Below are 124,220 nucleotides of genomic sequence, written 5' to 3' on the forward strand. Positions count from 1 at the left end.
TATTTTGATATATTCTACATATCTGAGCAATACATTTTAAGCATTTCTGACAGAAAGTATGCTTTCAAATTAGCACAAATATCTGCAGTCAAATATGGCCACTTTTATTAAAAGTAGAAGAACATTTATATGATAAATGCACAAAAGAGCCACTGTTACTGAAAATAGGAAAACCTTTCAATGATGACTTCTTGAGTAATTTGACCAATTTTGATGGAAGGGGATTTCATATTTATGCAAATGATGTTCATCTACAATTAAATTTAATGCCATTTTATAAAACTTGAAAACAATTAAATTAACATCTTTAAAGCTGCTAAATTATAATTTAAACAAATTATGTCAATACACCATGAAAGGTATAAATAAAATTATTAAAGAGTTAACAAAAAGCAGTCAACAGAATTTTACTTGAGAGAAACCATCTGCCATGAAGGCCTTTCAAGCTTGATAATGTCAGTGTATCATCAAATGATATTCTTGTTACCAAAACTAAAAAACTTTCAAATTAATTTTTCTTGAAACTGCTTGACATACATTGCATGAAGGGCTTGCAGATTTGTAATAAAATAGTGATCATCTATCAGAAGTAGCCATCATTACTAAAATTAGGAAGATATTCAACATCAGATATGGTCTTTGTTAATGACTACTTATACAAATCAGCTCAAGTTTGCTATTAGATATGGGGTTTGTTAATGACTGCTTATACAAAACCATGCCAGTGTGCCACAAGATATGACCCATGTTAAAGACTACTACAAAACCAGGCCAGTGTGCCATCAGATATGGACTTTGTTAATGACTACTTCTACAAAACCATGCCATTATGCCATCTGATATGGCCTTTGTTAATGACTACTTCTACAAAATAATGCCAATGTGCCATCTAATATGGCATTTGTTAATGACTAATTCAGCAAAACCTTGTCAGTGTGGCATCAAATATGGTCTTTGTTAATGAGTTCTACAAAACTATGCCTGTGTGTCATTATATATGGATGATGATGCATACTATAGAGATACCTTGAAACGGTTATCTCATGATAAATGCACTCATTATCATTGGAAGAATTTCTGCCTAAATCATCCTGCCCAAGATTTTTTGGCCAACTGCTCTTGCATTTGGCAATTAGGCAGATCTAAATCGGGTTAGCAGTTTCAGAGTGGTATTCTTCCTGTGATGGGATCCCATATTTTAAGTGTCTAATACGTGAAGGGCATTTTCTCATACCTGAGGATTTTTTATTCTAAATTAAAAATTACTTTGTTGCCCCCAGCATTTGATTTACAGCTGAACTATTGTAGCATGAGAATAATCATGATGAGTGTTAAATCCAAGAAATACAAGATGTTTTCAGGTCTCATTTTTATACTATGAATGGCATGATAAGTATGATACAGTTCTTAGATTGTGTGATTCTGTATACTGTTAAATGCTATTGTTATGGATTTTGTTGTTGTTGTTGTGGGGTTTAGCGCCATTTTTCAGCAGACAATAGGCTATACATGGCGGCCAGTATTAATGGTGGAGGAAGAACCCGGGAAAACCCCAGAAAGAACCACCGACCCACGAGAAGCTACTGGCAAGCTTTCTCACATACCAACATTGGCCGAATCCAAGACTCGAACCCACGCAGACAGAGGTGAGATGACAGTGATCTGTAATGGAGAGAGCTTTAGACCACTCTGCCACTCGGAGCCCCTTTTTATGGATTACTGATTTTTGTTCATAAAGATTTGAAATTTAGATCAAGAAAAAAATATAGAAACATACAGTAAAGATTGTTTATTACTTTATTAGATACAATATTTCCTCTGTTATAACATTTGGATTTAGATTCCTATGCAAGATTCCAAACTAATTTGTATTCCAAAGACATGGTTTTAACATTCCTTTATTAATGTTTAATTGGTTATAGCATTTGATTTGTTTTAGTCTGCCTGAGAATATTAGCTCAATGATAACTTTTTATCACCTGATGCACCAAAGATAATTAAACAGTTGCAGTCATGTAAACAACAAAGGTCTCGGGTTACAGAAGCACAGTAATCACACATCATTCATAAACAGTAAATAACAAAGTCCTAAGTTGTAATTACACCTCATTCATAGTTGGTACCTTAGAATCATGTATTCATTTCTCAGTGTAATTAAAGCATGAAAAAACATTTTAATTTGTACTTGTTGATAGATTTGAATGTATCCTTTAACTATCAGAAAAATAAAACAAATTTTCCTTTGACACAAAGCTGTATGAGCACTTGCATATCATTAAAAAAACATATCTGTGAAAATTCACATATTAACAGAAAACAGATGACTGTTGATAAAATCTTTCTCTCTATCCAAATAAATAAAGGACAAATGTACGTATCGTAAACACAGCTGTTATCAGACATAAGTGATTTTTTATTCACCAGCTGATACACATATGTTGACACTTTCATCAGATGGTAAAACTTTTAGATTTATCTTTTTTCTTCATGATAACCTGTATTTATAAAAATTGTATATTATTTCTTGAAAATTTTATTACCTTTGCAGTTATACAATAATCATGTAAGTATAATGTGTTTACTGCATGTATATTCATTGTCGTTGACATGGACAAGCACATTAAAATGAAAAAATGTATTTGTATGTAACATTTCTCATTTATATTTTTTCTGAAATCACAGCACCCTCTGATATATTATATAAATCTTTACTGTAGTTTGATCAATTGATAAGTGTTTTTTTCCCAGAAATTTTGTTTATATTTTGCTTTATATTTGGAGAATGGTAACAATGATTCTGTCCATACATTTGAGATGGCATGAATCCTCTATTAAGATTTTATAATTTTAAAAGAATGTAGGACCACTCTGGTGGCCTAAGTGGCTAGAGCATCTGCATAGGCTGTAGGTTGCAAGTTCAAACCATGGCCAAGTCATACCAAAGACTTATGAAAATGGTACTTACAGTTGCCTCACCTGGCATTCAGCATTAAGAGGTTAGTGAAAGTACTGGTCACCCTGCAGTCAGGATAACATGACTGGGTGGGACATGATGCTACATGTCTGTGGCATAATGCCACATGTCTGCGGCATGATGCCACAGTGCTAGAGATCACTATAAAACTGCCACACTGCAGAAATCTTAGCGATATGAATGAAAATGTATAAAGCTGTATTAAAATTTCAAATCACACACACACATACACTTGAAAGAATTATTAGAAATATAATAAGGAATATCACTTAATGGGTTAAATTATTGGTGTATGATCAGAGTGTGGTGCATTACTTTTATGATGGTAGTGTGCTATTATTTGGAGACAATAGTCTTAAGGTTTGCCCCAGAAAATCTGCCAGTATTTTAATCCACGTAAAAATGTAATTATTTTATCTGTCTTCCTGTGCCAAGCTAACAACTATGATCACATCAATACAGATTTGATTATTGTGTGCTGCTATAAATGTTTGCATATGATATAATGGCTATTTAAATCAAAATAACAAAATTGTTATATAGAATAGCTTTAAGATGAAATTAAGGAGTACATGTACTTCCAAAAATTACAGTTACCAAATTACAATTATATGGTATAACATTCTTATAGCATAAAGTTGAGGGACTACATAATATTACAGACTCGAAATTCCTGTCATAAGCAGAATAGTCCAACAGCTGTTAAGGTGACTGGAGAAAATAGGGGCACTTTGGCCATAGTTTTCATAAATATTGATTCCATATGACATGTCAGTAATGTTGATATATGTAGCATGGTGTTATAATAACAATGTATTTCAAAAGTTATTTTCAAGTGTGAATTTGGTACATACAATAATATATTTTTACACAGTATAATATGTTCTATATAGGTAACCTGTAGTTATGTTGCAGAATGTAGAAGTTCTTGAAGGATATTTCTATATAAGTTACAATGGTAATGTAAAAAAGCACTGTATGGTCATTTGAGCAATATTGTGATTGAATTGCAATTTACTTTTTATCTCTTTTAGTTCCGTATCTTTAATATTTATTTAAGGATTGACCAATTGTGTCTTACATTAATCGAAGCTTGAACTGAAGAAAGAAAAATACTGTGCAAACTGTATCCTCTGAGAAGTGGATCATACATTAAGTTTGCCCAACTTAACAATAACATTTGCATCTAATAATATGCAAAATGAACTGGATTACATGTGATGGCACCTTGTATTGTAATGTACGAACTGTATCCTCCAAGAAGTGGATCATACTTAAGTTTGCACTGCTAAACAATTACATTTTGTATCTAATACAAAAAGAAATTTTAAATTCATATCAAAGTGTATTAAAATATGTATTATAACCTTGTCTAGCCAAGGATGAATATGTGCAAAATGAACTATATTACATGTGAGGGCACCTTATATTGAGGGTGTGCCAGAATGGTTGCGTCCTGATAAAATAAAGCAAATCAGTTATCTTAAAGGAAGAACTGAAATAAAATCAAATAATTAAATAGTAATGACTTTACCCAAATTTGAAGAGGAAGATTGGTATAATATGTGTCTTTATGACGGACTACTGTATTAAGGCAGTGCCAATCTGCAAGTCATGTTTGAATCAAGTTCAGAATAGCAGACTTGCCAGACTTGTTTTTCTTTGTTTATTTTTTAAAATAGATCTAAGTTTAATAAATATCACAATGCAATGCCAATTCTTCTGATGTAAAATTGAATTTATAGTGGAAAAATGTACAGGTTTTATTGAATATAAAAAAGGGATGGCTTGAATTAGCATAAAGATTGTATCATATGATGTTGCCTGTGCTTGATTTTTTGGATTTTACATATTAAGCAAGTAGGTCTCAGTCACCGCCAACTTAGTAATCAGGTCGCTTGTCTCGTATTTATACCACATGTACACTTATAGGTTATAGGCTGCATAGTATTCAATAGAATCATTTAGAAAGTGGACAGGGCACCAAAATGTGATGGATATGTTATGGTCCATGTGAATAAATACACATATATAATTGTTGTTGTGTGAATTACTTACATATGCAGTTACAGAGTAAGTGTACATGAGCAGCAGAGGGGCTGTACAGACCGAAACTTTTTGCACAATAAACCCCTCCAGGAAACTATTCCTCGATAGAGGGCTTATTTCGACGAAATAAACCCTTCTATTCAGAATACAGGACAAAAAAAAATGTCCCCCGAAAACTCGAAGAGTTTCCAGGGACAAACTCGTTGAGTTTGCACTGACAACTTGGGTTACTTCAATAAATCTGAAACAGTTTCCGTGGCGGGGTCGTTATTGAAAAATCCATGGGTCGGGTCCATCCCCTCTGCTGCTCTGGGAAATGAGTTTCCAAGGAAAAACATTTTTATGTTAGCGGAATTAAATCATTGACAAATAAATAATGGCAAATATTGGAGAAGCACATACGACTAGATTAGCTCGAGAACGTCTCGAAGCAATTCAGAAATTTCTTCCTGTCCGTGATAGTGTCAGACAAAAATTACAACTAAGACAGCAAGCACGGGAAGGCTTTGCAGAGACTACGGAGGAATTATTTAAACCCGTGACCAAAGCTACTGAAAAATCCGCAGCTGTTACCAAAGAGGCTTTAATAGAGCAAAGGAAAATTTTACAGGATATTTCAGCTGGACTTAAACCCCCGCCTCCACCCGATGAAGTTGTTGTGTCAGTACCTGCTGGTAAGCGAGTAACAGGGAGAATTACTGACCCCGCCAAAAGATTTACGCCGGATTATATTGAACTTCTTAAAAATGTACCAGAAGAGAAATTACCTGAGACAATACTGTTAGGATTGATTAGAAGAGATGTGTCTTTAAACCCAGAACACGGTTCTATGACAGATGATAATTTTATCAAATATTCGTATCGTATACGTGAAAATAAAAAACAAATCAGCAGGGACGATACAAAATACGATAGACTTGTAGATGCTATACGTAAACTTGAAATTCCACCATCGCAACCTCAAGAAGAAAAATCACCGTTGCAACACACAGAACGACAACAATATCCTTCACGGCGAAGAGCAATAGATCCTGACCTAACTCCGTTAAGTGAATACGAGGCTGCATCTGAAGGAAGTCCGCGGGGCCAAAAATTCAAACAAACTAGGTCGCCGATAATTAGCTTAACAACATCTTCTAAAAGTTTGCCTCAAGACATTTTATCCCCAAGAATTGTACCATCAACAGGGGAGGGTTTAGGATCCGGTTTTATTGCCTGCCCTAATAATATCATCGATGATGTATCACGGTTGGAAGTTCTCATCGGAGGAAGACGTGCCGGAAACAATTCTCCGGAAATTATAAATGAAGCCGCAGATATCTGTCAGAGACTATTTCAGCGTGGCATCATGGATATCAGCATCTACCGGGGGCTCATTGATGAACTCGCAGACGGTTACCACAGCGACTAATAATTAAATTTGCTAGCAAATTCAGTTAGATAAACAATAATTAAATAAAATGATACTACACGATTCTTTTCGCAGACCAAGAAGTGTCAGAGTAGTAAACTCACGATTACCAGTATACGAGGTTGTTTACGGAGATGGAGTCGGTGATGTTGTTAGGGATTTAGTCACAAGAATCGCTCCGAAAGCTGGACCGTTAGCAAAACAATTCGCGATGAAAGCCGCTGATGTTGTCAAGGATAAAGCCATTGGCACTGTTGGTAGTCTTGCCGGGAAAGCATTTCAATCAATCAAGGATCGACTAGCACAGCTGATACGAAAAAAAAACCCAGTCGAGAGGTTGGTGCCAGTAAAACTACCATCCACTGAAGCTATGCCGGCAAATGTTAGTAGCGTAGTAAATAAGGCCGTAAATCAGAAATTAGCTGAGATCGCAACAGCAGGAATTACCTCCAAAGCGTTGCAAGATAGTGTAACTGCTAATTTGATAGCTGGTAGTGGTTTCCGGTGACGATAACATTTTAATTAGATCATCACAAATAATAATAATGTTTGCACGAAAATCCAGTGACGCGTTTGATATGTCCAAACCAGTACTTAAAGATGATTCTGTACGTGATTTTCAATATTATTCTTATGAAGCACGTGATCCTAACCAACGCGGAAGAATTGAACTACAGGTCCAGGATACAAGTAGATACTTCTTGCCCGCTGAGGCCTTCATCGAAGTTGAAGGTAGGCTTTTAAAGAATGATAACACTAACTACGGAATCGGCGACCGAGTTGGATTTGTTAACAACGGCATCATGGCGTTATTTAAATCCGCTATTTACATGATAGATGGAAAAGAAATTGAAACAATTCATGATAACGTCGACGTTGCCACAACAATTCTCGGGTTGGCGAGATACTCGGATGATTACACCAGATCAGCCGGACCATCAATGATGTTTGCAAAGGATATAACCGACAGCCCCGAGAACAGGAATGTAACAATGAATAATGCCGGTGACGCAGTTGCATCGATGAACGAAAATTTTAATTTGGGTTTTGCAACACGTAGATCGATGTTAAGTGGAGATGAAGAGTTCTCAGGTGTGATTCCATTGTCTCACATCTTTGGATTCTGCAGAGATGTCCACAAGGTCATATTCGGTGCCAAACACACAGTTGTACTTGTGCGAAAACCTGATGATAATGACGCTATCTGGCGAGATGCTGCTGTTGCCCCTGGTCAGGTAATACTAACTAAACTGTGGTTGTGGATGCCAGTGTTGTCTCCGTCAATCACCGAAGAACAACGACTGTTGTCTTTCATGGACACGGGCGGTAAATCACTGCTATCCTGGAAAACAACAACCACAGACGTTATTCAGGGTGATAATGGTGGGTTGTTTACATGGCATATATCATCGCAACAAGGAGTATCAGCACCACGACATATTTTCATTGCATTTCAATACCGTGCTAGAACAGATAGCCAGGAAAGAAATCCAATGGTATTTGATACACTTGGAGTTTCTGAAGTTTCGTTGAGAATAAATGGGCATCAGGAGCCATCTGAGGATATATTAATAGATTTCGAACATCATCGTGTCGCACGCGCGTATCATCGTCTGATGTCATTTATGGGGCGCGACCTTAATGTAGACACTGGCCTGCAAATATCACAGCGAGACTTTATGAGTTTATATCCGATTTATTACTTTTCGCTGGAACATCTTGATCTGGTTAAACAATCTGTTGTCGACCTACATTTCCGAGCTCGTGTAGGTGTTCCTGCTGGTGGTTACAGAGCGATTGCTGTCATACTCTCCGATAAAGCAATGCTGCTTGAAGGTGTTGGCGGACGAATGAGGGTCATCGACGCTCCAATCGAGAATATGTAACGCAATTAAAATCAAACTTAGGATATAATGTCATACAGTCATGTTAATGTCACCTTGACTTCCGGTCAAACGAAGAAATTGCAATCAAAGAACGCAAGCACGTGCGGGACATCAATAACACTAAAACGAGATCAGATTACTGGTGGTCCAAACAAATTGTCGTTGACTAATACTCAGCTTAAACATTTTAATAAGGCACTAACAGCAAAAACCGGTGTCCGACTTGATTTCTCTGCTGCAGCTATCAAGGACATGACTAAAACCGGTGGAATATTTCCTCTTCTCGCAGCAATACCGGCGTTGATTGCCGCGGCAGCACCAGCCGTAGCAAAAGCCGCAGCACTCGGTGCAGTTGGAACTGCAGCTGGAATGGCACTAAAAAAGGCAACGGGAAAAGGATACAAGAAAAAAAAGGGACGCGGTCTAAGACTACCAGGAACTCCACCATCATGGTATCCAAAAAAATTCTAACGCCGTTGAGCAATTTTGATTTACTCGATGCTGTTAAAAAATTGCGTGTAAAACATTTCAGAGGCGTATTTATGCGAGATCAATTACCGCAACGACCGAATAATCCAGAAACTGGCATTATCAATCTCGACAACAAAGATGGTCCGGGAACTCACTGGGTTGCTTACGCGATCGATCCACGTGGAATTATCTATTTTGATTCGTACGGTTTAGCACCGCCAGTTGAGTTTCTCAAGTATGTCAGCAGATTTTCTAATGTTCCAGTGTGGCAGTCGACGTTACCAACACAAACATTAATTGATCCGCCCATTTGTGGGAGGGAGGTTTTAAATGTTCTTGATGCAATCTCAAGAAATCCAGCAACTCCTCCTCATAAAGTAGTGTATGAATATACCGCATCGAGAAATGCTAGCATTTGAAAAACAGCAATAAGAATAATGGTGGATATTTACGGAAGACCTTTCACACGAGGAGGTAAACCAAGCACAGATGCTGATCTCTCAAAATATGCGACCAAAGATGAAGTCGATAATCTTTTGAATATAGCTGGAGTTGACCCAGATGAAGTTGCTATTTTCCAAGACAGGCAAGGAAAACTAAGAACGAGCAACATTAAGTGGAATGATATAATTCGCAGAGTTCTTGGAGCTACCAAGGATAACTTCGTTGCATTTAGTGATGGCGGCCGGATCAAGGACTCGAATATATCAATCGCAAGCATCAAAGACAGTATTGATAAAGGTGTTGATAAATGTGTGAAAAAAGCCGGTGACACGATGACAGGCGAACTCAGCATGAGCGGCAACAAAATAACCGCGTTAGCGAATCCCGAATCCGACCAGGATGCGTCAAACAAACAATACGTGGACATCGTCAACGGTAAACTAAATACGCTGCGTGCAGAGCATGATGTTCACGTGGGCGCGTTTACAAGATTTCGAAGAAACTTCGTAAAAACTGATGAGGTCGTGGATAAGTTCTTTGGGACTCCTCCAGTCGTCGATGTAAAACTCGCTGATGTAAAGACCGACATTAACACGATCAAACAAACACAGCAGGATATCGTATCGGGTATTCCTGATATCGTTAACAAAACCAGTTTGATTAAAGTTCCCACTGGAGTTACTCCGGGGCATATCACCAACATCGTATTCACGGTATCATCGGGATTCGCAACATGGTCACGACAAAATAACACTATCAAATATACAGCAACAGCCACCGGTGTTTACAGGTTGTCTGTGTTTTCAGCCGCTAAATTTGAAATCTTCACAACATATCCTTGGAGACATTCCACCGATAAGTATTCCGGGGTTTGCACTGTAATACTAAACAGCGGAACCGAGGAAACATTTATGCTTGAAGCCGAGGACGATAGTTTAACAGCAACATCTTACTGGTTTTGTTTGGAATTCGTCGCTGCAACGCCTCAATTGGTTACCGCGTAATTGAATAATGTCAACGACGCCAGATGCTCAACAATATCGATACAATCAAGTCCGTGAGTGGCAATCTGAGTTAAAAACTGTCATCGAAGTAACTAGTCAAAAAGTAAAAAAATACAAGCGCCGCATAACAGTGCTGGATATTATGGTTTATTCAGTATCTGCCGTTGTTGCATCTGCCGGAGCAATACTATCAGCGGTCACTCCGGTAACTGCAGCAGTCGCCGCCACGATCTGTGTTTCCGCGGCCACAACAACAGCTGGAGTTTTCGGCATCATAGCAAAAAAAATATCATCATGTGCTAACACAAAATTACACGATTACACGACAAAATTAAATACAGCCACGACCGCATATCAGAAATTATCATCGCTGATATCATCATCGTTAGACGTGCAAAGTAGCGACGCTACGATATCAGATTCTGAATTCAAACTAATGTCAGATGCGTACAATGACTATTTGAAAACTAAACAAATAAATAATGTCAATAGAACTGCTTCAACAAATAGTCACAAACACAACACCGGTAAGGACCACAATGATCTCAGTGTCCTCGACGACACCAGAATTCGGTATTAATTTTCGAACTCCAATTCCAGTGAGTGAAATCGCGTTAGCAAAGCTCAGTGTGTATCACAGCTGGCCCAATGTTAGGTCGGCATCATTTGGTGGTCTGCAGCCAAATAATTCATTCGTGTTCGGGAAAAGCAAAGCCGACTCCGGCGAACAGGGTGAACTTGACTGGAATACAATTACACTTCCCACTGGGAGTTATCAGATCGAAGAAATCAATAATGAGATACAACGCCAAATAAAACGAATCACCGGCAAGGAAGCCAAAATATCTATAACAGCTCATGAACCAACGCTGTCTGCGGTCATTGAAATCTCAACGCCAGGATACGCCGTGGATATTTATAACAGCTCAATCCGAACATTATTAGGATGGCCAAAGGCCCCCGAGGTTAAACCTCGTCCACCAAAACCTGAAAAATCGGATTTTATGACCTATAAAGAAGCACTACACGACCTCGAGTACAATTATTATTTACTCCTTGCAGATCAATTACTAGCAAGAAAAAGTACTTTAATGCCCGATACTTGGAGTATAGAAGCTCCACGTGTTAAGGGGGGGGCAGGAGCTCCGTGTTTACCGTCTAGATGATATAGAATCTGAATTATTTATTCCGATCAATCTAGTACATAAACAACAGCTACAACTCCTGCGAGTATATTTCCAAGATTATATTTCTGATTTAACAAGTCCGCGTGATAATATTATCACAACCATAGAAAAACTAAACAAACTCGCATCGGCCATGGAAACTATAAATCTAAGAATAATTCAGGCTTTACTGGATCTTAAAGACTATATCGATGATAATTATAGACAGATAGCCAGAGCAGATTTTGCAATTAAATATGGTATTCAAGTGAATGATATTTCAGATTTTAAATTTCCTGGATATAACGTGCCCGAGCTGAGAAAATCAGTCTCTGATCTCATCGATCAATCTTTCGAAGATATTCTTGCCGCGTACGAACGAATAAAACCACAACCTGTTATTCTCAAGCACGACAACAGTACAGCATCCGATGGCAGACACATCTCACCCGGGATCGTAAATATCACAGATGTTATTGCGGTCAATCTTGTATGTGACGTCATCGATGGCAGTTACAGCGCATCAGATACTACGACGGCACAACAGGGGTTTATCCTGTATACGTTCACACCAAGAGACCCCCCTGGTTTTCTGATTGTGCAAGAACCAATCAATCCGGTCTATCTACGGTGTCATAACCCGTGGTTGTCAACGATAAATTTCAAACTCACCGACCAGAGGGGGAATTTGTTGGACCTGCGTGACGAGACTGTTAGTATAAACTTACTGGTGAAGTCCTAAGTCAAGGGATCCATAATATTTATAATAGTTTTTTTTTCTGCACTGATCCATTTTCGTCATTTTATCGTGCAAATACCCTATCAAAACCAGCATAAGTTATCGTTGAAAGTGCTAGCACGCATTTAAAAAAAAACGGTTGTGTATAATGTATCAACCCGAGTACATTCATGCACGAGTTCATATTCATGATAAGCAAATTCTTTACGAGGCAATAAAAACCGCATTTCAAATACAGACATTCCCAGAACAGTATTTCCCCGTTAAAATAGTTATTGACGTGTATGGTGACGAAGACTTCTTGTTAACTCCGTCACAATTAACAGAGCTACAGCAAAATCATATGATCATAGTTTGGTGTCAACGAGAACAGATTATGAACTATTCTCATTCCTGTATTGATGTTGAAACGCTTAAGCAAATCCTGAAAATCTGAAAGCGCCCTTCACTTGAGAAACTCTTTGAGTTTCCAAGGGCAAAAAAAATAATACACTTTTTTTTTTACCCGTGGAAATGTGCTTTACACTCCAAGCGGGGGGGGGGGGGCGCTAGCGTTCTCAGGTTCTACTTTCACTTTGTGCTGTGAGTCACACGCTATGCGGTTTATACTTCCTTGTCGGCCTCGTAGTCAGAAACACTAGTATTTTTGTCAGAAATGCAAGGCATTTCCGTGTCTAGATTCTTTATATAACCTTTTAACCGTCTCACCCTGGTGCTAATTAATTTTCGAGTCTCATACTCTTGTGACAATCCAAGACGAATCTTCTCAACTGCACGGCACAGTGGAATAAATTCAGATACCTGATTTTCAGTTATCCCGGCAAGTGATCTGTAAACACGATCTTGCAAACCCTTAATGAACCTATAACGAGCAGGGAGATTGTTCTTCCCCAAGCGTGATAGCTCATTCAAGGATTCAAAATCTGACATAATTGTTTCAGTGTCTAGTAAAATATTAAAACCTCGCTGTTGTAATTCTTTAATTTCAACAAGTATGGTATTTATATTTTCGTGATTCATATTATTATATATTTTTATATTTTTAATAGAAACACTTTGCATGAGAAACGCTAGCTTTCCAAAACAAAACGAGACAGTCGGAAACATTTATCCCCTGCAAGGGCCTAGATCGTCAAATAACGTTCTAGAACCCCACGAGGACTGCTTCCGACATGACAATACAACATGTAACACGAAACACTTTATCCCCTGCAAGAGCCTCTAGATCGTCAAATAACGTTCTATAGGCTCAAGAAGACGTGTTTAGTGAATTGACAAGGACAAACATATAACACGTAACTTATCCTAAGGACGGACCCCTCTGACTGCCAAGTGACTCAGAGGCACATTTATTTACAAGACGAGACAGCCCTGGCTTCTAGGATCGAGTTCTCTAGCAGGCCCGGCAAACATTTATTTGACAACACAAACAACCTTTACCTCTGATTCGAGTATCACAGCAAGCAAAGGTACAATGAACATGTAATCTTATCCTAAGAGACGGTACAGAACAGACAACCTTTACCTCTGATTCGAGTATCACAGCAAGCAAAGGTACAATGAACATGTAATCTTATCCTAAGAGACGGTACAGAACAGACAACCTTTAACCTCTGATTCGAGTATGACAGCAAGTAAAGGCACAATGAACATGTAATCTTATCCTAACTTATCCTAAGACCTTATCCTATGACGACACAAACATACACAGGTGGGTCATTTTCTACGGTCAGCAGCAGAGCAAAACCATCCATTGAATAGACCATTGGATGGTGCACAAAAGACACCCGCCATTGGCGGATTAAATTTATGGTTTTGCTTGCGCGTGCTGACTTTCGATCGACCCAAAGGTCTTAGGGAGCGATTTCGTATATAACCCAACTGTTACTTGCGAGTTGGAAATTCGCTCTAGCAGTGGGCGGGACTTGTTTAAAATATTTTAATTGTATGTTTTCTTAAGCGCGGTCATATAACAAGCACAGAAGAGCAAAACAGTCGGATATATTCAGTAAAACGAGGATATTGTTTGTAAATAAATATATATTCTACGGTAAATAAATGATTACATGTTATGAACTCGATAAAATATTTTATCAAGGTGGCTTTCTTAGGGGGAGCAAATCCTCTGACCAGCAACGACAACTCTGCAAAGCGTTACACACTCTCGGAGGAGTTATCGTCGTTTGTGTCAACGATAAGAGTTATATAACAGAATGAAATCTTCTGTTTGAGCTTCTTTGAAAATGCTGTTTTGTAGATCCCATCTGCGACATGCTGTACAGAAGGTGGACAAATACCGAAATACCTACCGGCTGCGCTCATTGATTGAAATATTATTTCTTCACGAGTCTCAACATTCACAGATTTCACTGCTCTTCTTATAGCTGTTTTACATTTAACTCTTCCTCGTATGGTATTCTTGCTCTGAGTGATCGCTTGAAGGTTTTCAATACTGTTATCAAGTCTGTTCCCGTTAATATGATCAATGACAAGGCCTTTAGGGATCTCTCCGTTAAAAACCTCATAGACGAAACGATGACATAAATACCTCCCTTTCCTAACAGTAAATCTTAAATAACCAGCATTATCAACTGTACCAACTTGTTTCCTCAGCCTGTAGTTTCTCACTATGCCATCTCGGTTTGCCTCATAATTTGGAATAGTTGGATGTCGGACGAATTCTTGATTCATTATACTATAAGCAAATCATTGTCTAATTCATAATTTGTCTGAAAACTTATTTATGTAATCACGCTCGCATTTGAGAGCGTTATCACAGTCTGGATTTTTTTTATCATAATACCGTTTTAGTTCTCGATAGCGTTTTCCACCACACGCTGAACATAATTGCGTTTTTCCTCGTACTCCAATGCCGCATCTGATACACGGTATCGGTCCTAGACTCCCACCGCGGACCTGTTGAGCATGTTGTCCACAGTATTCGCCTCTGCAGGGTTTGCTACACGGCGCTGATGAATTTAGTTTGATCCACTTGCATTGGTTCATCATATAATATATTTGTCTATTTAAATATTTGTCTTAATTATAATAATGGGTTTTGAAAGACTATCCAGAATAAAACCCATATCAGGTTCTAGATTCGATCTTGACCGGTTAACCGCTGATCCACGACGAAGAGAGTTAGCAGAGGTAATTGGTGTTATCAAGAATGCCAAAGAAGAGTTTCGTCGTGATGGTGCCGCACACACGTGGTCTTCGTATAAAATTATCCTCGGAAACGCGAGCATTTCTCGTGACCGTATCATTGATGCTACCATGAACGATACAATCGCGCGTAACATAATTGGGTATCTCGACGATAGAAGATATTTCGTACAGATAAAATTTATTGTTGGAGTCGGCGAGGGAACGTGGATTATCAGAGACAAACTAGACCCTGTTCTTGATGCCAGAGGCGTTCGTGGAAAAACCGTTCTGTTAAGTAAAGACTCAAAACCGGGAGTACTTGTTGGGATTGATATACCATATTATGCCAGAGCGTATCCTGTGACCGCAGTTGTTTATGGAATTTATCCGATGAAGAAACCACGCGTTGATAAACTCAAACCGATGAAGGTGTCGGTGTTGAATTGTGTAGCTGAGCGAGTAATGGAACATTTTAAAAATGCAATGCGAGGAAACGGCCTAACACCGCTAAGACAAACTAAAATAACAGCGTGGGCGACACGAGTAGCGGATAAAGGAGCGTCAATAAATGATGTTGCTGAGCTAGAGCGATTACTAAAATTTCCTATAACGGTTTCATCGTTAACCGGTGAGGTATTGTATGAGTGTAAATACAATTCCCGTGGAACACCAATAACTATTATCGATCATAACAGTCACGCCTGGACTGACTCGGTTAGGATATTTCCGCAAGACCGTGTTGTGAAGTATTATCCGGAATTGCAAAGCAATTCTGGGAGCATGTTTGATTTTATTTATCAGATAAGTAAAACCGATCCAGTGTCTGTGTGGTTATTCAGAAGTAGCGAAGATGGAGAATATGATCAGTTTGTGAGACCCAACGGGGAAATATACAGAACAATGGCGTTACAGCAGGAAATGAAAAAACTCGCAGAAAAATATCATGCTGGCAACACTGATACGTTACTGACACACTGTTTTACTGTCCCGGGTGTTGTCGCGCATGTAGCCCGGGAACGAAATTCATGGAGACCAACTCCGAAAAGTTTTCTTGCTGATATCCAGCAGAGCTGTGTCGAATACGGACACGGCGGTTTGTGGAATACTCAGTATGATCACCGCGGTATGATATCCGTGGACATGACGGCGTGTTATCCAGGAAGTTTCCTTGGGCGTGGAGAATGCAGCGAATATTTTAAACGGTTTGGCCACGCTGGCAATACCATGACAAGAGTAGCTGTCAACGGTGTTTTACCCGATTTTGACTTGACCGGATTTGCTTGTGTGTCGTCGTTTAAATTCGCTAAGGATTTACATCCTGTGTGTTATGTTTGGTTTGGCAGACATTTCGTTGAGAAGCGATGGGCACCGATAGTGTTATTGCGATACATGCTTGACAGTCGAATACTGTTGTCGCTGACGGTCAGCGAAGCGATTATATGTTATTGTCGTCAAACCGAAGTTTGGTTGCCAACTCCAACGCCGGTTACGTTAGAAGAAGTCATCGAAGATTGGTCACGAGAATATCCAGAAACTTCTATCGACGCTATCATCAAGAAAGCTCCTGAAGTACTTAAAAGCAAACTCAGAAATGATGAAAGCACAGCAAAAGATCTAGGACGAAGAATAATAGGGAAATTCACTCAAGGTGGAGCGTATGATCATAAACAACATCACAGTCGATTAATCATGGACAAGACTGAATTGGATCTTATTGTCGCTGATGCAGCCACGAACAACATGTTCTGTAACCGCAAAGATGTGTTTCTGTCAAACGGGGAAAAACTAGGGACTGTTTTTAGTTATATTGACGGAGAATCATCTCAGTACATACATTTGAGATCTTCGATGCTGGCTTATGTATCCATAAATTTGTTGTCGATGATCAATAGATTCCCTGTTGCCGCAGTGAGAGTTGCAACGGATTCATTTTATATTGATAAAAAACACTCAGCGCTGTTGGATAATGTTATATCGGATGATCCATCGTGGGGCTCGTGGAGAATAAAGAATGAAATGTTACACGGATATTGTAAATCGGCTGATGTTGAAATCGAGGATGAGTATCGCAGCGCAGAAATATCTTCGATGGTTTCGTCGGGGGCAACTTCGTTGTTGCCGCCGGTGCACGATCCTGTTACAAGACACAAAACAGTTTATCTGAACGGTCCTGGTGGTTCTGGTAAAACAACTCGAGCGATTGAATTATTTAGAAACTCTGACATGATTGTGCTAACACCCACACACAGACTTGCCAGGGAGATGAGACAACGGGATGTTAACGCGTGCACGTATCACAGTTTTTTCAAATACAGCGGCGGCACGTGGACACCTGAACGAATGGGAACGAAATATATTCCCGAGAAAATCATCTGGGATGAGATAGACACTGTGCCGTTGGATACATTAAAACAGTTTCTGGATTGGCTGCTAAAGAAAAATACCGCAGTGGTGATGTGCGGCGATCATGGTCAACCACCCCCATTTACAGGTGAATCTCCACACGAGTGGCTGAAAACTTTTGTAGATTATTATGAGGAAATAACTAACGATGTTAGAGCACTCGATGAAACGCTGAAAGAGTTTAAGGCACTGATCAGGCTACAAACCAATAAAGTCCAGTGTGAGATAATGCGTGAAATAATTCCAGAGACTTCGCTGAGCGACTTTTGGGAAACGTGGAAACCAGGTGATTTAATTGTGGCAAGTAGAAAGATAGTCAGGGACACACTTCAGCAGCGGTTATTTCAGTTACATCAGAAGAAATTTCCCATGTTGCCAGTGCCGTTGTGTTATAGACCAGCTGATACGCGATTGCAGAATATTGATGTTGATATTCCAGGGCGCCTGACTGCGTCGGGTCCGGAGAAACAGAATTTAGTATTAAATGATATTGTCACAGTTGATGTTGATGCTGTTGAACAGGCACTGAAAATGAGCAAATCCCCGTGGACGCTAGGATACGCTATGACCATCCACAGTTCGCAGGGACTAACTATTTCAGATACAACAGTTTGGATTGTTGATGATCGCATCGAGTGGTCAAATTTAGTTTATTTAGCCGTGTCAAGAGTAAGAAGGATAGGTCAGTTACGAAGAATTGTATTAGATGATGTTGTCAACGACAGCTCAATCGCTGATGACACAATAAGAAAGAAATTAGCCGGTTACAAACAGAGCGACAAAAAAAATGGTAGAGAGTTTGATCCCAAACAAAGTTTGGATGTTGAATTTGTAATACAATTACAACAACAGCAGAATAATCACTGTGCGAGTTGTAATTGTTTATTGCTGTGGCAGTATTCGAAAAACGACCCAAGGCAATTCACCGTAGATAGAATAGATAGCAGTCGCGGTCATACACGTGAAAATGTGATGTTGACCTGTCTTGAGTGTAACCGACGCAGAGGTGTTGCTGCAGTTATTTAAATGATTGAATCACTTCAGTGCGGATCACTTTAGTGATCGGGGTGGTAATTGTGTATCCTCGGGAATCACCTGAAGTTGCTCGCGTTTAAATCCGCGTTGAGGAGCAGTCGAATCTAATCTGTAGATTGCGTTTCTCCCAGTTGATCTGGTTATGCTGGATATCTTATGTGTAGTAACACTCCATGTGGGATCGGTTGCTCTTTTTTTTCCTCCTTCTAGTTCGCCTGGTTCGTATAAATACCTAACGGTGACATTACCCAGCAGTGGGGACGCTAGCGTCCCTGGCTGCGTTGAAACATTTTGTTGCTGTTGTCCGCGTTCACTGACGCGGGGTATATATTTTTTTGTGATTGCATTTACAGGTCTCATGTTTGTTGTTCTGGTAATTTCATTATTCAGTGCGGCTATCACGTTTGGCAGTCTTGCAACCCATTCACGAGATCTCGTATCGTAAATGAATTCCCTCGCGTACTGGTATCCGAATAATCTCTCAGCGAGTGTTCTATTAAATCGCTCAACAATTGCCTGATCCCGATGAATTTCAGTATGTCCTCGTCGTATGGTAACGTTATGCTGCTTTGTCAGTGATGACACCGCGCCCTGAAATTCCTTGCCAGGATCAACTTGTAATAATCGTGGCCAGTTTAGAGGTCCTCGTTGATAAATTCGTTTAAACGCAGAGGCGACTTCGGACGCTGTTTTAGTCGCTAACGGTTCTGCTTCTTTGTATCTACTGGCAACATCAACTACTGTTAGCGCGTATTTGTATATTTTTCTACGGACAGTATCATGAGGCAGGAATAGTATGTCAGCCTGATGAACTTCATTGGGCACACTAACATCAAAATGTGCAAAGTTGATTTGTCGAGGTGGTGGTAAGTAGATTTGCCATATTGCTTGTTTTGATAGCCAATTTTTGGCAACCTCGCGTGTTACTGATGCCGCGTTGGCGAGTTTATTAATTGCTGAGTTACCTCTCCAGTATCCGATTGGGGAATAATAAATCGCTTGCATTTTTATTTAATTATCCAGCGCCTAATACTAATTTAGATTTCATCGCTGATCTTACTAACCAATTAGCGAGTGACTCCTTAAATGATTTATTTTTTATGGCGCTTAGTGCATGAATTAATTTCACATCCGCGATATGCCTGTCTTGTAGATCTTTACTTCGATAAGCAACATCATGTATGTGACACGCTGCGTCGATAGCGTTTATCGGATACTCTCCCGGTTTTGGTTTAGATTGTTCATCAAGTCTGATATCTAGTCGGGTCCCTGGACCGCAGTAATTGTATCCTGGGAGATGTTTTTCTCCGGGATACTTTGCCCAGGGAGTTCCGGGGAGCTTTCCAAGTTTGGCTGCAATGTCACCTCCGCTAAATTCTCGCTTTTTTTTTGAAATCTAAATTTTTTTGTGCCACATCGCGTACACTTACCAGAAAGTGCTTGTCTGTTATTTTTTGTTGTAATGGTTGTTAGATCATTCGTAGGGGTTCGTGCCTTACACTTCACACAATATAGATCCATAATTATTATTCTTTATATACAAATGGAAATTACAGATTTTTCTGCGACAAAAAAGAAAGAGCCAGTTAAGCATAATTCAGTGCTACCAAACTCTATCCGCGCGATTATAATTGGGCCATCCGGTTCAGGTAAAACACAGCTGTTGCTGAACTTGATAATGAAGTGGATGAAATGGGATAAACTGTATTTGATAGCTCCATCTGTAGATGATCAACGATGCTATAACGTTATAAAAGATTTTAATGAGAGTGCAAGCGCGCTGAGTAAAGACCGTGAGGATGTTGTTGAATTTATCACTGATATCGAAGAAGCCCCCAGCGTCGAGGATCTTGATGAATCAATTAACAACCTAGTAGTGTATGATGATGTTATGTTGGACAAGCAAAAAAATCCCGCAAGAATATTTTCCCGGGGACGTCACAAAAACACTGATGTGATTTATGTTACTCAGCGTTATACACAAATTCCTAAAGTAATCAGGGATAATTGTAATCTTCTTGCGATATTCAATGGAGTTGATACACATACACTGAGAAATATTCATCAAACCTGGTGTGGTGGCGATATGGATTTAAATAAATTTAAAAATTTCTTCAGTCATGCTCAAAGAAAACCTCACGGATTTGTGACAATAAATTTACACGATCCCAGAACAAGATACCGTATTGGACTTGATACACTATTTGCAACATAAAAATGTTTTTCCTTGGAAACTCATTTCCCAGAGCAGCAGAGGGGATGGACCCGACCCATGGATTTTTCAATAACGACCCCGCCACGGAAACTGTTTCAGATTTATTGAAGTAACCCAAGTTGTCAGTGCAAACTCAACGAGTTTGTCCCTGGAAACTCTTCGAGTTTTCGGGGGACATTTTTTTTTGTCCTGTATTCTGAATAGAAGGGTTTATTTCGTCGAAATAAGCCCTCTATCGAGGAATAGTTTCCTGGAGGGGTTTATTGTGCAAAAAGTTTCGGTCTGTACAGCCCCTCTGCTGCTACATGCACAGTTGTGTGCATGGGCAATGAAACCAAACTGTAAGACTTCATTATAACACAAATTCAGATTTAACAGGAATGTGGCATGACTCCTACAATTTTACAATAATTTCATTCATTTCTTGAAGTGCTGCAATTTTCTATGACAAAATAAGCAAAGAGTTTGAGCTCATAATTTGGCAAGATGTCTTGTATTCTTAAAGAAAAAGTGTCTAACCATTATATCTTTCTTTATATGAATAAAGATTTTAAACACTTCTCTTTATCAATGTTCATTTAATTTGTGTCAAAAGTCAATCGCTGTACATTGATGTTAGTTTATTTTTGAAAGATTTCGGCTCATTAAAAAGCTGACAGGTGTTAGTCTTGTTATTATTGATCCATGTACAATAAAGTCACAAAGTCTTCTTGCATTCTGTGTAATCGTTGCTGAAATAATAGCTAACAGATGTTTGCTCATTCAGCTGGTATACACATTCAAGTAACAAACAATGCGATGGTTGATAAAAAGTTATAACCAGAATTTATAAATCAATTAATTTAAGTAATTGCTGATCATTAAAGTCAATCTCACAGCTGAAGGTTCAAATTACACGCAATGATTGACAAAAACCTGGAAAGACGAAAAGCAAAAGGTCTTAACGTGAGTTTTTGGAGTGGCAGTGTTGTCAGACAATCCTCCTCCAATCAATTAATAAGTGAATGCTGTCAACCATTCCCTATGAAAATAACTCCTTTGTTCATTAAGGTGTCCAAAAGTTCATTAATGGATAAGGGAACACGGTAACATAAAGATTTTTCTATTAAAGAGAAGCTTGCAACCTTGGCAGGATAAACTCAAGTCACTATGCCTCCCAAATTACTATGATGATTGCCTTGATACTTTACACAAACATCCAACCGATGGTCTGCTTGGTCCTAATTGAAAATGGTGCTGCTCAGAAATTCAATATGACCGACATAATGTCCATCTTTAAAATCTTTTTATTGCTACTCCACCTGAATGGACATTCTTATCAACATGGTGGTTTCACAAAAGGTCATCTTATGACATCTAGTTAGCCCTAAATGAAAATGATCTAGATCTGACCTCAAATATGGCCACTATGGCAGCCATCTTGAAAATATTGTTGCTGCTGCTCCTGAATGGATGGTCCTAAACATAAACTGTGTCAATCTGATACCAAATGTGGTGGCCATCTTGAAAATCTTATCATCGCTTCTCTTCCTGAATAGATGGCCATATCAGCATGATGTTTTCACCAAGATGTATTATATTTGCTAACTGGTTCTAAATGAAAATGGTGCAGATCTGACATACAATATGGCGAACATCTTGTTACTGTTACTCCTGAATGGATAATTATATCTTGAACATATTGTTATTTATGCTCCTATCCGAACGGATGGCTATATATTTTTATATGGGTTTTTTAGCAATAGGCTTGTTATTATACCTATGCCGCTCCGGTGGCCTAGTGGTTAGAGTGTCCGCCTCGGATGCGAGAGGTAGTGGGTTCTATCCTCGGTCGAGTCATACCAGAGACTTACAAAAATGGTACGTACAGAGCCTAGCTTGGCGTTCAGCATTAAGAGGTTAGTGTTAGGACTGGTCAGCCTGGTGTCAGGATAATGTGACTAGGTGGAACATCATGCTACATGTCTGCGTCATGATGCCCCAGTGCTAGTCATCACTTTAAACTGGCACACTATAGACATCGTAGCGATATGACTGAAAAATTGTTAAAGCTACGTTAAAAATCAAAATCACATCACATCGTATGATACCGAGTTGGTCCTAATTAAAAATGGTACCAGTCATACATTAATTATTACTGCCATGACGACTGTCTTAAAATCTTGTCATCATTATTCCCCCTGAATGGTTGGTCATTATGACATGGGGTTTTCACCAAAGGGCTCCTAATGATGTTCAGTTTGTCCTAAATAAAAATAGTGCCAAGCTGACATCCAATATATGTTGTTCTTGTTACAGGGTCTAATGCCATTTTCAGCATAAGTAGTTAAGTGGGGTACATTAGCGACAATGGGAATTAGCATTACAGAGACCCCTGGGTCAGATTAGCGACAAGGGAAATTTAACATGGTGAAAAATCGTGGGTCAGATTAGCGACAAGGGAAATTAACATGGAGAAAAATCGTGGGTCACTCTAGCGACAAAGGGAATTTAACATGGAACTATAGTGTGGGTCTGTCTAGCGACAAGGGGAAATTAACATGGGGAATAGAGTTTGGGCTTTTGGGATTTTTTTAAAAAATTTTTAAATTTAAATTTAAATTTAAATTTAAATTTTAAAAAAGGGTAGGCAATGGAAAGGCTATCTCTTTTCGAGAAATATGGCTGGCCCTGAAAAGGGCCTTTGGGTTTATGTTAATGTATTCATTAACATAAATGGTACCGCATTGGTCTTCTTCTTGTCCTTAGGCTACGTCTCACTGTTGGTCCGTAAATCAGCACTCTTTTCAGGCATCCTTGTCTTTCAACGTAGATCCTACGTATCCACTGGCTGGTGTTTGTCCTGTGGACAACGGTCCACTTGGCTCGGACATACATGAGCATGTCCGTCCGGAACATCATGGAAGACACAAGCGTAGAAGATTGCACATCGGTCCACATCTTGAAGTGACGAGAACAAGTGAATCAATGCAGTGAACTGCGCTTATTTATAGGTACAGGAAGGATTGAAACGGATTGAATTCATTTACCAATCCGAACACGCGTTACAAAATTCAGTCAGCTCACATCCAATCCGAAGAGAGCAGTCTGTGACGTCACGTGGTCTATATAGATTCGTTAGCGCTTGTGTGCAGTCAATCTATGCGACAGTGATTCAACATGACGGAAACTCAGAAAACGATCCATTGGGGTGCACCAGCAGGGGAGACTGCCCAAGGGAACCCGGACTTACTTTCAGAAGAGGTACATTGGGATTTTGTGGATTTTCTTACCTCGCAAGAATTTGTTCCGGAACCTTCGTTACCTTCTTCATTACCGCAAGTGGAGAATTTTAGACAGAGACAGAAAGAAGAATTGGAGAAATTTATGCAACGACAAAAGGAAGCGGAACAAGCTTTTCTCCTACAGCAACAGCAACAGCAACAAGAAGAGGTAAGAAAAAAACAACAGCAACAACAGCAAGAAGAAGTAGCAGCAAAGAAACAAGAGGGTAAAAATCAAACGGCTACGGTACTGTTGGACATTTTAGCGGAGTTAAGAAGTCTGAAACAAATGTATCAGACTTCTTTATCACGACCGAAGAGAATACGACTTCCCGAGCTAAACACGCCAACCCTGTGACTAAGCCTGTCGTACCACCCTTAGTGATTTCAACCCAATCATCAGAAGTAGGCCTTGGCCGTGGCAAAGGCTTAAGGCAGTTAAAGTTGATTGGTTAAACTCACCCCTACACCAAAATAAAAAGGCCCTTTTCAGGGCCACCCACATTTCTCGAAAAGAAATACAATTTCAATTTGCCAATAACTCAAGAATAAACCCCACCCATTTTACCTTATAGTACGTGTCTGTGTATGAGTGCGTGAGTGTAGCTTCTTATTTTAAAATCAGAACTCAAAGACACTTACCTTATATCATTCATGTATTCTTTTATCCATTTTTTTACAATCCAATTCACAATTCACCACAGAACACTTTAATTAAAAGTTCATTGACTTCTTCTTTCTCCTTGTTTAGTCTCTCTGTTTTTTTAATTTCTTCACCGTTTTTTCCTCATTTTCTTCCCTTCTTCTTTTCTTCTCCTGTTTCTTTGCTTCTTGTAAATAGAATTGTCTTCTTTCTTCCTCTTCTTCCTCTGAAGAATCCCTCTCTTCTTTCGAAGAATCCCTCTCTTCTTCCGAAGAATCCCTCTCTTCTTCTGAAGAATCCTTCTTTTCTTCTGACTCCTCTTGTTTCTTTTTTGGGCAATCTGGAGACCAATGTCCTTTTTCTTTACAATAATAACAGGTATCTTGACTTTTGTCTTTTTTAGCCCCTGTTTTTTTTTTCTTTTTTTGACGGTCTGGACACTCTGAAGACCAATGCCCTTTCTTCTGACAGATATAGCAAGTATCTTGACTTTTATCTCGAAAGGAAGGAGAGTAGTCCGTCGGCTGGTCTGAAGAGAATTTTCTAATGACCCCTCGCAAAGCTCTGACGAAACGTTCCATCTGGGTAGTCTCTTCCATTGTTGTGCTCAGCTTGAGAGTGAAATGAATAGTGAAAGGACAAGACACACACCCTTTTTATATACGCTGGTTTGCCAAGACTATAAATTAGTCTATGGTGTTTAAACTTGAGTCATTTGACGTTTTGCACTCAAGATGAAACGATCCCATTCATTCGAGAAGAAAGAAGAAGAAGAAAGTAAGAGGCAGAAACGTGATCTATCGCCTCGTACCAGGGCTGAAATCTTGGCACAAATTCATGCCAGTGATTTTGAAGAGGACATGAGTGAACCAGATTCCGAACCCTCTAAACCAAGTTCACCACCCTTAGTCAACCCTGAAAAGTACTATTCCATTCGAGAGACGGAAAAGCGCTCCTCTAGAAAATTTAGAACCACGGCTTACACCTACACGGTGAAGTTTAAAGATTTCAAGTCCGACGTACCCTTGGAGAAAGCAGAAGGGTTTATCACCGAGATGTGGGATTCTTTGCTCACCGCACTCAAGCGACAATGTCAAGCCAAAGAAGACGATCGCTTGACACTATCCATAGATCACGACGGTTTGAAATCCCCTGTTTGGATCGAGTTTAGCAGACCCGCAGAACTGACCCCTTCCAAAGTCATGGACAAGATACAACAGGTGCAACAATCTAATGACCAGTTTGACATCACCGATGGTAAAGCCACACTGAAAATGGCCCACGTCTCTCCTCCTCAAGGAACTGGATGCAAAAAGATGTTATTGGTGGACGACCTTCGCAACACCAAAAAGAGTCTCGTCCGAATTAACAACCCTCAAGACCAGATGTGTTTAGCCCGTGCCATCGTGGTGGGACGTACCTATGCCAACAAGAACGACACGGTAGAATGGAAAAGAACCTGGAAAACTATTCAACGATGCGATCGAGCCAAACAACGAAATGAAGCAGAACTCCTGTTGCAACAAGCCGGACTGTCCAAAGACACACCCTGTGGCATTCCTGAGATGCAAAAATTGCAAGATGCCCTAGCTCCACGCTACACCTTGAAAGTGCACCCTCAAGAAATGCGTGGAACTCTGTTGTTTCGAGGCCAAGATTTTAAGGACGGAAAATACATTCATGTCTATCATCACGATGACCATTTCGATACCATTACCAGTATCACTGGATTCCTGGGATACAGTTATTATTGTGAGAAATGTGACTATGGTTATAACAATCGAGAGCAACACAAGCATTGTGGAATGAAATGCCCAGGATGTTTGGCCTCTCCACCCTGTCTGAGCGAAGGACCAGTGCCTTGTTCGACTTGTTTGCGCACGTTTGTCAGTCCTACCTGTTACCAACAACATTTGAAAACACAAGGTTCACAGAAGAAATGTGCTTGTCAACTCCTGAGATTGTGCCCTACCTGTGGACAAGGCATACTTACCAATAATGTCAAGGCACACGTATGTCGAGGAAAGAAAAAATGTCACATTTGTCACCACATCGTGGACTTGGAACACCAATGCTACGTGCAAAAATACCAACCCCCACCAGAGGAAGAGGACGGTCACAAGAAGAAAGGCAATTTCATCTTTTTCGATTTCGAATGCATGCAAGAGACCGGCATTCACATTCCTAATTTCTGCGTGGCTCATCGAGCGTGCGAGAAGTGCATTCAAGAACCTATCTTCAGTCATTGCCCTCACTGCAGCAAGATTCCTGGAGGACGTGAAAAAATCTTTCGAGGACCAAACACGTTAGCCGATTTTGCCCGATGGGTCTTAAACCCCATCGACAAGACGTGGAGCCAAGAGGACATCGAACGTTACGGAGATTGTCATCGTCATGCCACGGTGATGGCTCACAATTTCTCCGGATACGATGGACAGTTTCTTTTGAGGTACTATACGGAACATGGCACCGAACGTCCTAAAGTGATTTTGAACGGAGCCAAAATCATTTTCATGCAAGTGGGACAAGTACAGTTTAAAGATTCGATGAGTTACTTAGCCATGCCTTTGAGTCGAATGCCTAAAACGTTTGGAATGACAGAAATGGCTAAAGGGTACTTTCCACACTTTTTCAATACGGAAGCCAATCAACATGCCGTTCTACCCCATTTGCCTGAGGCTCACTATTACGACCCCGACAACATGCGTACCGAACAACGAGAAGCTTTCTACGCTTGGTACCAGGCTCATGCCTCTGACCCCTTCGACTTTCAGGAAGAAATGTTAAAGTATTGTCGTTCCGACGTGGACATTTTACGGCGTTGCTGTGGAAAATTTCGAGAACTGTTCATGGAACACGGAGGGGTCGATCCTTTGAAAGAATCTTGCACCATTGCCAAAGCGTGTTCCTTAGTGTACCGCCAACGATTCATGCCTGAAAACACCGTGGCTGTCATCAGTCCTCAAACGACCCACTATGTCAAGCGTCAATACTCGGTCAAAGCCATACGTTGGTTACATTACTTGTGCGACAAGGAAGACAAATGGATTCAGCATGCCCGCAACGGAGGAGGCGAAAAGACCATCGGAACGTATTCGGTCGATGGCTGGGACTTAGAAAACCCCAAGATCGTGTACGAGTTTAACGGTTGCTTATTTCACGGATGTCCCGTCTGCTACCCTGACCGTGACACTAAAAATCAGTTTTTGCAACGAACCATGGAAGACTTGTACCAGGACACTTGTCAGCGACGCCTAAAGTTAGAACAGCAAGGATACCAAGTGGTGGAAATGTGGGAACACGAGTACGATCACCGTTTGAAAACCGATCCCGAGTTTAAACGCCTCGTGGAAAGTTACCAGTTCATGGACCCGCTGAACCCGAGGGATAGTTTGTACGGAGGAAGGACCAATGCCACCTGTTTGCTGTACCAAGCCGACGAAGAGAAAGGAGAAGAAATCAAATACTTGGACGTGTGTTCGCTGTATCCCTACGTGTGCAAATATTGTCGCTTTCCTGTAGGGCACCCGCAATTGTTGACGGAACACATCGACCTGAAAAACATTCGACAATACGAAGGCTTGATCAAGTGTAAAGTTTTGCCTCCCACGAACCTATACCATCCCGTCTTACCTCACCATTGTCAAGGCAAACTGATGTTTCCCTTATGCCGTACTTGTGCCGAAACGTGCAACCAGGACCAACCTTGCCATCACAGCCAGGAAGAACGTGCCTTGACGGGAACCTGGGTCAGCGTGGAATTGTTCAAAGCTCTGGACATGGGATACCAACTGTTAGAAGTGTACGAAATTTGCCACTTTCCCAAGACACAACAGTACCACAAGGGTGACCCTACTCAGAAAGGCATTTTCGCCGACTACGTGGATGCCTTTTTGAAACTGAAACAAGAAGCCAGCGGCTATCCTTCCTGGTGTCACACTCCCGAAGACCAAATACAATTCAAAGAGAAATAGTATGCACAAGAAGGCATCTCTTTAGACCACATCGAAAAAAACGAAGGCAGGCGATCGTTTGCCAAAGTGATGTTAAATTGCTTGTGGGGTAAAATGGCACAACGACCGTGTTTACCCAAGACGGAATATTTGACAGAACCTTCCCGCTACTTCCAGATGATTCACGACAAAACCAAATACATGAAACACGTGGACGTCGTTCGAGAGGATTTGATCTTGGTCAATTACGAAGAAGATCTGGACTTTGTACAAGACGACCCTTTTGGAAATGTCATCATTGCGGCTTACGTGACAGCTCATGCTCGCTTAAAATTGTACGAAGCTTTAGAACTGTTAGAAGAACGCGTCCTGTACTTTGACACGGACAGTTGCATTTACATCCATCACCCGATTCAACAGCACCCTGACATCGAAGGAGACCGTTTAGGAGCCTGGACAGACGAGCATCCCGACGACAAGATTCTAAGTTTCGTCAGTGGTGGTCCCAAGAATTACGGCTACGAATACCGGGACAAACAAGGAGAAGTGCACACGACGTGCAAAGTGAAAGGACTGACTCTGAATCATCGTACCAGTCGAGTGGTCAACTTTGGGGTATTGAAAGAAGCCTTGCAATCGGGAGAGGATGGAAACTTTAAAGTGACCACCTATCAACCGAACAAGATTGTACGTTTACCCACTCACCACATCGTCAGTCGACCCTTGGAAAAAGTCTATCAAATTGTATACCAGAAGCGAGTGCGACTTCCCAATCACTTCACCTTACCGTACGGTCACGTCGGTATTGGTCTGTATATGAAAAGGAACCCTGGGCAAGATCGATAGTTCATTGTTCATTGAAGTAACTTACCATGTCGTTGACGAAGAAGAAACCAGATTGGTTAGGAGTCAAATGTTGGACATCACCGAGACCAGGGTTTTGAGGCTTGGACACAAGAGGTGGCCCAGTATGCACGAGAGTTATTCAAGGAAAAAAGTTACTTTTCAACCTGTGTTAGTGACGGTGCCAGAAGAACCCGTCACCCAGGACAGGACTGTCGTGGACAGGCCTGAAAGACCCTTTCGGGAGGACACTTGTGTGACCTTACCCCCTACTATAGAACTGGTTAGAACTTTACCCAAAACATGTTGTACAGACACTTGTGTTTATTCCACGTTCATGGTTATCATGTGCCTTTTATTCTTGTACTTAAGCCTTTGGCTTTTATGTATTTTTGTCTTTCGTATTCATGTTTGAAACATTCAATAAACGTGTTCTGAAAAAGTATATAAACTCTTGTCTTGTTTGTTTTTCGTGTCACAAGTGACATTTCTCACACCATGGCTACCTCTGCTGTCTCTGCTCCCTCTTCCTCTACTGTCAAAGTCATCGACGAACACTTAGATCGTGCCAGTTGGGAGGCTTTGTATCTTCGCCATCCCTTTAACATGCTCATTGCTGGACCTAGCGGTTCGGGCAAAACCGAATTCGTCAAACGTTTGATCGAACATAAACATCATTTGATCGATCGACCCCCTCAACAAATCGTGTGGTGTTACAAAGAGTGGCAATCGGCGTACAGCCTCTTGCGACAAAGTCAAGGCGATTCCATCGTGTTTGTGGAAGGCATTCCTAAAGAAGACGACGGCATAGTCTCTGACTCCCGTCTAACCCATTTGGTCATTTTCGACGACATGTTAGGAGAAGACGAAGAAGAAATTAAACTGTGGTTCACGCGCAAAGGGCATCACCGTAATGCCAGTGTCGTTTACATCACCCAAAATTTGTTTCAACAAAGTAAAGCCCATCGCACCATCAGTCTCAATGCGCATTACGTGGTCTTGTTTAAAAGCCCTCGAGATAAATCGCAAGTGTAAGTCTTAGCCAAACAGTTAGGAACGCCTTGGCTGACTCAGGCGTACGACGATGCCACTCAAACTCCACACGCCTATTTACTCGTCGATTTGAAACCTACGACTCCCGAGGATTTGCGATTTCGTACCCACTTGTTTCACCACTGGTGCCAAGACGGAGGGCCTGTCCTGTACACGTCTCCGTCCTCGACTTCATTTCACTCCCCATAAAAAATCTATAAAAACCTCAGACCCTTTTTCGTCTGTCTCACTCTCAGTGCGAACATGACGTCCCTTCAGTCGCATCTTCCCGTCAAATTGATTCGTGCCTTGTATGGCATCAGTCGAGAAAAAGATCCACAAACACGAGCTCGTGTCTTAGAAGCTAGTCTCAAAGAAGTCTTACGATGGTTCACGGTGACGGCACGTCAATTACTCCAAGGAATCATTCAGATTCCTCATCAAACCAAACGCTTTTTCGATCGAAACAAAGTCGCTTTGGTCCAACTGGCCGATCCCCGCATCGACACTCAAACCAAAAAACAAATCATTTTGAAACCTGGAGGGAGCGGTACTCTAGGAGGGGTCATCATTCGCTCACTCTTAAGATGGGATCCTAATGCCCCCAAAGTTATACCCAAGACAAAAGTCCAACGAAGCCCCAAGAAGAAAAAGACCAGGTCCCCAAGGAGAACTTCTCCAGTGGCAGGACCCTCCTCTGACCAGACACCACCCCGGAAAAAGAAAAGAAGCCCCCAGAAAAAGAAAAGTCCACAGAAAACTAGTCGCAAGAGAGGCACTTCGGCCAGGACGCAACCTTACACTCGCAAACCACGACCTGCCACGGCGGTGACTGTGTCTCCGGCAGCTTCACGTTTGTCCACTTCTCCGTTAATGACACCCAGAACTGAAGAGTACTTGGAGACGTTGATCACACCAAGAACTTCTCCGTTGATGACCCCCAAAAGAACTTCCCCAGTGGCAGGACCTTCCAATTTAGTGGCAGTGGCTGCTGCTCACAAAGTACCTTCTCCCAAAATCAAAGTTCAAGAAAGATCGGGCATGTTACAAAGTTTACTGGATTTGTCCAAGCAAGAACTGGCTCGATTTAGTCCGTTGCGTACCCCTGCACGACGTGTCATGCCTGTCCTCAAACTGATACGACGTAAAGACAATCAGTGGCGACGCGTTCCAGTATAAAAAAGGCCTGTGACCAAGTCGGGTATCAGTGTTTTTTCGGTGCTCCTGAAGACTCAAAGATGTCACCCTCCAGAAAACCCCAAGGAAAGAAAAGGAAAGGACTGCCACCACGTTTAGCCAAACATGGGGACATGTTATCTGTCCTGTCCAAAGCTTCTCCACCCCTACGAAAAAAACTCATTCAAACGGCCTCCAAAGAGGTCATCGATACCGTGTGCGAATGTTGTTTGAACGTTTTGAAAGGCACGATCCCTTTGTCCAAACACCAGAAACAATGCTTAAGCAAACATCGTCACGTTCTTCGCCAAATGGTTCGAAAGAAAATTCCCATTCGTCAAAAAAAGAAGATGTTAGTGCAACGTGGAGGTATTTTACCTCTCTTGTTAGGCCCCATACTGAAAGGAGTCTTGGGAACCATGTTGGGAGGACTGGTGGGAGCAAGATAAAAAGGCCTTCGGAAGTCCCAAGATCTCAGAATCGACCCCTGACAACCCCATGGAAGGACGAAAACTAGCTTTAGTGCCTTACAAACGATGGATGGAACACCATCGGTGGCAAGAACAACGCACCCCGCATTTACCTCCTAATCCCCATTTGAGCGAGATGTCCCAGTTACAACACGAATTGCAGTCCTTGATGGATCGCCAAGATTTGTCCGAAACAGAAAAATCGCAAAAGTACGGTCAACTCTTGCAACGACTGCAACTCTTTCACCAGAAAGCTTTAGACGAAACAGCTCTACCCACTCTGAAAGATTTTAAGACCTTGATGAAAAGTCCAGCACCATCACCAGTACCAGTACCAGTACCACCAGTATCCGTGACCAAGACAGAAAAAGGAGAAGAAGAGGAAGGGTTTCAAACTCCACCAGAAAAAGTACGCAAGTTAACAACACCACCTACCTCCAGAATTGGATGGATTAAAAAGATGATGGCCACCCCTTCTTCCTCACAAGAGAAAAAGAAAGTGAAGACAGAAGTGAAGACAGAAGTGAAACAAGAACCGATATCCCCCGCTCAGACATCCTTCTCCTCTTCGACGCCTATTGCTGGCCGCACACGCAAAGCATTGCAATCCAAGAAAATACCCCAAGAGAAAAAGAGTAGCATCCTCCAAGAGTGGGTGTCTTATTAACACACCAACCAACACAAAAAAATGGAAAAAGTCTTAGCCAGCATTTACTACGATCCCTCGCATCCTGCAGGTTACGCAGGAGTTCAAAAATTGTATCGTGCTGCCAAAACTCGACTGAAAAGTCTCCGTTTACCTCAAGTGCAACGATGGTTACAAGAACAAGCTACCTACACTTTACACAAACCCATTCGACGCAAGTTTGCCAGAAGTCGCACCCGAGTGGAAGGCATCGATCATCAATGGCAAGCCGATTTAGCCGATGTCTCTCATTTGGCCAGCTACAATCGTGGCTACAAATATTTGTTTTGTGTCATCGACGTCTTTTCCAAATTTGCCTGGGTCGTGCCCTTGACTTCCAAATCGAGCAGCGAGTTAGTGCGAGCCCTGCAACGAGTGTTGAAACAAAGCGGTCGTCACCCTCTTCGATGGCAAACGGACAAAGTTACCGAATTTCTGAACCAAGCTTTCCAAAAAGAATTAAAGAAACGTGACATTCATCTTTTTTTACCACCGAGAATCCCGAAACCAAAGCCAGCATCGTGGAACGTTTTCAACGCACTTTGAAAGAACGCATGTGGAAATATTTTACGCATCACCACACTCTGAAGTACATCGACATCTTACCGCACCTGGTGCAAGCGTACAACCAATCTTACCATCGAAGCATCGGACGTGCCCCGCAAGACGTGACTCCGGAGAACGAAGTGTTGGTGTTTGAGCGCCTGTTTGGTACGTCCCCGACGAGGGCTGTCCCCAAGAAAAGTGGAGAGTTGGCCGTAGGAGATTGGGTGCGCATTGGCAAAACCAAACGCACTTTCGACAAAGGTTACTTACCTAACTGGTCGACCGAATTGTTTCGCGTCGCTGGACGAGTGCATGGCCGTCATCCTGCCGTCTATAAATTGGAAGACATGAACGGAGAAGTGCTCAAAGGAACGTTTTATTTGCCCGAGTTACAACGTGTGACCAAAAAAGAAGACGACGTGTACGACATCGAAAGCATTCTCGAACGCAGAACCCGTAAAGTGGGCAAACGACGTGTCAAAGAAGTCAAAGTACGTTGGAAAGGATATCCACCCAGTTTTGATTCTTGGATCGACGCTTCGCAAGTCATCGACTATAAAAAGAAGTGACCATCATGCCTTTTCACACAGCAGACGCAGCTACGTCGACCACTCCTCCTTCCCCTAGTTCTTCTGTGCAAGATTTACAAAAACAACCCTTGTGGGTGTGGTGTGGAGAACGTGTGCCTAAAACGCAAATCGTCTTTTTCTGCCAAATCTTCGTGGTGTATTGTGTCATCGGGGCAGCCATCGCCAATTTGAGTTTGCAACAAGGAGACAAACAATTGTGGACCATTTTATTGAGCAGTTGCATCGGTTACCTGCTTCCTAATCCCTCCCTGAAATTCACCTCGAACGGGAACCCCGGGAACCTTGTGTCCAGTGCCAGTGCCAGTCACCACTTCAATCACAACCAGAACCCCATTTTAGACGGAGACACGCCTCTGACGTCCAGTAATATCCCCTCGGACAGCCACAGAACTCTGGAATTATGAGTCACCAAAACCAATTTTACTTAACTTTACCCAGTGACAGTTCCATGGAGGTGTTTCCCAAGAACACGTTGTGCTGTTACACGGCCAAATTACCTCAGGCCATCCAGTTAGATCACGAAGCCCATTGGGAAGTGGCTTTAGTAGAAATGATTCACCCGACCCAAGTCCTCAATGTCCTTCCCAATCAAAATTTTTTTGATGTGGAAGTTCATGACGAGCAAATGCAACAGTGGATGGATAGCAATGTCAAATATGACAAGAAAACCCGTACACAAAAGTACACCACCTATCACTTGTTCATTCCCCCAGGCTATTATTTTAGTGGTCAACATTTGGTCAGCACCATAACCTCCAGGTTTAATGTCGTGTTTCTGAAAGCTTTGGAGCATGTCAACAAAAATGTCACCATGGAGTACCACAAAGCAGCTCGTCGCTTCTTGATGAAATTTGAACGAAGTAAAATCGTGTCCATTTTATTTTGTCCTGAATTGTTTGACATGTTGGGCGGAGACATGGACATGAGAAAGGCCATGCTCAAGAAAAACGAATTACCCATCGTTTACGACAACGAGTCTTTTAGCAAGTTATTTCGTGCCCCGGTAGAACTGAACCAAGGACTGAATTTGATGTTCGTGTATTCCGATGTGGTGGAGTACAACGTGGTGGGACACACCTCCGTACCGTTACTGCGTGTCATTCCTTTCAAAGTGGATTCTGCCACGAACGCTGACGAGGAAGGTGGAAACACTTACCACGTCCACCGCGAATTTGTCCATCCTCACTATTTGCCTGTCAGTAAGTCGTATTTGGACACGGTCAACATTGCTATAAAAGGAGATCTGGGACAAAATATTCCATTCACCAAAGGAAAAGTCACGGTGAAACTCCATTTTCGAAAACGGTTCTCTCACGACTCGTAAGTAAGTCATGTATCCAGTGTACCGAGGGGTTGCTCGACAGCGAGGACACGGTTTAGGAGACATGTTAAAATCGGCCTTTCGTTCGGTGGCCCTGGTGTTGAAACCGATGGTGACACGCGGATTGCACGCCTTGAAAGATGCGGCACTGACGCAAGGCAAAGAATTTCTCCAAAATGTCATCATCGACAAACAAAACCCTAAAGAAGCCTTCATGAGGGCAGGCAAAAATGTCTTGCTGCAAACGGGCAAAGACATTTTAGGCCAACGAGAAACACCTATAAATGCCCTGCACGCTAACGAGTCAGGCATTCAGCAAGGACAAGGCAGAAAGAGACGACGAAGAAAACACCCTTTCACCAGACTTCAAGCGAGAAAGGCCAAGAAAAGAAGAACCGTTCGAGACTTAGACGTTTTCGATTATTGAGAAAAGAGACAAAAAAAATATGATGCACCGAGAATCTTGCGCTTGTTCCAAGACGGAACTGGATCTGTTTGCCATGCCCCCTACCATGATGACCATGCAAGAATCCCAGTGGGTGGAATTTCACCCCGTCTCCTCACTGACCGATTCCGCTCCCATCGAGTTTGAAATCAAAGGACAGCCCGAAGATTACATCGATCTGAATAGCAGTTACTTGTACCTGAAAGTCAAAATTCTAGATAAGACTGGAGGTGCTATAGACGATGAAGCAGTAGCTCCCGTCAACAATTTCATGCATTCCTTGTTCAGTGGAGTGGACTTGTACTTGAATAACAAACTGGTCAGTAGCAGCATGGATACTTACCCTTATCGTGCCTACCTGGAAAATCTCTTGACGTACGGAATAGATGCCAAGAACACTCATCTCAATGCCTGTGTGGTATGGGAAGCTGACGAACCTACCAAGTTTGAAATATTGGAAACTGATGAAAAGAAAGACAACAATGATGGACTTCTAGAACGAAGAAAGAGAATCACGGGAGCCGACACAAGTTTAGAACTGATGGATCGTTTGCATTTGGACATGTGGTTGCAAGAAAAGTATTTGCTGAACGGGGTGGATGTCCGCCTGAGACTGAATCGTAGCAGTGCCGCTTTCCATTTGATGGCTGATAGTGACGGTTACAAAACCAAAATCCTAGAAGCCAGACTCTACGTACGCCGTGTGGAAGTGTTACCTAAAGTGGGAAACGACATCAGTCAGACGTTGAGTAGAACGACCGCCAAGTATCCCATACGACGCGTGGAAGTGAAAACCTTCACCATTCCCAAGGGACAGCGATCCATGATCGAAGATCATCTGTTCCAAGGACAGTTACCCAAACGTTTGATCGTTGGTATCGTCGAGAATACAGCCTTCAACGGAGCTGCCGAAAAAAATCCTTTCTACTTTCAACACTTTGGCGTGTCCAAAATCGAAGTCAGTCGCGATGGCAAGACCTTGTGTACCCGACCTTTCGAACCTGACTTTACCAAGAAGAATTACTTGAGATCGTACTTGTCCCTGTACGAAGCCACCGGACAGTTAGGAACCAATACCAGTCACGGTATTACGTACGAGGATTATGCAGGAGGCTACGCTTTGTGGGCTTTCGATTTCACTCCAGACCAAGGCAGCGACGAGGGACATTTCCACCCTATAAAATCCGGCCAGATTCGTGTGGAAATTCAGTTTAAAGACCGAGACCCTGATGAAACGGTGAACGTCATCCTGTATGCAGAATTCGATAATACCATAGAAATCAACAGTTTGAGAGAAGTCATCCTAGATTACTAGAAACCATGGAAGACTGTTATCCCTCTTTACCTAGTGGAGAAACTTTTAGTGTTGGATTATTGTTAAAAAATGTTAGAGTTCTTGTTGTTTAGTGTTAAGTGATTTTTGAATTAAAAAATGTTGTGTTTTGAAAAAAATTGTTTGATGTTATATTGTTGGATTATTGTTAAAAATGTTAGAGTTGTTGTTTAGTGTTAAGTGATTTTTGAATAAAAAATGTTGTGTTTTGAAAAAAATGCCTTTGTCTTTTGTTTAGCTATAAGAATGTTGGATTGATGCTCTTTCATTTCTTACTATCCCTCTCATGACACTCACTAAACGTTGCGACTCAAAAACCGTGTGGGGGATGTTTTCCTTCACGTCCGCGCTTTAACTTTAAGAACCGGGTTGTTTCCAGTCTAACCATCCATTGTCGACTCATCCTCCTAAGAAGATGTGCTCCAAACTAGCTAAACTCAACGAAGCCTACGTGAATTTGCATAGGGTCAGACACAGTCTGATACCGAAGCCAGAAGAAATACAGAATGTGAGAATGTTAAAAATCACTGAAGACCTGATAGAAGAGCTCTTCAGAGAAGAAATGAACAGGGAAAAAGAAGAATGGACAGAGAAGTACAGACTTCAGAGACAGCAGCAACAACAACAACAAGAGCAGCAGCAGCAGCAACCTGAACCTGACAGAGGCTTTGTCGATTGCCGTATCGACACCAAAGAGTTCTTCTTTTCTTTCCGAAGAAGCAGACCTATCGCCAGAAAGTCTATCCTCAGAGGACATCGCATTCTTAGAAACTAAAAAAAGAATGCCATAGCAAACAAAAATAACAGCCCTTTTCAGGGCTACCCCAATACTCTAGAAAAGAAATAACGATCGATTTGCCAATGTGTGTAGGTAGAGTAGTGTGAAAATAAACACTAACTCTTTTTTAAAAAATGTGAGGGTATGTGTTTGTGTGTTAGTAAGTGCTTAAGTAAGTTGGTATGAATAGTAGATTAAAATCATGTTTTTTGGTGTTTGAGGTGTATATTTGGAGTTAGATTGGATTGCTTTGCGTATGTGGATAGTCTAATGAAGTGATTTATAAAAAAATTTAAAATAGTGATGGGTAGCATAAAAAAGTGAGTGAGTGTTTCTTTTAGGTCCGCGCGTTGTTGTTTTTGGTCATGATGTAGGTAACATCAATTTTATGTTTTTTTAGGGGGATGTTTTCCTTCACGTCCGCGCTTTCACTATAAATTGAAACTCGCTGGGCAGTCCAGCTACCCTTGTTGATTGATCAACACCAAAAATGAACACGAGACTGGAGAAACTGTTGGAACTTCATGTGCATCTGGAATATGCCAGGCGCCTGTTGAATGAACTGGCCGCGGAAGCCATTGTGGAGGAGGGAAGGATAAGAGAGGAGGAGGAAAGAAGAAAAAAAGAAGAGGAGGAGAGAAGATATAAAGAAGAAGAGGAAAGAAGATACAAAGAGGAGGAGAGAAGAAACAAAGAAGAGGAGGAGGAGAAGGAAAAGAAGAGAAGAAGAATAAATTTCAGAATCCCAGAGAGCGAAAATTGGGATTCTGAAGCGACATATCCTGCCTCTGCTCTCTCCCCCAAAAAAGTAAAAAGTAACTGGGGGATAAGATGTGTATGTGGCGCCAGGCCTGGAAGGTGCCACCATTAACCAGGTGTCCATGAAGTTCCAAAAAAACAGCCCTTTTCAGGGCTACCCAATACTCTAGAAAAGAAATAACCATCAATTTGCCAATGTGTAGGTAGAGTAGTGTGAATATAAACACTAACTCTTTTTTAAGATAGTGTGAGGGTATGTGTTTGTGTGTTTGTGTTTGTGTGTTTGTGTTTGTACCCGCTCACGTACGATTGTGTGGATAGTAGATTATGGATTTGTTTATTGTTTCTTAGCGTATGTGTTTGTGTTTGTGTGTTTGTGTTTGTACCCGCTCACGTACGATTGTGTGAATAGTAGATTATGGATTTGTTTATTGTTTCTTAGCGTATGTGTTTGTGTTTGTGTGTTTGTGTTTGTACCCGCTCACGTACGATTGTGTGGATAGTAGATTATGGATTTGTTTATTGTTTCTTAGCGTATGTGTTTGTGTGTTTGTGTTTGTGTGTTTGTGTTTGTGTGTTTGTGTTTGTACCCGCTCACGTACGATTGTGTGGATAGTAGATTATGGATTTGTTTATTGTTTCTTAGCGTATGTGTTTGTGTGTTTGTGTTTGTGTGTTTGTGTTTGTGTGTTTGTGTTTGTGTGTTTGTGTTTGTACCCGCTCACGTACGATTGTGTGAATAGTAGATTATGGATTTGTTTATTGTTCTTAGCGTATGTGAAGAGTATAGTTTGGGTTTTGTAAGCGCTCACGTAAGATTGTGTGGATAGTAGATTATGGATTTTGTTTATTGTTTCTTAGCGTATGTGGAGAGTATAGTTTGGGTTTTTATTATATGAAATGAGAAAGTATAGTTTGGGTTTTATTATATGAAATGAAAAAGTAGGGGGATGTTTTCCTTCACGTTCGCGCGTTGTTTGGTCATGATCTAGGTAAGATCAATTTTACGTTTTAGGGGGCTGTTTTCCTTCACGTACGCGCTTTAAGTATAAGAACCCACAGTATTCGTCGTTCAAACCATTCTGCAAAGAATAAAAAAAGAAGATGGCTTCTAACCAAATGGACAAAATACAAACATTACAAGACGTTTTAGACAACTTAGGAATGATGGAGCAGATGTTAATAAGACTGGTTGAAGACCATTATTCCTATAGTCCCCATCGTGTAAAGATGGAAATTAATAACTTAAAAAAGGTAAAGGACAAGATTAGTGGTGTCATGAAAGAGACAAAGGAGGAGAAGGAGGATGAAGAGGAAAGAATAAGAATAAGCAAATGGAACGAAAAGATTGAAAAAGAAGAAGAAAATGAGAAGAGGAAGAAAGAAGAGGAGGAAGAGAAGAAGAAGAAAGAAGAGCAGGAGAAAAAGAAAGAGAAGAAGAGAAAGAGTGTTGGAGATAAAATAAGAACTTGGTGGAGAAAAAGAAGAAATTAGAAGCAGAAGAAGAAGAAAACCCAAAGGCCCTTTTCAGGGCCAGCGATATTTCTCGAAAAGAGATAGCCTTTCCATTGCCTACCCTTTTTTAAAATTTAAATTTAAATTTAAATTTAAATTTAAAAATTTTTTTAAAAAATCCCAAAAGCCCAAACTCTATTCCCCATGTTAATTTCCCCTTGTCGCTAGACAGACCCACACTATAGTTCCATGTTAAATTCCCTTTGTCGCTAGAGTGACCCACGATTTTTCTCCATGTTAATTTCCCTTGTCGCTAATCTGACCCACGATTTTTCACCATGTTAAATTTCCCTTGTCGCTAATCTGACCCAGGGGTCTCTGTAATGCTAATTCCCATTGTCGCTAATGTACCCCACTTAACTACTAGCATAGGCTATGCAAGGCAGCCAGTAGAAATGGTGGAGGAAGAACCCTGGGAACCCCCGGAAAGAACCACTGTTCCACGAGAAGCTACCGGCAAGCTTTCTCACATACCCACACTGCCCAAGCCGGAGACTCGAACCCACGCAGACAAGTGAGATGGAAGTGATCCATAACGCTGTGCGCTTTAGACCACTCGGCCACTTTGGGCCCCCTCCAGTATATGTACCACAGTAGCTAATTTGAAAATCTTGTTATTGCTGAAGAACAGAGATGGTTTCAGCACACGACAGTTACAATACAGAAAATATTCTAAAATAAAGACATGATCTTGAATTCCTGGAAATTATTTTTGCCCAGTAAATTATCAGCCCCTTCGAGGAACTCTTAAAATTTTATTTGCAATTTTTTATCATTGTTAATAGATTTATATTTAATTCTTTTCAATTGTTGATATTGTGAAACATTTCTACATTTCCCATTCTAGCCCCCATACTTTCCCTATTTACTACGTCTCCATGTGTAATTAATAGGAACTTAAAATACACAGCGTTGATTATATATTTACCAAACACCATAATTTCAGTTTGGAAACAAGTTCAAACCGTTTGTTTTATTATTTCGGTCTAACGTTTGCTTATGACTCGAACATCTGCATACTTATCTTCAAAGAAAGAAAATTATAAAAAAAAAAAAAACAGATAAACATCCGTATTAGATTATTTACTAGGAACTATATATAATTGCATCCACTGCAGATACAAGCAAGACCTGACAAATTTTGTCAGGATCTGCTTATTCAAATTAAAGTTTAAAGAGTCACTTCCTATGTCATATGTGACTGTTCCAGTGGCCTAGTGGTTAGAGCTTTCTCTTCGGATGCAGGAGGTTGCGAAATCGATCCCAGGCCGAATCATACTAAAGACTTACAAAAATGGTACTAACAGCTGCCTCGCTAGGCGCTCAGCATTTAGAGGTTAGTGTTAGGACTGGTCGGCGTAACGTCAGGATAATGTGACTGGGTGGGATATCATGATACATGTCTGTGGCATGATGCCCCAATACTACAAACTGCCACACTGCAGACATCGTAGCGGTATGACTGTAAAGTTGTTAAAGCTTCGCTAAAAATCCAAATCACACACACACACACCTATACCATATATGTACGTGACGCTTCGATGGTTGAACATTTCAAAGACGCTCTCAGTTCATTAAAGTATTGCTCAAGATGTGTTTTTCGCCTTGCCATTAATGTCTTGGACAACACTGCAAACTGAAATTGATCTTCTTTTAGAAAGAACAATGCATTTTCCCCCTTTTAAATATACAGGAAAATAACATATAGTTAATTCAGATAGTTTTGCCAGACCTAAAACGCCATGTCATTGCAAGGAAGTGCAAATCTATTGAAGTACTTTATCCTCTTGTACCGATTTCTGTGCATTTGCATCTAAAACCACGCCTAAATTGTCTGAAATATTCATCTGGATTCAGTTGTGCATATAGACAGGTACTCTAATAAATATAAGATGAGAAACAAGCATTTAGGTACAGATACTTGCAGCCTTTTGTGGCGATTTTTTTATTATATGCAGTTACAGAGTAAATTGTACATGCTAACTTGTGTGCCTTCAATGAAACTCCAATAACACACAAGTACTCAAAAGTGGAGGTTACAAGGTCAGGTCATCAAGAGTGGTGGCTTGATTTGGTTAATAATACTGCCTGTTTTGTTTTGTGACGGATGATTGTGCAAAACTACAAGAAAATAAGTAACGAAATTACATGTTAAAATGATATATGAATAATTATGAACCTATTTATAAACTATGGGTTTATCTCATGAGTATTATAGCTAGTGGCGTAACTAGGATACATGGGCCCCTATGCATTGCTTTATTAACCAAAATAGAATCGGCTAGATCTCAAAGTCTGGTCTACTAGATCATCCCCAGTCTATGCATTTTAATACATTAGTTTTATTTAATATATTTAAAGGTAAACGCTCTTAGTTGGAAAGTCTGACTAACGTAATAGAGCTGGGATGCATCAATATTTCTTCGTTATTCAACTGAATTGTCATAAATTATATCATTCAACGTTACTTCTTAAGATATTAAATGCACAGAATATGAAAACGTATTCGAGGAAGCCTTACGATCACTGAAATAAACAGAAGCAAGCAAAATTTTATTGTGGCTACAACAACTGACCTTTTCAAGTAGTGCAACCTGTTCAGATGGATTGGTCACTAAGTTTAGAATATGCTGCACTGTGGACACCAAGCATTGAAACTCCCCATGTACTACTTAATAGTGCTAATAGTCGATATTAATAAATTGCCTTTTGCAAATTTTGAAAAGGCTCTTTTCAAACAAATTTACGTAAACACACACACACACACGCATATATATATATATATATATATATATATATATATATATATATATATATATATATATATATACATATATATATATATGTATAGTAGTCGCCTTGGATCCAACGGGTCTTGGGACGACCTTATGCATGATCGTTCCACTGAGTTACAGACCTTGAACAGTGCAGAATCGCATCGATAGTGCAGAATCGCGAGCATCGTAAATCTCAGAACTGTAGTACATCATCTACTTATCAAGCAAACCCAAACGATGACCTGGTCAGCGACTCACGTACTCACAGGAACCAAACTAGTTAATGTTCACTTCTGAACTCGAAGGACTTACAACAACAGGACACACACACACACACACACACACACACACATATATATATATATATATATATATATATATATATATATATATATATATATATAGACATACATACATACACACGCACGCACACATACATACATACATACATACATACATACATATTTTACGAAGAGACGGAGAGAGAGAAGAGAAAAGGAAGGAAGTTCAATCCTCTTGAAAGAGGTGTCACTTGATGATGTTGTAAATACAGCTACATGTTAGGGAAGCTTGGCATGAGAGAGTACACGGGGTCGAGCTGTAAAGACAAAAGTCTGAGCTTCTGGCCAGCAAAACTGGTGTCGGCCCGTGGCTGGGGCTTTATATCCCAGTTTCTTAAGACAACGCCAAAATATGGCGCGCTCCTAGCTCTTTGCCATGGCCAGAACCTCAAGTGAAGCTTCGTAGTCTCTTACAGGCTATCGTCTGGATCTATGTACGTCATTAGACAGATAATTCTACAACGTCAGCGCGATTAGTAATAGCTTATGGTTTTTTTAGGTTTCCGCAATGCGGTACTTTACATGTAGTTTTTTGTGCGCCGACCCTAGGATACAAGGAAAATGTATGTATAGACGGTTCGTACTTGATCATAAGAGCGCAATCTGTATTAAGTAGTATATAATTGTAATACCGAAATAAATGGATTCAAACTCAATATATTTTAATAAAAAATTACTTTCAATATAATTTATCAACTTACTTTTAATACAATTAAGAGAAAATTTCAATCTTGTTACTTGTACTAAAAAATTCTGTCCTAATAATACCCTCCGGTTCATTTGAGCCAAGTCCTCGAGGCTGGAGAGAAAAAAATTGACATTCATAAATAGAAGGTTGTTGTTGTAGGGTTTAACGCCATTTTTCAGCACATGATAGGCTATACATGGCGGCCAGTATTATTGGTGGAGGAAGAACCCGGGAAATCCCCGGAAAGAACCACCGACCCTAGAGAAGCTACTGGCAAACTTTCTCACATACCCACATTGGCCGAATCCGAGACTCGAACCCACGCAGACAGAGGTGAGATGGCAGTGATCGGTAACGGAGAGCGCTTTAGACCACTCGGCCACTCGGGGCCCCCATAAATAGTTGTAGATGTTGTAGGGCTTAACGCCATTTTTCAGCACAAGATAGGCTATACATGGCGGCCAGTATTAATGGTGGAGGAAGAACCCGGAAAACCCCCGGAAAGAACCACCAACCCACGAGAAGCTACTGGCAAGCTTTCTCACATAACCACATTAGCCGAATCCGAGACTCGAACCGACGCAGACAGAGGTGAGATGGCAGTGATCCGTAACGGTGAGCGCTTTAGACTACTCGGCCACCCCCCCCCCCCCATAAATAGAAGGTAAAAGGTGTCAGATCAGAACATACAATAATAAAACATTGTGAGACATATTGTAAATTCAAAAATACATGAGAAAACACTGCGAATACAAAAAAATACATGAGAAAACACTGCGAATGCCGAGTAAAATACAAAATATACAGTGAGAAAAACAATGCAAGTATTCAGTAAAATATCAAAGGCACAATGAGAGAAATGATAACCCACTACAAAATATTCAGTAAAATATTAAAATTAGAATGAGAAAAATCACTGCAAGGTACTCTGTAAAATACAAAAATTACAATGAGAAAAAGCACTGAAAAATACTCAGTAGAATTATACGCAATCTACTTCTCCGACTAGGCTTATTAAATAATTATAACACTAATATTAACATGCACTTCTTGTTATCTTTATTTATTTTTTTTTATGTTATTTTACTCTTTCTTTTTGTTATTTTTTTTAAAATTTATTTTGTATTACATCAGCATAACATATTTTTGGGTGACTACGGTTATTATTTTGCTTCAGGCAAGTGTGGTGAAAAGAATTCCCGTTCTTATGGATAATACTAGTGAGCCGATATTGAGTTTATCTTCCTATTGCATAGATAATATCAACAAAGAAATACCAGCAACAATGAAGTAAAAACGGTTGCGAATAGGATGTCATAAGAATTTGGTATTAACCAAGAATAAGGAAAGTAACAATTTTAATGTTGTTTTATGTCCTACCTTATAACCATAACGTCTGTTCACTTGCAATCAAACCATGAACTGCGTATGTATTAAACTGAAATCGTATCTAACATAAGAGCAAAAGTGAAAATAACATTATAATCGTAACACTGGTTGGTGTGGTCAAGTACAACTTTGAAATGGGCGTGTATTACCGAAGTTACCTGTGACGTAGCAAAGAGAATGTACCGCCGTTACCGTTTCAAACAAAGTAGAGACAGAAGTTGGCCGTATGTAGGCCAATAGCTGCTCATATCTTATGAGAGCTGTTCAACGCAGAAAACTCGGTTTCGAGTAATCGCTCCGACACTTTGACTAATTTATCATTTTAGCATACATATATAATGAACAACACGACAACATCAATCGATGTTGCCTAACCAGGGAAGGTAGCACCTCTTCTGACTGGTTTGAAGGCATTAGAGCCGTTTCTATGGCGTTATCGCCGTAACACAATACCATAAGGTATATATTCATACGATTCGTATAAAAACATTAGAGAGAACCCTCAATAACATTATCGAACCCCATTGGGCTGACACAATAAACATCTGCATCAATATGTTTGAGACGGCTAGGCGGAAATTACAATTCTTCCTAAGAGGCTACGAAACGTGTAAACGGTGGTCTCAGATTTCATTACGAATAGGTTTGATGTAAAAGCTTAGTCTGGGATGCAAGTTAAAGTCGGTAGGTTCATTCACTCTCTGTAGTGGAACCTTAGCTAGCGCGATGAATGTTACTGAAGTAGGTATATAGAAAACGTTATTGGTATTAAATAAGAAATTAAAAACAGCATAAATTATATCATTTTGTTTGGAAATAGTTTGAAATTATCGCACTAACCTTGTATTTTTTTGTAATTCAAGATACAAAATATGGTATAGCAAAAACATACCTGTGTGAGAATTACCACAGTCCAGAAATATTCTCCTTATGAAACGAAGTGTATGCTAAATTAATAGTAAACAATACCCTTATTGTCTTTAATATAGAAGAGTTCAAACTGTAAAAGTTAAGTCACTATCACTGGAAAGGAAACTGTCGTTGCTACTGTCGTTGACTTGGGGCCTGGCGGAGATGTTGCTGTTGGACCCATGGAAATATCTGTTTTTGGCATGGATAGATGTATTTCAGACTGGGTTGTAGGTATCTCGAATTCTCGGTTGGACTATGTATATTATGCAACCGACAAGTCTGGAATTTCACGTGTTACTGCAAGAAGAATTCTCACCGGCAATGTATACATTGTATACTTGTAATATGTTCGTTGCCTTTGTAATGTTTCTGGCGCTGATGTTTCAGAACAAACCCTTCTTGTGTACGAAAAGTACGAAAATTACAGAAGAGTTGTCAATTCGTTCCGGAGTTCATGTAGCGTAGCTGGGCGGCGTGACGTCTGATGGTCGCAAAGGTTTTGACGCGAGTCTCTCTCGTGAATCATCATTATGCGGAGTGACACCTTTATCCATGTTATCTTCCCTTCGTTCTATTCTCCACCAGTTTTTACGAAAAAAATTTGTTCGTTCTCCACCAGCTTTTACGAAAAGATTTCTTCACCAGCTTTTATGTAAAGATTTGTTTCGTATACTCTAAGTCAATCTGTTTCCAAAAATCGACAGAGAGAGAGAGAGAGAGAGAAGAAAGAAGAAAGGAAGTTCAATCCTCTTGAATGAGGTGTCACTTGATGATGTTGTAAATACAGCTACATGTACATACAAAAGCTTGAGATTTTGTCACCGATCCGGGTTAATGTTTTTTATACCCCATGACCTTGCCCTTTTCACACGCGAATACAGTGCGAGTATATTCTCAATAGTGGCCACCTCTAAGAGCGCAGTTATTGATCGCGAGTCTGCCTGCAGCTGCATTAACAAAGGTTTGGTGGACTTGTGATCTAGTAATCTAAGAAACCTCTAGTTCTGTGTGATTTTATTCCTGAAAGAACTTAGAAGAATCAAAGATTTCTTGGGTTAAAATCCCTAGCAGCTTGACTTAGCCGCTACTAAGCTGCACATGAATTGAACTAGTGTTGGGGAACGTACCAATTAAGATAGTACCAAACGGATACTTGATTAACGTCTGGTCTGCTTTTGGCTGTCGAACTATCCATGAGTACCAAAGCTTGTATTGCGCACCAACGATCGACATTTATTTTTCGAACATGGTATCCGCGGCGGGATTTCAAATACAAGTCATTGCTATTCTCGCGTGAACATGCCGTGGTTGGACTGATACGACCCTCTATTTGCAAACAGTTCCATCATGTGAATACATTCAAACGACTTGATATCGGATACTTCTTCCAAGTCCACCTGGATTACCCGGGCGAGGTTCATGGCGCACGCAACGATTATCCGTTGTCACCGGAAGTGCTCTTTGCGCCCTGAGATTGGTTGTCACTGTACCAGTGTGCTCTCGCGAACGATTCCTTTAGTAGATTCAACGAATGCGCCAATCTTGTTCCGAATCTACGAAAAAAACTCAGCTATGCTGTCCTCGTACGAGCACTGCAGTTTTACCTGTAGTTAGGAATGCGTTTGTTGAGGGTACATCGGGTACTGCAATTTGGTCAGCACAAGTGGATGGCTCCGTACATTCAGATGAACAAAGATCTGAAAAGCGGCCGGTGAGAACTAGTCTGTTATAGCCTTCAAGCTGATGAGCAATGCTGTGTTTTGTAATATAATGGAGAATCTTCAATATTTTATAGTGGACTCGTTGCCGTGCACATCTAAAATTCACTGTTAAAAATGACGAATCATATCTACGATGGCGTGTCTGTGTGGGATTTGTTAAAGTTGCTAATGTGCGACTTTTATTACGACAAGATCAAACCGTGATACGGCGACAACGTCAAAAAATTCTGTACACGGACACCGATTCACTCTGGTGCACATCACTATAGTTTACTTTTACGCGAATATGGGTGAGACATCACTTGCTATATAACTCGACACCAGTGAGTATTCGAAGGACCATACACTGCTCGGCAACTGCAACAGGAAAATTGTAGGGAATTTCAGAGACGATGCCCACTGAAGAATGCGTGGGACCGACACCCAAAATGTATTCGATCATAATTGTCCCCGGTGGATCCAGCGACAACGTCAAGAAAGTTAAAGGAGTTACCAGGTTATTAGTCGTGAAGGAACCCGGCTGTACGTCAAATATCTATGACAGCGGCACAAATTCATGCACGTGGTAAACCCTATTCAGTTTCAGAAACAGCGTCCGCGTGCATGTACCTGATCGTGAGGAAGAAACAGAATGGAAGCCTGTTTTTCTACATCTAGACCTTTCAGCTCGACATATGGACCTGTATGTTCTCACAAACGTAAACTTCTTTGTTCCACAAGTATCAGCGATTGGGGTTTTGTTCTAATGCGTTAAAAACCGAGTTGGATAAGTGCTAGGTTTTTGTGCGACAACGCACACAATATGAATGTGTCCTGTTAGATTACATGACAATGGACATTTGACATGGCATCTTGACGACAGAATACAATCTACTGCACCGCCATTGACCTCTGTACGCTGGCGATGCCCCAGAATTCCAATGAAACCAGTTCCTCTTTACCAAATTATGTTCGCGTGCTGATTCTGATCATACGATTTTTTAAGTGTCATTATCTGTTCCTGATTGCTCCATCAGTGGATCATCAGCTGTGTTAAAATGTATTGAGAAGTTTTGATGACACTTGTGAGTCAGGTATCTGAAGAATCTCCAGTTGTCCAGTTCTTTTCTACAATCGATGAAGCTCCTGCCGTTGCCGACCTTGACCAGGACTCGAATATTCTTGTGCATGAGGATGTGATGCTTGAAGGCAAGACAACACCACAAAAATATTTTCTCGAGGCCTAGACAATGACGTGATCAATGCAACACTGCGATACGCGCACGTCCCCAAAGTGACACAGAACAACTCTAAAATATTGATATTCGTGGAAATGACGCGTACAGCCTCGCAAACATTTGTGTTATCGACCATTCGTGCGAGCTTTTGATTATGTCACACAAAACGCATATAGTTTTCTCACGATTGACTTGACCTATGCGAGGTAAACGTATCGAGCAAGTCTGGACGCAACAATTAAAAAACCATGTTGAATGTATACAGATATGGCCAAGCCATAGCAGAGACTGCTGACCGATGCAAGAAGATGGTCAGCGAACAATTAGAACTTCTCTGCGATCACATATATGTCTGCGAATGTGCCAAAGATATGTTACGGTCGCATAACTTTGCAGAGGAAGATTTTACAGCTAACTTCGAACATACGTTTGCACTGTTGATGAAACCCACGCGCAAAACCATCGAGGTGGTGAAGAAAGTCGCAAACTCCACCTCCACGATATTTTCAGGACAGACAAAACCACGTAAGAAGGCCTGGCGACCGTCGTATGCTTGTCAGACGTCGCGGTTAAATTTCAAGAATACTTAGACGCGGATGGAGGCGATATCGTGGAAATAAGAATGAAAGTTGATGGGGTCTCAAATTGCACCCGTGCACTCGCGGAAGTCGTTAGAGGAGCATCTGGTAATATTTCCCTGACACCATGCTAGAACAAGTTAAAGATGCGAACACTAATTAAATTCTTTACTGAAGAAGCAAGGTGATTATTACAAATTCCACGGATACATCGCTGTTAACAGACCGCTCAACCGGAAAAGCATCGCTCTCAAAATACGATGGAGCCATCGAAGTGATATAAAAAAGACCAGGACTGTGAATTGCGAAAATAGGATTTAGAGAGGTTACTGGGACGCCAACTTCAACAGGTAGAGATTTGAGTTCTTTTACAAGCTCGTATGATAAATGTATGGCTAGAAACATAGAATAAGGTAAAGAGATGTTGATAAAATAGATAAATCTGAATATGAAAGAAGGAAAAGATGTAACTTTTGTTCACGCGAGGGCACACGTGAACCTGTTGCAAAAAGGCTTTGGTGGACCGTGCGATCAGCAATAGGTTTGTGAACTCGTAGATAGGTTGTAACGCTCATGGGCTCGGTTCGCGCCGGCAACGACGTACTTGAAGTCATCAATGAAATCACCTCATTTTGTCAGCGGTTCATCGCCTACCACATCATGGACACAGAAACGTTCCGCGCGTTGATGCATGAATTCATTGAATATATCTGCAGTGTCTATACCACAGATGATGGATTCTGGGACGCTTTTCATTATATATGCTACTCGAAAAAAATGGCGTGTTACAGCGCGTCGTTGTAAATACAACACCAAGCGTCATATCGAATTCGGCGTATAGGATCTGGCGGGGCCGTATACCATATCGCGCCAGACACTGTTAGGATCTTTTCGACGATTAAGGTTAATCTGACGTGTGATGCCACTCTCAAGGTTGCATATCGTATGCGTTCTTTTCGAATGTATCTCCTAGCGATTTGCTTTTGATTATTAACGGAGCGTCCATGTATCTTCAAAGCAGAAATCCTCGACGGCGTACCTTTATTTTTTTCCTCTTGCACCAGGTTGAACACATATTTGACCTGCACGGGAAGACCCTGGAATAATCTGTACATTAGAGATTGAAATGATCTTTAATATATACAATGACAGTCGTACCTGGACGTGTAAGATCTGTGCGTGTCATCAACACAAGAAAACCCGTTTATGCAACATGTTATGGAAATGACCTTCTTGAGTCATCCAGTGATTGTTCACAGGAGTCGCAAAAGTGTTCGTGCGCCTGACATTGCGCACGGCACCAATTGTGAATGTTGCTGACGGCATCAAAGGGTGATGCCGTAGACCGGTTGAAAATTATGGAACTGCATGCATTTCATTCGATCCGGGATCAACAACAATGATTAATACTGCAAACACAGATTCCACAAGTACAACCAAAGGCGTATGTGCTTGCGCGAGGAGTTTTATCGCCATCGACGACAACAATACACGTGTCGGTTAGTAAAGTAAAAACAATGATGTTGAACAGCGCCTGATTAAATTGACGTAAGTAAGTACCGATTCGATGATTTTAACTGTAGCAATGGGAAGCGAATTATAGTGGTATGGTATCAGACGAAATCGATAATGTACAAATAAAACTATTACTGTAGGATGGCTCCATTCAAAGATGAACACGATATCGCGTTTGAGAGAGACGCGCATATGTGTGATATATCAAAGCGTCTGAGATTTTCAGTGTCATCCGTACCCGGTTAAGTACCCCGATCAAGAATACCGAAAGGAATTATAAGTGCTTAACATATCTCGCTATTTTCTCCAGATTGCTTTTTTTTCCTCGGAAATCGAGGGAAAACTTGTACGTAATGATAGTAGAAATGGTAACAATTCCTACTTCGGTACCAAGGTTTGATTTTTCATGGCATTGTTCAGCAGTGCTCGATATCTCGTCGATGGAAAGAAAATCAAAGCAAAATTAATCAGCAGATATCTCAATGTTAACACGAGGTGCGTTGGTTACATGGGCGCCCACACATAGAGGCAAGGCGGGCTGGGCGTGGGGGTGGGGGGTGGGGCACTATTCCTCTCTCCTTGGGTTTCACTTCTAAACATGTTTTGGCATATATGTGTAAAACTTAATAGCTGACCACTACATGTTTGCCCCTACCCCCACCCCCCACCCCCCAAAAAAAATAATTATCCGGACGCCATTGGTAGACTAGTCTTCGATGTTTCACTAGGATTGATCCGACTATGCGATATACCTACAGTATACACGCAGGCGACCTCAAAAGCATGCATATAACGCAGATATAGATTTTGAAGACGTACTTATTGACATCAATCCGAATTCCAACATTGGAAATCTACAGCATGGAGGACAACTTCATGCACGTTCATTATCGTTTTGGTGTGCGATTCCTCTCAGTCGCATAGCTGGATCTAGCAGAGAACCAAAACACAATCACATTACTTCGAGCAGGCAATAGAAACGATGCAATCTGGCATTACGTCAGCTTTGATGGTGGTACAGTTGTGTTGTCGAAATTGACATTGTGCTGCCTACAATGACCCTGCGATGACTGTAGAACAGGCTCATAGGAAGGCACACTTGAATAGTAACACGGCAAATAACTACCCAAAAACGTTTCATCGCACCTAGACATGTAGTCGTAGCGTTTCAGTCTATGGACATGGTTAATGACGGACAGTGCACTAGTACAGTCCTATTTCTCTTTATATTAGCCTTAATAATAATCTGACTTAAAATTTTGGATTGTTTTCAAAATGGTGACACAAATATGTTCAATATTACTGATTATTTGTCTTTCCAATCCCACGTCGAGAAATGCAATATTGAGGCCGAAAGAACGACTAACAGGATAATGGATTCGACTCTCGGTCATGATTATGCCAGCTTATTTCATTAGTTGGTAAATGTTAATCAGATCCATCCGGGTAACCTGGATTAAAACACTGATGACCCAGGGTACACGGATGAACCAGGTCTTGCAACAGTTTGAATAAAATCAGATCTCCACAGTCCTACATAGGACTGTTACAATCTGATTTTATTCAGACTGAGTCCTGTCACTCTTTTTGATTTTTTTTTATTAGCCCTGCCAATCATTTCCGTCAGTCATTAACCGGTCATTCCGATCGATATCCCAGTGTACAATCATGTTGGTAATGTTCTACGGTTTCGTACTTTGGATGGGTTATATTTTTTAAAGAAAAAGATGTTTCCCAAGTTTTCCTCACATGCACTTTATTTCAGGGTAAACTAATGTGTACACTCACCAATTAATTGGTGAGTGTACATATTAGTTTACCCCGGAATCAAGTCACTGTGGTTTTCCTCACTGGTTCAACTTATATAAATTAGGTATTTTTAAAAATAACTTTCAATTCCCTTTATTTTGGCATATGAGTGATGAGTGGAATTTGGTTTACAGAACATACAGCTTGGCTTACTTTAGATGTTCATTTATAAACAAACTGCTAGCTCCGCTTGGTTTTCTTCTCTTCCTGCATTTCAGAGGTAAATTGTACAAAAAATGAGCAGATAACTTTCTTTAAAATACATTTTATATACTTTGTAATTCATTTATTGCTCGTTTAGAAACTGGCATTGTTTATCTGGCAATAGTCCTTTTCCCTATTTTAGTAACTGCTAAAGATATGGTACTTTAGACTAATTCAGGCGGATCTTTTTTAGCACATGAGAGCAGTCATTTTTGATAACTGTGCTTACATCATGTACAATTTCCATAATTACAATATCCAAAGAAAATTTAGCCTTAGTACGTTAAAGTTGAATATAAATATGGCAATATTCTCTCCACTGTGCATGTAGTCTCTAGAGCGCCCCCACAATGATCGAGCATTTCCATCAATGATCGGAAAAGCTGGAGAAAATACTGAAACACCCACGAGGTATTCCGATTGATATTGTCTACTTTCACTTTGTGGAGAAGAGAGCAGATATTCAAACAGGTAAATATGAAATTAGTTTGATGGCTGCACAAAGACTTTAAGATCGTTTGGACAAGAGTCAGTCAATTTTCACGTTACTAGGAAATATACTGTGTGCAAAGACAAGTTTTTAGATCGTGATGATGACTTGAATGGTTGTCAGTACTGTAGTGCCACCAGTCTAAAAGACATCCACCCCCACTCCCAAAAAAGAGCAAAACTGTGGAGAACAACTGTTTCAAGGAAAGATGGTAAGGCCCTGTAGGTAGAAAATCCACTGAGAGATCGTATTAGTGTTGTAGAATAGTTAAGCTTGAAACAGAATCAGTACGATAAAGTGGTTGAGTAAATTCCGTACATTCTGTCAGTGTGTGTGTGTGTGTGTGTGCCCACTTGAAACCATATTTCCTTTCCTTTCCTTTACTTTAGTTTTTTCAGCACAACTGTCAGCTGAATTATCGATGAAAACATGTAACGTTTTTTATCGAGTACCAATGTACTTTCGATATCGTTGTGCAGGTCTGCCCAGACTTTTCTACACGCTAATTCAATTATGTTTTAAGGAATGAAAGCAAGTAAAACACCACATGATGACAGATGGCTAAAGATGCATTTAGATGTTGACTCAATTAACGAGGAAAGAGGGGGTGTATAGTTTGTGGTGGTGGGTGTATGCTGTAGATCTAAAATGAATGATCAGCTAACTTTTTTATATTCAAAGAGAAAACAGTTATTCAGATATTTGTTTGGATGATTAGCTGTCTTGCTTGTCAGTATTTTGTAAAAGAAACATAAAACCCAATGTATTATATGCTGATTTGTTTTACAAGGTAACAAGAAACTGTTAAATCATCCAATATTCTAATGCCCACTCACAAGATAATCATAATGTTACAGTTATGAATAATTACATTTCTCACATGTTGTTTCCATTTCCGTTCAGTCATCCTTATGAAGATAACATATAAAATGGCAAGTAGATGAAGAACATAAGGTGTACAGATAGTGGCATCAAAATCAACAAAGCTTTTAATTATTAATTAAATAGAGCTCTGAAAAAATTGTGAATAGTTGTGTAACATTCATTCCATCAGGAGCAGTGGTAGTCATTTATGCTTACCATGAGCTCACCTTGGTCATTTTTATCTTGGGAAGTTAATTTTCTATTTTTTTCACATAAGATACCATTATGCATTCAAGGAATTGCCTATATGATTCATTCCTTTTCTTTTGATTGTTTGGTTGTTCTGTTAAAGTCATTAAAGTAGATATCTGGACTATATTACTAAGATGTGGGCTGGTTGCTTGAATTTGGAACAGAGGACAATGAGTTTGCTATCACCGTTAAACTTTCTACTCTCCATTTTTGCTGCATATTAATACAGAGTCGAAGATGTGAGAATATATTTTGATTTGTGCATGGATTATTATACCTTTTTATTGTTAAAGCTACGTTAAAAATTTAAATTACGCACATACACCGTTTTATTACTTATGCATTTTTTAAACAAGAAATTATTTTCAAATTCCTCTTTACCTATGAAACAAATGGTCTACTTCCAAACCTTGTCAAGATAGGAAACTAGTTCCCTAGTACTGGGTCTTGGTAAAGGTTACATTATAACTGCTTACAGGAAACAAGGCAATTTCATACCAATAGACCCATTTCACAATAAGTGTGTTGGAAGAGTTGTCATTCTTGATATCAGTCACTAAAAATGAAAACAATTCTATTACTGCTGGGTGTAGATTGTTTACATTGACCAGGAAGTGGAAATAGTTAATAAAGTTTAAAAGTGATTGCCATGTTTCCTATTTAAGTTAATTGTTCCATGATTACAGATTGTTTCTGGACCTCCAACATTTGTTTGCAGAGAAGCACTTTATATTGAAAATTGGATGGCCTTCTCTCACAGAAAAATGAAATAAAATAAAATCACTGCAGCTTTTATAAAATTATAAACATACAGTCTCAGGATTATATAATTTATCACCCTGTTCATGAAACACAGTGCCTTATAATCTGAAAACGTGAACAATATCATTCAGTATCAGTGTAGAACCTCTTTGTTAACCCTTTACCTCATAGAGCATAGTTACAAAGTGCAGTGCACTATAAATAGAACACCTGTTACCTATTCAACTCCATATGCATAGGCCTGCCTGTTAACTGTTAAGCAATGTAATGTATGTTACGTTTAACATCAATTTTAACCATTTTACATGTTTGGTACACATCTATTATGTGTTGAAAAATTTAAGAGTAAAGTCCGATTGTTATAGCTTATGTAGTTATTTTTCATGGAAGAATTTTTTATGTGCTTTAAAATCTTGAGAGAACTCGTTCACTGTCATGTCAGTGAGGCCGCGTGACCAATCGTAGCTGCTATTTCTCATACTCGAAATTTACAAGTTTTTTGTCTGCATCTACATCACTAAGTCATCTTAATTTGATAATTTATAAAAACTATTCGCTGCCTACATCAATATCAGAGCCTTTACCTAAGTTATTGAATCTTTCATAGTTGTGATTCTAATCGTGAAAACATTATAAGTACTGAATGAAATCCGCGACCTCCATTTTGGAGAGTGGAGATTATGACCCAGTTACTTTAAATAGCAGATATAGACCAGAGCATAATCAGTGACCACGTGATGTGACGTAATTGTCATTTGCAGAAATGAATGTAGTATCTAATAGGGGGTTTCCCCGAAGGTGGCACAAAGAAAACCGGCTTAAAATGGCTGATGTTTACAGCAGGTGTCAAAAGGCTTTTCCGTGTGAATGGAGTAGAGGCATAAAAAGGTGCTTGCATGAGGTGATGGGTTAACTTATCAATTCATGAAACAGTTTGCCACAATCCATAAGAAATGGTTTTCCTACACTAACCTTCAAAAAGAAATTAATTTTTAAATAGACATTTTGGCTTTAGAAATAGAAACTTAACTTCTAAGAATCTGTTGCTATTGTCATTAACATTAAATACTTTTTAATCCGCACTTTCTCTGAAGCCATTCTTGACTTGGCAAATTACTATGCCTATTGTTGTGACTTCAACTGGTGCGCCATTTTCTGTTTTCATCATTGTTTGATGTGAAGAAATTCCATTTTGAATTACAAATTTACAACTTTAACAATTAGGATAATTTTAAAATGAAAAATGTTATAACTTTAAACATAAATAATGAAAAAAGTTTTTAAAGTTCATGATTTTACAAGTTGATAAATTTTAAAATGAAAAATGTTATAACTTTAAACATAAATAATGAAAAAAGTTTTTAAAGTTCATGATTTTACCAATGGATAAACTTGAAAAATCAGAAACTATCAATCTTTTTTGCTTTATTCCTCATACCAGTTTGAGAGTTTGCTGCACAAATTAATATCCAACAGGATGTTGCTTTACGTTTCATTAGTAATTAACTTGACTATTATTTGCATTAAGTTGTATACAGAAGTATTAAATAGTTGGAATACATTCTGAGAAAGAAATGTATATTTTATGAACCCATTTTGCATGATTATTTCCAGTTTTTTTGCGAAAAAAGACAAGAAGTAGTTTATTTATCTCTAATATTTTTTTATACATTTAAATTAGGTAATAGTCTTTTATTTAAAATTTTCTCTTTTCTAGAATTTAATGAACAGAGGAACTATGATAACACTTCAACTTTGAGTCATACATTTGGAACAAGAGACTTTAAAATTTGTAATCTATAATGTGATGAAAAGTGACATTATTTTGAATATTGGTTTTAAAAATAATAAGTATAAATATTTCAAGCAAAATTTGCTCAGTAATTCTGAGTGAAAGAGTTATTTTGAAAATGTGTTATTATATGGAAATATTATAATTCCATTTGATATAAAATTTAAATTTGGCTACATTTCATAAAATAACTCAATATAAAAAGAGTACATGATCAGATGGACATGTGTCACGCAACTGGGACTAGGTCACTGTGACATTGCTTTATTATCTATACACTTCCAGAATAGACTGTAAATACATGTACCATACATCAATATGCTGTTTTCACTCGAGGACATTGAATGGTGCTTAGTTGGGACTAATTAATTTGCAAAAAGTAAAAGCTCATTAATACCAAAACTCTAAGAAATGAAATAGATTTTGATCAAGCATAGTACTGTATGGTTTTATTTAATATCTCAGCTTTATTGTGAATAGCGGTCTCAACTCACCACTGAGTCAAGGTCAAAGTGAGAATTGTGACTTTTGTACTTTTGAGCTAATGAACATATTGATTTGTATTGTACAGTTGGATATAGTTCAGACTTTCCAATACCCAAGTCAATAGTCAGCACTTTAACATTGATTTTATGGTGAAAAGTCATGACTTGGGATTTATTTGATGCACATTACCATTACACATCAAGTATGAATGAATTTTATCAAACCATGTTTGTGGATAAATCTGAGGAAATGGGGAATATCTTGATAGCAATGGGGACAAGGTTCATGGCCTTCAGCAATGCTACCTGGGACACCAAAGTCTGCATAAAAATGTGTATAATTTTCATTTTGGATGTAAGGAGGTCTCATTAGGTGAGTTGTCACTACACAGTCTCTTTTTTTATTGAACTTTTCTTTTGTTTTGTTTGTAGAAAGTGAGCATCCAGCATATATTATCTGAGTTATCAAAAAGAGTCTACCAGTAAGTGGTTTTAAAGGGATTAGGTGAGGTCAAAAAGTAGGGAGATATTGGGACCTCTTCATATTCTTCTGTATAATTGGCTTGTTTGTTCAGCAGATATTCACAACAATATTCTTTTGTCGAATATTCAAGTAATGAGTTGTTATTCTCACATAATATTGTAAAGTAGTGGTAAAATGACATATCTGTCCCTCTGTGGTAGAATCAATATGATGGTTTTCAACTAGAGTATTTTACTTGCATATTCCTGAAATGGATCGAACTTGTGCATCATGGTTTACAACTTTATGAAGTGCATCTGAAATTTTGTTGAAGTTTTACCTTTTCTTACAAAAGCAACAGTGAATGTAATACTTCATCATTAACCATCCATTCAGACATCTGCCAGTCTTGAATACTATATATAATCCACATGTTAGTCAATCCAATTGCAGAAAACAAAAATGGGTGTGTGTGCTAGGACAAATCAGCAGACTGATCATATCTGGTAAGTTTTTCGTCAAGGTCAGTTAGATGTGATTTGTGTTCCATGTTCACATTTTTCTTCATGTTTTTTTTTTTTATTACTTGAAAATTCAAAAATGTGAATTAGACAGCCAGTTGATATATTTAGAAGAAAAAAAGGTTACCTAGCGGATCGTAAAAGTTTATATAGTTTCAAAATAGCTGTTCAAGACTTAATAAAGTATATGTATTCGTCAATCTATTAGAGGTAAGAACTGAGTGTTAATTTTTAGCTCACCTGGCCCAATGACTCTCCTGCCAATCTCACCTGTCTACCACAGATTGCTGATGAGATTTAATGAAGCGCACAAACCTTAGATATTTAGACAATTGAACATTTAAGTTATATAATCACTCTGAACATCAGTATCTAAACCAAAAACATACAGTATATAAATAAGGGCTGCATTGTTTCAATGCCATCAGTTCTATCATTAATTTAACAGATTCACCCCTCCCTCCACAAAAAATATGACAGTGATGTAGGATGAGTGGGAGGTCATCCGCAGTAGGATCAATTTAAGTGGACTTGTAGCATGGCCCTGTGTTTTCTCATAATCATTACTTTCAGCTTCTCAAGAACATTTGCTTGACCAATTTACACCAAAGTTTAGAGAGGGCATTATATTATTTGTGCTTGTCAAATGTTTTCTAATGATACCTATGTGCCATGAAATACGTCTTCTATTGGTAAAACAACAAAATCTCCAAATGATATTTTCTCTAACTTGGATAACAAAATTTGATCAATTTAAGAATGTTAATTTAAGTGTCAAGAAATGATGCTAGTTGGACATCAGATATATCAATGGAACAATAAACTGAACTGTGAAATCTTGCCATTTTCAGAGTTGTAGTCACAGTAACATTAAAAGCTTTATCATTGTCTAATGCTTCTTTCCATCTCCTTCCAGAATCCAGAATCTTATGAAATTTAAGTTGAAGACCTGACTATGGCAGAAGGAGAGACAGGTTAAATTTAGTTTAATTTTCTCTTTTAATTAAAAATAGGAAAATTGGTTTACTTACTAATAATGCACCATCTTAAAATATTTTCTCTTACATGAAGACCTTACAGTCTCAAAAATAACTTCTTTCTTATTGCAAGATCTTTACATTAACCTCAGTATTAACCTCTGTATCATGTACAGTCACACCTTGGATATTTATTCTATTTTACGGAAATTTAGCAAATAGAAAATAGAATAAAGTTATATGTTAGGCATGGCTGCATGGATGAGGAAGAAAAGCTGATACAGCATCACAAATTTTCACATTTGAAAGTTTTACCAGGTATATGTATTGTATTTCTCAATGACGGTTTGTGTTGGACTGTCGCCAGTGTGTTTAAAACTGAGTATACTTTACAAGAATGGTAGACAGTTTGTGTTGGACTGTCACCAGTGTGTTTAAAACTGAGTATACTTTACAAGAATGGTAGACAGTTTGTGTTGGACTGTCACCAGTGTGTTTAAAACTGAGTATACTTTACAAGAATGGTAGACAGTTTGTGTTGGACTGTCACCAGTGTGTTTAAAACTGAGCATACTTTACAAGAATGGTAGACAGTTTGTGTTGGACTGTCACCAGTGTGTTTAAAACTGAGCATACTTTACAAGAATGGTAGACAGTTTGTGTTGGACTGTCACCAGTGTGTTTAAAACTGAGTATACTTTACAAGAATGGTAGACAAAATAAATTTAATTATCAATACTCAAGATGATTTTCCCATGGCCCTAAATTCCACCAAGAACCCCTTGTAGAAAGAAGATGTTATAGTTAATAGAAAGTTAAAAACAACAATATCCACATGAAAATTTTTGCAAGTCTGTGCAGCATTTATATTTAGAACTGTACTATTAATGGTCTTTCATCAAAATTACGACCTTTCTGCTGCCATCTTTTGCAAATCAAGAAATAAACTTTGTTTATTGTTTACCAGTTAATGGTGTCAGTCTCATCATTATTTTCTTGGAATTTCACCATTTGATTTCTTTCCAGGTGCTTTATTTATATCTGCTCAGAGTGAATTGTTCTTAACCTGAAGTAACTGTTAAATAAACACATGCGTATTTTATATAATTTCAGCAACTCAGGGATTAATCGTTTTGGAAGGTGAGGGTAAGACAGGTGATGCTGGAGGCAGCTCAAAAACTGTGGAGGTCAGAGGATTTTCTTTGGACACAAGTCATGATGTTCTGGAGATGTATTTTGAGAATACCCGATGATCAGGAGGAGGTGATATAGAGGAGTTTGAGATCAAAGATGACGTGGCTTACATCACATTTGAAGAGGCTGAAGGTACACTTCATTACAGCTTGGATGGTGCCTATTTATAATAATTGTTTGACAAAAATTTAAAATATTCTGTTAAAGATTTAATGAGATACCTAAAATACTAAAGTCAGCAATAGCATATTTTAATCAGTATTTATAGGATGTTTTTCATGACTTTACTTTTAAATTAGACTTATTTTAGTTATTAAATACTGATAGATAACATAAAACAATAGTTTCCATATCTCTAAAATTCATTTTATACAAGTCCAAAAAGAATATTAAGAAATTCTTGTTATCAATTCAATAACTGTTAAATTAAATTCCATAACAATGGTCCCCGCTGGCAGTTCTTCTCCAATGCATCAGTCCCCATTGTGGCCTCTTATTTGTTGGTCACTTGCATGATCTTATGGGCTGGGTATTAGAGCACAAAAATCCACTGAAAATGTGTTATGTCTTGGCTGCTAAGAAGAGCTGTCAAAACAAAGTTGATGTTGGCAGGTCCAGATTTGAACCAGTCATATAACACTATTGTGTCCTTCTGAGTAGAACAGTTTTAGACTATAGCTTTAAAAAGAGCAGCTTTGATCATCCATGTTTAGATTATACAGAACAGCACTTAATGTAGGATAGTTTGATCTAAGGATCAGTGCACCAAAATGTTGTTGAGAGGGACATAGTTTTTTAATACACCGTTTATACAAGGTCTGGTTTTATTTTTCAGTATAGTTGACATTTTCCTGTGTTAATAGCATAAAAGGACAAATGATAAATAAGCCAGTGACACAAAATCTTGCTCTGCTGTAATATATGGACATTTACAGATGTAGTAAATATGTGATGCTCAAAATGTATACAGCTCTCCGTCAATATAAAGTGCTTCACTATTACACAATTTTGGATATAATGTAATAAAACTCTCAACCCCTATAACCAGAATTATGACAATTATTTAATGAAATACTGAGAGAAAAAACTTTAAACATCTGTCAGCTGAAACCTTTACATCAAAACTGTACTTGGTTTTGAGAATACAATAACATGCTTGTACAGTCACTGTTTGACTCTAAGTAGCCACTGTCATATTTGGGCCATGTCAGACATTAAATTCCTAACAGGCTGTTGCACACCCAAAATTACCCACGTCTCTAATAATCCACAGTTGTATTTGGCCCTTGCCAACTATTGTATATGTTTACAGTACACAGAGCTGTTCAATTTTCCTTTATCTTGCTGATCATAACAATGACCAGCTTATCATCAATCATGTTTGTTGACAACTTGATAGCAACAGATCACAGAAAGGATTAGTGAGAACATGTTTTTTGTACTTGCTGCCACTTTCTGTGATCTGCTGCAATGCAGCCCAGAATGCATTTTTCAATCACCAGTGAGAAAGTGGCATTTAAAGATAGATGGTCATTTGAATTATGGATGTGGCCAAGCAAAGAAATTGTCACATTTTTGCAAAATCAGTTAGATGTATAGGTGAGTTCAGTATTATCAGTAATTATGAGTTAATTAAGACAGATCACTGTTAACTTAAATAATTTGGATAAATAGTGAATGAAGACATTTAATTTCCTGATGGAAACGTCAAAGAAAATGAAAGCTTATTCTGTGAAGGTTAAGATGGATGTTTAAAGAAACTTCAACCTGATGAGGTGCAAAAAAAAAAATTTGTAGTGGAGTTAGGTGTGGCTGAGTCAACTTTGCATGGTTGGAGAAAAGATGAGGAAAAAAGTAATAATATGATCACTAAATTAGATGCAAATGCTGGACTTAAAAGAAAAGAATTATCAGAGGGTTCAGACTTACACAGTGCTCTGTATACTTAGTTTCTTCAGTTTTTCCAAGGCTTTAAATCCACAGAGTTGTAACACACAGGCTTTGAAAAAAATCAAGAATGATCAGGTGTCAAATGACATAAAATCACAACATTTTTCACATGTGATTGAACAGTGCTTATTCTATTTTGATTAGAATGTGTTTGTTTTGGACATGATTAGATTTCAAATGGATTATATACATGGCTGTACATTTTTTATTTTGTTATTTATGTTATTTTTTGTTTTAGAATTGCTATTAGCATGCAGCAGATGAGTGACATCATTCATTTGCTAATCATCATATGTAACTTTTAAAAAAAACTAAGGACAAGAGATTTTATTGAAAAAATGACGAGATTAATCAATGCACTATTTAGTTAGATGCACATTTATTTAGTTGCAAAATGTAGAAGGGTTAAATATGTGCTTGTGAAACCTTAATTAAAAGTGAATCAAGCATTTGAAATCAAGATGCACTGGTCAGTCACAATTACTTTATTGTTATTTGGTAATGAATGGAGTAACCTTTTTACTTTTCTGTGTCAGTTGTCCAGAGGGTAGTTTCCCACAGTCCCCACCAGGTGGCAGGTCAGACATTGTCTGTGACAGTATTTTGTCCTCCACCACAGAAGGCCTGCTATGAAAACAGAGTCCTGGTCCAGAGGTTGAATAGTGCCGTAACAGAGGAACAGTTGACTAACTTCCTGGAGACAGAGACAGGAATGAAAGTCACAGAATTCCTGTATGGAAAAGAGGAGGGGAAAGTTGTTGTAACTTTCTCAAATTGTATTGGTAATTATGTTTTATAATTCTTAACTTCAGATTATGCGTAGACAAATTAAATAAATGCACTGATCGGTCAAATAAAAAAATTCTGAATGTGTCTATTTATGTGCTGAAGGTTTTGTTTTTGGCTCATAAAGCAATTATATGCTTTTAAATTTCACTGGCATGCATTAGGAAACATATGCCTAAACATGTTGGTTATCTTTTATACATTTTTTGTGAAACACACCTTGGTCAAAGCTTGACAAAATGATTACTCTGGCTTTCATTTATGTGCTTGTGATTCCATTTGCACCAAAGATTGAGGACAGTGTTAAAGTCTTTCTGATTAAATTCATTGTTGAAGTTTTATTCACATTCTACCTAACTAAAAACAGAAAGTGACTCGTTTGTGTTTATAGTTTTTTTGCAATTTGTAGTGAAAAGTTTGATGTCATATTTGCATTTAAGATTTCTTAAATGCATAAATACTTTTTGCTCCACCCCCTTTTCTACATGCACTTTTCCACATCCACATGTTAATTATAGATTTTTTCTATCACACATCAATGATTGCTTTTCATTGCACATTAGTTTGGGGCCTGGTTAGTCTAGCATTATAAGATGCTTGCCTGTACAGATCACTGACATCTTACATCTGTCCTTATGGATTCGAGTGTCTAGTTTTTTGGCTGATGTGGGACTGAGAAAACTTGTCAATTGCTTCCCATGGGTGGATGGTTCTTCCCAGGGCATTCCTGGGTTCTCCCACGACCATATATACTGGCTGCCAGGTATTACTTATGATGTGCTAAAAAATGGTGATAAACCAGTAGCAACAAAAACACATTAATTTGAAATGCTTTAAATTTAAACAGCAATAAAGATTAGGGTAGGTATATGATAGGTATATGATTAATCTTGGCCACAGATTTACATTTTGGTCAGTAATTGAAATTTATGTTTACAATTTCACTTGTCTTCTTCATGGGTATCAGAGAAAGTACTTGCAGTTTTACAATGAGATTGACCTTTGTGACCTTTTGATTTTGATTTATTTTTTGGATTTGATAAATAGTTGTAGCAGCATGGATGCAGTGCTCCTGGTTTATGCGAGTGAGAAAATTCTGCCATACTATGCAAGTGTGATGAACACACTGAATTACCTTTTTCTTAGTGGATCAGGCATCTTGCAGTATTCCTTTGGTAGGTCAAATGGATATGTCCTTCAGGTTTACTTCTGCTTTTTGTTTGTTTTGTTCCATTGGAAGACCAGGTGGTCTGCTTAAATTTAATGTGTGCATTTCATGAAGGTGCAAATACTGGTGTTATCAGCTGATGAAATTTACACTTAAATAGTTAAAGTCAAGTATGGGGTAAATCTATAATAATTTTTGTTAAATAAAAGAGTTCATTTTATAATGTATGTATAATGTTCATTTTATAGTGTATACATTTGTACAAACTGGGTACATTTAGCCTACTAGTTTTGATGAAATCAGCCTTTAATTTCCCAATTTGTCAAATATCGGAGGTTTTCCATAGAGGGTGCTGTTACATGTTATTGGCACTTGTTTTGTTGCCAATGTTAGCATTTTAAGGTCTATTGAACTTGACCTGATGACAGTGTGTTTGAGAGAGATAGCGCATGTGTATACAGAAATATAATATTGAATGTATGAGTTCGCTGCATTTTTACTCACAAATTATAGATATTGTTTCATCAAATAGCAAACAAGATATAAATAATGAACATCTGTTACTCACAAATTTCGTTTATGATCTCATCATTAAAAAAGTTTGCCACATGCTGTGAAAGATGTATGACAAGACAAGTTAATCATCTCAGATGACACATTCCTAGAGAATTTTGCATTTGTTCCACACTTGTAATGTATAAATTGATATTTTGTTAATTTTTTTGTATGTCTCCACAGGGAATTGTGTGTGAGTGTGATTTGGATTTTTAATGTAGCTTTAACAATTTTCCAGTCAAATCACTATGATGTCTGCAGTGTGGAACTTTAGAGTGATGTCGTGCACTGGAACATCATGCTGCAGACATGTAGCATCATGTCCCACCCAGTCACATTATTCTGACACCAGGCTGACCAGTCTAGCACTAACCTCTTAATGCTGAGCGTTAAGTGAGGCAGTTGCTATTACCATTTTATAAGTCTTTGGTATGACTCAGATGGGGTTTGAACCCACAACCTCCTGCATCTGAGGCAGAGTATCTAGCCACTTAGGCCATTGAAGCAATCTCCATAGGGAATTAGTGTTTAAAGAAACAATTGAAATGTGCTCTTTTTAACAAGCTAATGGTAGGTATTTGGTTATATTTTGCTTTCCTTGCATAGCTGCAGTCTTCTAACCAGCATTTATCCATTTAATTGTTTCTTATGATTCATTGAACTCATCTTGCCTATATTGTTTATTGTGTTGTAATATTTATATGTGATAAGAAGGTTGCACACCACTTGAAGTTTATTTATGTTATGGTCAGTTATCAAACTCAGGTTTGGATAGCCTTTCTTAAAAAAAAAAATTTCTTTATTGTTAGCATTGTAACTTAATGGTGTTTTGGTTATTTTTATAGTCCCTAGCTTTTCTGAGCCTGGTTGACTTGTTTATTTTGAAATTTTCTTTTCTGAGCTTAGCATTGCTTCCTTTTTAGCAGTGAATTTTTTGAAAACAACCCAAGCAAAGTTACTTCTCACCATTCTCACCAAAGTTTTTTTAGTATTAGCTTAGACCTAGTCCATGCATTACTTTGTGTATCCTGTTGGTACATATATTTTTAAAAAAGAATCTTCTTTTCATATTTTCAGAACAAGAAACAGCAACTATTTCTAAGCAGTGTATGGATAGGCATGGTCACAGGAGATCTATCTGGGACACAAACCAGACTTGTTTATCCTGCACACACTGTGAAAGGACTGATCATTATCACCTTTTAGCCATTGGTCAGACAAGATGAGAGACACACATATAAAGCATGGGGAAATCCAAGTCTCTCGATTCCTCAGAGAAGACACCTATTGTTAATGGGTGTCCTGTCAAGGGAGGTTATGATTGTGTGAAGAGTGTGTTGCTTCCTCCAATTAAGGATGGTGTCACAGAATTGTGTATGAGTTATATCAATATGTATATGTACTCTGGTTTCGTTGCCAGATACAGTGTCACCCGAGGTGGTATTTTTTTTGGCTCTAGTTATTTCGAAATACTGAGCGAAACTCAGACCATGCTGCATGTGCGAATTGCCTGCAGCGGGAAAACCTAAGTACCTAGCTGGGCATATCTGTCACAGCTAGTGTACATATAGAGCAAATTCTCTATAACCAAATTACATTACGACGAGTCTTGTCAGAAAGCTTACCCCTTTACGGGAACAAATCTCCAGCTGTAGAGCTGCCTTATGCCATGCCTTGTATATGGTTTATTGTGGAGTCACCAGCTGTAGAGCTGCCTTATACATGCCTGCCATGTCTTATACATGGTATGATGTGGAGTCACAGAACTCTGTGTGGTTTTGTGTGACATATACGCTGTTATGGTGACGTTGGATCGAAAGAGTGTACTGGTTTTCTTGATGTGAGGGACCAAGATTTCATAACCATCGTGTCTGTGTTAAATGTAAGGACTCTCGAGGGATCCTTCAACAGACTGAGAGGGGCGGACCGTGCATGGCCATTGACTAGACCAAGTGGAATGGGAGTTACATCTTGGACGTCAAATGGGCACCAAGATAGTTATATATATTGTATTCCATGTTGTTATTTTCACTATTGCTATCTGAGCAAATTTACATGCATTTCAATATCGTTATATGAACGATACATTCATATTTATATGCATTTCAATATTGTCATATGAATGATACATTCAAGTTTGTCTGTATTGGGGTGTAGATCATATACTTTTATTTTGTTGATCAGTGATAGGACTTAATTCACGATTGTTTTTTAAATTCCATTTGTTAAATTCATGTTTGAGTTATTTCTCGTTGAGTTAATTGTTGTTGTTGATAGTTCCATTTAGGAACTTTATAATTTTCCTTATCTCTTTGTTTATAATGGTGTCAGATTTTGTTAATATTTAATTTGCATTTATAACTAAACATCTTATAAATGCAGTTGCTTTTGGTGTCTTCCCATATCCAGTCCCAACCCGGCTTCATCTTGTGACAGATGGGTAGTACTCTCACATTCTTTGAGGGCAGAGAGTGAGTTGCGCCTGCAGAGGAAGCAGCAGACATTCTCTTTTCCAGAAAGGCAGAGAGTGCTTTGTGCCTCCTCAGTGAAGGGGGAGCAGCACCTGCTACCTTCCTGAAGCTTGGTATGGCCTGAAAGTGAGTGGTATCCATTCATAAGGTAGGAGCAGCACCTTTTCAGTTCTTGGGACTCATTGTTGGCAGTTATAAGGGACAAGTTCAAATCCAAGCCTGTAAGTTTTGGGGAAAGTCATTTTATTGATCTGAGTTGCCTTATGAGTCTTTGCCCGATAACTGGTGACCAGTCTTCACTCACTTGTCCTTGAGCCCCTTATTCTATCAGGATAGGGAACAGGTCGAGTCTCCTTCTCTCCAGACCGCTGTTTCATCCAGTAGGGGATGGGGACTTGGTTTATAGATGCCATATTAGGGATGGGGATTGAATCAGCATTCCCCGTTCCATATTATCCTCTTAATTCCTATGGGATGAGAGGGGTTTGACTGCCGGAAAGTGATCAGCCCATTCCCTACATGCAGCCATTGATTGCTCCACATTGGCCACATGTTAGTGTGGTCACGACTGTGGACTGTTGACCTACATCATCTTACAAAGTAGGGGGAAAAAAAGAGGGAGGGGAAAAATCTGTAAATTGAATTAACTTTACATGCCTTTTTATATGACTATAAAGTAGTGAAACTTGTTTTTGTACATTTTGCTGTTTTGTGAATGATCATCATTTCTGACTCAGATGTTTTGATGAGTCTTGAAATGGACAAAGTTTTTTTATTTTAAAAATGCATGCTGTATATATTATAGTTTTCATTAGTTCCATTCAGCTATGGTCAAATGTGAACCTTGAAAAAATAAATTTCATCCTGGAAAGACTCTGGAAATGTATCTTTACAAAAGCATCTCTATTTGCTTGCCTTCCCATCTTTCTGGATGATCCCAAAGGTCCTAAACAAAGACAGGCAGTTCACTGGTTTCGCTCATTTTGATTGCACCTCTGTGGCCCCAGTGATCACGGTTCAGTGTTTTTTTTTATCTGCTGGTGGACCACCTGCAGCACAGTACCTCAGAGGACCTCCTGTTGCAGGACAAGGGTTCTGTCCTACACAACAGCCATCAGATTATCCACCTTCATTCTTGGCTCATCTCAAATGATCTCTCTGCAAAGAAATGTTTTCTATCAAAGTTGCCAATTGAATCGTTCAGTCCAGGCAAAATCAAAGGTGTAAGGTGTAATATGCCATATGAAGACGTTTTGTGATTGGTGTAGTAGAAAATGGTCAGTACTAGATGTACCTCTTCCTGTTTGATGAAAAACAAAGATCAGTTTATTAGGTGTCTATCAAGCAGCCCTTTCCAACACTCACATTTTTTCTAAGGGTCTTGCCATTGGGTCAGATTCTCACTTAGCAGACCTGATGAGGTATTTTGAACTGCAAAGCTCAGTGTCCCTTTCTCTAATACCTAAATGGAATCTTTCTTGTGTCTTGTGATCTCTTAAACCTCCCTGTGAATCTTTGGGAGAACCTTACCTTACTCTAAGAACAGATTTCTTGCTCGCCTTAGTATCTGTGAGATGAAGGAGTGAGCTTAATGTCCTGTCCGTAGAACTGAGCTGTATTAGGTTCAGTGGGCATTATGGGCGAGTATCTCTCCTTGTCAACCAGTTTTTTGTTTAGGAAAATACCAGTTTCCATTGGTTCTTCCACCCATGATTGAGATCTACAGTCTTAGCTGTATCTGTGCTGGAGATCATCAACATAGATGTTGATGTTCAGGTAATGATCAGTGTTTTTGCTTAGCAGCCTCTAAAGGGAGAAGGAAGTGTACTAAGCATCTTTTCCTCTCAATTAAAATTTCAACTTATATTTTAGCCTGGACAGTAATTAAGTATCAAGAAAGTTTACAAGTCCCTTACTTATAGGAACCTGTGTTTCATGAAAATAAAAGCCCATGAGGTTCAAGCCATTCCTGCCTTTTGGGTCTATGCAATTGAAACAACATTTTGGTACTCACACTACCTTTTCCTCCTTTTACTATCAATTGTTGACAGACCAAAGTTAAGACATTTTCTCTCTAGATTTAATCAAGGTCACTCAGAAAGTGACTCATGTGGATTACATCCCTTAGCAGTCTCCTGCTTTTGATGAGGGTGAGTATTTGTGTCTGTTTTTTATTCACCAGTTGTGGGATCATCTAGCCTCCGACCATACTGACCAATTCAGCTATTAAATAGCAATATGTACGGTATTACTAATATTCAGATGTAGTGGGGGGGGGGGTTGGGGGGGGCATAAAATTAATTTTAATGATATAATACTTAACTGTTGCTATTTGCCATATTCGCTCTTCCAGCCCCACACTGATGTCCCACTAAGTTCGACTGCTTTCTCAGAAACCATGCATAATCAGTGTGTACAGGGTTTTCCAAAAGAGTGTTCCAGTGTTCTGGAATGTTCTGATTCACCCTAATGGGAGGTTGACATATTCGTCCTATGGTCAGGGTATATTCTTCCTGGAATAGCTATGCCAAAAGATTAACAGCAATGACAGAGTGAGACTATATAAAAAAAATTAAAGACAAATTATGTGTTGAAGATTATTTGCGTTATTTATACACATTTATATTTAAGAATATATTATACTGTAAATTGAGAGAAGACCAGCTTGATTTTATAATTAATTCAGGATGTTTGGAGAAATCAAAATGTGAAATGTCCATGTTGTGGTCTTAACATTGTGGAAATGGTATCATTTCATTTGTAGTCGTGAAATATTTATATACATTTGTACAATGTATCTACTTCTATTTCGGTATTTGAACTCACATAAAGAGATATTTTTTATGCCTTGGGATGTAATAATGGAGAAAATAAATCATATTCTTTAGCATGTAAAAAGGAAAAACTATTAGGAAAATGTTAATACCCACACATACTGTATTTGTCATTGTTATGCTCACCTCATATATGTCTTTTTCTATACTAAGTATTTATTCTGTGCTGGTGGCCTGTATCACTGAAAATCAAGTGTTCTTCTATTTTGATATACTAGTTTCATAAATGTATCTGTTACAAAAATGCTTGCAAGCAGCAAAATGTCTTTATAAGAAAAGAAAAAAATTCTGGATTGATTGGAAGACCACTATAATTATCTATGCAGGTGTTGTAAAAATGCATTCTATGAAAGGTAACCATTGGGGTTTATTTCTACTGAATGTATGTCAGTGATAAGGCAAATCAAAAATAGAATCTCAGTTTAATCTTTTATTAAGAGTGTTAAATATCTTTCAGATTTTGCAGCACTCAGAAAAGGTTGCAATACAAGAAGGCTACAAGGCACTTTCCTTCAGGTTACAAAGGTTGCCATTTCCAATTGCATCTTTGTGAAGGACTTAAAGTTTTCTGCTTCACACGATGTCATCCTGTTTTACTTTGAGAACAAGAGAAGAAGTGGTGGAGGAGATGTTGAGAGGGTGGAGATGAAAACAGAGGAGGGATACTGCCTAGTTTATTTTGAGGATCATAATGGTATGATTATCCGTGGCTCAATTTTACACAGTAAGCTGCTCCCCAGTTTTACCATGTCTCATAAACCCACTATTATAATTTGAGGGCAGGTGTGGAAACCATTTTTCTTATAAATATACCCCAAATAGGCCCCTTTTTGCTGAACATGAATAACATGGTGATCAACAATACCAAATTAAACATTGATGTGTATATATATATATATATATATATATATATATATATATATATATATATCATTTTATCATTGAAAACAGTGATTAGTGCACAGAAATTTGAATAAACATCATAAAATTCTCAACTTTTAATAAGAAGTCATGTATTTTGTTGAATGTTCTTTAAAACAATTATCAGTATGTTGTAAGGAACAACATATGGAGAAAAATGTATCGATAAAAATGTGAGTTAATGCTGAATGGTGACAATACTTTAAGAAATAAATAGTAGTTCAATAATTCTTGTCAATTGAAATTCGTGTTTAATTTTTTTTTAAAAATTAATTTTCAATGTAATCATCATAAAATGTGATATATGTATGTCCTCTTGTATTCAGACCTGAAAAGTATTAATTGACTGTTATAGTAAGGTCCACAAATGTGTGTGAAAGAACAGTATTAAGTGCCAACTGTATTTTGATGACTTTGCTTAAATGTTTGTTACATTATTAAAATCAGTTAAAAGTTGACCTGCTTTGTTAGAATGTTCATAATATCTTTGTACCAAATCAAGAACAAACAGTTTAAAGGGATGATGGGTAACAGCTTGCAATCACAGATACAGGTAGAGTCAATTGTGCAATCACAGACACAGGTAGAGTCAATTGTGCAATCACAGATACAGGTAGAGTCAATCGTGCAATCACAGACACAGGTAGAGTCAATTGTGCAATCAAACTCTGTTTTAGATATTTTGATTGTAATACACAGTATTATTGCTGATACTTGTGTAATGTGTGTTGGAACATCGTGGAATGTTACATTTTTAAAGATTTGTTAATACCTTGAAAATATTGTGATTTATACAGGAAAGTGAACTACTTTTTTAGGAAATACTATTTATGGACAGTTATTTCCAGTGTAATCATAAAATGAGTATTCAAATTATTACCACCATCCCCCCAATAGATGGTCATCACTATTTTAATTTATCAGAGGTCCCATGGTAACTCAAGCCCTCACTTATGCTGTGGTATGTTTACAGTACCCTGATTTGTGAATTGTTGAGGGAAAGCTGTATAGTTAGTTACAATACACCATGCAGAACTTTATTTCCATCTCCTCAGACTGGCAGTGGGTGAAACTTCATACCAGTTTTCTTTAAAGAATATGATCAAGATGTCAAGATATCATTTCTCTGGCTCTCAAATACCCCGCTAAACACCTGCTTTTCACATTTGTTTCCTTTACCATTTGGAAGATTTACTTTCAAATTGATATTGTTAGTCTCCTTTACCTTGACTGTGTGCAAGAGGGACATGTTTTAGTATCTCACATGGACCATGAAGGGTTAGAATCCATATTTGCAACAGTGTCATTTTTTATAGAAAAGTATTTGAATATATTTTGCAAAACATTTTATGTGTAAATGTAGAGAAGACACATTGCTCGCTGGAGGCGGGGGTGTCTTGCATGCCTCATAGCTGGAACCAAACATTCAAATGAACTATTTTCTTCTTAAAACTTTTGTAACATTGTAGATTTGTTTTGATCTTTATGTAAAATAAAAGAAAACTTCCTGCAAAGACCTAATGCTGAATATAATTTCTTGTACAAGAATGCTTTCATCATCATTTATCAGATGGTTCACGGGGGTTTCAAACTATTTTTAGTTATTGACACTGTGTTATGTCAGCAACACAAGATTGATGGTACTGATATTGAAGTTCATCTCCACCATGAGTGTCTGGGGAGAAGATCTTCAAGAAATAGATTGGATCCCTTTCTTCAAATGTCCAAGCCAGAGTTAAAAGGTATGTCCTCTCTTTAATTGATGCTTGAAATATTGGAAAAATTGCATAAAGGATGATAATTGTAAAACAATTCTATTTTAATATGCAAATGACAGTAAATAAAACTTCCAGATGATCAAGACACTTATGAGGAGCAACAACTAAATGTGTCTGTGATCCAGGAAGAGGCAGGAAACCATCTAAGGGAACAAGGCATGTCTTGAAGAGAGGGACTGAAAACTGCATTACTGTTCACCTGTGTACCAAAAGGGGACCCAAGAGTGCCCAGTATACCCTACTTTACACTGATATATAACAACTTCTCCATCTATAGAGGAGACGTTGAGGGATTAATCAAGTCATTCAAGGCAACATGCACAGACAGCTTTGCTGCAGAACTCATGAGAGCAGGATGTAATGCCATGAGTGACTTGGTAGCAGAAATATGCAGGAAAGTCATGAAGTCAGGAAATGGCTAAAGTCATGGGCTCACTCCCACATGATAATTCTGCCAATGAAGGGTACCTTCCAACTCTGTTCATACTATCAAACCATTAGTCTAATAAGCCATCCAGCAAAGGCAGCATTGAAAGTGTTCCTAAACAGTCTGAAACCCTCTCCAGGGTAAGTCATGGCTGTGAAACATGGAAGTATAGGAAACCCTGAGCAGAAGAAGACATGTCTGCAAAACATAGGCTTCAAACAAAGATACCGAAATAAGAATAGAGTTCTTGAAATGCTATGCTATAGGCAGAACAAACAAAGAAATGCACAGCAACCATCAAGTCAGCCATTGGCAACATTGATGACTTCCTAACAATCATGAAAAAGAGAAAACTCTGCTGGTTTGGTCATGTCACTGAATCTTCATCCTTCAAGGCACAATATGTGGCAAATGGAACATAGGACACCAATGCAAGAACTTTTTTGAAAACATTACCAATGGATAATTATGCCATTACAAGAAGCGTCATAGGCTATGATGCATTGCAGTGTCAGGAGAACTGCTGTTAGAAAGACGTTGGAAGTGGCGCCCCATGTATCTCATTGATCAAAAGAAATGAGACGAACCTTCATCAGAACATTTGTTTCAAGAATTGAATTAAAATTTAAAAAGATAGTTTGTATGCAATTTTCAACTAAGAAACAGATTTTAAGTACTTAGTTTTGCAAAAGACGTTTTCAGTATAACAGCTGTGTTGTAGCTTAAGTAAACATAATATCCACAAACTTGAAGACCAGAAAAAAGCCTTTTCTGCTTATTGCTTAATATAATTTAATGTGAATTGTTTGTCTTGCATGGAAATGAATTGATACTCTGCATGTTATGTGTGAGATGTTTTTTCAAAGAGGCCATTTCATTTGAAATGATAGTCTAGTGAAGAATTTTACTCAACTACATAATATCAAATATACATGACACACCTCTGGTATAGTTTGCTTTAGTTATAAACTGGAAATCATAAAGCTATGCTTTTATGAAATTTTCAGAAAACCTTTTGAAAGCTGTGATGTCTAGCAGTATTTCCAGTAACCCTAAGATAGGATGTGACTTTGTTGAAATGCCATTGAAAGCTAAGACTCCTAGCAGTAATTCCAGCAACCCTGATGTAGGATGTGACTTTGTTGAAACTCCAAAATGGCAAGAAGATGATGGTAAACTACTGATTTCTTTCTGTTTATTGCAATAGCTGACTCCAACCGTCATAAGTTATGGCTGTTTGATTTAGACAGGCTATATTAGTTATCATATTCTCTTCTATTTTTCATACCCTCGGATTCCTCATGCAGTGTCAATCCATAATAATCAGAACTATTTATAAATTCTGTAATTGTGTACAAATAACTCTTTTCTTACCTTTATAATGCACATTTTTCCTAAAAGCTTAAGATGTTTCTTCTTACCCACAATTAATTATTTACTTCAAAAATAATTTTAAAAAGTGTAAACAATTCATACCATTAAAAAAAACTTGCACAGGCAATTAATGTGCTGATTCATGTGACAGTGTATTCCATCTAACTATCATTGGCAATGTAAATGCTTCTTGAACTGAAAACAAAATAAATTTGCCACATGTTTAGCATAATTTAAATATAATATGTAATTATTTAAAAATTGTACAAAAGCATAAAAAGCTATGAAAATCTATTTTCCAGTAAACAAGTAGCTGGTAATTATTTTGATTACACATTAAGATTAATGCTTATAAGAGACAAAGCTTGATCAAGAAAACATGTCAAACAATAAAGAGTTGTTAAGGCTTTTTGCATTCTGATGGGTTGACAGTTTTCAGGCAGTATCTTTGTCTTGTAGTGACAGAATTTAATTAGACCATCAGTTTTACTGGTTGGAGCTGATTTAAAGAGTTCCCAGCTGTACATATTATCTTTTTATCTCACGTAGTCAAAGGGCAGCCAATCAAACAAGTCTCCACATTAATAGTTGTGTAATGTATATATTATAACAAAGCATGCTTGTGTAACTTGATCTTATACACTGAACTAAAACATAGGATCTGTATTGTAAGCAAATTTGAATTATGAAACTGAGTTTACTTTTCAAACATATCTCCTTTCAGTTACTTTTCCAGAAATTAGTTTGTAAAATTTCATAATTTTTGTCTAAAAGCATTTATTCACTGTAATTGAGCACAAAAGGACTTATAGGGCAAATTTGGACAGATTTCTTAAGATTTTGTTCCAGTGCTTTGAGTGTTCCTTTTTCTTCCTATCAAAGATATTGGATTTTGATATGTTTGATGAAATTGATTTTATCTCTATGCATTTGTTTCTTACCTTAATATATTGCCGTCTTACCTTAATGTATTGCCGTACCATATTGCAGGTAAGAACTGTGTACTTCCACTTTGGATCAAGTATAAAAGGGCTTCTGAAAGAACTATTGTAAAAGATATAAAAAAGATACCATGCAGTTGGAATTTTTATTTATTTTGGAACTTTTTTACAAAAACCAAACAAGGACAAAATATGTTGGATGACATTCTCAAAAATTATGGCTGTTCAGTGACAGTGTCAAGTGATGATGATGATTTGTTTATATTTGAAATATCCGAGGAGACTTTTGAAACAAAATCAGATTTAATAGACTTTATAAAAGATACACTGGGCAATGTGTATGCATGTGCACAACAGTCATTATTTTCTGACATCTTCCTAGTTGATCATAGAATGCTGGAGGACATCTTACAAAGAGTTAAGCAAACAAAAGAAATGGACAGTGCTTGGATTGGATTGGTTGTTGAGCAGGAACCTGATGCAATATGTGTTGTGTGCACAGAGGAAAGCAAAGTATATATTCTTCAATTGGTAGCAGCTATACACGCTGCTGTTCAGGATTGTTTTGAAAATCATGAAGCTGTAGTGACCATTGACCCAATGTGGCAGAAGGTGCTGAAAAAGTTTGGATATCTTAAGCAAATGATTGAGAAGTATCCCAGCCTGACTATGACACCTGATGAAACTAAATCTACCATTTTCTTAAAAGGTGCAAGGGACCAGTCTAAAGCTGCTGCAGATCATCTTTTGGAACTTTTAGGAATTGCACAGTCTGAGGTCAAGGAGGACATTTTCTCTCCAGGTTGCCAATTTGAAATTTTCAATTATCCAGAAATGTGTTCCTATATTGATAATTCCATCATAAAACTTCCTATTGTTTGCATACCAAACCACCTGACAAAGAAATTACATCTTTTTTCCAAGATGTTGGATGAAATAATGGGTATGGATAAATTTATCAAAGGTTGCATCAAAGAAAGGCCATATCTATTAACAAAAGACCAATCAGTGTGTTGCCCTAAGATAGTCAGTTCCTTGGAAGAGCTGAAGAAGAAGTACAATGGAAAAATTGTAATTAATCAGTCTTCTACAGGTTTAATTTTGACTACTACAGATGACATATTTGAAAGTGTTGATGCTGTGGTACAGGAGATTATCAGAATAGAAACTGGTAAGGTTCAGCCTGTAGAGAACCATGATAAAAGAGATGAACAGTCAGTGAGCAAAGTTGATCATAAACCCAGCAAAAAGCAAAGAAAAACAGAAGACTTGCTGCATTCAGAAAAAGATGTCACATCTGAACAGAATCCAAAAGATTCCCAAGTTGTAAGGAGTGAGCCTAGTGGTAACATAGTCCATTTGCGGGCAACAATACAACCTGAGGTCAAGGCCAAATCAAGCTCAGATGTCGGTGATGCGCTGGAATACAGAAAGAGGTTAGGTAAGTGCAAAACCGTTTTATTGTAATAATGTTTGTATTTATAAATGCTTTTAAGTGTCCTCTCCTTTTTTATAATAAAGAGTTAAACACTTATTATTCAGTCAGAGAAAATGAAGATCTGGAGTCATAAATTACTACATGCATAAAGAAAGCACACTTGATTTATTTGTTTGCTATTTCTAAAACCCTATGTATGTTGTATTCTGTCTAAAAATCATTATACAATCTTAACTAGTTGCAGTCTTTACAGCTCTTCACAATTCTTTTGGGGGGAGGAGTGAAGGTGATGCAAGAGTCATTAAAATTCTTTTTTGTAGTCACCAGACTGTTGATGGTAGTGTTGTTGAAACATGCCTGGAGATGTTGTTGAACTTTCCTTAGCATAGAAAATTATATTTTGGCATCTGCATGAGCATGGTGGAATATCAAACATGCAACGACCACGCTTAAGTTAGAATCTTTCAACATGTTAGTATATTTGAGATTGTGCTCCACATTTTTTGTGCACTGTACCAATGCTGGGTGGTGCTTCTATGTTGGTGGATTGTTATACACTTGAAAATCTCAGTAAGGTGTTTGCAGTACCAGAATGAACACATGTACTTCATAAAGTTAGAAATCTTGCAATCACTACTCATCCTAACAGAATGGCATGTTGAAATGGTGTTTTCACCAAAAGACCTAGGATATCTAGTTGGTCCTAAATGAAAATAGTGCTGACCTGAGGTCTAATATGGCTGCCACAGTGGCCAATTTGGTGGCCTGTTTGAAAGTGTTATAACTATTTATTTTGAATAAATGGTTGATCATATCAACATGGGATCTATGTAAAACATGTGGCCATCTTGAAAGTCATTTTTCTTCACTGCTCTTCGTAAGAGGAAATTCATTTTGACATGAGTTTTATGACAGAAAAGGTCTTATGGTGTCTGGTTGGTCCAAAATGAAAATTACTAATTCACAATATGGCCATCATCATGGCTATCTTAAGGACATTATCTCTACTCCTCTCAAATTTATGGCTATATTGACATGGATCAGTTCTACCAATAAATTTCTTATGATGTCTTGTTGGTCCTAATCCAAAGTGGTGCAAATTGTAAATCCAATGTGGCAGCCATCACAGTTATCATGCAAATTTTATTGTCCCTACGCCTTATGAATGGAAGATCATTATGATGCAGGGTTGTCACAGAAATACTTCTGAAGATGTCTACTTTGTCATAAATGAAAATGATGCCACTCTGAACCCAGTATGTCCACCGCAGCAGTTAATTTGAAAATCTTGTTTATCACTGAAAAATAATAAAAACATTTTCAACACTCAGCAGCTTAAAGGAATAAATGATTTTAGGTGGAAGTCTTTGAAATTCTTTTCACTGAGTAGCAGTTAAAAGGAAGAAATGATTTTATCTTGAAGTCCTTGAAATTCTTTTCACTGAGTCCCTTAAAGGGACTAGTTGTTTTTAGGGGTGGGGGTCATGTGTTTCAAGATAAGCATTAGATTTTGAACAAGAGTCACCAGTGAACCATGTTTGCATCCTTGGGGATGAACCTCCATGGATTGAAAGTCAAGATCACAGTGATGTGTTGCTCGATTTTTCAGAGTAAATTTTTTTATACGTTTAGAAAGAGTGAGTCTTCAGTTTTAAGAGATGGATTGCTATTAGATTTTGTACATGTTAATTTAACAGATAAATGGAATAATTAAAAGATTAAATATTAAGGTCCCAGGGGATTGTTTAATCTATGTGTTACTTACTCCACAATGACATTGTTTCAAGCAAGACGATATATTTAAATACTTTTCTGGCATGTTTACTATTCAGATTAATTACCATCATCCACTTTTGTATTGTAATTAAATAGTAAGACTCAAAGAACAAAATTTTATTAGCAATTGAAGTTGATACTTGCTTGATAACATACAGTGATTCTATGAAAGTTAAAATGAAAATCTTTGTTTGCCTGTCCTGTTTTCTCAATATATTTAATTGATTTAATGAGGCAATGTCTGCATGATTTATCTCAACATAAAGAGTCACTATCTGAACTGTTTAGATCAACAAAAGAAATTCTACGTTTGTGTGCTCTCAGAAAGTTATGAACTGTAGATGTTTGTCGCCAATAGTAAATATAATGCAATGAAAGTAATTGCTTTGTTGTCAAAAAGAGTATTGTTGTTGTTGTTGTTGTTGGATTTAATGCCATTTTTCAGCACACAATAGGCTATACATGGCGGCCAGTATTAATGGTGGAGGAAGAACCCAGGAAAACTCCGGAAAGAACCACCGACCCACGAGAAGCAAAAAGAGTAAATAATCATAATATTTAATCATTTAAATTCTTTCCTGACTGCATAAAAGTGCACTTACGATATCTAATCCTTGAAAGAAGTTCAGATTTATATTTTATTCCATAATGACCATATTTGTTTTCATCACTTGCACATTTTCTTTACATTACTGTATGTTCAAAATTTTGCTGTCAGCATGAATCCATTTTGTGCTTTCACAATGTTAAGAGAAACAGTATGTATGCAGTCCAAATAATGTAAGGTAGTGTTCAGGGAGATGTAAACTATCCAAATATTGGATGGCAATGTTAAAGGTGATATATAATGTTCAAAATAGTGTACATCAATATTAAGGGAGATGTATGCAGTCCAGATAATGTATGTCAATATTAAGGGAGATGTATGCAGTCCAGATAATGTATGTCAATATTAAGGGAGATGTATGCAGTCCAGATAATGTATGTCAATATTAAGGGAGATGTATGCAGTCCAGAAAATGTTTGGTAATATTAAGGGAGATGTATGCAGTCCAGAAAATGTATGGCAATTTTAAGAGAGATGTATGCAGTCCAGATAATGTATGTCAATATTAAGGGAGATGTATGCAGTCCAGATAATGTATGTCAATATTAAGGGAGATGTATGCAGTCCAGAAAATGTATGGCAATTTTAAGAGAGATGTATGCAGTCCAGAAAATGTTTGGCAATATTAAGGGAGATGTATGCAGTCCAGAAAATGTTTGGCAATATTAAGGGAGATGTATGCAGTCCAGAAAATGTATGGCAATTTTAAGAGAGATGTATGCAGTCCAGAAAATGTATGGCAATTTTAAGAGAGATGTATGCAGTCCAGAAAATGTTTGGCAATATTAAGGGAGATGTATGCAGTCCAGAAAATGTATGGCAATTTTAAGAGAGATGTATGCAGTCCAGATAATATATGGCAATATTAAGGGAGATGTATGCAATCCAGATAATATATGGCAATATTAAGGGAGATGTGTGCAGTCCAGATAATGTATGGCAGTTATAAAGCAAATATATGCAGTTCAGATAATGTATGGCAATTGTGAAGGTCCATGTATGTTATCCAGATGATATATGGCAATGTTAACAAGTATGTATGCTGTCCAGATAATGTTTTGTAGGTTGAGTGACCTTTATTGTTCCACTATTTGAAGTTTTATTGTTCATCATGTTAATGCCTCTAATTATTCTCAGGCTAACAGAATTGTTACATTTTACCAATTCTTGTTTCACTTATTGGATACATGTTTGCACTTAAACCAACTCTTCAGGCTGTTTCACTTATGCTTAGCTAAATTGGTATGTAAATGCATCTCACAAAGAATAGCACAATCACAATTATTTTCAAATATTTGAGTGACTTTTTTATTTTTAAGTTCATAACATCCTCCATCAATTGAATCATATTTTACCCACAGTAAACAAAGCTGAATAAAATTGTGCATGTACGTCTCAGAAAGAGAGTAACCCAACCATACCAAGAATAATACCTTGAATTATTTTTCTCCATATATGACTGACTTTGGTATTTTAAAGATGTTGGCTTATCACATCTTGTTGGACCATATTGCACCTATGCATTTTAAAATCAGTATGAATCTCATGAAGAATAATTCAACCAGACCAAAGTAGGTCACTGAGACTCACTCTTTAATTCACGATCAAGTTATCAACAAAAATTATTTCATGCCATATCTTTGGCATTATGTGTCTTACATCCATCAAACTTATATGTAGATTTGTCTTGACAAGCATTAAACAGCTGTGTAGAAATTGGTTTATGCGAACAATTTTCATTGTTCAGGTACTTTAATGTACAAAATGATTTCCAGCTTTGATGTACAATACTGCATGTCCAGCTCATTAAATCTTGTATGTCCATGTATTTTCCTTGGACCTGTGTTACCTTTCCAAATTAGGTCATGGTGGCCTACTTTTTATACTTATTTTATTTCACATTATCACCAACAAGATTACATGATATTTTTAAACTGCAAGTTTTGCATTTTTAATATTTATGTATGTTGAACTGTACATTGTGCAAGTGGTACCAAAAGAGATTTTGTGTGATCAGCAGAAGTCCATGTTACCTACTTTAAAGCTTGAGACTTTAGAACTAATATACAGTCTAAATCCACATGATATGATTCGATATATATAGATACTTCACTTGTCACCATTAAAAGTGGTCAGAGATATCAAGAAAGCTATTATTTCCTATACTACTGCCTAAGGTTGAATATACCAAGGAAAGTGTGATTGTTGTGTAAAGTTATGTTCTGAGAAGCATTTTGCTGGCATGGAGCTATGCAAGATGTATTAGCTAAGTTAGGATATTTTTGGCTACTAAAATATCTCAGCATAGTTGTCATTCTTGATGCTCGGTCATGATGTTTTTTTTTTCTCTCTTCAGATGTTAAAACAATGGAGTTTTCTTCAAATTCAATAATTGCTGAATGTCCACAAGCACAGGTAAAGTTCCATATTTCATAGTTCTATTTCCTGTTGCAAGTTTGTAATTCTCTGTCTGTGATATAAGATCAGTACTGCTTTGATTGAAACAGTAAATATCCTATAGATATCTAGTGTAAGCTATTGTAATTTTATTGATCATATATTTTTGTTCAAGTTTAATTTACATGGAATACACCAGATCTGTCCATATTAGAAAATCAATTGCACACACACACACACATATATATAAAATCTCTGTATTTGCTGGACGTGTCTGGTAATTAAAGGTTTTGAATGACACTCTCGGGAAGTGGATATTGGTCAAATGAGTTCTCATTTATTATTATAAATTATTAACTTTATGTTTCTTAGTCACAACTTGAGCATTTCTGATGGAACAAGATAATAGAGGTGTGATACCTTGTCTTCTGGATTTGCCAAAAACCGTATAAATTTAATGATTGTCCCAGGTTGTGTATTTTAGATATCATATTTACATCAGCCTTTCATGCCATGCTCCTTTTGATGTGTTGTCAGTACATTATACAGTTACAACAATGAAGCCTAGGCCTTGAATTAAGAAAGAGTTACTAGCAGCAGCAACAACTAACACTTATTGTCATTCCCTAAAACGTATTTGACAACCTGATTAAATAAAATGTCACCATCTGATTTTACCAGAAATGCCCAGGAATTAAATTTTACATATGTTCAGTGTAGTAAATTAGAATGATGTTAATTAAAAATTAGTTTCTATAAACAGTTGAGTGGAATAAAATAATTTTTGTGAACTTAAGGAAGAGATTTCTAAAGGAAATCATTTTTTGTATAAATAATTTGATTGAGAGGAATCCAATTCATGATGGTATGGTAATACAGCAAACAATTCAGAACCAGAATTGACACATTTTCAGTTACATTTAATAATTAGGTATATTAACGTATTCTTGTTATGTTGCAACTTGTTTTATCTCTGTTGAATGTTTTTATAAATATATGGCTTCCATATTAATTTCCAGGAAAGAACCATAAGAATTTCAGGATTCCTGATATAATTTCCAGAATTCAACTGTTTGGCTCCTCCATATAGGTGTCATTAGTTGGTATCAGCAAGCCATAGGTTTATATGTATGAATTGTTACAAATTTGTGCACGTTTATTTTTTTGTTTTTTTTGTTTTTAATAAAATCCATTTACACAGTATTCCTGTCAATGATCATAACATTGCCACATTTACAGTATTGAATTAAACTTGTTCTGTTTGACAAAACATTGTCACATTTACAGTATTGAATTAAAATTGTACTGTTTGACAAAAACATTGCCACATTTACAGTATTGAATTAAAGTTGTACTGTTTGACAAAAACATTGCCACATTTACAGTAGTGAATTAAAGTTGTACTGTTTGACAAAACTTTCTCATTGTTTTGTTGATACATGTATCTCTTTCAGTTTTCCTTTCATTTCCTGACTGCTGGAATCAGATCAGAATCTTTATATCATCGTTGACAAGATTTATTCTCAAGTTTTTCATTTCAACACTTTGCCTGCATGGCAGTTTTGTTTTGGCAAATTCTGGTGTAAAATTCTGCAATTATTCTGTGTTTGATCCTGGAAGTATCTTTGACATTTTTATCAAATATATCACATTTAGGTACTCTACTTTCATTAAAACTAGTTTTGTCAGGAATTCAGCAGCTGACAGTCCTCTATAATTGTTGCACACAATGTACTTGAGAATATACCCCACTCATTGCTACTGCATCACTGGAATCTCTCTTGGTTGACCTTAATCAGTGATCAAGGTGTTCATTTAATTGTTAAGAAACTGTTCTGTGTCATTAACTTTTGCAGGAAAAATGTTTGACTCAAACACAGTGAATGTATTCAAAATCACATGGTCTTGGAATCTATAATATACATTTGCATCAATAAATCTGTATACACTATACTGCATTGGCAGTGAAGTCATTGTCACATGAAGAACACTTCTATTCTATATCAATGAAGTGACCACTGTAGCATGTGGATATAAGAAACCCACTGAACAAGGCCCTGAATAGGGTTTCTCTTCATTGTACACAGCTTCCAGTAATGTGAAGAATATCTCAGCACATTGTTTCATGGTAATGTATGGCAAATCTTTTGCCTGCAAATACATATAAGGGTTATATATTTTTCATCCTTAATATGATCATGCATTGACATGGAGAGTAGTGTTTTCTCTAGCAATTAAAATAGGATTGATGCTTACTGTTGTAAGATCTAGACATATTCTTGGCTACCAATTAAAACAAAAAATGTTAGAATAACAATTATATTTACTGAGAAGCTGTTCATTGAAATTTACTGCACTATTGTGGGATCAAGTTGCACTTCACTACTCCTGTTGAACTGTAAGTCTTGGTAGAGCATTCAGGCAGTCGAGCTGTCACAAGCTTAACTGATTGCCTGACAAAGAATCACTGTCTAAACTAGTCCTTGTTATCTTTGAATTAAATTTAGTCTGTGATACCTTTATTGATTGTCCGACATAGAAACGATCCATAAATTAGACATAGTAACCTTTGAATTTTACTTTATGGTGTTTATTTGAAAGTTTATTATTATGAAGAATTTAATATTAGGGATATATTGACTAGTTGCTCAGAGAATGCGCAACAAAGCCTCAAAAACTTTCAAACTGGTATGGTATCATGTCCAGAAAATACAGAGTTTTAAAGAAGTCTTTTATATATATATATATATATATATATATATATATATATATATATATATATATATATATATATATATATATATATAAATCATGCTGCCACTTACCTTTTATTTGATTCTTCTGATATGTCATGTCAAATCATTGTTTAAATGTTAATTAAAATTTATCAATAAATCATGTCAAGCTTTTTTACATTTTATTATTGTCATAAAACTTTAATTTGTTTTAAAAAGATATTTCTTATTGCTTAATTTAAAAGAATAACTTCTTAACAAACTCTGAGTCATCATAAAGAATTTGTATGCAGTCATAATATCTTGGAAAGATTATTGTTTTATCCATTATAAAAATTTGAGATTTTTAAAACAAAGTTCCTCTTTTCTAAAAAATAAAGATGATTCTCAGGTGTACAATTTAGAAATATAACCTCATTTCATCCTTCCAACTTCTGTTGCCTCCAAGACAAACTCCAATACAAATATGATAGGCACAAAGATTTAAATTTAATTTTGAAGGGGTGGGGTATTTGATAGATTCGGTGAGACAAGGACCAGGGATTGTATAATATACATGTAAATTATTATTTGTTACTTGTATTTTCATTGATTTTATACATGGCCTTCAAATGGGATGTGCTTATTCTGTAGCCAAATATGCCTTGTCCTTCAGATATATAGTCAAACTGATCTCATTTTTGTTGTTTACTGCAAGCAGATTGCTGAACCAAACTGCATTGCCTTTGTCTTATTTAGGAGTTTGATTTAGATCATACTTGAAAATATTCAATATTTCTTACAAAAGTACGTGTATTTTAAGCTGAATAATGGGATCCTGTTTAGAACTGCCAACTTTCCAAAAATAAGAAATCAGGAGATATCCCACTTTCAAATGTAAAAAATCAAGAGATTTTTTTCTCTTATGACCTTAGACTTTAAATGTATCTTTACAACAATACCTCCAGTTTTTGTTTTAGCTCAGCCATCCTTTTTTGCTGTTTCACTGTCAGGAAACAATGTTTGAAATAATGTACCAGCATGATCAGTACAGCTTAAAGGCAAATTGTGTTCATCAAGGAATGATGTAAACATGCATTCCAAATTAATAATATGCTCTAAACGTAAATTTAGGTTTTTTAATTTCTTTTTGCAAAATGTACATTATCACTATGATTTTTTGTATCCATGTGTTTCACTAGATCACTCTACCCGCCATGTTTAAGAAATACCTTTCCTCAGTTCCATTATATACAGGAACTCTTGTGTATATCCCTTTTTGAAAAGTGTCATATCATTTTACCATTTTGCTGGATTCTATTTTATAAAATTTAACAAGATGACATTGGACAAAGAACATTGTAATTATGTTTAATGCAACTGAGTATCTGCTTCTGTTGCACAGATTAAAAACTAATGCAGACACTATGCTAAGACATTTGTAGCTTTTTTTTTCTTCATACCATGATGAAAAATTGTGAAAAGTTTTACACCAAGTGGGAGATTGGAAATGTACATTAAATTCATGAGTCTTACATCTAAGTTACAAGGGTTGGCAGCTCTGCATGCATCATGTCTCAAAACTTGGTCTGTTTACCTTAACATTTGCCACTTACTCTAAATCCGCCCACATATCTTTACTCATTTAATTGTTTCACTGAGAAGGTTACTTACATGGAATGAAGAAAGCATTTTATGAATACTTTTTCACTTACAACTACAGGTTTACAAATGTATATAACTGATACTGTTACATTCTAGGACTAATAATTTGTCAAATATATAGGAAGGAAAGGTTTTGGTAGAAAACAACTGTTTTATGCCCAGAAATTAAGAGAGCAGTTTCTCTAGACTGACTTCTGCATAAACATTAGACCTATTATTTGGTGGGGGTTTCACTAAATTGTTTGGGATAGGCAGGCAATTTCGCTGATTACTTCAGGTCTCTGTGGATATGTCAAAGTCACTGTCCTAATTGTATTACCTAAGTTTGATATGGGTTTTGAATGAGGGGAGTTTAATAATATTATTGGGTTTGGGATCGTTTATGGGGGGCACTGTACATTTTTGGGGTTAGGTGGGTGACTTAGCTGATTACTTCAGGTCTCTGTGGATGTGTCAAAACCTTGTGTCCTAATTGTTTTACCTACGTTTGTTATGGGTGTGGATTGGGGAGAGTGTATAGTATTATTTTGATAAGGAAGGCTTCTTTGCAGAGTGTTCAAATTGTTTGTGACTTATAAAAGTCGCCAGCCTTATATGATTATTTAATTTAGTTATTTGTTGTTGATATATCTTTTTTTGAGGCCTGTTATGTCTAGAAATCTTAATATGTTTTGATTAGTTAGGTTCTTATTTGGATTTGATGTATATAGGAAGTCTGAGTATTTGTAAGGTGATCTAATTTCTTTGAGGTTTTTGGGAGTTATTTCTTGCTTTCATGAATTTAGTGCAGTGATTGAATACATGTATATGGTTGAGGTCTTCTCCAGTGTTACAATTGTGACAATTTATGTTTGCTGGTATTGGACTTGTATATTTTCCAGAACTTCCTGCTAGTCTGGTTTTTCCTGTCATTATTTGGTTAATGAGTGTTTGTTCAACACTGTAGCCCTTTGGTGGTTTAATGGATTGATCAACTGTTTTTAGGATTGGGTGCAATTTCCTACCTTTGTGGGTGGAATTCCAATTTTCCTGCCACTAATGGTTTATATAGTTTTTAACAAAGCATTGTACTGTGTAACTATATCTTAGTATGGCTGGATTTGGGTCTCCTAATTTAATTTTTGCGACTTTGTCGGCTTGTTCATTTCCAGGGATCCCTATGTGTGATAGTATCCACATAAACTCAACTATTTGGTAATTTTGAGGATAATTCTTTGAGCATTGTAAGCCCTGTCAAGGAAAAGCTCTGTTGTCCTAGTGTATTAATATTCAAATTTAGGGGAGGGGAAAAAGAAAGAAAAATTCTTATCTATCTCTCTCACCCTTCTCTGACCAATCTGACTAACTTAAAAAACAGCACAAGATATTATCAGTTTCTCTCTGGCTATAATGATTAACCAGAATTCAAACTCACCTCAAACACTAACCTGGATCAAGCAGACACCACCAGGGACAACAGATGATGTCCCTCCCATGCATTCTCTCCCTTGGCATGCCCAGACATCAAAAATATAGCGTGCTATGTGCACATAAATGTTCCATATAAATGAGTGAGTGTAGGTACCATTCCCACGCCACAAAACAAGTTAAATAGAAATTAAAACACATTCGACATGAGTGTGTCCTGGGTCTATTCCCACTCATGTCAACCTATCACTCAGCTAGCATGAAACATTATGTTTCTCCAGCTGACGGCTAAATTATCAGCCCTCTTTGAGGGCATAAAAGCCTGTGGGATGAGGTACTGTTTCCTTCCCTCAGGAACAATTATCATCCTGCGGTGCAGGAATAAACCAGTGACACATGCACTTTTGTGCGCAAGCCTCTTTAATGTAACTAAGCTAGCAAGCATTAGACCTGTTCAAATGGCACACTGTATGTCAGGATATTTTTAATTCACCACCCTATTTCATCACATATATTCTTACTTTTACTTCAGGAAGTAGAATGTCTTGTTCAAACTGGGAAGTTAAAGGAAAGTGTGAGGAGCAGCAATCAATTTGCTGAAAATACCCAAGTGTTCGAAACATCTCAGGGAAACTATAGTTCATCAGTTAGGCCAAAAGAAATCAGAGAAGATTTTTCATGGTCCAAGGATGCACTAGATGTAGCAGTATTCTACACCAAAAAAAATATTAAAATATATGTGTACAGGGCAGACATTATCAGTGTTGCTGTTGATTGTATTGTGAATGCTGCTAATGACAGTCTGCAGCATGGAGGTGGGATTGCCAAGGTGATAGCGGATGCTGCAGGATCTCTACTGGTCCAAGAAAGTGATACAATAATCCAGAAGAAGGGAAGGATCCCAGTAGGTTGTCAGGTGACTACAACTGCAGGTAGACTTCCATACAAATGTGTAATCCATACAGTGGGGCCACGCTGGTCAGATTATCAACCTCATAATCTTCAGAAAGTACAACAATGTGAGGAAGACATGTATGCAGCTATCTATGGATGTTTCCTTGAAGCTGAAAGGAATGGCCTTTCTACAGTTGCATTGTCAGCAGTTAGTTCAGGTAATTTTCATGCACTTTGATAAATCTTGCATGATGACATTGTCCATAATGTATTCACTTAGAACTTTTTAAATTGACTTGACTATAGGACAAAGTCACCTTAAGGTATGGTCCTGCATCCACTCTGCATTGTCCACTGTGTTCTCATTTCAGATGCACTGTTTTCAAATTTTAAAAGCCTGAGAAATTCCTTAAGATAATTAAACTAAATTGTACTGTAAGTATCAAGACCTTTGATATTTTTATTATTGTCCATCAGCCAACTGTGGCTTAAAATTAGCCAAACATATGGGATATATTTTCTAAAACTCAGTGAGCACAGACAAAATTTTGCCTGAGCTTTATTATCCAACATACAGTGTAGTTGCCTTCACTAAAATAAAACAAACTTTTAATGAATTCATTTCAAATCTGTTTAAACCAATTTAGGGCTAAATATGGCAGAATGTGTATATGAAGATGCTTTGAGTGAGATCAATTGGCTAACAAATGATGTTGATATTACATTTACTAGAATTATTATATCCTGAAACAACTCCTCCAAAATGTAATGTATGGACCATTTTAATAGAATTCATTGGAGAGAATGCTGGCATAGAAATTTTTCAATAAAGATTGAACCAAATTTTATTGCCTATGTCTCTTTAAGAAGGATGTTTAGATAAATTATGTATTGCTTTAATTTCTAATCTCCTTTTTATCAACTGTCACTGCACAACAACCTCCATCCGAAACACCTGAAGGTATCGATGAAATAAGAAAAAACTTGCACGAAGTGAAGAAGCGGGACCTAGAGAACAGATTAAACTACTTGATAAATTTAATGACAGTGGTATTAAGCAAATAGATGTGATTAGTGGTCTTTCCAAACTAGGTGCGTGTACAGCTTCAAGTTTTAGTTACAAAGATAGATTTTTAAAACCTGAACATGATACACCCATAAGCAAAGAAAATTGGTATAAATTGATCTCCTAAGCAAGAGCCTTCCTATAAACTTCCTCCACCGCAGCAGCAAATAGAACAACAAAAAATCTCAACCTGAATCTAAGTCTCCTGGGTTACCGTCACTACCTGCAAAAATGTTTACCAATGACGCTCTTGAATACTTTGCCAGAAACCTGGATGAATTAATCGATATTGCTGTGTGTGATTATGATTCTAGAAAAACATTTAAAACCTGAATATGTTGAATTAGTAAAACCTGGAACTTGGCATCCTTCATTATATTTGATCGCCACCAAAAATTTACGGGTTAATGTGAAAGATCCAGAGTATATAGCATTTAAACAGAGTGTATTAGATCAAAAAAACTAACTACTCAAGCATAACCAAAAGAACAATACGGTACAACTGGAAGTGGAATTGGAAGTGGTCCTGTTGTTTATCCTAACAATATTGTCAATGATGTGCAATGGTTAGTTCTCATAGGAGGAAAACAAGCTGGAAATCATTTCTCTGGAAATAATTAATAAAGCAGCTGATATTTGTCAACGATTATTTCAAGGCGGCATCATGGATATTAATGTTTATTGGGAACCTATTGATGAAATCGTGGATGGCTACCACAGTGATTAAACAAATAACTAACAAATAAGATGATTATACACAACAACGGTCACTGCAGACCCGAGATGGTCAGAGTAGTAAACTCACGATTGCCCATTTACAGCGCATATTACGGGATGTACTCGGCGATGTTGTTTGGGGATTATTTACAAGAATAGCTCCCAAAGTAACGCCAATTGCAAAACAATTATCAATGAAAGCCATGGATGTCATTCGTGAAAAAGCTCCTGGAGCAATCAGCGATGTTACTGGTAAAGCGCTCATGGCAATCAAAGACAGAATAGCACGATTAATACACAGGCAAAAAGTAGTTCGGGGGCCAGAAAAACTACCTAGCACCGAAGTTGTCCTGCAAATGTGAGAAAAATAATAAATCAGGCTGCAGATCAAAAACTAGTAGAATTAGTAGGATAAGAACCTAGCAAAACAAACACAAGTTTTATTTTGGGAAGTAGTCTTCGTAGGTTTGCGCGATAACCATTTGGAAAAACGACAATGCAATAAGATGTTCAAACGCATATCTGACACAGCATTCAATATGGATGAACCAATTCACAAAGATGAATCCGTGCGTGATTATCAATTTTTTTTTCTTACGATACACATGTACCTAATGCACGAGGAAGAATTGAATTGCATGTTCATGATACAAATAGATATGTTCTACCCTCCGAGGCATTTATTGATGTAGAAGGTGAGCTTGTAACAAATGTTGCTGACAATACACCATACGATGCTGATGCTATAGTTGGTTTTGTTAATAACAGTATTATGACGTTATTTGACAGTGCCACCTACATGATTGATGGACAAAACATCGAGACAATTCCAAAGGACGTTGCCGTTACCACAACGATAGTAGGATTAGCAAGAGACTCCAACGATTATACAAAATCAGTTGGTCCATCAATGATGTTTTACAAAGATAACTCTAATCATCCTGATCATAGGCAATTTCTTCAGGTAGAAGTTGCACAAAGTACCGCAACTGACCCACAACCAGGTCCACCTGCAACAATAGATAGACCTGGTGCTGCTTTTTTAATGCTACAAAGCACCAAAAACAATTACAATCTTGGATTTGCTGTGCATAAGAATTCGCTGAGGGTGACCCTAGAAGACTTTCATGCGCGATTCCACTGTCACATACCTTTGTATTTTGCAGAAATGCCAGAAAAGTTATCTTTGGAGCGAAACACGCAGTTGTGCTTGTACGAAAAAGTAGCTATAATGATGCTATTTGGCTGCTGGTAAGATAAATCTACATAAACTTTCACTGTGGATGCCAGTAATGACTCTATCAATCGCTGAAGAAGAACGATTACTTTCTTTCATGAACACAGGTGGGAAGTCATTGCTGTCATGGCACACAGTGTCCACGGATAGCTTTCAAAGTGGTGTTACTGGGGTATTTACATGGCAAATAGCAACTCAGCATGGTGTTTCTGCACCAAGACATATATTTGTTGCGCTGCAAAATACTAAATTCTTTACGAACAAATGGACACCAAGAACCGTCCGAGGATATAATCCTGAATTTTGAAAATAATAGTGTTGCCCGTGCGTATCATTGATTGCTCTCGTATATGAGACGTGATCAAAACATAGACACTAGTTTATAAATCTCACAGTTGGATTTTACAAACTGTATCCGATCTATTACTTTTCACTGGAGCATTTAGATTTATTTAGGCAATCTGTCATTGATATACACTTCAGATCCAGAGTAAATCCAGGTGGTGCTAATTACAGAGCAATCGCGGTTATACTCAGCGACAAGGCAAATGTTGCTTGAAGGCACTCGTGGTCGAATGAAAGTCATTGACACACCAGCAGAAAACATGTAGCGATTTAAAAACATGAGTATTTTATAAATGTGGTCTTACCATCACGTTAGTGTTAGTGTGACTCCTGGTCAGAATAAAAAACTACAATCCGCGTCAGTGAAAAACAGGAACCACAATAACCCTAAAGCACAGTCAAATCACAGGCTGTGAAAATAAACTGTTGTTGACCGCGCGTCAACTTAAACATCTCGATAAGGCCAGACAAACCAAAACCGGAATACGACTTAAACTTTCCACTGGTGCCATGAGCGACACCGTTAAGACCGGAGGGATATTTCCGCTTCTCACGGCAATACCAGCACTAATAGCCTCAGCCGCACCATCCGTCCCAAAAGCAGCTGCGTTAGGTGCTGTTGGAACCGCTGCTGCAATGGCATTAAAAAAAGCAACTGGAAAGGGCTTAAGGCTTCTGGGAACTTATCGAGGAAAAGGTCTAAGACTTCCAGGAACACTGCGTTAAAAATCAGCGGTTTTACACCGTTATCAAATTTTGATTTACTCGATGCTGCCAGGAAACTAAAAATTAAAAACTCAAAAGGAGTGTTTATGCGAGATCAGTTATCGCAATGACCAAGCAATCCCAAAACAGGTATTATTAATCTTGATAAACGCACCTTGGTTGGAACTTACTGGGTAGCATACGCAATTGATCCACATGGAATTATTTATTTTAACTCATACGGGTTAGCTCCACCGCGGTAATTTATCAGCTATGTTACACTGGTCAAAACCTCAATCTGGTATTCAATGCTGCCAACACAAACACTAGCTGGCCCACCAATATGCAGGTATGAAGCAATTGCTGTACTTGACACTGTGTCAAAGACGCCATCGTTACCACCTCACAAAGTTTTGCATAATTATACAAGTACGTCGTTTGTGAATAATGGTAGATATTTATGGAATAACCCGCAATGATACTGCTAAGAGTAAAAAAAAGTTTGACGAAATAGATTTGTCAAAATACGCGACCAAGGATGAAATCGCCGATATTATAAACCTGGCCAGAGTTGACCCCGATGAGGTTGTTATTTTTTAGGACTGATATGGTGCTTTAAAAACAAGTAATATTAAGTTGAATGACATAATTAGACGAGTTCTTGGTGCCATCACGGATAACATCCCAGTGTTTACCGATAGCGGAAGAATCAGAGACTCAAGTATATCTATTGTGGCCATCATAGACGAAATTGCAAAACATTTAAAAAACACCGGCGACACAATGACAGGCAATCTCGACATGAACGGGAACAGCACAGTCACGTTAAAACCCCCAACATCTGACGATGACGCCACGACACAAAAATGTGGATGTCATCGATGATAAACTATTCATGCTGCGAGCTGAGTACAATGTTCACGTAAACGCATTTGTTAATACTCGCAGTAATTTTTCAAGACTCAACAAGATCGCAGAAGATTGTTTGGTACACCGCTTATTGCGCCTGTGCAACTTAGTAGTATCATCAACAACACCGGTGATATCAAGCCTGGTCTCCCCATGTCGCAAAGTAATCTTGTGTGCACGATGCAGCATGGGGATTTTACCTGGATGCACCAAACTAGCCTTATCAGATAAACCGCAATGACCAAAGGCATTTACAGGTTTAAGGTGTTCTCACCGGTACATTTTGATGTGTCTTCGAGTACATCCAAAGGGGTTAACAGCGTCAGTGCATTAATAGACAATAGCATCAATGAAATATTTAGAATAGTGCCCATGGATACAGGTTTGACAACAGGGTCAGTTACATGGTATGTTGAATTCTTAGCTTATTAAATAACATGGACGTGCAGAAGTTCAGATACAATCATGTGCGTGAAGCCCTATCAGCGTTAAAGAACATTGTGGATGAAATCATTATCAAAGTATAAAAAAATATCGTAGACACGCAGTTATCATTGACATTGTGGTTTATTCTGTGTCCGCAGTGGGAGGTGCCATGGGGGTGTCATTGTTGGTAGTGGCCCCGGACGCATTCATGATTTGCGTGGGTGCATTCATGACGATTGCAGGGACTTTTAGTATTATTGTGAAAAAGATATCTACGTGTACGAATGTAAAATTAAATGATTATTTGGTGCGATTAAACGCAGCCACGACCGCTTATTCTAAATTATCATCGATGATATCATCAAGCCTCAATGATGGCTTAACATCAGATTCTGAATTTACCACAATGATTAAAATATACAATGAAATAATTGATTTAGATAACCGTGGAAATAATAATGATGGAATTGTTACAGCAGAGAGTCGCGAACACAACCCCGTTGAGAACCATGATGGTATCAGTAAGCTCAACCAACCCTGAATTTAGTATTAATTTTCCAATCGTGATTCCAGTAAAAGAATATACTACAGTTGGCCAAATATCAGATCATTTGGCAGTTTACAATCAAATAATATTGCTTGTATTTGCAAATAAAAAAACCCAGATGGAACACCCGACTAGCAGGTTGTCGGAATACCCATGGTAAGTTATCAGATCGAACAGATCAATGATGAATTTCAGCGCATAATTAAATCTGTTACCGGAAAAGAATTCAAGATAAGTATAATGGTTCATGAACCAATACTGTCCGCCGCGATAGAGATAAATTCTCCGGATTTCGTCATTGATATATATCAGTCATCGATCCGATCTGTGATCTGTGCTTGGATGGCCTGATGTAGCTCCTGAATACCAAGGACCACCAGAACCAAACTAGTCTGATTGTTTCACCAATAAAATGAAATCTATAGCAGAGCCAGGGTGCAGAAAGGTATTGGGGGGAATGGGATCATTCTATCCTGTTTTTTTATATTTTTATAACTCAGTGTTTACATTGGATCTTCCGTTATTTACGATGGCAAATGGTCCAAAACCAAAAATAATTATAAATGAAGAATTCATCTATGAAATGTCAGAAAAAATTAAGTCTAAACTTGCATGCATATTGGATAATTTAAAAAATGTATTTGTTAGCATTTCACAACATTATTTTGATGAATTAAAACAACAAATCATCGAAACGATACAGCATTTAAATCAGGTTACAGACGACATTAAGTTTATTAATCTGCGAATTCGTGATAAAATATTAAAAATTAAGGGAGGAGGTTTTATTGATCTTCGAAAAATATTTCTTGATCATTATGAAATAACCGAACAACAATTACCGACATTTGTGGTGCCATCATTTGCAACTGACAAGTTAAAAGAAGTAATTAACAATTGAATCAATGAAAACTTTCCAAAAATACTCAAGTCATGGAGAAAAATAACGCCGCCGGCAAGTATTCTCCTATACAACAACGACAAATACGGACAAGGCCGTCATATTTCACCAGGAATTGTAAATATAACCTCAACGATCGTGGTCAATCTTGTATGTCATGTAATTGATGGCAGCTATCAGACAAATACAGAAATATCAAATCATGCACAGCAAGGATATATTATTTATACTTTTACCCTGCAAGTCCCACCCGGGCATCTGATTGTGCGAGAACCGATCAATTCGGTCTATCTACGATGTCATAACCCACATAACTTTAAACTTACTGACCAGCACGGACACTTGCTTGATCTCCGTGGGAAAGTGTTAAGTTTATCAATGTATGTGCATGGGGAATTATAGCGGTAATCATGAAATTGGTAATTATAGAGTAATCATAGAGTAACAATGACGGTAATTACGATGGTAACAATGACGGTAATTATGGAGCATGATTTTCTCCGTTGACCAAAAACACCCCTGTGTGGAGCTACATGGTGTAGCACTGTTTGTTTTTTTCGTGTTTTACTGGGATAATTACCGCTATGATTACTCCATTATTACCCTTCGCGGGTATAATTACCGCTATGATTACCGTCATTGTTACCGCCATGATTACCGATTCCATATTTTTTCCATAATTACTCCATAATTACCCTGAAATATCTGCGTGGATAATATGCCTAACGCGCCCACGTATTTGTCTGACGCGGATGAGAAAAAAATTATTGCTGCACGAGGAGTTGAAAAACCAGTAAAAGTTGCATCTGATTACCGTATCGAATTATCTCAGCTGTATAAGATCTGGACCCGCGCGGGTGTGTATGATTACCCGGCTGGAGTAACCGGAATTGCGCGTGGTGATAATCTTACCGTGAACGTCCAACTGATCAGCAAAAATATCAAAGCTAAAAAAAATTAAATCAGTGGTGTCACACAGGTATAAATAACAGTGGAAGCCACAACATACAAGAATAAAATCCCTGAACTGAAGGACAGAATTACAATGTTGACAAATAAAATCCCCGAAATGGAAAACGGATTTAACATGATGGTAAATTACCGCGATAAGTATTATAATCACATCTTTGAAAAAAATCAACAACTGGCCACTGATTATAATCGCATCATTGAAGAAAATCAACAACTGGCCGCTGATTATGATAACGTCATCGACGACAACAAATAACTAACCACCGCGATTAAAGAATTAACGCAACGAAATAAAAAACTAACTAAAAATCTACCACAGGAAGACCCTATCACGGTGATATCAAAACATTTTAACTCCTAGTTGTCGTCAAAGTTAACAGTGTCAGGAAGCATTTTTGCTAATTCTCATCTGCGCTGTCTTTCGATCTCAGCTTCTTTATTTTCTTCATATTTTTTACCTATTTGTTTAATGATGCTTCTTACCATGGTAGCAAGTGGTAAAAATTCCCTAACTAGAACTCTGGAAGACTGAGCTGCCTTTGTTACTGCACCGCTGATATCCTTCATTATACAATACTCATTTATGTGTGATGCCCAACCATTGAGTTGACTTTGTACAACACCTGCATATTCGCCGTCGATGTATACATCGCTGAGGTTAGCGATGTTGGGTGGTATCGCGGACATGTGTTGGAGACGCTTGATCTCTTTTTTCAACTCATCAACTCATCATCGATGTTTACCGGGTTCATTATATACATATCGAACTGATTTGTCTAATTGTTTACTTTTCAGGCATATGCAAATGATACCCATATAAAGTATTTCCACAAAACAGTTGCATCAATTATACCATCGACGGCGTGTTTCGCTGACATCTGGCACACACCAAAGTGTTTAGCCACAGAATAAATCGATGTAAACTTAATTTCAATTGTATCTACAATGGCAATAACTGGTCGTTTAATTTTATACCCACCAGAGTTTCCCCCGCAGCAGTTATCGTGTTGAGTAACCTCTCTCAAGTTGAATAAGCGGTTGTCTGTCTTGTTTGAATTAATATGGTCAATAACGAGATTGTCAATGATTATACCGTTAAAACACTCGTAATTAAACCTGTGAGATGAACGTGCTTTGCCACCAACACCAACTATGTGATAATTGGAATTACAAAGAGTACCTAATTTTATTTTTCGTTTACAGTGTCTGATAGTTCCTATTGAGATGCCTCGTAGTTAATGAATATGGGGTCTTTTACGAATTCGTTCTCCATAATATACAAATTGTATTTAATTGCGCCTAAACTTATTTAAATAATGTCGCATAATGTAATCTTGTTCAGACATATAAAAGTTGTACCTACGCGCATAATATCTAGACAATTTTCGATATTTCTTACCGCCACATGCGCTGCATAACTGTGAGTTATGGTTGATAATTTTAATCGGAGCTCCTCTTGTTTTGTAATGTGCTGAATCATGTAAAATCTCTCCCAATAACGTTGCCACAATTATTGGAAGCTAAAAGTTTTTCTTGATTGGTTACTTTTGAAAAATACCATGGTGATTATGTGCAGTGATCATGGTCAACCACTGCCACTTTTTGGAAAGTCCCCCCTTGAATGGTTAAAGAGTTTTTTAGATTATTGCAAGGAAATTGATGAAGACCACAGATCACTCAATGAAAAACTAAAAACGCTTAAGCGGTTAATCAGATTACAACCGAATAAAGATCAATGTGAGACAGTACGTACAGTAATAAAAGAAACCTCGTTGGATAAGTTTTGGAATACATGGAAACCAAGCGACATAATAATAGCAAGTAGAAAGATAGTTTGTGATGAACTTCAACAGCGGTTATTTACCACGCATAAAGAAACATTTCCAAATCTACCTGTTCCATTATGTTATAGATCAGTTGATACACGATGACAAAACATTGACGTTGATATACCAGGATCATCAACGCAGTGAAATCTCTTAGTAAATGATGCTGTTGAAATTGATATTAACATGGTTGAGGGCGCACTAAACATGGATAAATCTCTGTGGAAGTTACGATATGCAATGATGATCCATTCATCTCAGGGATTAACTATTACTGATATGCAAGTTTGGATTGTTGATGATCGTATTGAGTGGTCAACTTAGTTTATCTTGCAGTGTTGTGGGTTAGAAAGATAATCAGCTATGGAGAATTGTCATTGGTGCGGATTTTATAGAAACTAGCAGCAATGCTGCCAGCAACATCATAATAAAAAAAAAAATAGCTAGTTATAAATGTGATAAAAAAATAATCGCGACTTTGATCTTGACGCCGAATTTATTATGGCATTGCAGCAACAGCAACATAATCATTGTGCCGACTAACATGGTAATGCTGTGGCAGTACTTGAGTAAGCATCCAAAACAGTTCACCATGGATAGAAAAGATAATAGCCACAGCCATACACATGATAATACCAGGTTAACCTGTCTTGAATGTTTTCGGCGTAACAGTGCTGGTTTATAAAAGTGATCGCGGTGGTAACTGTGTGTCTTCAGGAATTCTTGTAATTGTTCACATGTAAATCCACATTGAGGAGCAGTGGAATCTAATCTGTAGATTGTGGATCTACCAGTATATGTAACCACGCTGGAAATTTTATGTGTGGTAATACTCCAGATAGGATCAGTCACTCTTTTTTTATCACCTTCAAGTTCACTGGGTTCATTTAGTAACAGTAACATTACCCAGCACTGGATGTAAGAAAACATGCCAGTAGCTTCTCGAGGGTCGGTGGTTCTTTCCCGGGATTACCCGGGTTCTTCCTCCACCATTAATACTGGCTGCCATGTATAGCCTATTGTGTGCTGAAAAATGGCGTTAAACACTACAACAACAACAACAACAATCCAGCACTGGTTGTTTTGAAAAATCATGTCGTTGTACGGGTATATGCGCACTTGTAATTGCGTTAATAGGTTTCATGTTAATTGTTCAAGTTACTTCATTGTTTAATGCAGCTATCACACTTAGTAATCTTGCAACCCAATCGCGAGATCTTTTGTCTTGAACTATCTCCTTGCATATTGATATCCAAATAACCACTCAACAAGTGTTTGATTAAATGGTTCAACAATTGCCTGGTCATGATGTATTGCAGTGTGTCCTCATCATATTTTAATGCATTGTTGCTTCATCAGCGTTGATACTGCACCTTGAAATTCTCTGCCAGGATGAACTTATAGCAGCTGTTTTAGTTATTAGCGGTTCTGCTTCCTTGTGTCGACTTGCAATGTCAACAACAGTTAATGCATATTTGTATGTTTTATGATGTCTTTATATTTTAATAGTATCGTGTGGCAAAAACAAAATATCCACCCGATGAACTTCATTTGGCATGCTAACATCAAAATGTGCATGCTTGATTCATTTAGGCGGTGTTAGATAAATTTGCCATATTGGCGGTCATGCCAACCATGCCTCAGCAACAACACGTTTAACAGTATCCTCTTGGGCTATAATAAATTGACTCCATTATTGATTAATTACCAGCCCCTAATACCAATTTACCTTTCATTGTGGATCTTATTAACCAATTAGCTAATGATTCTTTGAAGGATTTATTTTTTATAAAATTTAGCGCGTGAATTAATTTTACATCCACAATATGTCGCTGCTGAAAATATTTGCTTTTATAAGACACGTCATGAGCATGACAAGCTTGATCAGTAGCATTTATTGGATATTCACCAGGTTTTGGTTGGTCTTGTTTATCAAGTCGGATATCAAGTCTGGTACCAGGGCCACAATAATTATATCCTGGAAGATGTTTTTCTCCTGGGTATTTCCCCCATGGAGCCCCAGGTAGCTTTGTTAACTGTGCAGCAGTATCACCTCCTTTTTTTTTTAACACTGTTTAGACCGGGAATAAATTAAAACTTTTTTGTACCACATCATTCACATTTGCCCGTGAGTGTTTGTCTGTTATTTTTTGTTGTCATAGTTGTTACTGCTTCTTTGCAAGTGAATGCTCTGCACTTTACACAATATAAATTCATATTATAAGTATATGGATGTAATTGATTTTTCAGTGACACGAGCATGGAAACCGGTTAAATATCATCCAGTGTTACCAAATCATATTCAAATGATTATTATAGGACCGTCCAAATCTGGTAAAACACAATTGCTACTTAATTTAATAATGAGGTGGATCAAATGGGATAAGTTGTATTAGATAGCTCCATCATTTGATGATCAGTGATGTTATGAATTACTTAATGATTTTAATATGCATGCAGCAACTATGCACGAAAACGTCATTGAATTTATCACTGACATCAATGATGCCCCCGCCGTAGATGACCTTGATGGAGCTATTAACAATTTAGTTGTATACGACAACGTAATGCTAGACAAACAGTCAAATCCAGCTAGAATATTTTCCCAAGGAAGGCATATAAACACTGATGTGATTTATGTTACTCAGCGGTACACACAAATACCTTAAGTGATCAGGGATAACTAATATTATTGCTGTGTTTGACGGAGTTCATACGCATACAGTAAGAAATATTTATCAGACTTGGTGTAGCGTTGATATGGATTATAATCGTTTTAAAATTTATTTAGTAAAGCAGAGTCAACCCTGCATGGTTTCATAACAATAAACTTGTATGATCCACGGGCACGATATCAAATCGGTCTTGATATATAATTAAAAAAATGATAGCAGCAGGGAGGGTGCGACTACGGGTATGTGTCACGTAAGGTAAACCCATGGTTGTGTCATCAGTGACAAAAATTAGCTGCCCCAGAACAACTTTTGAAAATTCAGAGATTTTTTTGCAGTTTTTTAAGAGTTAATTTACCAAATGGGACCTTGTAAAAAATGGTCTGTTCACCCTCTCTGCTGCTAAGCATTTCTGTATTTCAAGTCAAATATTCTTATTTACTAAAACAAATTTATATCAGTTTAAACAATTCAGGAATTTTTTTCTTCATGAATCAATCACTTACAGTATCTGTACAGAGATTACTTTCTACATTGTTTTACAAGATCCATGAAGTCTAACGCATTTTGCTAGCCACTCCAACATGATGCCACATGTAAGTTTGAAGTTATTATGAAAAACAATACAATATTTGAAAATTATGACTTGAGTTCATCTTGATGCAACAAAAGGTTTATAAATCAAACTTAAATAGATGATCTAGAAATTAGATTTTTCAGCAACTTGAGTCAAATTTGCTTTAAAAAGTGTTACTTTTTGTCATGGGAGTTAGTTAGCTATTTATGGATTTTATTTGTTACATTATATACAATATATCAGTTTGCTTCTTTATATTGCAATAATTAGCTCAGAAACAGCATCTTCCTTATTGTAATGACTACATGATTGTAGTTTATGAGTTGAAACATTGCCATATTTATTTTGTAAAATATTATCATGGTCAGAGTTTGTAATGGATTGAGAGATTAGATTTTTTTAGTGTCATTTCTGTACAAGAAAATTTAGAGTTGAGGTCTTTATTTCAGTAAAGTACTGACATTTTTAAATTCATTACAACCATTTTACTATTTCTCATTAAACTATATGCTAATTGTACATTGCAGGCCTTATGATGGACATACCTCAGTGATACATTCTGAAACCTTATTTAATCTGCATTGCAAGATTCAAGAGTAGCAATCTACAAAGACAAATATCTTATAAACTAAGTAGTCTTTTGCTAGATTCCTTCCTACCTTTTCACTTTTACTACTGTCTTCTTCCAACATGCGAGTTACATTCACCATTCTTAGGACACTTTCCTGTTTCATGAAATCTGTCTGGAGGATGGTACACAGAAAATACTGCCTGTACTCATAAGTTAGGTTTAATTGTAAGCAACAAAGAGCCTGATCTACCATAGTGCAAAGTGTGGGTAGATAGAATCAGGGTCTACTAATTATTCCTGACAAACTGCATAGGCCGAGGACTGCCAAAGCATTATTATGTAATGGCAGATCTGGATCTGTGCAGTTTTTAGTTGAACTAAATGTTTAAGAAGATTTATTTAATATGTCTGACGCTTTTCTTGTCTTATTCGCAATTACATTTATGTCTTCTACAAATTGGCAAGAAGCAATTTTTTAAAGTATCTGAACATGAATTATTATTTGGGATTAGAACTATGAAAGTTGATCAATATCTTGGAAATATGTTGGTAGAATGAATGAAAGTATGATTCTCCACATATCAAAATCACGATGTACAAACTTTTAACCAGTTCTCATAATGCAAGGTTTCTTTCACAGATTGTCATGCTAATTAAGTTGTCTTTTCCTGCAGGAATATATGCTGTACCACAGGACATGTGTGCTGTCCAGTATGCCAGAGCTGTTATTGACTACAGTAGAAAATCTGTACCAGGAAAATGCCTGACAGAGATCCACTTCATTGACAAACTCCCAAATCTTGTGAAGCTGATGCAGGATACATTCAGAACCATGATTGAAAATGGGAAGGTACCAAAGTACAACATACAAAACTATGTTGCTTCTTCATCAAGTCACCAGAAAGGACATATAAAGGGTTATGGAATGAAAGGATATAAAAAACAAGATGTTGCAGTAAACAATAATCAGTATGAAAATACCAAACCTAAATTGTCTCCTGAATATTATGAACCAGTAGTAAGTACACATTTATTACTTTTGATTTTGTTGAGCCCACCTTAGTGGACATTTGACAAAACAATTCTTTGGGCATAAGTTCTTAAATACATCTCTCCATGCCCCACATTGACTTCATTGTTTGTGAAGTTTTTAGACTAAATTCAGTGTTAAACTTTTTACTTTCCATTTATGTCTATTATTTCTTGTGAAATAAAAGGCAGACTTAGCAAGCAGCAGGGGTCTTTTGTTTTTCCAGTGTATGAACATAAAACATACTGTTCTCATTTATAGCACCATATAACTGGTTAGGGTTAGAAGGAATGAATACTGAAAGTTACATTTAAATGCCATGTGCTGCATGCCTGGTTCATGGTCTTGTCCTCATAATTTTACATGTTTGTGTGTGTACATTTTGTTTGGGGGAAAGATGATGCTTGGTTTAAAGTAGTAAAGAGAAAATGATTGATGTGTCATATTGTGTTGCTACAGTCTGTATAACATGATTTCTTTAGAAGTATACTTACATATTTTTGTGATGAAATGTTCTCTTTCAGATCATTTGTTTTATATTTTTCCTATTAGGATTCTATGTCAGGTCAACAACACAAATTAAAGAATGAGGAGGGTGATACAGATGACAATTGTGCAATATGTTTGTATCCAAAAACTGATCCTAAAGCTCTTTCCTGTGGCCACTCATTGTGCTCAGAATGCTTTAATGAAATGTTTAAACACAAGCCTGTTTGTCCAATATGTGGTAAAATTTTGGGCATACTTACTGGGGACCAGCCTAAAGATGGGAGGATGGATGTCAGTACTTCCTCATTATGTTTGGCAGGATATGAGAGACATGGCAGAATTGTGATCACTTATGATTTTCCAGCTGGCAGACAACGGGTTAGTATGAACTGTTTTAGTCAGCAGGAGTTTTCAGTCACATCAGTAGGATGGAGACAACCAATAAAAACCTACATATGGAATGAAGTTATTGCAAGCTTTCTGTAGATAAAGTAGGATGTAGAAGTTTTGATTCTCCATTTTTTATTGTTGTGTATAACTTTCATTTACAAGGTCTTATTTGTTATTGCAGTGCTACCCATTTATTTTGGCATCCTCATGTCAAGCCATTTCTCCAAATTAGATGGTCTTACAAACATTTCCTTAATTAAAACCACTTTTTTCTTTCAATACCACTACATGTATTTAATTTTCCATACATACCAATATTAATGTTGAAAAAATAAAACTAATTTATGCACTAGTGACCCTGTGCACAGCACATTTTCCTGACTGAAGCAAGTGCACACATTCTGAACAATCTAGATATGTGCATCACACCATTTTCTCAAGATAAATGTCATTACAATGGGGGTACAAACAAAAATTACCTTAGTTATCAGTTTTGCCAGAAAAAATTAGAAATCCTGTACATGTACTGAAACTATGTAGAAGTTAAAAGAACTGATAGAAGTCTTGGAACATTATTTTAAAAATTCCACTCTGGTATTATAACAAGTGGCCCAGCCTCCAACATGTCCAAGTAATAACTACAGTATCCAGTGTTTAACCAGCTTGAGAAGGGTACCCTTCTTAATTTATAATTAGTGGTCCATTTCCTATACAGAAAAGCAATTTTACAGTAATCAGTCATATTATTGAAAAGGCAATTGCATCTTGGAACATTATTTTAAAAATTCCACCCTGCTATTACAACCAGTGGCCCAGCCTCCAACATGTCCAAGTACATGTAGTAACTACAGTATCCAATGTTTAACCTGTTTGAGAATGGTGCTTAGTGTATAATTAGTGGTCCATTTAATACATAAAAATGCAATTTTACAGTAATCAGTCATATTATTGAAAAGACAATTGCATCTTGCAGTAAATATTTACTGGAAAATTTCACACTTGTGCATTTTTTAACCCACTCTGGAGTTGTCACTTTTAAAATTAACTTCCAAAACAAGACCTATTCTGTCATCTATTTGCGTATGGCATACAATTTGCTCTGTTGACACTTGTTCTGATTAGATGATTAGGATGACTAATTATGTTTTTACAGCCTTGATTTTCTTTTTTTTTTCTTTTTCATTATCTTTACTTGCATAAATAAATCATTGTTATTTATGTTTTATTGGCTTCCAAATCTCATTATTACTAAGGAACTTTACCGATAATTTTATTGTGATACATTTCTCTGCCAATAAGCACAATTTTTTTTACAAATATGCCTTAGCTGTACTTGTTTATAGGGTTTATTATGAATATTCATGGATAAGTGTTAAATTGATTTGTAGATGAAAATCTCTAACACTTTATTTCTATGAATATTAGCAGAAATTATAATCACTAGATTTGTATTGATTGCAAAGCTTGCTTGTACATATATGACACTACTTTAAATGCAATGTATTTCAGCTAGATCAAGATCATCCATCCCCAGGAAAACGATATAGTCAAATGACAAGAACTGCATACTTGCCTAATTTACCAGAGGGTAGAAATGTGTGCAGAATGCTTCAGCTGGCCTTTGACAGGAAACTGGTATTTACAATCAGCCAGTCACACACAACAGGAATGGAAGGCCTCACTTGGAATGGCATTCATCATAAAACCAATCCTAACCCAGGAGCACAGTAAGCAACAGTTAATAAGTTTAGTGCTATAGTCTCTTTCTTTTCGATGAGGTCAAGTGAGCTTCTTGGGATGGTTCTGCATGTGTCATGGGGCATTCATCCTCAATCACTATTTTTATATCCTTCTAAAAATCAAAGGACTGTTTTTTAACTATACTGGGCAGAGAACACTTGTGCATGAGGGCCTTTTAAGCTTGTCCAATTTGTGCCAATCTGAATATCAGGTATGGCTGCTTTTACAAACAAACAAAAAACATGGACTGATGCTTTACTGTTTAGAAATTATAGATGAAATTATTTTATTTTTTTTCAGTTGCTGAGGGTTAAAACTGTCTCTGATATTCTTCAGTGATAAGATTTTCAAATTAGCCATTGTGGCAGCCATATTGACTATAATATTAGCAGCATTTTCATTTAGGACAACCAGAAGATATCATAGAAGATTTTTCTTAAAGATATGACCATCCATTCAGAAGAATTAGATTTTTTATACCCATAATGGATGTAACATTGGCAGATTCATTCTGTCATTGGATTGTTGCTTTTCATGATTTGTTCACCAAATCAAATGTAATATTTCTTCTGGACTTTGTTTTCAAAATGTATTATTTATGTGCCAGAACATGTGTAATTTACACGTGATCATCAAAAAAAACCAAATTATGGTCACTTGTGGTGTGTACTTCTAACTTTGGTTTCAGATTCCAAATATTATGTGCAGTTTTGTCTTGATGAAAGGAGTTGGATTTCCGCATTTTATGAGGTCATTTGGAAGGATCAGTGGCCATATAATGGTTGGATTTAAACCAAATGCCATTCTACTTAATCATTTACAACAGTTATGACCCTTGATTGTACATTTTTATTAACTTTAGTTTCCCCACATAACTTGATCACAGATTGTTAGATTTTTTACTAGTTTTTAGCATTCAGTTTTATTCTGATGCAACCTTGAATGAGTTTTATTTTCAATATTCCATGTTATTATGTACAAGAGTTATGACCCCTGATTCCTGCCTGCCTTTTACTTTGGTTCTGCTGTAAACTTTTGCATTGGATTGTAGGTTTTCAACCAAATTTGGCAACATTACATTGATGTGATCTTAGATTTGATTAATATGGCTACTTCAAATGAAATTCATTGTAAAGTTACAGTATCATTAATTTGTGCCATGATTGCGCATTTTGTCATCTTTGCTTTTTGCAGAAGGTCATGCAGAATTTCAAGTAAATTTAATGAGCTGTTTAACATTTTTAACTCTTGAATGAGTTTCTATGCCGTAACTTAAAATCAATATTGTCTATTATTGTTATGCTATACATCCTGTTTGTTCCAAGCAGAGATGTATGTGATGCACCCTTCACAAAAAAAACCTAAGAAGGAAAATGCTGCAGGGTACTAACTCTTATTCCAAAAACATTCCTTGACAAGAACTTCACAGTTTGGTTTTCTTTGAAGATACATAGAGACCAACTGATATCATCACCTCAGCCCCTACATGTATATGGTGATTTTCACAATAAACAAGAGGAAGGGGAACAGTTTGTGTATGATGACTTGATATTGTTAGCATTTTGTTCATCCTTCAAGTTTCAAGATGACTGTGACATCCGTAATTGGTTGGTTTCAGTGAAGATGTGAGTGGCTGATCAGGCCATTTTGTGTTCTGAAAGTGTCTGGTGCACTGGACAGGAGATGCTGCACGGGGTTGCTTGATCAATATGAGATTTGATACAGTTGTGAGGGTTAAACTGCTCATGCTACTGCACTACCTGTGCATTCTCCTTTGATCATAGTTTTTAACTCCATTATGGATGAGACTGTGAGAAATCTCCCCAAGATGCTTTTTCATTGTTGAAGTGTTCATATGGATTGCCAACTAATACCTATTGAGTAGATATATACATATTTTAGGGTAAAAAACTCAAAAGTCAAGGCCAGTGTTAGCTTAGAAAGGAATAGTCATTCACACACAAAATGAGTTCTGCTACACATGCCTGCAGCAATCTTTTCATATTTGTTATCCTTATAGATTAAAACAGCAGATATATTTTCAGGTTCTAGCTCTAATATAAAAGTCAATATGTACCAAAGAAACAAAATGGTTTCTTAATTATGATTAAGTGTGTTATACTGCACCTCCTTTCACAAAACTTTACACGTAGGCTGCATTTAGTAGTAAAATGTCACATAAACACATGTAATCACAGTATACATCTATTGCACATGCAAAGTAGCAGTATGACATACCATTGACAGTACTTCAGTTGTCAAAATTTGTTTCCTTTAATTCTACCCCAGCAATATTTCAGCATTATAATTTCTCCTGTTCATATTTGTGAGGTTGTTTTAACTGCATATCTTTTATTGATTCAGGTGCAGAAAGACAAAAATATAGTGTCATATTATTGCAAATAATATTGGTGATGTTGAAAGAATACATGTTATTTCAGAAATGGTTTCCCGGACCCATATTATCTCTCAAGGGTGAAGGATGAGTTGGCTTCCAAAGGAATTACAGAGGCTGATCTCCCAAAAGAATAAACATATGTCTGAGAGACACTTGTCTGTAACAGACTGGATTGTCTGCATATGGCTGTACTGCATAAGATAGCTGTAAAGTACTGTACATATAGCTGTGAAGTTTCCATGAGGCTTTGTGCATATTTGCAGTTTTACATAAGTGAAAATTCCATGAGTCTCTATGCATATTTGCAGTTTTAATTATGGGACATTTCCATGAAAATTCTATGCATATTAGCAGTTTTAACAAATTATATCACTGTAGTAACCACCCCAGGCAGATGGTTATTCTTAGCATATTAAAATTTTGTTTCCAATATTTTGCCTTTATATATATTATCCAACATATGATCGTCTTGCTTTACATGTTCTGAAATGTCCCTGTCATATGTGAGGCTATGTTTGAGATAATAGTCCTAATTGATTGATTTTGTAATAGGTTTTGTCATTTTTTCAAAACTTAAATAGCAGTTTAGGTCATGTAAATATGCCTGCAGCCACCCACAAAGTACATATTACAATATGAAATAGTCCAAAAAGTTATGTTTGTTTTTCAAATCATTTTTGTTTATTTGATTGCTTTTTTTTAGCCCTTTTTATCAGCATGGATGTCATTTTAGCATGTTTTAAATATAATGAAACATTATTGTAAATTTACTAGAAATGTTAAACTTGGTCATAGTTACAAGTTTAGTTTGAAATATTGGGGTGGTTGGCAGCCACCTTTCTGCTCTCCCACCAGTTTTGAGCTGGAGACCTTCAAGGTGACCCCCATCTTGTTCCAAAATGTTTAAAATGATTTTATGTTTCTGTCACTCCCCCCTCCCCATAGTCTGTACAAGTTTTGAATAGAATTTTGGAAAAAATGATTAAGTTTGAGTAGGGTTCATTTATAAATTTTAGATGGATGCATGCATACTTGTACAATTCTTTATCAGGATTCTGTCCTTTCTGCTTCTGGGTCTAAAAGTGATGGTTTGTGCTTCCATTGGTAAGGTATCTCACCTTTCGGCTGGTTTCCTTATCATATTCCCTATCAGTTATCTTTGCTAGAGATTTATTGGTGTCCAGTGTTTGCCATGTGTACTTTTGCTATATTGTTTGGATGTTGCTATACCTTTGTTTTTTGTTTGGTCAGATTCTTGGTTGTCAGTTCTCTTTATTTAGCAGAGGATCATATGGAAAAAAAATGGAAAATAGACTTGCTGGTGTTTCTTCATGCTTCATTTTGAAGTGGAAGGGGGTGCCTTTGGTCTAACTCTTTCTTGATTAGGTGTATTCTCACTCTCTATTTTGGGGCCTTCTTTTCTTCAGTCATGTCTGTTCCTTATTGATCTTAAGTCTATCTGATTCCAGTAGCGAAAATATGGTTGATAGCAGTAAAAAGAAAAAAGTAAATAAAAGTAAAAAAGGAATGTTAACTTGCTATTTCCTGCATATTGGACAAATTCGAACTGTATTTGTAATATATCTATGCAATATTACTTCTCCTATTGGACATGTGTTATGTAAATAATTGAACGTGTTACTTTGTTTAGTTATTGTTTCAGTTTTGCCCCACAGCCCCCAAACTTTGGACCACTTATCTTATGTCTTGTTTGTATACTTTGTTCTTTGTTTAATATGTGAAATGTGTTTTTCTCTTTTGTCTCTATTGACGGGTTGTCTGTATATTTGAGAATTATATATTATTCCATTCATTGTTTTGTGCAGTTTTAGAATTTCGGATAGACTATTTTTTCTGTAAATCTCTGGTTTGTTTCTCATTATATATCCAAAGAAATAAATGTATAGTGCTGCCCAAATGTAATCCATTTTGTATTTTGTGTTCATAATTCTATTGATGATATTTGCTGTTTGAGAGTTATGCAAATTCAGTATTCCTAAGCCTCCTTCATCTTTAGGTTCGTTTGGACACTTTTTGTATTAATATATGTTTCCCCCATATACAGTGTATAATGTATGTTTACCCCCATATACAGTGTATAATGTATGTTTCCCCCATTTCCTTTTCTAGATTGTTTAACATTTGGTTCATTAAGTCTGTTGTATTGTTAATATACCATATCTTTGCCGCTTGGACTCTATCCATTAGGTTTATTTTTTCAAATTTTGTCTAATAGTTGTTTGAAATGTATTTTGATCACATTTTCCCTATAGGTTATTCCTAATGCTACAACTTTGTCTTTGATTAGTTCTGGTGGTAATCCCAGGTAATTTTTCCCTCCAGTTTCCAATCAGTAATATTTCTGTTTTCCTATGGTAGACTTTTGACCCCAATGCCCAAAGCTTTCAAATTCTTTTTCCAAATGTTTGAAAGAAAATTAATCCTTTATGAAGTTTGTACAGTCATCTGCATGTTTTAGCATTTTCAGTTTGTATGCCAAATTTGGTATTCTTTATAACTTATATATTTCTATTATTATTAATTTTAGCACTAAATACTTCTCCAGCTAAGATATATAAAAGCATATTAAGTGAATACCCTTGTCTCACAGACCTTTCCATTTTGAAGCTTTCTGTTTTTGCTCCATTAGCTATGACAGAGCTAAAGTCTTTATATAAAATTTTAATCCAACTGCAGAAATATGACCCAAAACTGTATTTTATCAAGATGTTATCAATAAAACTATGTTCAATTCTATGAAATGCTTTTTCTTGGTCAAATAAGACCATTACCCCCTTTGTATTGTAGATAATCTTTTCACTGTCTTTATTGTAAGTGTATTTATTATATTCCTCCCCCATTCCCCACAGATTTGATTAAAATTAATAAGTTTTGATTCTGTTAGTACCGTATTTGCCGCATATGTTGGGACACGATAAAATAATTCTTTTTTGTTCTGACCCAGAACTTATGGTGAAACATTTTTTTCACTTTGGTCATATGTCCCAAGACTTAAGAAACGAAATAAAATTGTATTGCATTTGTGCTTCCCCCCACCCCACTGCACGTTGCAATAAAATAGATAAATAAAACGTTGAATTGATAATAAAAAGAAAGAAACTAACCTTGTGTTGTTATCATTTATTCCTTTTTTTCAATATGAGCATTTAAGAATAAAATATTTCCACGAAATCCGTAAGCGTAGGATTCCATACTGTATCGTGTATCAATTATGTCCAATACCACACACCATGTTGTTCACATGAACACTGAGAAGCAATTGTGTGTGGTTGTGCTCCAAAGTTTGAACATGTTATCCGACTGAAAACTGGAGCCAACAAAATCACAAACAAGAGGGAAATAGTCAACCGATATCTTGAAGACGCCATTCACGCATGACACAATGTTGGGTGCAAAATAATCAAGATTGAATTATATCCAGGTCTACTGTATGACAGTATGTCGCAAATAAAAATGATCATTTTAAAACATATTCACTTAAGTGTAATTGACAATCTTTTCACCAGCTTGGGTTACAAAATTATCCTTACTATTTACCCGCAGACATCAATGATACTTTGTATTAATTGTAACCACAGATGCCAAACACATAGAACATAGAAGCCCTGGTGGTGAATAAACATGACTGGCAGCAATCAGTTAACTCCTTCTTTGAACCTACCAACAGGACAAAGACAAAAGGTGATTTTTATTACAAAGCAAGCCGATCTCAGAAGCCGACTTTGGTTACTTTTTTGTTGTTTGGTAAAGGATATCAATACAAAGGTTATTTTATTGCAAAGCAAGCCGACATCGGAAGCTGACTGGATTTTGTGAAGTGAGCCGATTTTTATATATATATATATATTTTTGTTTAATATATAAAGACGGCCGAGATATGGAAGCAAACTTGGGTTCCTTTTCAATTATATTCATGGGAATTTTGAAAATAAATTGAAACAATGGAACAAATTTTGACGCAATATAGTGCTTTGTGCACAGATGTCGATGAATTCGCAAATGAGAGGGAAAGAATCAACCGATATATTGAAGACAACTGCCATTCACGCACTGTATGGTGTTAGGTTCAAAATAGCCAAGAATAATTTTTATCCAGGTCTACTGTATGACAGTATCTCGCAAAAAAAAAATCATTATTTAAAAACACATTCACTTGAGTGCAAGTGAAAATCTTTTTGCCGGCGTGGGTTACAAAAGTATCATTACTATTTATCCACAGACATCAGTGCACCTTTATAATAATTACTACAAAAAATGCCAAGCACATAGAAGCCCTGGTGGTAAATAAACACAGCTGGCAGCCAACAGTAAACTTCTTCGTTGAACTTACCGACAGGACATCAAAGACAAAGGTTATTTTTATCACAAAGCAAGCCGACTTTGGACTCGGAAGCCGAATTTTTTTTAATGGATATCAATACAAAGATTATTTTATTGCAAAGCAAGCTGACCTCAGAAGCCGACTTGGATTATTTTACGTGTGCCAATTTCTTTTATATTATAGAAGCTAACTTGGGTTTCTTTTCACCAGTATTCATGACATTTTTTAAAATAAAGTGAAACAATGGAACAGTTCTTAAAGCTTACAATATAAAGCTTCGTGCGCGAACATCGATGACCCAGCATCATCCAGAAGATTTGGAGCAAAATAAAATCACGTGATGAATAGATCATTTCGCTGACAATATGATCATTAACATGGATAAAACTCTAGTGTACTTTGATCGCATTCCTGGATGGACTGACTATAAGATGGGCATCAAAAGTGTGAGAATTAGCAAGACTAGTGCAGATTTGAAAACATCTGACTTTTGTCCTTGCAGTTTCCGCTTCAGGTGGTGTGTTGTCTCTAACATTTTTTCACGGTATGAGAAAGCTAAAAATATATTAATGTACCAAAAGAATAGATCCTACGTGTGCAGGAGAAGGGTTGTGTTGATGAGATGCTGCCGCAGTGGATTGAAGAGTTTTATGTCAAGTATACAGTTTTATATTTTTTAAAATAAAATTTCAGTTGGAGTGCAATTTCCGACATGTAATTTTCAAATGATTTAAATGGTGTCCCACAACTTACGACTCGAAATAAACGATGTGTCCCAGAACATACAGCGCACAAAAAAAATTACTTTTAAAATTAATTTATGGTGTCCCAACAAATACGGTGTCCCAACATATATGGTAAATATGGTAAGTTTTGATCCTGTTAGTTTGTATTTTACTTAGCATTTTATAGTCTGTGTTGGGTAATATGATTGATTGCTAGTTTTTTAATTCTTTATCTCCCTTTCCTTAAAAATATCAAATGTACATTCATTTTTTCATGGTTTTGGTCACTTTGTTGTCAGAAATATATTGTTGCACACATAATGTAAAATTGTTTTAAGTTGATCATAAAACTTTATTTACAAATCTTTTTTTATACCAGTGATATCCCCTTATTTAATTGTTGAATTTTTTTTTTTATTTCCTCCCCTTGCATTCATTTTTCACAGTATTTTATTGAATCTTCAGTTATTTTGTGGAATCAGTTTTGTTGCAGTATTCATCTATTTCATCCTGCCTAATATTTTGCAAACTGTACAAGGCTTTATATTAGGAATTAATCTCTTCTATTATGTCTTCTTTACCATTGTATGCTGTGTTATTCTTCTTTAAAGCTTGCATTTTTTTAATGCCCCCCCCCCCCCTTTAATTCTATTATTCTCTATATCCCCTATGACATTGCATATACTGGTGAAACTTTTCCTGCTCTTAACGTGGGGCTCCCTGTGTTTCACATCCTTTTGTTAATTGTTCTCTAACATTTTGTTTTTCTTCATTACTTGTCTGGTTATTATTTATTAGATCTTGGTATTTCTTTTTTGTTGCTTTTCTCTGAAGGTTTTAAATCTTACAATACTTTATACTTAATCTTTTAATGTCATTTTTAGAGTTTTCCCAATCTCATAGGATAGTGTTGCTTCTTTTTTTAAAAAGTTCATTTAACATCTCAATTACACTCAATGTGAAGTCTTGTTCCTCCAATACTGAGTTATTTATTTTCCAAAATCCATTCCCCCATTTTATCCTTTGTGTCATTTCAGTGTCTACTTCAGTTGGATTGTAGTTTGATATATCTGCATTTATAATTTTACAGTCTTTTATGTTGTGTGAGTTTACTTTATAATGTATGAATAGTTTATTCTGCTCCCATGTGCTATAACATATTTATATGTGTATTCTCTTTTGTCTCTATTTATCACTCTATACAAGTCTATTGAAGCCAGACTTCTTGTCTTTTATGTTATATCTTGTGTCACAATTTTTCCATATACAAATTGATAATCCCCTAATCATCTATATATTCTGATACGTTCCTTATAAAGTCTTCTTTTCTCTCATTATGTATTGAAAGTACATAAATATTAATTATAAGCGATCTGTTAATGTATGATATGTAAAATTAAGAAATCTTGAAAATAATCGTGTGTAGAGTAGGTGTCCCATGTTTGTTTTAATGCTTTTCTCCTTAATGTCTATTTTGTTCTGTGACTTTGATGTATTCCTTTTAAATGTGTCTTTCTTGCATATTTATTTTTTGTGATTTAATTGTGAAAAGAAAAAACTGCCAATCAGTTCCCTTTAAAACTTGTTATGTCCTTGTCAGATCTTTTAGTGGCAAGATTGATATTTCAGATCTCATTTAAACTTAAGTCTCTGCAAAGTGTAGACATTGAGTTCTTCATCAACCGTACATGTGATATTTTGATTTAACAGGCATGACCTTCAACTAGAATTTTGCAAAGATTTTTCATTAAAAGCTAACAGTAATATTTCCTGGACATGTTTATGAATCTTTCTTACCTTTCTTACCAATATATTCTAAAATGTCATATGCATCTGCTTTGATTAAAATTTCATTTCAAATCATAGGTGTATGTGGTGTATATGCTATTTGCAAATGTGTAATATAGACATCATTTTTGCACAGACTTTATTCAATTGATGAGACTGTATAAATCATGCCTATTGCATTTTTAGAGGAAGTGCTTTTTTATTCTTCTGTGAATTAGTCTACATTCTAAATCCAGTCCTATTCATTATCAGTATTATTTAGGGGACACGATGTGCATAAATTACATATGCATGGAGGGGGTTGAATGGGGTTTGACAAAAGTGTACACATGCATATGGGGAGGGGGGAGGGGGGACTGCTTATAAGTACGGTTTGTATGTTCAGCACTGTAAGTATTTTACATTTACCACAGACAATCAGTGGTGACAGTTTTGTGTAAAATTCAAGTTACATTTTATAGTTGATGTAAATTATTCCTTTCTTTCACTTTGAAGCATTATAAATCAGTGGGTTTTTTTAAATAGCACTAAAACTTAAAGCTGCTTATTTTTAATGAATGTATTAAACTTCATCTTTAAGATTTTGATTGTCCCAGCTGTTGTTGCAAGAGGGGATGGGGTGATGCAGAAGTGTACCTACACAAGGGGGGTTATAATAATAATGTTAATGACTTTATTTAAAGAGGGTAACACAACTATCTGAAAAACTGATCTACTTTAAGGCCCTCAACGAAAGCATATGTTGTGTAATGGAGGGGAGGGGGTCAAAACTAGCCAATTTTTTTTGCATACATACTTTATGGACGTCCACTTTTTACATGTTACCTGTTAGAGATGCTTTTTTCATTAACTGACATGTTGTCATGTGATTTATGACAATTGATCATATTACATGTTTGTGACATAATTTATTTTTTACATGACAGCATGTCTTTTGTAGCATACAGCAGCTGAATTGCATTTTTTCCATATAAAACAACATAGAGATTAGAATTTTGCACAGTTTTGATACAGACAATTACAGACCTGTGTTAAGGTGAATTTGAAGTCCATTGGTCCATATGTAATGTAATGTTTACTGATTCATAAATAGATGATACCTTTGGGTTTTTTATTAGTAGATATAAGGATATATTTCCCAAAAATTATAGATTTTCTTTTTATTATATATATTTTTTTTCAGTTTGTATGGAATTTCTTTTATGTGGCAATATAATTTAACTGCTTTGTAACTTCATCAATAAAATATGTTCCAAAATTTTATAATAAGTTTAGGACAGGTACTTTATTTTCCAAATTTTTCTGATTACATATAATGCTTCAAAATTGTGTATTTTGTTATATTAAGAGCCTGTCTAAAGCGCTCTTCGTTACGGATCACTGCCATCTCACCTCTGTCTGCGGCGGTTCGAGTCTAAGATTCAGCCAATGTGGGCATGTGAGAAAGCTTGCCAGTAGCTTCTTGTGGGTCGGTGGTTCTTTCCGGGGTTTTCCGGGTTCTTCCTCCACCATTAATACTGGCCGCCATGTATAGCCTATCGTGCTGAAAAATGGCGTTAAACCCCACAACAACAACAACATCAATACAAAAATGTTTATTAAGACATATCTTGTATTAACTAGTACATTGAACAATGACGCGGTGGGTGTACTGTACAAACATGCACACAGACTTCAGAGTATACCATCAATAAGCAAAAATATTTTAATGATTATGAGTTTACTTGTGAGGATTTTGTTTTTATTTTGTTGATTTTTGCTTTCAAATGTGAATTTTTGGTGAGGCCTTTGCAAGATGGCAGTAAAGATCAGTAATAGATGCTACACCCACATTCTAATTATCACTTAATTTCAGTTTGTAATCAGCACTCAATGCCTGATTTCTCTGTTGTTTTCAAACATGATTATGATTGTGATGAAAGTTAAAATCACTAATTAAACAATTTTACTACATTTAATCTAGAGGTTTTCGTAAAAAGGTAATGTTTAAAGCAGACTTTCTGTTGTTTGTAGCTTGTTTTTAGGTATTTCTTGAAGGTGCCGCCTCATTGATATCATAAATGTATACTAAGCCTGTACACATTTTGAGATATCTTCATCCTCATGTTGTGGAGAGATAGAGAGAGAGAGAGAAAGAGAAAGAGTGGGCAAAAGGAGCAGGAGAATAAAAGTAAGACAGGCCAAAATATGCAAATACAGGTTTCCGTAACATATGCAAAGGCAGATACATTTCCTGAATGAGAAAAGAAAGTGGTTCCGTAAGTGATATTGCTGCCATGGTAGTAAAACTGGTATTGCCACAGTAGTGATTTCACTTTTCCCCCACTTATATATTTCATCGTCTCAATATAAATTTAAAAATAAAAGTGTATATTCACTGCCGTCTCTCTATAATTGCATAATATCTCGAGTTTCCCCATATACTTGTCTTAATGCCATTTAAACCTTGTATGATAAAAATCTTGTAGTTTATTCTTGCAAAGAGTTCTGGTGTCTTTGTATTAATTATGACTCTACCATTTTCCATAAAATCACAATGATGGTTTACAATCAATGGTTTTTAAGAATTACAATGATGCTATTTGAAGGGCATTTTACATGAATGTTTTGTACATTCTTCATACATTAAACTTTCAGTATTCTTAAGTACATCATCATTGACATCCATTACTGTAAAAACAAGAAAAGCATTGTGCGCAATTTCTTTTCAAAATGTTTGTCCAAACCATTTTTATGCTGAATGTTGAGTCAGAAGTAGACAGGTTTGATTATAGTACATTTCCATTAATATGATTTTTTTTTTTTAAACTGATGCACTCAAACTTTTGCATAGAATTTGCTTTTGAAATATTGAAGGTCAATCACATGCAAAGTGTAATGTATTATGTCCCAAGTTAATCAAATGCACATTAAAAATAATGACATAATATAGAAAATATGACTGTTTTTTCAGAGGTTACCCCTTCAGATGGATACATTTTGCTCTTTGATCTTATTATTCTCAAACTTTTCTTAAATTTATTTAGAAATTGATTTTAAAAAAAATATTATTCTAGAATCATAAAGATAATTTCATGGTTAAATTAAACTATAAAGATTTTTATTTGCTTTTATTTAAATCACTAACATGATTAAAGATTTATTTAACAGAGGCAGGAATAGAAATGAGCTATGATATACAAGTTCAATACACAAGAGGTTAAATTGTTTATGCAAGAATCTCTCTGTTCTGAAATGGGTCTGTTATATTTGTAATTTGTGTGATAATTGCCTCATTAATAGCAAGGACCTTCATAATATACTTCTGAGAAATTAAGGAGAAAAAAATTTGTGAGCAAATTATAAGAATGCTTATCATGGTACTGGTAAGAGTTATTGCCCTGTATTCTTCAAACTTGCTTGGGTCACAAACTCGAGTTAAACACCCCAAGGGGAACCTAATATCTACAGACAGGGAGGAATATCAGTATATTAAAAAAAACAAAAAGTTCTTGGGTTCTAACCTTGCATTTGATATAGAGAAAGTCGCAGCATTTGATCCTTGGATTCAGAGTACAGAAGAACTTTTGCTTAAGTTTCCAAGAATACCAGGTCTATTGATTTCTAGAAAAATATCAGTGGCCATCACCAAAACCTGGTCAACTGGATTTTGCAAAAGCAGTAATGAGAATTAGAACTTGATAGCATTTGTGGATTGTGTTGTACACCCCTGTACCTTAATTATAATTCATATATTTGGCTCAGTTTATTCTTGATAAAGAACAGAATCTTGAAAATGTTAAGATGATTGTATTGACAAGTAAGTTAAGATGAAAACAATTAAATCTATAATCTAAAATCAGGGTATGTGACTCTTTACCACAAAATCTAATTTTATGCAGTTATAATTTTGCATTTAACAATAAAGTATTTCCAATTACTCTGCCATTGCTTTTATTTTATAAAGTTTTATTTGGTCACATATTTCTGCACATGTAATTTGTAATTATGATGAGTCCGGCAATATAAAATAGACTTTGATATAGGAGAGATATTTCCTGGTTTCTTTAATTGTGATTTCAAAGAGAGAGATTAAGGTTAATTTTGCACTAATGATTTAGAGCTGCTAAACTCTGGAACAAACCATTATTGATCTTGCTAATCCTATCTAAGTTTACCTCTCAGATTTTAAGAGAATGCTCTGCCTGCTGGTTTTACATGCTTGTTTATTTAAAATTGTCATTTTTTCTGGGACTGACAGACTAGATTTAAGAAAGTTTTGTAAATTGGACTGAAAATTTTTAGAGTTTAAAATAATTTAAATTGTTCATGTAGCACAGCTGTATGTATGCAGGTGACCCACTTGGATAAAATTTTTTCTGACTACATGTACCAATTCATACCAGTAAAACTGCAAATATGTTTGGCATTTGCTCCACCTATTCAAGCGGTCATGTGAAAGATTATTTAACTGTTTCACACAGAACATAATTATATGAGAGAATTTATAACCCTCCTGATAACAGTTATTTAAGGTCACAATAGTTCTGACAATAAGGGGCCATAACTTGGCTAGACAATTTAGGATACTGACAAGTCACATGGTAGAGATCTTTTCAGTATCAAGGTGCTTACCATATATAACAGACTTGGTTGAAATCTAGTGTTAATTAATTGAGTCACTGGATAGAAATGAAAGTGAATGGGTCAACCAATCAATGGCTATAACTCCATTAAATTATGACACAGAATGCTGATAATTTAAGTCTGCTAAGGCCTTATCTGTACAAAGTGGTCTAATAGAATGGTTGAATCATATTTAAATTAAAGATGTTTTGCGAAAATGACACTCTCTGGGTCTGAGAATCAAGGGCTATAATTACATTAAGTTAAAGCCTAGAACACGGGAAAATCAGCTAAGCTGAAGCTTCGCCCTTATAAAGCTATGTGTAAAATCCAATAATGATTAAAACAATTATTATACAGAAAAGGGTGTGTGTCTCAGAATCAGGGGCCCTAACTCAAGTAAATGATGAAACAATCCTGACAGTTGAATACTAGATTGCATTAGTATCTAGATACACACACAAAATTTAGCTGAAATATATTTAATGATGTTTCTGTGCAAAAATAAAGCTGGGTGGTTCTGACAATTAGGAACTGTAACTCCTCCAAATAATCAAAGAATGCTTACAGTTGAACTCACCAAGGCCTAATGAATATAAACTCTATAACATATTTGGTTGAAACACAAATATGGTGATAGAAGTTACTTTCCAAACACATTGATTATGATCAGACTCTGCCAACGTCTCCTCAGCGACAAGCTCCATATCAAATTTGGCTGAAAGCAGTTTGACCAAAATATGTTAGGAGTCAGAAAGCTTGCTCCTGGAATTTATATACAGTGTGTGTGATCTGGATTTTTAACAGAACTTTAACAATTTTTCAGTCATATCGCTAAGATGTCTGCATTGTGTCACTTTATAGTGATTTCTAGCAATGGGGCATCATACCACAGACATGTAGCAAGATGCCCCACCCAGTCACATTATCCAGACACCAGGACGACCAGTCTTAACACTAACTCTTAATGCTGAGCGCCAAGCGAGGAAGCTGTTAGTACCATTTTATTAAGTCTTTGGTATAACTCAACCGTTCTTCGAAACCATGATCTTCCGCATCCGAGGCTGACGCTCTAACATCACCTGTGCATTTATTTGGGTAATGTTATTAATGACATGTTAGATTCTGGTGACGTTTTGTGTCAGAAAGGAAAGCGTTTATGATGAACTGTTGGAGAGACAGCCTGTATACTGAAAGATACTGAACATGGCAATACATTGGAACCCCGCTATAACGCGATAATTGGGGTCCCAAAAAATTGGATCTCGTTAATATCGGGGTCGCCTGAATACGGGGTTTTACAGTATTTTACTTTTTCAGAGAACGACTCGTTGGCACATATACGTGTATTCTTGTCTAATGTGTATGATGAATAGGGTATAAACACCGTTTACCATAGTGGCATGCAGTTCATCTATAATGCATGTAATTCCAGTTACATTATTTAAAAAAACAACTAACAGAAGACACTAAGAAAATATATAAAGAAAAATTAAATAAAATTGTGGAGGAAGAGAATAAAGGAGGAGAGATATGAGCAGGTAAATTCAACAATATATATATATATATATATATATATATATATATATATATATATATATATATATATATATATATATATATATATATATATATATAAAGGAGTGGGCTTAAAGAAAAGAGAAGAATTAAAGGGGGGGGGGGAACGACTAGTAAAACTAATAGATGAAGGGAAAGACAAACAAGAAATTATGAGAGTTATAAGGCATTTCTATGGAAGTTTATACACCTCACAAAAAATAGGAGAAAATTCCATCACAGAATATTTAGAAGAAATAAAATGCGAGATGATACCATCAGAACACAGGGACATGTGTGATGATCTCATCTCTAGTGAAGAGATATAAAACATGATAAAACAACTAGCAAAAAGCAAATCACCAGGTAGAGATGGACTCACTGCGTAATTCTACAAAAAATACTCCAAAGTGAGTTAGCGCCGATTATTGTAGGTTTATTTAATAATATACTTTAAATAAAATGAATCAATGTCAAACTCCATGAGGAAGAGAATGATAACTATAATTTATAAAGGGAAGGGAAATAGAGAAAAATTAAAATTGGAGGCAAATCTCCCTCCTAAATATCGACTACAAAATTTTGAGTAGAATCTTAGCAAACAGATTGAAAAATGTATAAATGAAATCGTTAATATTAATCAAACATGCGAGGGAAAGGGCAAAAATATACAAAATAATATTCTAAATATAAGATCCATAATAGACTTTCTAAATGATACAAGAAAAAGCCTTTGATAGATTGGAACACAACTTCATAAAGGAAGTATTGGAAACATTTGGTTTTGGAACAAATTTCAAAACTTGGACTAAAATCCTGTATAACAATATGACTGTAAGAGTACAGGTAATTGGAGCTGTTATGGACAATTTCAATATACAAAGATCAGTGAGGCAAGGATGCCCACTGTCAATGCTATTATACGTAATAGCAATAGAAACTCTAAGTATAAAAATAATGACTAATAAACATATTGAAGGAATAAAAATTTCAAATCTAAAAGATAAATTCAAAATGCTCCAACACGCGGATGACTGTACCAAATTCATTAAAGACCTAAATTCCTTTAAACACCTAGAAAAGGAATATGAATCCTTTGGTACAGCCTCAGGGTAAAAAATCAATCATAATAAAACTGAAATTTTGAAAATAGGAAACTGCAGAGGTAATCACCCGGGATTACCGCCCCATTTAATAAAAGGACAAGGTCAAAGCATTGGGGATATTTTTTTCGGAAAAAAACGAAGAATTTGAAAACTGTAAAACTCTAAAAACGAAAATCTAAGAAATCACCCAAACCTGGGCACTGACACCACTGTACATTATGGAGCGAGTACAAGTCGCAAAGATATATATATGTACTCAAATATGAACTATCTTTTAAACTCTATGGACATAAGAAACAATATCTTAGAAAAAATTGACAACAACATTATTAATGTAAACCTATAAAAAAAAAAGAGAAATATCAAAGGAAACACATCTTATATTTGGACGGAAACTTAGATACAAATATAATAATTAAGATAACAGAGTATGTGATTAAAACAATGATGGTCTGTTGACAAGTTATAACAATTAAGAAATAGTTAACACAGTCCATCATAAACCACAGAGATAAACAATTTATTTGAAATTCCAAAATTAAAAACATTTAAAGTCAGTAGAAAATCCTTTGATGCTTCCCAACATGAATAAACAAACGATTTAAAATGTACTGTTAAACAATGGAATAATCTACCAGCTGGGGAGCAGGGGTGGGGAAGGAGCCTTGATATAACGCTCATAGAAGGCGTTAACGCAAACGCGGGCCGAGACTTCGGTCCCACCCCGGTTCCATGGAAGGGGTAACCCTAAAAACACAAACATAATGTATCGTTATAAATCTAACAGTTTTGATTGTGTAAATCAATATATAAAATCTCAACATACAAATCCTATCAAAAATTCTTCCTTTTATAATAAAAAGAAAAAACTACCAACCAGGCATGGGTGGGGAAGGGCCTTGGTATAACGCCCAAGGGTGTTAACGCAAGAACGGGCTGAGACATTGGCCTCACCATGGCTTCCCTGGAAGGTGGCATCCTTAAAACACACACTTAATGTATTGTTATACATTTAATCTTTGACTGTTTTGAATCAATAAATAAAATCCCTACACACAAACTGTATAAAAGTTTTACTATTTCCTTTCATTTTAAAAAAGGGGATGGGACAGGGAATCTGTATGGGAAAGTGAGAGGTAATGATGTCATGGGGCTATATCACATGGCGCCACGCGAAGTGGAAAGGCCCATAAAAGAGCCTAAGAAAAACGCCCTATATGGAACACTAG

The 124,220-nt window shown here is 37.1% G+C and overlaps 1 protein-coding gene across 2 annotated transcripts; it reads left to right on the top strand.

Annotated features, from left to right (window-relative positions):
• The first annotated feature begins 53,800 nt into the window (after positions 1–53,800).
• On the top strand, positions 53,801–119,642 carry LOC149795853 (uncharacterized). 2 transcript variants are annotated; one of them, XM_089965774.1, is made up of 15 exons: positions 53,801–53,918; positions 59,993–60,050; positions 61,167–61,379; positions 63,734–63,979; positions 71,469–71,705; positions 73,534–73,674; positions 75,145–75,309; positions 76,502–77,893; positions 80,112–80,207; positions 82,630–82,688; positions 88,989–89,568; positions 103,496–103,839; positions 104,404–104,718; positions 106,240–106,457; positions 108,912–119,642. In XM_089965774.1, the coding sequence occupies exons 4-15, from the start codon at positions 63,910–63,912 to the stop codon at positions 109,000–109,002; spliced, it is 3,708 nt and encodes a 1,235-aa protein (XP_089821900.1). In that variant the 5' UTR covers positions 53,801–53,918; positions 59,993–60,050; positions 61,167–61,379; positions 63,734–63,909; the 3' UTR covers positions 109,003–119,642. The 2 variants fall into 2 exon arrangements, with proteins under 2 accessions (XP_089821900.1, XP_089821901.1); XM_089965775.1 differs by lacking the exon at positions 80,112–80,207.
• The last annotated feature ends 4,578 nt before the right edge of the window (positions 119,643–124,220 follow it).

Source organism: Sinohyriopsis cumingii, chromosome 7, assembly GCF_028554795.1.
Source record: "Sinohyriopsis cumingii isolate HCF-2022 chromosome 7, ASM2855479v2, whole genome shotgun sequence".
Taxonomy (NCBI): domain Eukaryota; kingdom Metazoa; phylum Mollusca; class Bivalvia; order Unionida; family Unionidae; genus Sinohyriopsis; species Sinohyriopsis cumingii.

What these genes read in the sequence shown, in the direction of transcription:
- LOC149795853 (XM_089965774.1), top strand. Translation starts at nt 63,910, where the DNA reads ATGAAAGTCACAGAATTCCTGTATGGAAAAGAGGAGGGGAAAGTTGTT. An exon ending in TTATTTTGAGGATCATAATG is followed by an intron (nt 71,706 to 73,533) that starts GTATGATTATCC and finishes AACTATTTTTAG; the next exon opens with TTATTGACACTGTGTTATGT. An exon ending in ACCCACGAGAAGCAAAAAGA is followed by an intron (nt 80,208 to 82,629) that starts GTAAATAATCAT and finishes TTCTCTCTTCAG; the next exon opens with ATGTTAAAACAATGGAGTTT.